Source organism: Pan paniscus, chromosome 16 (assembly GCF_029289425.2).
Source record: "Pan paniscus chromosome 16, NHGRI_mPanPan1-v2.0_pri, whole genome shotgun sequence".
Classification (NCBI taxonomy): Eukaryota; Metazoa; Chordata; class Mammalia; order Primates; family Hominidae; genus Pan; species Pan paniscus.
The window spans coordinates 46853849-46998027 of NC_073265.2; the positions used below are offsets into that span (position 1 = coordinate 46853849).

At 41.3% G+C, this 144179-nt stretch overlaps 2 protein-coding genes and 1 pseudogene across 3 annotated transcripts; all 3 read left to right on the plus strand.

Annotated features, from left to right (window-relative positions):
• The first annotated feature begins 571 nt into the window (after positions 1-571).
• MYZAP (myocardial zonula adherens protein) lies at positions 572-94084 on the plus strand. 2 transcript variants are annotated; one of them, XM_008953212.4, is made up of 13 exons: positions 572-783; positions 12979-13065; positions 26742-26897; positions 30309-30401; positions 34480-34593; positions 38392-38544; positions 41132-41257; positions 42311-42439; positions 46400-46479; positions 48141-48246; positions 70164-70247; positions 83671-83771; positions 93121-94084. In XM_008953212.4, exons 1-13 carry the CDS (start codon positions 709-711, stop codon positions 93215-93217), a joined length of 1401 nt encoding a protein of 466 aa, XP_008951460.1. In that variant the 5' UTR covers positions 572-708; the 3' UTR covers positions 93218-94084. The 2 variants fall into 2 exon arrangements, with proteins under 2 accessions (XP_008951460.1, XP_008951462.1); XM_008953214.6 differs by lacking the exons at positions 70164-70247; positions 83671-83771; positions 93121-94084 and adding an exon at positions 54851-58760.
• Positions 77189-77245, plus strand: LOC112437227 (U7 small nuclear RNA; annotated as a pseudogene).
• A 20917-nt stretch (positions 94085-115001) lies between the features above and the next one.
• Positions 115002-125912, plus strand: POLR2M (RNA polymerase II subunit M). Its single transcript, XM_008953215.5, has 4 exons — positions 115002-115345; positions 117104-117748; positions 120369-120573; positions 122887-125912. Exons 1-4 carry the CDS (start codon positions 115233-115235, stop codon positions 123028-123030), a joined length of 1107 nt encoding a protein of 368 aa, XP_008951463.2. The 5' UTR covers positions 115002-115232; the 3' UTR covers positions 123031-125912.
• The last annotated feature ends 18267 nt before the right edge of the window (positions 125913-144179 follow it).

The window sequence follows — 144179 nt, forward strand, 5'->3', positions numbered from 1 at the left end:
CCAGGCAGGCCCACAGTAATCATTGAATAAATATGGGCAGTGTGGCCCACTCCCACTTGCATTTCAGGTCTTAGCTTAGTCATCACCTCCTCTGAGGTTGGCTGTGTGCTCCCGTAGTACACGGTATCTCCTCTTCTACCACAGCCCGCCACCTGTCATCCCCACCACACTGCAAACTCTCCGAGGCCAAGAGCCAGTCGACTGGGTTGGCTGCTGGTGGGACGCATAATAGGCATTCAGGAAATACTGAATGAATGACACGGGGTGAGGGTCCCAGTGATACGAGGGCGTGCAGAGGCTGTAGGGGGCAGTCCGGGGTGGGGGTTGGTCATGAGACTGAATGGGCAGGTGGACCTCAACTCTGCGGGGGACAGAGAGAGCATGGGCGTCCAGGCTGTCCAGGGCTCCTTCTTGCCCTGGGACTGACCCTGGGAGGGCGCAGCGCCCTGGGAGAGGATGGTGCTCAACTTTAATCGGGTCGGCGCCCTCGGGAGAAAATGCAGCCTGACGGGTCGGGTGAGCGCGCTCGGCCCCGCCCCGGCCCGGCCCGGCCCCGCCCCCGGCCCCACCCCCGGGCCTTCGCGGTGCAGCTGAGGCTGCGAGTAGCCGGCGCCGTCCCGCGTCGCCCCCGCGCAGGGCGGGCCCCGCACGCTTATTCTGCCCGGGAGGAAAGCCGGCGTCCAGCCCGCTACCGACCGCCGCTGCGGGATGCTGCGCTCCACGTCCACGGTCACCCTGCTCTCGGGCGGAGCCGCCAGGACGCCCGGGGCGCCCAGCAGGAGGGTGAGTAGCTGGGGCGGGAGCCGCCGCCGTCCCGTTCCCCCATCCCGGCCGCCCCCTCTAGAGGGAACTAGGGATGGGAAAGCTTGGGAGCCAGCACCTGGCCCCGACGCCCCACCCTGGGCTCAACTTCCCGGTCCTGTGCCGGCTCTGGCAGTGACCCTCCCTCTTGAGGTTTCAGGAGGCCCACCAGCTGGCAGGAGAGGGCTTAGGGGACTTTGGAATTCCCAGAGATTTCCTCTCCTTCCTGCCTCTCTGTCAAGCCGAGTTTATTGGCGGCACCAGTTTAAAAATCAAGGAAGACATTTGTGCAGTGTCCCTACCTTGAGACTCAAAAGTAATGAATGTATTTAAAACTCAAACTTTCCTTCTTCCATTAATTAAAAGAAAGACGGGGTCACTTGTGTCCACTAGTGATAGGGTAATTCTGGAGTAGGGTTAGCCAAGGTGGGCACCACTGTGCAAACCAGAACAGCAGCCGGCTGCACAGTCCTGACTGTGTGGGACTCCGGTTTATGTAAACCACTTTCTTCTGTCTGATTTAAATATTAGCACAGTGACAACAATGCAGCACTGAAAGCTTGGGACAGCATCTCCAGGGAAGGTTTCCCTTTGGAAGTGCTGTTTCTTTTTGATATTTGTGGCATCTTTTCCCATCTCTCCAGATGCTCTATAAAAGAAATGCTCCATCTTTCTAACAGGGTCAGCACCTTAGAGCCACAGCCAGGGGCTTGGCTTGTGGCTTTTTAGTTCTTCCATTTATCATGATATTCAATACTTATCATTTGGTACCTCTTTGCTCTGATTGAGACTTCCGTAATCGTGTTTCCTCAAGATTTAAACAGGTGGTTAAGTCCAAAGCAAAACCCCCACTGGTCCTGTCTGCGTGCAGGCTTGGACCTGCTTATTTGCTTTTACATGCCTTAAGCGAGTGATGGTGGTCACCTTATAAGCTGTCTTTCTTAGCTCTAGAAGAAAGATGTGTTACTCTTGGGCATGGGCCAACTGATGGATTCTGGGGTGTGTGTGTGCGTGCACTCAACAGACACTTAGGTTGTGTACACACGCGCATGCGCGCGCGCGCACACACACACACACACACACACACACACACACACACACACCCAGAATCCATCAGTTGGCTCATGCCCAAGGTTGACAGAACTCCAGTTGTCCAATCATTAGCATCATAGAGTAAGATCTACATTGGGTCCAAGGGGGTTTCCAACCACAGTCCTGGCCTTACTCTAAGTTGGGTGTTTGTATTTTTCTATGGAAATCTTTCTCAGTTTGAACACAATTGCAACTGAGAAAGAATGAAGTCACTGAAAAGCTAACCCTGAGCCCTGAGAGGATCATATGTGTGACCAGACTGCATGAATTGCATGAAATTCTCTGTAACTTCCCTTCCAGAGGTGGGGATTAGTTGGGGTACCTAACCTAATATGGTGGGTTGATACAAATGTGACTAGTATACAAATAACATTTCTGAAGATTTTGGGTCAAACATTTCCTTTGGAGTATTTATTTAATTATAGGTGCTTTGCTGTCGGGCACGTTGTGACACTCTTGGAAAGACTTTGCCTTTTGAATAAGATGGCAGACATATTTTGGACTGGAGAACTCAGGGCTCGGGATCAGGCCATTCAGGGCTGTCCTGGGTACACTGGTACTTGTTTCTGGAAGGAAGGTATCTAAAGGGTCTAGGGTTCTGCCCATCTTTATGGTTTCTAGCTCTGCTCATGATTTGCAGATGTTACAGGTACTATCTGTGTGTGTGCTGGGGATTGTGTGTGTGGTGGGAAGCTGTGAGATGTTGATTAATTGATTTATTGAACATTCATAAACCTTTCTCTGTGTGGTAAAGGGCTGGCATTGGGGTCCGCCCTACCTGTAGAGGCAGACATTTTCCCAAACTAACATCAAACAAAGTGGTGATGGTTATAGTGGGGTGAAGAGTTTACAAAGTTCTGTAGAAGCTAAAATAAAGGTTCTTCCTGAGGCATCAGGGGAAGGCCTGTCACTAAAGGTATGTTTTTTTGAGATGGAGTCTCACTTTGTCATCCAGGCTGGAGTGCCATGGCATGATCTCGGCTCACTGCAGCCTCCACCTCCCAGGTTCAAGCAGTCCTCCTGCCTCAGCCTTCCGAGTAGCTGGGACTACAGGCGCACACCACCATGCTTGGCTAATTTTTGTATTTTTAGTGGAGACAGAGTTTTGTCATCTTGGCCAGCCTGGTCTTGAACTCCTGACCTCAAGTGATCCAACTGCCTCGGCCTCCCAAAGTGCTGGGATTACAGGCATGAGCCACCCCGCCCCGCCTACTGGTGATGTTTGAGTTTAATCTTGCAGGATGAGTAGAATTTGTAGGGGAATTGACATTATTGGGATACTGAAAGGAGGAAATAACCATCTCAATGGAATACTTGGCATATATAGTCATGTACTGCATAACCACATTTCGGTCAACAGTAGCCAGGATATATGACAGTGGTTGGAATGGTAGGCTATCTCATATCGCCTAGGTGTGTGATAGGCTATACCATCTAGGTTTGTGTAAGTGCACTCTACGATGATTACGCAACGACAAAAATCATCAAATGATGCATTTCTCAGAATGCATCTCCACGGTTAAGTGACACATGACTACTTTATCATGATGGCAAATTGGACCTGCTTTCGGACAAAATACCTATTGTTTAGAAAAGCAGGAACGGGATGTCCTGAAAGTAAAATTGTAGACCAAATAATCACTGGAAGTGTACCTTTCATTGAAAGTTGTTCAGCAAATACTGTATTGTTCTGTTATTCCTCTCTGATGGTGGACAAGTGATGGTGTTGAACATGTTAGCCATTAAAATTGTATTTCTGGTTCATCCAAAGAGCTCATCAAATTGGGGACTGCAGGGGAAACCAGCCTATGTGGGTCCAGATATTCAAGCCAACCAGAAGTGGTGGTGACAGCTGACACTGAGCAGGGACTCCTGCGAGCCAGCTGCCAAGGGTTATGTGGCTGGCTGGACTGCCACCAGTTAGCCTTTGTTCAATGGCTGCCACCTGCAATTTGTATTTCCTTCTTATCTGAAATCACCTCTCAAGGAAAAAAACACCAGCAGGTGGAGAGAGTAATTTCTGTCAGCTGATAAACAAAGCTCTGAAAGGCATTTATGGATGCCAACCAGCCGAAGTTGTGAAATTAAAAAAACTTCCTTCAAACCAGTTGTGCACTAAAAATAGTTTTATCTATGGCAACAGCAGGAAGACAAATTGACTGGAGAATAACCACAGCCAGAAGATGACCTTGGGGAATGGGGGGAAACGATTTTAAAAATATTGACCTTGCTTCATGCTTTTGAAAGGAATTTTATAAATATCAGTTAGTCTTGCTAAATGGGCCTTTGAAATGGAAGGTTGGTTGTGTGGCTGGGTCGTGTGCTTTGCGGGGAAGGCATGTGTTGCTTTATGGCTTCCCCACAAAGCACACAACCGGGTCACACAACTGACCTTTCGGCACAATACTTACTGCCGAGTATTTTTGGCTAAGCTGTTCTGATCCCGGGCTGTGGAATGATAGATCTGTCAAGGATCTTCTCCAGCACCTTGCTCTCTTGATAATAAAAGACTGTTGGCTGGTGTTGCTGCTATCGTGACCCCTCACTGGCACAAAAAAAAAACAAAACCCAACAAGGTCACAGGATAGGACTATCTCCTAGCCTGCCCTTGCTGATATTTCTTTCTATTTGGCAAAGACTTCCTCTGTTAAACACTGGAATGGGCCTGCTAGTCATTGTTCCTTGGCTAATGTGTCCCTCTCCTATGTCCCATTGCTGCCTGACTGGGCTAAGTTGTGAGGGTTTGGAACCAAGGCGTCCTCTGGGCTAAGGGCAGGGCTTAAACCTGTGCTGGTCAAAAATGATGGTTGTAGGCTCAGAAAAAGAGGTGCCCAGCTCTATGCTTTTGATCTTTCACATTGCCTTGTTTGATATAGGATGAACAGACCTGAATTCTGGAGACTCGTAAGGAAACTTGATTTCCCCTAGACATTTATGGAGCTCCCATGGCTTTTCTACAAAGGATATGGAATGTGATTTTGACCCATTTGTCTCTGGGGGCACTGATGGAGTGCTGCGTATGAGGTCCCTGTTGTAGTTTACCTATGCTGTGCATCCATATCTGAACAAGAGACCTGGAGGCTGGTGTCACTAAGCCCTGGTCACTGGGGAAGCCTTTGAAGTCAATTAGCCTCAAATGTTCTTGTCTAATTGAGTTCAAGGAGCTGTGGGCCCAGGGCTGACTAACTAGAGACCATGTTAAATATTTCAACCCAAGATACTTCTCAGCACTCATCATGCCTTATGGTCTTATGGAATTCCAGTACTTCTCCAGCACACAGAAGAGCAATACAGTGGTGTTTACCTCTTTCCCTCTTTGGTGAGTGATAGTTTCTAAGTGTCAACCACACTCCTGGCTCTTTTTCACTCTTAAAGGCCGGGGTGATCTTTCTAAAATGCTAAATCTAGTCTCCTGACTCGTCTGCTTCAAGAGCCTCCTCAGTACTGCCAGGAAAAAGTTCACACTCCTTAGTGTAGCATCCAGGCCCTCTGGTTTGGCCCGTGCCTGTCCTGTTTCCCCTCCCTATATGTGGTCTTCTCAGATATTCCAAATCGTTTGCCATTTCCCCGAGCTTTCGATGCTGTTCCTTGCCTCTTTGCTTTTCTTCATGTTTCTCCTCTGATGAGTGTTGTCTCCTCTAGGAAGCCTGCCCTGAAACCTCAACCCTCCTTCTCGTGTTCCCCTAGAGGCCTGTGCATGCCACCATTACTTGCGTCACCTGTGATTACCTACTGGAAGACAGGGCTTAGGAACCACCCCTCCCCAGGCCTGGTGGAATAGGCACTTAAAAACAGAAATCTCACCAGGTCCTACGTAGAGGAGCCACGGTTAACATTGAATTGGCAAATGGAAAAACAGGAAGAGAAGCCTTGGGTTAAATCCATCCCATCACCTCTGACCCACCTGGGCAGGAAACGAGTGACAAATACATGGGAATGCTGGCCCAGGTGAGGAGTTTGACAGTTCTGGGAAGTCCTCCAAATATTCGAGTTGCCTCATCCTGCTGCACAGTTGGAGCTTCATCCGTTTGGTTCAGTCAGTGGTTCTCAACCAGTTATACACAGAATCACTGGGAGGCTTAAAATAGCCATGTTGAGGCCTCATCCCAAACCAATTAAATGGGAACATCTTAAAGTACAGAAAAGCATGAGTATTTTTTAGGAAGCTTCCCAGGTGATTCTAATGTGCAGCAAGGCTAAGAATATTTCTTTAAGCATTACTCCCTTCTATAGCTTTCTTGGAAATGCAGACACTCCTGGGACAGTGTTGCAGAAAGGTCCCTTGGGCCTTGTGGGATGAAGGGCAGGGTGGTGATGGGGCAGGGCGGGGGAGTCCTCGCACTCCAAGTCACACTGGCATCTTTGTGTGCCTTCATCCACCTGTGTTTTCTCTCTGGATCTTGGCGTTTGGGGCACATTGTGTGCCTGGTACAGAACACAGCCACAGAGAGCAGGAATGTTTTGTATGCCTCTGAGCTAAGAATGGTTTTCACAGGGGCCTGCAAAACCTAAATATTTACTGTCTGGCTCTCTACAGAAAAAGTTCGCCCCACCCTGATGTAGATAATTGGGCTGCAAGTTCAGGGCCACAGCAGAGCCAAGAGGTCTAATCTAGATGGGGCATACACTGTTCCGCATGCAGCCTGCTGCAGGCTCCTGGGATTTGATCCTTGTGCTGAGCAGAGAGTGTGGGGTCTGTTCCCCCCAGCCACACTTACAAGGGCCCCACTTTTTATCATTAAGGGGAGCTGGGCAGGGACCCACAGTCACAAAGTGGAACAGGCCTGAGAGAAATGTAAATGCAGTTGGCTAATTTACTTAGGGAAATCCATCTTTGTAAACTGGCAAACCCCTGTCACCTCCCTGAATCATCTTCTCCACTCCCTTTTTATTTGAGATAGATATTTTTCCCCTGGGTGAGCCAAGGTGCCTGAAGTTGAGAGCATGATGTTACTGGATCCGCAGAGTACCCCCTAAGTGAGACCCAGGCCCTCGTCTCCACAAAAGGGTCAGAAACAAGGCCTGAGGGGACCCATGTAGCTCCCCAGGGGCCCTGAGTTGCCAAAAAGGGTTTTGTTGTGCTTTTTCTTGTGGAGGAAACCTGAATGCTACCTGTCCCTCCCTTGCTATCCTTCCCAGGGGGGTTGGTTTCAAGAAAGTGCAAGGCACTCCAGGGAGTTTCAGGTATATTCTTACTTTGTTTTAGTTCAACCTAAAAAAACTACAAAACCCAACACTGAGCGAGCGCCCATCATGTGTTGATACTATGCTAGGCACCGTAGGGGCTATATAAGTGGTGACGGTACAAAGCTTACTTGATCACTCCCCCTGTGTTTTCCCTTCCGTCCATTGTGTGGTGCATGGAACACTGGAGGCACTGAAAAATGACCAGTTGGATTATTGAAATGAACTCAGATTTGAATGTTAGTCTCTTCCTCCAAAGATTTGAATGGCTCCTCATTGTCTTCTGACTAGAGCCAGTGCTTCTCTATCATGCATTTGCAGATTGATAGTTCAGCCCCTATCTGTTTGTCCATTTGCCTGTCCTACCCAGGCTTAGGCTGCAGGTTCTTATTCTTGGAACTTGCCAACATCTGTGCATTTGGCACAGACTAGAACGCCTTGCCTGATAGCTGTCTGTTGTTGTTATGATGGTGAGTTCTCCAAACGTCACTGACCTGTAAAGTCCTTTCTGTCCTTCTATACCCAGCTCAAATTGTATCCCGAGGGTCCTTCCTGAGGGACTTTCCCATATATTCCCACCTCCCATTAAGATTAGTGTTCTTCTTCCTATATTCCCATGATAATAAAGAATGTTTACAGAGTGCTTAATGCGTGCCAGAAATTGTCCTAAGCTCTTTACACACATGAGCTAATTTAATCCTCACAACATTCCTAAGAGGGTACAGTATTGTTAGTTCTTTTTACAACTAGGATAATGGAAGCACTGAAGACTAAGTGGCTTTCCAAAGGTCTCAAAGCTAGTAGGTGTCAGAACCAATATTGGAAGCCAGGAAGTACATTTCCACTATGATTTAACCACAAAGCTATCCTGTCTCTCTGCACCTTGTATTGGTTATTCCAAGTGTTCTTGATTGCCTTGTTTGGGTATATTTCTGATTATGTACTCCTTGGAGGCACAGCTTTTTTTTTTTTTTTTTTTTTTTTTTTTTTTTGCCATCGTGGTACCCTCATAGTCCCTAAAAATATTTCACAAGTAATAGGTGCTCAGTAACTGAGTAATAAAGTATGCTGAGTCCAGCTTCCTGCTTTGATCTCCTGGAAGGAACCCTTGCCCCCAGGGACAGCTGGTTCCGTAGCAGTGGTGTTCAGGGTAGGATGCAGTTCTTCGCATTGTGCATAACACAAGCCCTGAACCAGCTGCTTTGGGAACCCCTGGGAATAAAGTGCCCTACCTGCCTTTCAGGCACTGCCAAGCCTGGGGCATCTCTGGAGATTGTGTATCCGAGTTTCAGGAGACCATGGAGATCAGCCTCGTAAAATGCTCGGAGGTAAGGAATGCTGCCTTGATGTTACTCAGGGGGAGATTTTCCCGTGGGGAGATTGCGGAAGGTGAATGAATGGAGGGAGGTAGACTGTACTCGGACAACTTTATGGGTGGTTCAGGGGTTAATGTCCTTAGTGCTTCTGTTAGGGATTCAGAGTACCTTTTAGACCTTTAGAATGTCCCCCTTGCTGCTCCTGAAGCAGTCCTGTGGAAGGATTAGTCTCTTTCTGGATCTGTCTCTTCCCGACATATTTTCTCCCAGTCTTTGTTATTACTATTACTACTATTATTATTTTAATCAAAAACTTACATATCTTAACATCGTTGCCACCAACACAGAAATCTGTTTCCTTAAGAATATCTTCCCCCTACATCTACACAAGTTATCAGGGTATATTTAAAAAATTAAAATGGGATTATTCTTAATGTTTTGTTCTGCAACTTTCTTTTTTCCCCATGGCCATACATTTGGCTGTCTTGTAAGGAAGATGTGTGATTCTGTTCTAAGCTGGGTTTAAATTGCTCCTGAACAGCCAGTCCATCAGTGGGTCAGTATTTATTAAAGAAAAACTAGCTGTGCTCCTTAATGTTTTGATCAAAGCCCCTCTGTTGACAAGAGTAAACTTCAGACAGGGTGCTGCAGTAGCCTCAAGCACCTGCTGCAACTGCCAAATGTCTTTGAAGTCATATGTTTTATTTTACAAGTTCATTTTATTTTATGCATTCTGTTTACCTTGTGGCTTTGTATACCTCAGGGTATTGCTCAGTGTGAGAGCTTCATATAAGGGTTGCCCAGCTCATCATAGGAAGTGTGTTGAGGAATATAGATGGGCAGATGAAGAATGGGCTCAAGCCCGGGGAGGGACCATCTAACTTTTGAGTGATTGGACCCATGGGACCCCCTTTCTGAAAATTATGACCATTAAGGATTACCCCTCTAAAATAATCAACCAACCGAAAGTCATCACTTACAGTGTTAATGTCTCTGATTCATTGACCAAATTGTTATTTTCATGGAAACAGGACTGTGAGGCTAAGCAGGTCTGTTTCATTTTGAAGCATATAGGATGATGATAATATCTAGATAATAGTAAAAATATCTGGCTGGGTGCAGTGGCTCATGCCTGAAATCCCAACACATTTGGAGGCCGAGACAGGATTGCTTGAGCCCAGGTGTCTAAGACCCATGTGGGCAACATAGTAAGACTCTGTGTCTACAAAAAATAAAAAATTAGCCAGGCATGGTGATGCATGCCTGTGGTCCCAGCTATTTGGGGGGCTGAGGTCGGAGAATCACTTGAGCCCAGGAGATTGAGGCTGCAGTGCTATGATTACACCACTGCACTCCAGCCTGGGCGACAGAGCAAGACCCAGTCTCAAAATAAATAAATAATCAAATAAAAATAAAAATATCTAATATTCATAGAGGCGTACTATGTGACACTCTCCCTTTATCCCATTTTACCCTTGAGATTCAGAGATATTAAGTAACTTTCCCATAGACACACAGCTAGTAGATGTTGGAGCCTGTGTATGTGTGTATGTGTGATAGGCATATATGTACGTGTGTGCACACTCGTGTGTGTGTGTGTGTGTGTGTGTGTGAGTGATGTGGTGCAGGAGAAAAGGACTTCCTTTTTCCTGCAGAATTATGCATGGACTAGACCCAGCCTAATAGGAGATTGTTGAGCACCACAGGTTTGGATTGTCTATGTGGTCTGAGTTACACTTTGATGCTTGTGCAACTGTCAGACTGGTTTCAACCAGTCTGAGGGGCCTGGAGCCAGAGAGTTGCCTTTCTCTGGAGGGACTCAAGATTCCCTACTCAAGATCAGTGTTGTTGCCCACCAGGAAAGAGAGCTACCTTGTAGTATGGCTTGGTTTCTTTTTGGCCAACATGACTGATGGTGAGCTTTGAAGGTTGCTTGTAAAGTTGGCCGCACAAGAGGCAATGATAGCCCTGGGGGTCAGGCCACATCTGATTCCGGGGTCCCTGGGGGATGATGCTTGCCAAGAGGAGGATGAGGATGGAGAGGGATCTTGAAACCAAGTCATGTGATTTAAAGAACTGGGGTTGTTTCGTCCAGAAGAAAGGAAGTTCAAGGGACAGGAGGACTGTCTAGAAAAAGGGGAATTAGTTTGCAGTCCGAGGACAACCCTGGGTCCATTAGGTAGAAATTCTGGTGTAAGCTCAGATCAGCAAGTTAGAGGTGCCTGGTAGCAAAATGCAATGCCTTGGAGGGTGGCAATGGTGTATGTGGAAGTGCTAACATGGGTCCCAAACCTGGGCTCCCTAACCTGTTCATGGAAAATGAACAGGTTGGTGCCACCTGTCAGGTACATTTTTGGGTGTTGGGTTTCTTCATAGGTGGGCAGGTTGAACTCAAGAGATTTTTGACATTCCCTCTAGCCCTGGGCTTCTAGGCTGCAGGGTGGTTTTGCTAAGAGGCCACCCTGTGGACCAGTGCAGATCTGTGAACCTGCCAACCAGACTGGGACGGGGGTGGAGAGGATTTGTTTGCTAGGGCTGCCATGAAAACTACCACAACGCCAGTGGCTTAAACAACAGAAATTTCTTGTCTCACAGTTCTGGAGGTTAGTGGCCCAAAATTAAGGTGTTGGCAAGGTTGGTTTCTTCTGAGGTCTGTGAAGGAACTATCTGTTCCAGGCCCTTCTCCTTGGCTGTTGATGGGTCGTCTTAATGTTTATATGATGATTGCCCTGTATGTGTGTCTGTCCCCAAATTTCCCACTCTTGTAAGGACACCAGTCATTTTGATTTAGGGCCACCCTTATGATCTCATTTTTACTTGATTACCTCTGTAAAGACCCTGTCTTCAAATAAGGTCACATTCTGAGATGCCAGGAAGGCGGTCAGGACTTCAATGGATGAATTTTAGGGGGATGAAATTCAACCCATATTAGGGAGCCAACAGCACTCCTGCGAACTGAGCCCACATGGCATTTCAGGCATGTGATGGGGACCATGAGTATAAGATCTAAGAAAGTAAAACTCGGAGACTGCCTGGGTTCAAATCTCAGCTCTGTCATTTCCCAGCCATGTAACCCTTCAGAGGCTTAGCTTCCTCGTCTGAAAAATGGGGCAGGTAAGAGAATCTCTTACCATAGGTTTGTGGTGAGGCTTAAATGAATAAATACCTGTAAAACACTTAGAAGATGCCTATACATGGTTAGCTATTACTATTATTACTGCTATTGTCCCCTCGTACTACAGATTATAGTAGTCCATTTTTCCCTCTGTTGAGTAGGAAAATGACTTTGCTCCTAAGTCACCCTTTGTCAACAGAATATGATAAATCACACAAATTGTAGCTTCTCTCACTGAATGGTACAATGCTTTTTTATTTTTAACAGAAATGGTGCAATTTAGACTTTAAAAAATCATTTAGGAACCTTTATCCGATATTTCAGTGAAATTTTTTGGCAGCCTTTAATAAACTCACATGAGAATCTCAGTGACTAGTGACAAATATTCATGGTGACATAGCTAATTAAGGAGTCAGATGTCTTACCAAAACTCATAAGCATTATATTTTCTTCTCCTAAGCCTTTCCAGCTAACTGTCTTACTTTTAGTCTGTATCCAACAAGCAGGGACAGCTTTTTTTTTTAAATTGTAGCAATGTACTTGTGAGATTTACCATTTTGACCCTTTTTAAGTGTATAGTTCAGTGGCATTAAGTGCATCCACACTGTTGTGCAACTGACACCACCATCTATCTCGAGGATTTTTTTCATCTTCCCAAACTGGGATTCCATGCCCATTAAATACTAACTTTCCCTGTATCCTTACCCCCTGGTCACCACAGTTCCACTTTCTGTCTCTATGATTTTGATTACTCCTGGTACCTCATCTAAGTAGAATCATACAGTATTTGTCTTTTTGCCACTGGCTTATTTCACTTAGCATAGTGTCTTCAAGGTTTATTCATGTTGTAGCATGTGTCAGAATTTCCTTCCTTTTTAATATTGGGTAATATTCCATTGTATGTATAAATCATATTTTGTTTATCCATTCATCTGTCAATGGACATTTGGGTTGCTTCCACCTTTTGGCTATTGTGGATAATGCTGCTATGAACATGGGTATATGGACTTCTTTGAAAAAAAGTTGTGATTAAACATGTACATGTGTATTGTAGAAAAATTAAATATATAGGCAAGTAGAAAGCACCCTCCCTTCCCAATAGAGATATCCACTGTGTATATTTTGGCTTCTTTCCCTCTAACTATATTTTTGCCTATACTTGTGAAATGAGATCATTCTATACATATTCTTATGGAAACTGAGCCACTGGTAAAGAAATGTTTGAAATAGATCAAGTGATTTGGTAGTTTCCTTCCTTGAGCCCCAGGGTGGTGGGTGCCTGTGCTGTACCAGGCTGGCCTGGTACTGTGAAGGTAAGGCTGGCCTTATCTCCTTTATGGCTCCTGTATGATCAGGACAGTGTTCCCCATTGGAAGTAGGGGAAATGGGCTGTGAGAAGCCCAAGGTCATCTGGCTCTTTCTGCCCCAAATGCTGACTCCTAACTGGCCTCTCCTTTCCCTCTCTTCTAGGCAAATGTTTGCAGACTACGGCTGACCGTACCTCCTGAGAGTCCAGTTCCTGAGCAAAGTGAAAAGAAGATTGAGAGAAAAGAGCAGGTAAGGTATCTCCGAGGCAAAGCCCCAACAAGTTCCAGCCTCTATACCCTTAACCCACTCTCCCATCTCCTAACCAGGCCATTCCCAGAGGCTGAGTGTCTGCACCTCTGTTGAGGAGAAGGCCCTCTCAACCTTCCCACCTCATCTCCCGTCTTCCCAGAAGACAGAGAGCTCTCCCTAGCCGGCTCTGCCAGCGACGTGCCCTGCTCTTGTTTCTTGGTGAACACTATGGCTTTGTGTTACCTTGAAGCTGCAGGGACACTGGCCTCAGTGACAGGTGCTGTGGTGGGGAACATGGGTTTTCCTGAAACAGCCCAATCCAGTTGCTTCAAAGGGCCTATTGTGAGCAGCTGGCGGGGTTAGAACCTTTCTCAGCAGCTTGGAGCAGCAGCCGGGGGCTCTGCTCCCGCAGAAGAGAGGAAAGGCTGGCAGGCAGCATGGTGCAGGGAAAGGGCACTTTCTTGGCTGGGGGTAGGAGGCATTCGGCAAACATTTTTGTGCCAGCTCCTGTGCTAAGTGCTGAGGCCTTGAAGATAAGTATGTCCTTGCCTTGGAGGAATTTGCAGTTTTCTGGGTGAGACGATGATGTGATATTTCAGGTGTTAGGATCCAGCCCTATATGACGGAATCTGGGAACACAGAGAAGGGAATAACTGACTGCTTGGGAGGTGACAGTGAAGTTGGAGGCTTGAAGGATAAAGAGGAGGTCCTGCTGACCTCTAGGCCTGTGGTCCTGGCCGACCCATTTTACTCATTCATAATTATGGGGCACCTACTGTATTCCAGGCACTGTTGTATACAGTAGGAATATAGTAGGGAACAAAGCAGTAAACCAAATCTGTCATCCATGGAACTTATATTCTAGTGGGACAAGAACGGAAGTAAACAAAATAATTAAGTACATTTTATAGAGGTTAGGAGGTGGTAAGTGCTGATGGAGACAAAGTAAAAGAAGGGGTAGGGGTGCCAGGAAGTAGGCAGTACTTTTTCTTGAGCATGTATTTTATATGATTATAAAATAAAACAAAATAAAATGATATAAATTTCATAAATGGAGTCATAACATAGTGACCTCTTGAAATACAAGCTTACTTTAGAGTTAACCACTAATGTGGTCAACTATAAAAAAGAAAGCTTCTCATCGATGGCTAAGTGTTTGATAATGTCCCTAAGTTTACCGTAGGTCTCTGTCTCTCCTTGCCCTCTCCTCCCCACTTTCTACCAAGGACAGAGAGCTGCCTGTGCTGATGCAAATGATGAATGCCAGGGAAAGGAAGTAGGGAGAAAAGCAAATGAAGTTCTGACTAGAGAAAGGCGAGGAGTAAAATTGCTGATCTGCCTAAAAAGAGTGGATGAGTTCCACTAAAAAGATCCAGAAAAACAGCTAGTTCTGGATTGCAGAAGGAAAAAGATGAGGGGGATATAGGACCTCTGGAAAATAAGGTTTCACTCAGAGATGAATGGGGTCCTAGTAAAGGACCTAGCGGCCAGTTTGAATGGGCTTTCACTGGCCAAAATGGGAACAGCTGGAGCATCAAAAAGAATAATGACAGTCATGGGTTATAACACATCGAATATTAAAAAAAATCCATACGTTTATAGTGATAATTGGAGAAGGGGAGTAGAGGCACGAGATCAGAGGATAAAATAGGGAAGGCTCCCTTTTTTTGTAGAACACTAGCTAATAAGTTTAGAAAATCTTTGTTTTGTAACCTCCAGGTATACTCATCAATAGATGCAAAAATAAGTTGGTGAAAGATTATTGTAGGATATTCTCAAAGTATCACCCCAGCGGATTACTGATTCTAAAGGGACAGTACCTTCACAGTGGAGTAGGCAGGCAGCCAGCATTTCAACCAAGTGATCCAAACTAACTTCACCAATAGTGGAAGGAGCTGATGTTACATGACTTCTGAGGTGATTCACCTAAGAGGTGCACAACATCACATATGTAATATTCATGCCAAACTTGTTTAACTGAATCTAATAATAAGGAAACAGAAAAACAAAATGTGGGACATTCTGCAAAACAATTGGCCTGAATCCTTCAATAAATTCAATGTTATTTTTAAAAAAGATGAGAATTTGTTGCAGATAAGAGACTAAAGAGACATAACATTAAATGTAATGAGTGAACCTGGATTAGATCGTGGCAAAAAAAATTATACAAAAGATAGAGCACATGGACGCAGGAAGGGGAACATCACACTCTGGGGGACTATTGTGGGATGGGGGGAGGGGGGAGGGATAGCATTAGGAGATATACCTAATGCTAAATGACGAATTAATGGGTGCAGCGCACCAGCATGGCACATGTATACATATGTAACTAACCTGCACATTGTGCACATGTACCCTAAAACTTAAAGTATAATAATAATAAAATAAAGATATACTGGGATGACTATACAATTTTGTATATGAACTATATATTACATATTATTGAATAAATGTTAATTTTCTTGTGATGATGGTACTATGGTTATGTAGTTGAGTGGCTCTTTCAGCTTCTCTGTAGCTTTGAACATTCTCCAAAGACAAAGTTTGGGAGTAAAAGTCCTAAGCAGAGAGTGGAAGTGGTCAGGCTTCAGCTGCTACACCCCTGCTGATGAGCAGAATTGAGTGGGGCCATCTGTCACTAGGGAGTGTCCCCTTCTGTCCTCACTGCTCCTCTCCCTGCCTGTCCCTTTTAGAGCTGATGGCTTGGTCCAAGACATGGGTCTGGGCTGTGTCCAGGTGCTCAGAGCTGCTTAGAACACTTTTTGAAGAAGTGGCCTAAGCTGGAGTGAGGGACAGGACAAGGGCCTGGTGGCTGTACCTGTTGGTACAGACGGTAGAGGAATTGGGGAATATAGTCTTTTGGAGTTAGACCCAAGCTTCATGCCTTGGGAGATGTTCGTGAAAGGTTTCTGAGTGCGAAAACTGGGGTGGTAGGGGCTGGAGGACCCTGGAGGGTCTGTAACCACTGAAGAAGAATCAAGTAATCCCAAGGAAGGAGCCTCGTGTGTTTAGCTGTGTCGAGTGGAGTCAACAAATTGTTTGTCAGTTTGCCTATTTGGCTTGAATAGTGCTTTTCAAACTTGTCAATAGGACCCTCTTTTTAAAAAAAAATCAAAATGTTTTACTGAGCCCTCATATGCAAACCAAGCAAAAGTGGTGCTAACGGGGGCCCAAGTCCTCCCAGTCTCCCTTTACCCCCCAGCCCCCAGACACCCTCCTGTGGTTGCTTGAGAACTCCAAGGCCCTGAGGAGCACACGACAGGCACTGCTGGGATAGCGTATGCACCAGGATACTTCTTACACCTGGTGGACCAGGCATGCAGTCTAAGTGCCTATGTGTGGCACATTGGTGACTCACTGCAGAAGAACTGGGGTAGAGGGGAGGAGGGTGGGGCTGTTGTTTCCCTAGGGATGAAGTCCTTGGGTGGTGGCAGCCCTTGAAGTTTCTAGGGGTAACTGGGAGGCTGCCCTGAGTGATTTCGTCACCATGTCCTGGCCAGGTTCCTGGCATGAGTCACTGAGGGCTAGGGCCATGCACTGTCGAGGAGACTCTGTAGGGGCCACTTCCTTGGATGTGGTTTCAACATGGCTTCCCCTCCTTCGAACCCATGGAATTGCAAGAGGCCAAAACTCTGGATGACCCTCCCTGGTCACGTAACTTTGGTTTCTTTGAAGGGGCGTCTTCTGTGTGCAAAGGCCAGGGGATTGGAGCTGGCTCAGATATGTGAGTAGAAAGTTGTAAATGGCCCGATTGACTTCTGTTGCAGTGAGACTTCTCAAGGATTTCCAGGGCCCTGTTAGAGCCGCACATGATGAGGGCAGCCTGGGCCTTCCTTAGTCTTTCACACTGTTCTGGGAGGTGTTTAATATTGCGGGGATGCCACGATGCCATGGGACAGCTGGCCATGCATAGAGGCTGCTGCCAGTTGGGCCATTCTTCCGTTTGCTGTTCTCCAGTTATTGGAGAAAGGAATTGCTCCCAATGTGGGTGTGTTGTGGATGGCGTATTTTGCCCATTTCCACAAAGGTGTGTTTGGAGGCTGCTGGATGCAATTACAACAGAGTCAGCACCTTCTTATGGAGTCAAGGGTTTGTGGGGTGTATTTGGAGGTTTCCTATCCCTAAGGCAGATGCCCTGGCTGCCTGTTCCTTTTAGTCCTTCAGGAGACATCAACTGCCCCGACACTGCTTTATGCTGACCACAGATGAGCTCCCAAATGCACAGCTTCCTCATCTTTAAAGTAGACACAACAATGCCTGGTTTCAAATTGTAAATAAGCTAATATATGCAAAATGCCCACCACAGTGTCCGGTTTATAATATGGATTAAAGAGGTAATGACTAAACACTGAATCTCTTCCCTTTGAATGCCAAAGCCAGTGGCCCTGGGTCTTTGTTTTTACCCCCTTAGACCTTCTGGAGTTATTCTCCTGCCTGAAGCTGCCTGTCTTTATTTTCCAAACACATAGCATCTCTTCCTTCCTCATAACCCTTGCTGAGGCCCTAGCCATGCTTGGAGTCCCTTTACTGCCATGTCTCAGTTTATCTAAGTCTTCCCTGTCCTTCAAGGCTCAGCTAAAGGCCCACTTCCCTTCTGATAACTTCCCAGACTTCCATGTGCTGGGGTGGTCACTCTTCCCTTAACCTACAGGACACCCAGGCTGCCCCTTTCACTTGGCACCTAGCCACGTGCTGCTAAGAACTCCACATAGGTATAGATATATATTTTTGCAAAATTTGTGTATAACATATATGTAGGCACATACACACACACAGAGAAATGAGGTTGAGTCTTTTTATTCTCTCTTCCCAAAGCCTAGGTGGCTGCCTTGCACATAGTAGGTGCTTAATGAATGCTTGTTGATTATGATGTTTGAGTTTTATATTAGCTTCCTAGGGCTGCCACAGCAAAGCATGAAAAACGAGATGGCTTCAATAACCGAAAGTATTCTGTCACGGTTCTGGAGTTCATACGTCTGGGATCAAGGTGCTGGTGGTGCCCCCTCTGAAGGCTCCAGGGGGAGAATTCTTCTTTGCCGCTTCCAGCTGCTGGTAGCTCTTGGTAATCCTTGCCTTGTGGCAGCATCACTCCGATTTTCACATGGCATTTTCATGTGTCTGTGTCCAGATTTTCTCCTTTTTATAGGGACACCAGTAGGGCCCAGTCTAATGGCTTTCTCTTAACTTGACCTGCTCTCCATATAATTCCTAGGTACTGGGGGTTAGGACTCCAGCATATCTTTCTGGGGGACACTATTCAACCCATAACAGGTTCTTTGAGGAAATCACCTTGAATTATAGTAACAACTCAGATGAATTAGCTGTGGGCTTTTATTTGAATATTGAATATTAAAAATCATTAATAATATGGGAGGGAGGATGCTGATTAGTTTGTGGGCACAAATTACATGTTGAGAAATTGATAAATGTAGAATATAATGTTTATAAACATGCTGAACATTCAAATTAAAATTGGTAATAGTTTTGAAATTAAGTACCTGTTGTTTTCAAAGAACTCTCTGAATTTATGTATCCATATTCTTATCCATAGTCATGTGCAACAGATTCCTATGTGTATATGCAGGGACACACACACACAGACAGAACCCACACCAGCTATTGCAGACTTAGCATATTGAATCAGGGCCTCACTGCACAGTTGAATTTTAGGGAATCTGATCTGAGTTGATTCTGCGTCTTTATGATGGTAAAGTCCTTTGCAAATAGATAAAATAGCTTGAGGCAGATACTGTTTTAAATAGCTATTAACATCCCAGCTTTGGAGGTGTCCTTCAGTGACCTGTTGTTTTTAAAGAAGCTGTTTTCTCTCTAGATCTTTGAGAATATTGAGTGAGAGAGAGAGCAGATGCGTGGGTATGGATGTAGAGTTGGGAACTTTCATAACCCAATAAAATGTTGAAAAGGAGGAAGTCCTTGCCAGTAGGTTTTATAGTCCTCTTTCCTTTAAAAGCCTTGGATGAATAAGCCTGCTGAGTTCTCGTCCTTGGCGTGACTGTTTATACAACCTCGCGGGCTGTTGCCAAGTGAACGAGTGTGCTGCCATGATTCAGAGCTTCAGGTGGGGGCCGGGCTGCCCTTTGTGACAGCACACCAGGGACTCTGCATGCCCCTCAGAGATAACAGCCCCTGGAGGATGGGGAGAGACCTAGAGTTTGAGTCCCGGCTTCCTTATGAACCCCTGTGGTGGTTGGGCCAGTCAGGTCATCTCTAGGGGTCTTTGCTGCTTCTTCTAGCAAATAGAAATGTTAGTCTAGAGCCAGTGTTTCCCCAAACATTCCTTTATTCACGTTGATAAATGTGGAAGTTCTATTGGTAAAGCAGTCAAGGTGCAGCAGGTGGAGCTGAAATAAGATCAGGGCTATGTTGGCTGCCTCCATCAGGCCCCCAACTCTTCACCCTACAACCTTGTCAGACACGGAGGAGGAGCTGGGAATAGTGTCTGAAAACCCACTGGACTATACAACTCTTTTCCATTTTTCTAACCTTCTGAGACTTTGTGATTCACTAACCATGAAGAGAAACCAAGGCCACTTTGGGGGTGAATATTTCGCTGTCAGAGCCACTTTGACAACTGTAATGAGAACAGCAAAAAGACCAAGAAGAAGGTGGACGGACAGACAGACTCATTCAGATAGACATGTAGAGTTGAGTAGGAACCCATATACTCAAAAATGTAAAGAAACCACACCACCGATACTAGAAACTCCCAGTATCTACTAGTATGCTATTAGCACACTAGGTGTTTTGTGTGTTTTATTCTGTGTATTCTTTAGACTGCCCACTGAAATTGGTGGTATGATCCCCATTTTAGTGTTAAGGACCCTGAAGCTCTTTAAAGTACAGAAAATAACTTTCTTAGGGGCACACAGCTAGTAGATAGTGGATTTGCAATTCCAACTCAGGTCTGTGACGGGCCATGTTGCCATGGGAACATTGACTTGCGTGCCTTCTCCTATCAGAGAAACTCTGTTTAGGATATTTACATTTTATCAGTCAAAGTTACCTAAGGTGTGTACTATACCCCTGGGTTCCAGAAAAGCAGTTCCTGATTTTTTTTTCTCCCGTGTATTCTTCCCTTTTCCGCGGGCGTTATTAGGCCTAAGCAACTATTGTCTGCGTTGAAGCTGTGTACTAGCTGCACACTAGTCTGCATGGAAGCTGTGCACTAGCTGTACGCTAGCACTCCTATCAGGCTGCTATCATTACAAATGCCACTCTCTTTGGGACTTCTGCTTGGCTAGAAGCTTTCCTTTTCCTTCTCATCTTAAGCTTTGAAAATGATCTTTTCTCCCGAGTTTACTTAGGAAATGGGCACTATTCAGTCTGTGAGACTGTCAGAAATAACTAAATTAGTTTTATTTTTTAGAAACAGGGTCTCACTACGTCATCCAGGCTGGAAAGCAGTGGCTATTCCCAGGTGCAATCATAGCACACAATTGCCTTGAACACCTGGGCTCAAGTATTCCTCCTGTCTCAGCCTCTCAAGTAGCTGGGACTACAAGCATACACCACTGCGCCTGGCCAAGTATTTTGATAAGCCAAAGGTTTCAGTTTTTCTGAGAATATTTATTTCCCAGGCTGTGGAAAGGCCCTTTGGGCTCAGAGGTAATGTTCATTTTTGTCCAAGAAAGCAAAACAGTGTTAAGTATGAGTAATGACCTGGGCCAAATAATTTGCTGAGATAGATAAACAGGTTGTACAAGCCAGAGCACATTCCTGAAGTGCCAGCCTCTGCCTGCAAGATGGGTAGGGAACCCACTGGCTCTGTGCTCAGCAGTCCCAGGTTAGCTGCTGCCCTCTGGGTGGAGAAAAGAGGTCTGAAGTAAGAAGTTTTGGAAATAACTTGGCTTCCAGTCTGGAAGTCACACGAGTCACATTATGGCCCTTCTCAAGCATTTTGGCAGCCGGGATGTGTGACCAGCTGCCCCTCCTGGCTGGTGGGGCGGGGGACTGGCTGTGTTAGTCTGCTATTGTCAGTTTGATGCATGTTGAGCTGCATTTCTGCTCTTATTTCCCCTAAGAATGCTGATTGACCAAGGGATTTTCTTTTTTTGCACAGATTAATCCTCAGTGTCAAGGATGACTGTATACTCCAAATATTCCATCTTTCTTTTTCCCTTCAAAATGTATTTATGGAGCACCTATTTATGCTGGGTACCAGAGATAGAGCAGTGAATAAGGCAGATGTTGTCCCTGGCTTTTTGGAGCTTGTTGCATTGTAGGATCCTATCTTCTCATTTAAGATTTGGACAATATCATTGGCCTTGTTAACCCAGACTCTTCAATGGCCAGTAAATCCCTTAGGAGAGGAATTTAGGCTGAGTTAGTTTTCTGTAGCTGCTCTTTCTTTCTAAGGCACTGGCTGCCAGATGTATCTTTAGGGAGGTCAGCCATAGTATGGGGCCTGTAGGTAGATTTTAAGCTGTGAGTACTCACAGGAAACAGCTTAATCCAGAGATTCTGCGTATGTGTTAGGAGTATGGAATGCCCTTTCAGTCAATTTTCCTTCTTTGTAATAACTTTCTTTTTATTCTACACTTTATTAAGCCTTTTCTTTTCTTTTTTTTTTTTTTTGAGACGGAGTCTCGCTCTGTCGCCCAGGCTGGAGTGCAATGGCGCGATCTCGGCTCACTGCAAGCTCCACCTCCTGGGTTCACACCATTCTCCTGCCTCAGCCTCCCGAGTAGCTGGGACTACAGGTGCCTGCCACCGCGCCTGGCTAATTTTTTTGTATTTTTAGTAGAGATGGGGTTTCACCGTGTTAGCCAGGATGGTCTCCATCTCCTGACCTTGTGATCCACCTGCCTCGGCCTCCCAAAGTGCTGGGATTACAGGCATGAGCCACCATGCCCGGCCAGGCCTTTTATTTTCAAGCAAATTCTGTCTAGTATTGTTTCATGCCCAGGAGGCTTTTAATAGAGTACATTTTTTAAAATTTGTTTTTTTGGTACCAAGTAGCATTATAAAGAGGCTTTTGATTTTTAATTTAAATTTAATTTAATTTAATTTTCTTGAGATAGGGTCTTTCTCTGTTGCCCAGGCTGGAGTATAGTAGTATGATCACGGCTTACTGTAGCCTCAACCTCCTGGGCTCAAGCAATCTTCCCACCTTAGCCTCCCAAGAAGCTGGGACTACAGGCACACACCACCACATCAAGCTAATTTTTGCATTTTTTGCAGAGATGGATTTTCACCATGTTGCCCAGGCTGGTCTCAAATGCTTGGACTCAAGCAATCTGCCTGCCTTGGCCTCCCAAAGTGCTGGGATTATAAGCATGAGCCACCGTGCCTGGCCATAAGGAGGTTTTAAAAAACTTAATTTTGGAGAGTTTCAAACATACAAAATGAGACTGGATCATGTAATGAGTCATTGGTCCTTTCTCCAGCACCAGCAACCTCAATACATGGCCAATCCTGCCTCATCTACATCCACGCTGTATAAGGAAATAAATATACATCATCTGTATCTCAGCATGTTTCTCTAAAAGAGACTGTTTCTTAATATCATCATAATGCTCTTCTGCCTAAAAATCAATACTTTTCTTACTGGGAGGTATTTTAAAGGATACAAGAGGAGAGAAATTTAGCCACAAACATCTTGCTCAACATATCAGCTTTTTTCTTTTTTTCCCCGTGTTCAGTTTTTGACCAAAAGCATACTGACATTTTATAAAAATGATAGCCATCTATGCTCCTAGCAGCTTTTCTGGGTATACATGTTGTGACCGGGGTAAACATTAACTGTCTGTTCCTCCATCTAAGAAGAATAACAGGTATTCGCTTCATTTGGACCATATTTATGTACCCTGAGTAATTCCCAGACCTCTCCCAACTTCTAAAGTTCCCTATTCATTCAGCAAATATTTATTGAGAGACTTATTGCACGTCAGTCACTGTTAGATCTGGGAATTACGGTGGAAAAGAAGACAAAGTAGGCCCTGGACTTGCTGCAATTTACAGTTGATAGGGAAGCAGGGCTTCCCCACACAAGGATACTGACATACACCAACAGTCGCTGGGCTGCAGCTGTGGTGAGTGTCGTGGGGAAGTGCTGTGAGAGTGGACTGAGAAGACCTCAGGGGTCTGAAGGGTCAGGGAAGGCGTTCTTGATTCTTGAGGAAGTGACATTTCAGCCCAGCAGTGCAGATCGAGGGAACAGCATGTGTGACTACCTTGAAACAAGAAGGAGGCTGGCTCCTAAAGGAGCAGAAGGGAGGCAGTGAGGCAGGTGTGGGGTTGGGGATGGGCAGGGGAAGTGGAAAGAGCCCCCCATCCTGGGCCTGCCTCTTCCAAATGGCCCTGGGACCTGAGAGCAGGCTCTTGGGTTCCTACGGCTGGAGACCCTGGGATGCTACATGGAGACGTGAGTTCCAGTTCCTCTCCTGACTGTAGCATTGTAGTGAAAAAAGAACTCCAATTTGGAAAGACATAGGCAGGCATTTGCAGGCTGTTACCCTGGAATAAGAGAAGTCATACTATTTACACAGTAGGGTCATTGTGAGGATTAAAGAAAATATATATTTTATTATATATTATATGTAATAAAATCACCTGACAACAAATTTCTTCCCCCTCCTCTTTCTTCAGTAACTTTCTTCTTCACTTTTCCCGTCAGGGACCATCAGCTCCTTGGGCTGCCTCAGGAGTCCTCTCCCCTGGTGTGGCTGATGCTGATGGCCCTGCTCCCCAGCGGGTAGAGTCCTGGGGCCGTGCCCTTCCTGGGGGCCTTTTATTTAGACCCTGACATTTACACAAATGTTCAATTCAAACATAATGCTTTTTTCTTTTTGCCAAAAAACATTCAAAGTCTACAAAAGAACATAAAGGAAAAAGTGAAATCTCATTTTCCTGAGGAAACTGTCATTAGAGAGCTGGATTGCATCCTTCTAGATGTTTTACATACACAAACACACAGTCTTCAAACAAAAAATGAAAATTTGAAGTTTATGATTTTTCACTCAGTGTATCTTGATCTCTTTCTGTGTGTTCAACTTTGAGACCTGGGCCACTCGGGAGTGTTCCACAGACTTCATTGTTCCTGGCATTGCTTGTGTTTTCCCTGCTCCGTGGCGGCTTCATCTCCCTGCTTGGGCCAGGGGCAGGATCCTCTGTGTCCGGCCACCTGAGTTTTCCTGCAAGCCAGTCCACCTCTGAAAGCCTTTGCTTTGCAGAAATGCATTTCACCAAAGCCTTGTGTTGTCATTGGCTTGTTTTTTAGGAACTGGGTGGAGTCTGTGACTGAAAGATCTTGCTTTTGTTTCCTGGTATTTGGGGAGTTTCATTAGAGCTTTTCCTCTTCCTGGTTATATGTCCAGTAAATTGGGGATAACTTAATGCCAGCTCTTGACTCTGCTGCAAGCCATTTAACAGCTCAGTTACCCAAACTTAAGCACAAATGTAAGGATAGCATCAGTGCCTTTGGGGCCCGGCTGTAAGGGACTCAGGGGGAAGCATTTACCAGAAACAAGTACAAGGAATCACAGCTCCTTGCATCCCATCTCTTCCCAAGTGTGGGAAGAAGGGCAAGAAGCAATGGTTGTAGTATTTTCTTACTTTTTAAAAAGATTACATTGAAACGAAGCAAAACAAAACAAAAAACAAGCAATATAGAAAGGTATAAAGAAAAAGGCAAAAGTCATCCTGATCTCTAGCGCCCCTACCCCATCCATGGTTCCTTCCTTAGAGACATGTAAGTTTAATCATCATCACATAGTTTTCTAGACCTTTCTTTGATTTTGCAAACTTTGAATGAATGGAATCATAAAGTACTTAAAGTACATAAAGAACTTACTGTTCTGCCACAATGAATGATTTTCAAATGCAAATTAAAGTTTTGTGTGTTAAAAAATGCTTTGTGGGCCAGGCAAGGTGGCTCATGCTTGTAATCCCAGCACTTTGGGAGGCCAAAGCAGGCAGATCACTTGAGGTCAGGAATTTGAGACCAGATGGTGAAACCTTGTCTGTACTAAAAATACAAAAATTGGCCGGGCGCAGTGGCTCACGCCTGTGATCCCAGCACTTTGGGGGGCCGAGGTGGGCGGATCACAAGGTCAAGAGCTCGAGACCATCCTGGCCAACATGGTGAAACCCCGTCTCTACTGAAAATACAAAAATTAGTTGGGCGTGGTGGCGCGCTTCTAGTCCCAGCTACTCAGGAGGCTGAGGTAGGAGAATTGGTTGAACCCAGGAGGCAGAGGTTGCAGTGAGCCAAGATTGCGCCGCTGCACTCCAACCTGGCAAGAGAGTGAGACTCTGTCTCAAAAACAAACAAACAAAATACAAAAATGAGCCCATGTGGTGGTATACACTTGTAATTCCAGCTGACTTGGAAGACTGAGGCAGGAGAATCACTTGAACCAGGGAGGTGGAGGTTGTAGTGAGCCACGATCACGCCACTACACTGCAGCCTGGGTGACAGAGTGAGACTCCATCTAAAAAAAAAAGTGCTTTTTTTTTTTTTTTTTTTTTTTGTGAATACATGGCAAGAATCTCTGTGTAAAGGCAGTTGAAAAGTTAGCAGGACAGCAGAATTACCCTTATGGAATTTGGGTTTCTGTGCTGTGGGATTGTCGAGGTACCTGGGTCAGCCCCAGGGAAAACTGAGAGAAGGCCAGTTTGTCTGAAGTCTCAGTCCTTGATCTTGGATTTTTTCTTACTTCTGTCCCTTCCATGTTGTGGAGGCCCCTACTCTGTCCCCCTGCATCTAAACATAGCCTGCAGTGTGGGGAGGTGCTTAATGTCAGACAGAATCACAGAGCCAGGCTTGAATGTAGGTGTGTGTCCATAAGCAAGTTGCCTAACCTCTCTGAACTTCAGTTTTCTCAGCTATGAAGTGGAAAGGACAGAAAGGACAATTGCTGTGTCATAGAGTGGTTGTGAACATTAAATGTGATTAGGAATATTTCTAGCCTATAGTAGGTGCTCAACAAATCTTAATTTCCCCCTTTCCTGCTTGTTAAGCCTTCATTCTATAAAGGCGTGTTAAGGCTTGGACATGTTACTGTTTCTTAAGGGTATTTGCATTTCAACAATGACCAAAACTTTAACTGAAGGAATTAAGAACCAGCCAACAGGACTGGGAGGATCCTTTTGGGCTGAAGTCACACCACCTCTTCCTGGCTTTTCAGAAATATTTCATGAATGGTCACAACAGGTTATGTACTAACACTACCCCCTTTTCTTAGAACTTGGCCCCAGGACCAGCCCTACCCTCAGAGGACAGTTTGGCTGCTAGATGACTGCCAGCCTCAACCTTGTGGATTGTATTTAGTGATGAGGTTGAAGTCATATGGAGAAGCTGGGGTAAGGGGAAAGACAGCATTATTAAGAGCATGAGGTTTCAAATGCTTGCTCTTCTTACTAGGACAACACAAGTCCGTCTGGTATCTTTGTGGGAATTACTCTTAGGTGAGTGGACAGGCCCTTATACACATCAGCAAAGGGTGCTCTTCCTCCGGGGTAAAAGCAGCCCAAGCCTATGCCAAATCACCTTGGTGAACAGAGACTAGATGGGATTTTTGCTCCCTCCATTTCCACTGCCAGGCAATGAGTGCTGGGCACAATTTGCATAATCATACACAGTGGGCCCATTATTACAACTGTGCATGAGGCCTAAAGAGTCATTATTCTTTTTTTCTTTTCCTACTTTCTTTTAGCTTCTTGACCTGAGCAATGGAGAACCTACCAGGAAACTTCCTCAGGGTGTTGTTTATGGTGTGGTGCGAAGATCAGATCAAAATCAGCAGAAAGAAATGGTGGTGTATGGGTGGTCCACCAGTCAGCTGAAAGAAGAGATGAACTACATCAAAGATGTGAGCCATTTAAGAGTTTTTGCCCCCCACCTGTATTCTTTTTGTAGCATGCAAGAGGATGGAGTTGGAAGCATTGAAGTGAATGTAATAAGGCATTTTGAAAGAATTCTTAGTGTTATCATTTTGGCTGGAAATGTTTCTGTGTATCTTCATGGTAATGTTAAAGTACAGATGTAAATCTGCAAGGAAGGAAAGGTTGAGCTTCTGCTGGATGGATGTTACTAGGTAAGTATAATCAGGAGAGCAGATGGCTTCCTCCTTCCGTGTAGGGTTTGGAGGCTCTTGAGTGGTTTTTCTTTATTGCACTTACCAGTCCCAAATTCATCCCTGGCAAGAGGAATAGGAAGACTGTGGCTGATTCAGATCAATCAGTTGGGTTGAAACAAATGCTAGGAAGTCAACCACAATAGACTTTGTCCAACCAAGCCAATCAATGCCATTTCCTTGTATTTAGTAGTTTATTTCCTATCTTTTAAATTACATGTTCTTTTGAGAAAATTTGGGAAACATAAACATGTATGGAGAAGAAAATAAAATCACTCATAATCTCACCATTCAACCAGAGCAATTGTTAACATTTTGGAGTATTTTCTTCTTCTCTCTCTCTCCATTTCTTTTCATTCCATCCTGTGTTCCCCTAGATTGACTGATTCCCCTCTTGACCAAACCACCCAGCTTATATGGAAGAGGAGATGGCCTGCTCTGACACTGATGGGCTCACATTACAGACCAGTGGCTTAGAAAGTGCTTGTAAGAGGCAGTGTAGGGGCAGGGAGTCAACCTAGGCCTGTGAGCTCACAGACCTTGCTTCGAGCTCCAGCTCTGTGTCTGGCCCAGCAAGTCACTTTTGCTCTGTGCAGGCTTCAGTTCTCATGTTGAGATTGTGGGGGTTGGCTGGGCTTTGATACCTAAGGTTAAAAACACAGCTCTGTGAGCCCCATTTTATTTTGTGGGTTTTCAGATAAGATGCAAACTCATGATGTCTTCGCTTTTGTGTGAGTTTTTAAAAGGAACGTTCCTTGTTGAATTTAAAAAATAATAAATGCTTAGCAGAAAATATGAGGAAAAGCCAGCAAAATTAGCACGCATATACATAATGTATATGACAGCCACCAACCTCAAACTCCTAGTTATCCCACCTTTCAAACATAATTTTAAAAATTTATTTTATTGTATATTTTAGAGACAGCGTCTCACTCTGTCATCCAGGCTGGAGTGCAGTGGCACAATCACAGCTCACTGCGGCAGCACAATCACAGCTTATTGCAGCTTCTACTTCCCCACCCTCAAGTGATCCTCCTGCCTCAGCTTCCCAAGCAGCTGGGACTGCAGGTGCGCGCCACTACACCCAGATAAGTTTTTGTAGAGACCCAGACTGGTCTCAAACTCCTGGACTTAAGTGAACCTCCCACCTCAGTTTCCCAAAGTTCTGGGATTACAGGTGTAAGTCACTGTGCCCGGCCTCCAGACATAATTTTTAACCATTCAGAATATTCAATTCCTGAATTTCCTGTTAAGAATAGCTCAGACATTTTAATTTTCTTGTATTTTTTTCTCAAGGAAATACATAGACCTTCCTCATTTAAATGCTCCGGAGGTATGGCTCCTCCCTTAGTAACCTTCTAAACAGAGTCCAGAGTCCCACATTGCCCAAGACAAAGGCAGGAGGAGATGTTGGCTAATCCTGAGCTGTGGATGACATGTGCCAAAGTCACGTGACCTGGAATTACCACCCTCCACTGTGATCCGCAACTTAAAACTAACTTTCAGGTCCCTCCTGCCATAGGTGGCTTCAGTTCCATCCCTGGCCTGGTCATTGCAGTATTTGCCTTTGGGAGGGACATGCAGCTCAAGATTCCACTTACTCACCACTGGGAGCAGCACAAGAGCCAGCTCAGGGCCACACATGAAAGCCGTTCTGCCTGCCTAGAATGAAAAGTTGTACTTTTAACCTCATTTTCCCAAGATGTTTGTACTTCATGGCAAGAAAGTAGACTCTATTTTTAGAATTCATGTGGGGAAGTCTGGGGGTCTTGACTCTCCCTTCCCCCAAATCTCCACCAATATCCAGTAACCCCTAATAAACATGCTGTCTATTTTAAAACAATGTGCTTCAAAATTAAGCCTTCCAATACTATGTCCTAAACACTTACATTCTAACCAAACTGCTATCTTTAGGCCCTTCCTAAAACAGAAATTCTGGAGTGTGCTGGAGAAAACTCCCTTGAGACTTCCTGCCCTATTTGAGGGTTCCTGAGTACTTTCCCCATCCTAGGGATACCAGAAGAAGGGAGGAGACAGGACTGTTTGTAAGGTCTTTTGTTGTGTTTTGAAAGTTTTTAAGGTCCTCCTAGCCCTCTGAAAGTAGTACTGTAGAGAAACTTGAACAGCGTTTGTGTAAACAAGTGTTTTTGGGATCACTTGAACTTTTGTTATATTTACTGCCTTGCGTGTTATTGGTGATTACTGAGGAACTGACTTTCAAATTTATGGGCTCCCCAGGGTTCATATTTTACTTCCTTCCATTCCAGATATTTGATTGCTCTTTGGCAGTCAGGGCCAATAGAGGGAAAATTAGAGGTTGCTTTTTGGTTTCTTTGGTCCTCTTAGCCATGAGTCTGTTAAAACACATTCTACTTGTAAAAACATGTGATGGGAAAAGGGCAAAACTTTGCCCAACTGTCATTTGAGGGTGATAGGTGAATTTCAACAAACCATTTTTTCTTCAGAGTTTATTTGGCTAATTAATATTTATTATGATAGTTACATGTAATTATATATAATTTTATGTAATTAATATATATTAGCATATATTTAATATATTCTATATTAATATATGCCTATATATTTTATTATGTATATAAAATATATACATAATAAAATTATATATATATAAATTATTTGGATAATTCCTAACTAGTTTCTAACTAGTTGTTGGGGGTGACCTTCTCCCTTAATTTCCTGTCTTGTTCTTAAGATTATTTTTATGTGGGGTCCTTCTTTCTTTTTCTTTTTTTTTTTTTTTGTTTTTTGAGATGGAGTCTTGCTCTGTCGCCCAGGCTGGAATGCAGTGGCATGATCTCGGCTCACTGCAAGCTCCGCCTCCCGGATTCACGTAATTCTTCTGCCTCAGCCTCCCGAGTAGCTGGGACTACAGGTGCCCACCACCATACCCCCCAACTAATTTTTGTATTTTTAGTAGAGACGGGGTTTCACCATGTCAGCCAGGGTGGTCTCGATCTCCTGACCTTGTGATCCGCCTGCCTCGGCCTCCCAAAGTGCTGGGATTACAGGCTTGAGCCACCGCACCTGGCCGGGGTGCTTCTTTCTTTAGAGTTTCTTAAAAGTTTTAGAAATCTTGTATGAAAATGTTATGGCTTGATCTCTAACTAGTATCTTTGTGGGCTACAGGTGAGAGCCACTTTGGAAAAGGTGAGAAAGCGAATGTATGGAGACTATGATGAGATGAGACAGAAGATTCGACAGCTCACCCAGGAACTATCAGTAAGTCATTATCTCAGTTGCTTGGAGATAGGGAGGCATGGCAGGCTCAGAGTGGTCCCTCAGTGGCTAGTGCCTAAAGATATTAGAGTATCTAGTGTTCTTTATCAATAGAATTACATTTTAAATAAACTGAGAAAATTTTATCACAGAATGAAATTTATTACCTAAAGGGAAATTTTTATGGTAAGAATAATCTTATTCATATTCAAAGCATTCTCACCAAATTCAGGAGCAAAACAAGGAAGCCAGCTATCATTATTATTATTTAACATTGTTCTTCACATACTAGCCAAACAAGAGAAATAAACATATAGGTTTAAACATGGCATAGGTAGATGTAAAACTATCACTGTTTACAAACTATATGATTGTATACCTGGAAAGCTCAAGTGAACATGAAATGATGAAAGAAAAACTACTACAAACAAATAAAGAATTTGTTATTTGTAGCAGGGTATAAAATTTTATACACACACACACAGAGGATATAAAATTAATATATAATATACAAAGAGGTTTCAATATACAAAAAATTCCCAAAATATCATCAACAGAAAAATACTACATACCTAGGAGTCAACTATAATAAGTGGAAAGAAACACCATGTGCTTAGAAAGGAAGATTCAGCATCATAAGATCCACATTACTGTACCATTTTAATATGACTCAATAAAAAGACCAACAGGTTTTGTTTTTTATAAGTGGAGTAGGTGATTCTAAGGTTTATATAGAAAATAAATAAAAAGATTGGGAAAATAATGGGAAAAAAGAGCAACGAGAGGGAGTAGCCTTATTAAATGTTAAAAGAAAGTGAAAAAGCCTCAGAGATTGAAACAGTATCATAGTGGCACATAAATAGACAAACATCAATAAAAAGTACTCCAGAAATGTACCCCTATATGTGATAAATGTAGCATCTCAAAAAAGGAAGGAAAATGGACTAGTCAATATGTGCTATTGGGAAAACTTATGTGCTGTTGGAGGTCTTATACCTGGCTAAATTCCTAAAGTATCAAAGATTGAAATGTGAAAAATAAAACCCAAAAGTGCCAGAAGAAAAATATGTGTGAATTCATTTATACCCTTGAGGTAAGGGAATGCCTTTTCTTATTATGATATAAAATCCCAAAACCATGAAAAGAAAGGCTGATAACTTTGACAACTTTAAAATGAGAAACTCCTGCTGGTAAAAATGTGAAAGTCAAATGACCGGGAAAAATTATTTGTCCTTCGTATCACACATAATAGGCTCATTTTCTGAATATTGAAAGATCCCCACGAATCAAGAAGAAAAAAGCTACAACTCATAATAATAGGTGAAAGATTTGTAACAGGTAATGTATACTAAAGGAAAGATGGAGGGAGGTCTTTTGTGTATGACAGGATGCTCTGCCTCACCTCATCGTAAGATAAATGCGGGTTGAAACCATCCCATGATATAATTTTTATCTATTAGACCCGCCAAAGTGCAAGAGTGGGTCAGGACATTGTTCACAGGCCTGTGGGCAAAGAAGAGGGTTGCTGATGAAAATGCAATTTGCTATTACTCTTACAGATAACAATTCAGCATTATCGATCAAAGTTACAGATGTTTAGATCCTTTGACCCAGCAATTCTATTCCTAGCATTTATTCTACAGGTAGACTCTCACATATGAGGAAAGACATAAGGATAGATTTATTTATTGTAGCATTGTTTGTAATAGTAAAACAATTGGAAACCTAAATGTCTATCAAGTAGAGGAAAGTGGCCAGGCACGGTGGCTCACGCTTATGATCACAGCACTTTGGGAGGCCGAGGCAGGTGGATCATTTGAGGTCAGGAGTTCGAGACCAGCCTGGCCAATGTGGTGAAACCCTGTCTCTACTAAAAATACAAAAATTAGCTGGGCATGGTGGTGCAGGCCTGTAATCCTAGCTACTCAGTTGGCTGAGGCAGGAGAATCACTTGAGCCTGGGAGGTGGAGGTTGCAGTGAGCCAAGACTATGCCACTGCACTCCAGTCTGGGTGACAGAGTGAGACCCTGTTTCAAAAAAAAAAAATAAGGGAAAGTAACATAAACGATGTATCTCTACAATAGAATATATGCAGTTGTAAATTAAAAAAAAAAAAGAAAAAGCAAGTAATCCCTTGAAGGGCAGATACAGAAAGATGTAGATGGTGAAAAAAAGCAAGATGCAAGAAAATATGTAGGAAAAAATTGCTACCATTTGTATAGAACAGGAAGAGAAGATAAACATATCAGGATTGTTCTGTGTGTGCACAAAAAGTTACTAAAAGGTTAATCCAGAAAGTAACTAACAACTGTTTCTAATTGGGAGGCAGGGTGGTAACTGAGCAGGGTGGTAATTTTTTATAAAAATATAAAAGTAACTTTATACTTTTGAAATGTTTGCACCATGTGAGTGTATTACCTACTCAAAAATTTAAGAAAAATAACCTTCTTCTAGTTTAGCCAAGCTAATGCTTGTGGACATTTAAAAAAATTTATTATTAATATTCCCAAAGATAAAAGTCCCTGTCTATGTGACGTACCTTCCATAAGAGTTAATATCTGTGGGAAAGAAGGGCAGTTACAACAGTCATGCATCAGAGTTCAATTTATGGCTGGGCTGTGAGATTAGGTGCTTAAGTAACACCTAGTACCTTGATTATAGGAGTGGGGCTACGTAAATATATCTCCCTACCCCATTCCTTGATTATAGGAGTGGGGCTATGTAAATTTATCTACCTAGCCCCTTCCTTGATTATAGGAGGGGGGCTGTATAAACATATCTACCCAGCCCATTCCCACTGGCATGTGGGAGGACATTTGTGAAATTCTCACCTGCTTATGGAAAGTCATTCTGCCATGACTGTCAGACACCAATGACTGTCATCAAAGCCAAAGAATTGGATTTGCAATAGATGCATAAACAAAACTCTGCTCCTCGCTTTCCATCACCATCTCCTACACACCGTCATTTTCTCATGCTAGAATTGTCCCAGAAACCCTGTCTCTCTGCCTACTGGTCTCCTCCTTCTCCAAGTCATCCTACCTACTGCAGCCAGATTAAGATTGCTAAATTATTGCTATTGAAACACACTGCTGAACACAAAGCTGCCACATGCTCCTGGGCCTGGCTTGCTGCTTCAATTCTGTCTCCACTCCCCAGAGTGCACCTCCTGCTCTGCTGCGCCTGGGCTGCTTTCTGCTGCTCCCAGAGGCCACATGGGGGGCCTTCCACCCTCAGTCCTAACTGTATCTAGCCTCTTACCAATATCTAGGTCAAGAATGGCTTCTGACTCAGACATGTTAAACACACACACCCAACAAAGACAGCAGCAACAACAGCAGCAACAAAACAACTCTCTCTTTTTTTTTTTTTTAAATGAGACGGAGTTTCGCTGTTGTCACCCAGGCTGGAGTGCAATGGCGCCATCTCGGCTCACTGCAACCTTGGCTCACTGCAACCTCAGCCTCCTGGGTTCAAGAGATTCGCCTGCCTCAGCCTTCCACGAAGCTGGGATTACAAGCGTGCGTCACCATGCCTGGCTAATTTTTGTATTTTTAGTAGAGATGGAGTTTCACCACGTTGGCCAGGCTGGTCTCGAACTCTTGACCTCAGGTGATCCGACCGCCTCGGCCTCCCAAAGTGCTGAGATTACAAAAACACTCTTGAGAATTGAGTGAGACCAAAGCATATTCTCTCCATGGTGACTACAAAGAACAAGGTGGCTGCAGAAGTTATTTCAACTGGGTTCTAGTTCTAGGAGTGCCACTTCTGAGCTGTTTGACAGTGAGCAAATCACATAACTTCTCTGATTGTTTTCTTCCTTACAAAGGACAACATTCTGACTCCTGCACAGTGTTGTTGAGAGGGCTAAATGAGGGTATGTGAGTAAACACTATCCAAAGGAAGGTGATTCTTGCCCTTCTCTCTGGATCATGCAGATGTTGACTTTTAATTTAAAGCTTTACTTTAGATATTGTTGAAGTAGATGTGGCTTCTAACAGAAGAAAGTTCCAGCCTAACTGAAGATTGTCGTGAACGTATAGGGATTGATTTTGTGTGACTGTCTCCTCGATCTGTCCAGGTTTCCCATGCTCAGCAGGAGTATCTGGAGAATCACATCCAAACCCAGTCGTCTGCCCTGGATCGTTTTAATGCCATGAACTCAGCCTTGGCGTCAGATTCCATCGGCCTGCAGGTACTCATCTGCTTACTGCTATGACAGGGCAACCCAGCTTAATCAAGAGTGGGGCCTGTGACTTTGTAGAAAAATAAGTCACAGAACATCCTTAGCTCATGATTGAGAATTCTTTAAGCAGAACCACTGTGAAGACTGTGCCCAGAAGACAGTGTAGGAAACTGAAGGAAGCATTTCCAAGCTGAGACTCTAAAGCTTTGTTTTTGCTCTCTGAAAAGGAAATTTAGACCCTGAGTTTGGTGTGAGAGATGTCGCTTGCTTCACCAGATACCCGAGTGGTCCTCAGCATCAGTGCCTAACCCCACACATCAGCCCTCTTCCTCCAGTCCCAGTGCCACAGGAAGTGCCACCTAATCACAGAATAACACAGACTTCACTAAGGACAATCTGTACTCCTTCATGGCAAGCAATATAAAAAAGGCCTGTAAACACTTTTTTATAATTAGAAATTATTTTGTATCAGAAAGAATCATGGATATTCCACGTCTTTTGTAGCAGACAAGGAAACAGAAAGACCCGGTATCTTATATTTGTGAAAATGCATGTTGTTACCTCACTTTGAGGGATTGTTTTCTTGGTTGATTTGGTTTACAGGAGCTAACCATTCAAGTGCTTCCCATTCTTACTCTTACAAGTCCCCTAACATGCAAATTAATTTGAAAATGTTCAAAGCAAAGCATTGTATGTATTTGAAATAGCTTCCCTTGGTCTTCATTTCCAAATATATGAACAACAGTTTTTACCTCTCCTCCAAATTAATTTGGCTCTTATCTTTTTACCCTCCTCTCAAAAGTTCCAAAAGCTATTTCAAATCCTTTCTGGTTCTATAAAAGTAATTTGTTAGATAAATAAAATTTCATGTTGGGATTCTCCACTTCCCCTAGTTCTCTGATAACAGTTGGTATGGCAGCAGTGACAACAGCAGGGCTCGGCCACTGTCCTGGAGTGGGTCCGGGTGGCCTCGTGTTTGGGGTCATCTGCGATGCCCATTTCTGGTGGGGCTTCTCAGTCCCACCCTTTTCCTGGCTCTCTTGAGTGTATGCCAGCTTTCCCCTGGCCTCAGGCCAAGCCCCGCTGGGTCTGGTTTGCTCAGCAGCCTTTGTTTTCCCTTCCTCCTGTGGTCAGGGGGGCTGGCCAAGGCTCCCTTTCCTCCCCTTTCGGACACCGTCTCATTCGCAGCCCACCAGCAAGGGCTTTATCTCACCTGAGTTCAGACTTAGTTGGTATTTGTACTACATCTCTGGTTTTTCTTCCCAGAAAAAAAAAATATATTTGCCAGTATTTTCTGGCAATTCTTCTGCTTTGCCATCTGGCCAACACTCTGGCATTTACTGCAGAGGTCAGCTGTTTGAGCTGGGCTAGCTCTGACCCAGGCACCTTGACTGATTCCTAGTTATCATGCAGGCTCTTAGTCCTGGACAGCCAAAGGAGCCTTACAGCTAAAACCGCTGAGAGGAAGAGAAAGAGAGAGACAAAGAGAGAGGGAGAGGGAGGGGGAGGGGGAGGGGAGAGGGAGGGGGAGGGGAGGGGGAGGGGGAGGAGGAGGGGGCTTTGGAAGAAGGAGAAGCCATCTCACAGCAGGAAACTCAGCCTGCTAGAGGAAGAGGGCTGATGCATGGTGTTAGGCACTGATGCTGAGGACCACTCGGGTACCTGGTGGACCGAGTCTGAAGAGAGCTGGCTTCTTCCTTATGCAAGATTCCAGCCTCTTCCACTGGCCCACTCTGTCCACTTTCATTATTATTGACAGGGAGACCAGACCCTTGGTTTGATTCCATAGAATGTCAGAGCTAGAAAGAACTGAGAGGATCTCTAATCCCTTTGTTTTATGAATAAACAAACTGAGGCCGACAGAGAGAAATGACATGAGCAAGATGCCTACCTAGTGACAGAGCCAGGATTAGAAGAATCCTGGTCTCTTGGACCAGAGTGTAGGTTTTTGTATGGATACAAGAGTAGAATCTGTGAAGCCAGTGGGGCTGGGGGAGTGGGTGGTTGGCCTAGGTGGTTTCTAAAGCCCCTTGAAGCTCAAATGTTCTGTGACTCCATGCTTCCAAATGGCTTCAGTATTTCCTTTAGTATCTAATCACCTCCTTCAGAAGTTCTTTTTCTTGATTCAAGTAGGTTTAGGAGTGAAAGGCTTATATTGTCCAAAGTAGAGGCTGAGGAATTGAGGAAGCTTCAGAGACTGATCATCTAGACAAGAGCACAGAGGTGTTAGAAACAGTGCCCAACACCAGGGTTTTCACATCTTTTAATCTGAAATTGTAGATGACTGGGGACATAGTAGAAGATGACTTTCCAACGGCACAGATTCTGTGGAGGCCATTTATCTCTAAGGAGAGTTAACCAAGTAGAAACCAAAGCAGTAAACAGCACCACCATTTTTTTCTTTTTCTTTTTTATTATTTTTTTAGAGATGGGGTCTTGCTCTGTTGTGCAGGCTGGAGTGCAGCAGTGTGGTATAGTTCACTGCAGCCTTGACCTCCTAGGCTCAAGTGATCCTCATGCCTCAGCCTCCTGGGTAGCTGGGGCTATAGGTACACACAACCATGTTTAGCTGGTTTTTAAATTTTTTTTGTAATTGCCCAGGCTAGTCTTGAACTCAAGGCTTAGGTGCTCCTCCCACCTCGGCCTCCCAAAGTGCTGGGATTACAGTCATGAGCCATCACGCATGGCCAACACTATTGATTTAAACATCCTCGCTTCAGTGCGGCCTGGAGCAAAAATCACTTGTCTGCATTACCAAATTCTTTTCCTTAGTACTTCTTTATTACTACCCTTCTGTGCCTAAGGGAGGAAGGTGAAATGTTTGCAGGTATGTGAGTATTCTCAGTCACGTTGTCACTATCCTGGCAGGCAGTCTAGAAGTGCAGAAGGGATAGTTCTTTTAAGAAAAAAGGGAGGCCGGGCGTGGTGGCTCACGCCTGTAATCCCAGCACTTTGGGAGGCCGAGTCAGGTGGACCACGAGGTCAGGAGTTCGAGACCGGCCTGGCCAATACGGTGAAACCCCATCTCCACTAAAAATACAAAAATTAGCAAGGTGTGGTGGCAGGCGCCTGTAGTCCCAGCTACTCGGGAGGCTGAGGCAGGAGAATTGCTTGAACCTGGGAGGCGGAAGTTGCAGTGAGCCGAGATCGTGCCACTGCACTCCAGTCTGGGTGACAGAGTGAGGCTCTGTCTCAAAAACAAAAAGAAAAAGAAAAAGAATAAAAAGAGGAATATCTCTATTCTATAAAGCTCGTATTTTGTTTTCTGATTTCATTGTGGCAATTTGGGAAATACAGAAAAAATAAATAAGAAAATAGATATCCATAGCCCTATCACATAGTGAAAACTATCATTCAGATTTCCTCCTGGTCTTTTTCCCCCCAGTGCATAAACATATATTTGAACCAATGCTTATACATATTTTTCAAAATGGGATTATACTATACTTACTATTTTCAAAAGCTGTTTTTTTTTTCCCATGTGAAATGATGTATTATAATACTTTTCCTTGGAAGGACTCCATTTTAATCCATTTCCATCCATCCTAAGCAGTGGCAAGTGGTGTTGGCAGCAGCTATGGGATGGTATGGGAGAGGTTTTCAGTCCCTCCAAGCTACAGGGGCAGACCTCTTGGCCACCATGGGAGACCCACAGTCCCTCACAGCACAAGGTCCCAGACTGGCAGTTGCTGTAGCCTAGGACAGCTACCCCAGTGGTTAATGATAAGGGGATGCCCCAGCGTGTGGTGCAGCCCATGTGTTTTCACGCCACTGGATCTGGTTTTGTTTTTATTTTCATCCTCACAGAAAACCCTCGTGGATGTGACTTTGGAAAACAGCAACATTAAGGATCAAATCAGAAATCTGCAGCAGACGTATGAAGCATCCATGGACAAGCTGAGGGAAAAGCAGAGGCAGTTGGAGGTAGCGCAAGTTGAAAACCAGCTGCTAAAAATGAAGGTGGAGTATAAAAGCCTAGATTTATTTTCTATGAACCTTTCTTCTCTTTACTTCTCCCTTTTCTCTTCCCATCTTCAACCTTTCCATTTCCTTTTCTCCATTCTCTTCTTCACTGGATTTTTTTTTTTTTTTTTTTTTTTTTGAGACAGAGTCTCACTCTGTCACCCAGGCTGGAGTGCAGTGGTACAATCATGGCTCACTGCAACCTCCGCCTCCCGGGTTCAAGCAATTCTCGTGCCTCAGCCTCCTGAGTAGCTGGAATTACAGGCGCGTGCCACCTTGCCCAGTAATTTTTGTATTTTTAGTAGAGAAGGGGTTTCACCATGTTGGCTAGGCTGGTCTCGAACTCCTGACCTCAGGTGATCCGCCTGCCTTGGCCTCCCAAAGTGCTGGGATTACAGGCGTGAGCCACCGTGCTTGGCCCAGATTGGGGCTTCTCCATAAATGCCCCCATTGGGCATGCCTTTCTTGGCCTCCAGTCCCTTCAAGGGCTCTTTAGACACTCACCATGGTGCTGTTGTTATGTTACTGAGAAGACGCTTGGGATGCCCACAGATCTGGGACATCAGAAGCCTTGGAGATCTCTCCCTTCACTGTTTAGATTTTCTTTGAGGTCCCAAGTCCTTTCTGTTTGGCTTGACAATAAAGAGCTGAGGGGCACACAATTAGCTGGTACTTGGGCTGTACCCCAAGTACAATATTCTCAAGAAGAAAATTGGTGGGTGACTAGGGACACTGGGGAATGTCCCATTTGGCCCCCTAGGCTGGGAGCATTCCTTAGCTGAACTTCTAATGCCCTAGAGGCTTTAGTGCCCCTCCCAAATTTAAACCGTGGGTAGACTTCCTACCCGGTGACAGGAGCAGATCCATGAATGGCTCCTGGAGGGCACTTAATAAATTATATCTTGGATGAATTCCTTTTTATGTAAGTCTGTGGTTTGAAAATTTTGCTCAGCACAGACTTAGGCTATCTTATGAGTAGCGTATCCACATAGTTTATTGCTCAAAGCAGAATATGTGAGGGAGTGAAAGGTGGTACTATTGGTAATTTAGTTAGGGAGACAAACTGGGAAGTGTGGGCCCCTTCACAGGGGTAGGCTGGGTGGGGAAGAGGGGCTGCCGGTCTGCCACCCGGTCTCTGTATTGCCGCCCTGGGGATCTGCTGCCAGTTCACTTGGCCTGCCACAGCCATGGGACAGATCATCTCCTCTCTATGTTCACTTCTAATAGGGCAGCTCTTCTTTTCCATATATTGCCTTTCTCAGTAAGAGTTACTTGGGGGGTGAAAAAAATTTATGTTGCTAAAAAAGCCTGAAATTACTGATTTAAGTAATTTTTTTTCAGCTTAGGGGATTTATTCAATCATTCATTCCACAAATATTTATTGAGTGCCTACTCTATGTGTGTGTCCTGTTAAGTCCTGTTGGTTCCAGAGGTGGCCTGTCACCAGGCATCTGGGGACATCATTAGGCTGCTTGGCAGTCTGGCTGCTTCCTTGGAGTCCAGGCCTTTAACTCCAGCCCACAGTTGCCTGTTTTAGAGACTGATGCTTGTTTTCGTCCTGACAGTGGAGTTAAAAAGTTTCTCCTACTCCTCCTATTTTACTCCCCAAATTGAAAAAAAAAAAAAAAGCTTCAGGAACTCAGGGTATGTTACATGACCTGGATGCAGAGTGAATGGGCCTCCAGGGACAGAGCCCTTCCAGCAAGCTGTGCGTGCACTGCAAATGGAGCACACAGCACACAGGGTCTCTCTCAGCTGGTCATAAGCTCTGGTCAGGATTTTCCACTTTGGGACTTCTTGGTGGCAACACTTACCCAGTGATGAGAAGGGAGAAGTCAAGGGCGTCAAGAGAGACTTGTCACATCTTGGAAATAACATCATGTAACCTATTGAGTTTGAAGAATGCTTCCCTTTTCCAGAGTTTAGGTATGCAGCAAAGTCAGCTCTCTGCAATAGGCGATAACCTGGAAGGAGGGGATGAGAGCAAACCTTCTGCAGCATAAAATCAATGGCGGGAAGTCTGTGTGTGAGGACGTGTCCTGGCAAACAGGAGGCACCAGCCACCACCAACCTAAGCCCTGCCCACCTGCAACTCCACTGACTTTTTCTCACCTCCTAAGCCAGGCCTGCTTCAGTACTAGGGGTGCCAGCTTAGTGTTCCCCATGCTAGGTTGGAATGTTTCCAAAAGCAACATTTAGGAAAGCACAAGGGTTTGGAAAGGGTGAGTCCAGATTTCTCCTTTGAGCTTAGCTGGTCTTACCTAGAAACTGGCTTGGCCAATGCAACTGATGAGATTGCGTAGAGAAATAAGTTCCGACCTTTTGAAAAAGTCACTCATGTGGAGCATACCTTTGTCCTGAGAATGCCCCCAAAATTCGTGTGAAATGCCACTTTTTATTTTTCTGTGGCTCTGCTCACCCCTCTTCCTCCCTTTCCCTGTTAGGTCTTGCTGTGTCTCTCTGCTGCAGAACCCAGTGGATGGGCTCACTACCTCTGTGAGTCCCCACATGAAATGCGCAGTGGAAGCTGCCAATTCCGCTGGGCCCTGCAAAAGCTGTCGTTCTGAAATGAGTCTCGTTGTAGGTGGAATCGTCCCAAGAAGCCAATGCTGAGGTGATGCGAGAGATGACCAAGAAGCTGTACAGCCAGTATGAAGAGAAGCTGCAGGAAGAACAGAGGAAGCACAGTGCTGAGAAGGAGGCTCTTCTGGTGTGTGTGTTGTAGCTGCCGATGTAAACTTACCGGGAATTGTTGGTTCATTATTGTTGGTGATGTATACGTAGTAGTGTTTATTCTTAGAGGTGGGTTAGTGGACTCAGCCATGGGTAAGGGATCAAGGAATTATTCATCTGCTCATTCACTCCCCTCCCCTCTTCCCCTCTGCCTTTATTCATCCCCGTCCCTACTCAGAATAGCCCCTTGTCTCTGTCTCTAAATACACACCTTTTTCTAGCTCATCTGACAATTTGCCAGCATGTAAGCAAACCCTGGGCTTGCCCGCAGCTGTGCCCTCCCTCCCTCCATTTGGTTCTCTCTACCTGAAATTTCCTCCTTCCCTATCTTTGATCTTGCCTAAGCTCCCTAAAAGCCTTAAATGCCACTCTCTCCATGCCTGGAGTCTCTCCCAGTCATGGAGCCAGAAGCATTATCTGTCCTTAGGAAGCTCACTCACTCTCTCTCTGCTTTTACTTTGGAATTCTTTTATACCTGCCATTAGAGTGGGGCTGTGCATCTCACATCTTGGCTTTTCCAGGAGATTATAAGTTCCTGAAGGCAGGGACTCCATGTCTGGCCCATCTGTGTCCGTAGAGGCTTAATACATGTTCTGATGATTGACTGGGTTTTCTTGTTAGTAATGAGCTGATGTATTGCATTATGGGAGAAGGATCTGGGAATTCTGCATTCAATTCCAGATCTGGTTCTAATTCCCTTACACTTCTGGCAAATACAGTGACATTCTGAGCACCTACTCAATGTTATTAAACATTTGTAGGCCTCTTTTACACATTTTGGATATAAAGACTTAAGGGAAAAAAGGGAAAAAAAAGTAGTGAGGCCCATTAACCAGCCACATGATGTATCTTTATTCATAGGTGAGAACCAGAACCATGAGGTTGAGTTCATGATCTGTGAGACACTTTCAGGTTCCAAGGTCATGTTTTAAAGAGAAATCGTGATCTAGCAAGGCCCGAGCTGATTGGATCCCGGTGAGTAGCCTCGGTACTCCATGCCTGTACTTAGGAGAGTATATTTCTTTTGCAGGAAGAAACCAATAGTTTTCTGAAAGCGATTGAAGAAGCCAATAAAAAGATGCAAGCAGCAGAGATCAGCCTAGAGGAGAAAGACCAGAGGATCGGGGAGCTGGACAGGCTGATTGAGCGCATGGAAAAGGTGGGACACAGCGTTGGGCCTATTGCCCACTTGCCCAAACTTTTCCCTGTAGGTCCATCTGAGATACGAGAAGCCCTGGATATGGATTCCTCTCACCTCCAAAATTTGCAATTAAAAAAAAAAAGACAAAGCTATAAAATAAAGTATAAGAAAGTCCAACAAAGTTCTCATTTTTCCCATGATAACTATTTTGATGCTTTTAAAAAATATTACTTGTGAAATTCTTTAGAAAAATTAATATTTTAGCAGCCTTGCTTTGCTGGTGCCCCAGGTGTGAACTTAGTTTATCCATTGAATTATCAAGCCCTATTTAGGTGTTACATCAACACAGCAACCCTGTTGTTTCTGGGGCATGTGTCTCAAGGGTTGGCTTTTCCTTGACACGCTGGGGACTTGAGAGAGTAGGGAGGCCCCATTTCTCTAGGTGTTGTAAGCAGGCTGGTGAGTGTGGTGGGGGAACCTGAGGAAGGCGGGAGCTCAGCTGGGATAATGAAGCCTGTCTAGTGAAAGGGAAGAGGCCAGGAATTAAGTAGGAAGTGGAGGAAAGGGAGGAAGTGGTGGGAGAAAGGAAAGAGGAAAGGAAGGAAGAGAAAGAAGAGAAAGGATGGGTGACCTTTAGCAGGTGACGGCTGACTTCTGGACCCAGGAGTTCAGGGCCAAGTCTGTGGCTGGTTTCTGGGAATGGCTCCCTGGCTGCATATGAGTTTGCAGGGAGCAGTGACCTGCCAAGACCCTGACATTATTAGCACCCTGTGACTCATTCGGGATGCCAAGAATCTCCAATCTGATGATGGAGGCAGAGGTGGGGCAGCAAGAGCAAGGTCACTGTCAGGCTTCATGTGATGCTGAGAAGAGGTCGCCTTACGTCATGGTGTTTGCAGAATAAGCCCCTGTACTGTCCCCTCATAAGGCGAGGTGTCGCCACTATGGGAACTGCATAAAATTCAGTTCTCTGGAGCTTCAGAGCTCACTGGGTGCTTCGTTTTAGCTCTTTAGCTTTTTACTTGGGAGAGACTTGGGCAAACTAAAGAGTCAATTACAATCTCACTTCTACCCCCTGGGAAAACAGAATCCCATCTTTTATTGAAGAGTAGGTGATTGGCTTAGTCAGGAGTAACATTAGTAGTATTGACCAGAGGGGGTGGTGGTGAAGATTGGGCAACAAGGGGGCTTTCTAGAGCTTGAGTGAGCTTCCTCCCACATTATTGTCCTCCTACAACAGCAGAAGATCCCAGTTAACTCAGATGCTCTCTCTCTGGGCAGCAGGTTTTTTCTGCAGCGTAAAGAAGCAAGGTGAGCCGGCAGCATAGCAGGGTGGTCTGGGGGAAATGCCGTCATACAGAGAAACCACAGGTAGTGGTCATGAACATAGGCTTTAGAATCAGACAGTCTGGGGATTTGAATCTTGTGTCTCTTTGTAGTTGTTTGCACTTACTTGATTTTTCCAAACTCAGTCTCCACTTCTGTAAAATGCTGATAATGGTACTTCTTATTCTTAGGGCTCTTGTGAGCAATAAATGAGAAAAATCCACGCCAAGTGCTAAGCATGGTTCCTCGTATATAGTAAGGGTTCGATCATTTGTGGCTATGATTTTTACTCTGTTACAAGGTTGCCTAAGTGTCTACCCTCAGAGTCAGGTTGTCTTTAGCTGGACCCATTTTATGCTTATCTTCATTGCTGTCCTGAGGTTCTGAAAGTTTCTTGTCTTTCCCCACTGATTTTCACATGGAGCCCTCATGTGGGATGAATGGGTAGAGCCAGGAAGCTGGTAAGGCCAGCCCTCCCTGCCAGCATTTAGGAAACACAAAACCTTCCCCAAGTGGTGTTGGCTTCTTCTTTAGTGATTGGAAATGTATTGTCCTTTCTCTAAATCTTCCTTTCCATTTAGGCTAGAGAAATGCTCTATTTATTGAACTAACATCAGATAGGCCAATTTACACTGTTTCCTTTTCAGGGATAAATCTTTGAGAGCAGGAATCTGGCCAAATCCCTGTCTCACACTACGTGAACGGCATGTCCTAGGCAGGGCTGTGGCAGTGTACGTATCCTGCTCTCAGTTTTGGATTTTGCTCAAGGACAAACCATGTGCTTTTGAATGGCTTCTCTGCCATATGCCTTAGTTTACTGTTTCTCTTGCTGAGCTCTGTATTTCAAACACCTTTTTTTCTGATCAGTAAAAATCTTTTAAGGAGTGTTCTCTACCAGGGACCCTTCTGGGGAACAGATAATAGTCTATGCCATAATCTGGGCAGTGGTTTCACAGGTGTTTACAAATGTAAGAAATAATTGTGCAGTGTACACTTAAGATTTATTGTACCTCAATTTAAAACAAATTTTAAAAGTGTGCTGTAAGTTAGACCTTGCTCTACTTTATGACAGCCTTTTTCTTTCTTGTTTTTTGTTTTTTTTTTTTTCTTTTTGGAGGGAGGCATTCACTTGTGAAAGCTTTTATCACTGTTATTTCGGGGCTAATGTAAAAGTTCCAACCACATAGGGGCAGGAGGAATGTTCTGCTCAGGCCAGGCCGTAAGAATGTGCATTTGCTGTAGAGATTTAAAAACAGTAACAAAACCCCAGTCAAAGTTGATTTACCTTTGTTATTTTAAATATTTCAGAGATAATATATTCTTCCTGCTCAAGGTGGACTGTTTCCCCACCCCTTTGGCCTACCTCTTGGTACACCACTGCTTATAACTTCAGAAGTTGTGGCAGTTAAATTTTCAAAGATTTGCTTTTAATAATTTGGTAGAAAAGAGGTTTGGAATCTATGTAGCTAGTAAGAGTTTGCTGGGTGGAATTTCCGAACATAAAGATGAGAAACATTAGTTCTTAGAGAAGGACCTAAAGTAAAATAATCTCCCAATTAGTGAGCGTTATTTGATAAACTTCCATTTTAAGGAAATTTGTTACACTAACATCTGTAATGTATTTTTAGCACAATTTCGGTTATGACGGGCACCATGTTTTTATGAACATTTTTCAGCTTTGTCCAAAGAAATTACTCCAGACTCTTTTTTGGGCAAACTTCTAAATATACATGTATATAGCAAAGTGTACAAAGTGCACGGCTTAGTGCGTGTATGTTTCCTATTGCTACCATAGCAAATTTCCACAAGGTTAGTGGCTTAAAACAACACAAATGTATTATGTTCCATTCCTAGAGATCAGAAGTCCTAAAATCCAGGTGTTGGCAGAGCTGGATTCCTTTTGGAAGCTCTAGAAGGGAATGCACTTCCCTGCCTTCTCTAACTTCTGGAGGCCACCTGTACTCCTCAACTTGTGGCCCCCTCCTGCAGCTTCAGAGGCAGTAGCAGAGCATCTTCCAGGCTCCTTCCCTCTGATTCTAACCCTGCTGCCTCCTCCTCCTTAGAAGGGCCCAACTGGATAACCCAGGATCTCCCCATTTTAAGATCCTTAACTTAATCACATCTGCAGAATTCCTTTCTCCATGTAAGATAACACATAGGATTCAGGAATCAGGACATGGACATCTTTGGAGGGCCATTAATCTGACCACAACATATTTTTACAAGTGAACACACCTGTGTAAACACCACAAGTTAGAATATAGGATATTGCCAGAATTCCAGAGCCTCTTTTCTTGATGATTCAGAAAATAATAAAGAATTTTGCAGTATCACAAGCCATCAGTTTAAAGTATTGATTATCAGTATTTGGAGCTATAAATTTTCACTGATCCTGGGCTGATGGAATACTTTGGAAAATGAATCTTGAATGGTTTTATTTAGGATGTTTTGTCTCTGACCCATAAATATATCTATAAATACACAACAACAGACTTGGCAGTTTTGAGCCTTGTTTGGGCTTTGCTGAGCAGGTGTGTAAAACCCAGGGGGTGTCATATAGACTTGGACTCCCTAGAGCTAGAATTGCTAAATAGACATTCTCTGTCAAACTTGGGATCCATTGATTAAAATATCAGTTTCTGTTTGTTTTAGGAACGTCATCAACTGCAACTTCAACTCCTAGAACATGAAACAGAAATGTCTGGGGAGTTAACTGATTCTGACAAGGAAAGGTAAGACGTAATGCCTTTCGTCTGGTAATGGATTTAGGTTGTGGACACGCTGTGTTTTTATGACCTCATTTGACCCTTGCATTTTCATTTGTGTGGTTGTACCTTATTACAGACTTAAGCATACATAACATTGGGCTGAGAGTTTCCAATATGGAACAAGTTTCTTTGGAAGCCTCCAGCCACATCTTGCAGATCATGGCTGGTTGTTAGTGTAGTGGAACACATCAAATACTTTCACAAGTGCAAAAGTTCGGTCTATTAATGTTCTCCATCGCCTTGAACTCCACAGGATACACCTTGTTGATGAGAAAACTCATCAACTGTGACTAATACCACTTGCTTTGGAAACCAATTTAAAACATCTTTCTTTGTTTCCAAACTTTGCTTAGTAAAACCTTGCATTATCCTCTGGCAGTGAGTATATAAAGCCCTACATGAAAAACACGGAATAGTACGCTGTCTGTTCTAGAAATCAAAATGCAGAGAGGCCATTCAGGGGTCTCTAGTGAAAGAAAACAAGGTTGAGATGATTTGAGTGTTTTGGGCAAGTGACTTAACCTCCCTGAGTCTTGCTTGTGCCACATGGAAATTCATCTTTAAACGGGGGAGACGGGTATGACGGTGATAACAGTGCCCATCTCACTAGGTTACTGTTGTTAAGAGAACTGTTGGGCTTGCTGCCTGCCAAATAGTACGTGCTGAAAAAATACCCATTTTTCCTTCCTCATTTGCAATTTCAGAGTTTTCAAAGTTATAGGAGGCTTGCTAGTCATTAACATAGTGCTGAGGCAGAGATGGGGCACAGGAACTAGACCACCAGACCTTTCCTCCAGTGCCCAGCCCCAGCAGCCCCAGAGAACTGAAGAGTCCAAGCAATGTTGGAGAATAAATTGTGCTGTTGTAAAACAAAAGTATGAAATGTTTTGTGATGTGGCTTGCTCTGTTTGGATGTAGAGAAGGTCTTTCAACTTGTCCCACATTTGCCAAAAATAAAGGATATGTAGAGCAACTGTGATTCCAGACTTTTTGGTATTCTGCCGTTGATTTCAGATATTTTATTGTGTTGCTGGACCCCTTCTTCCCCGTCCTCCCCTCAAAGTAATTTACTGGATGTTCCAATATGTTATTAACCCCAAAACAGATAGCTTCTCAGATCTGTAAATGGTGCAAAAAAATTATCTCTCAGTCCCCGGAAAATAATCATCCTTATATGGGATAAAACTTGCAAATGGGAACTTGAAAAATAGTCCTGTGCTCCTCTGTTGTGGTAGTTTGTTAGTAATCACACTACTTTGTGTGGTCATCACATAAAGTAAGAAGAATGGATCCTAGAGTTTGATTTCTTGTTCTTGGAAGTATTTTTAAATGTTTTTAAATTTACATTTTTTTTTTTACCAAACCTTCCCCAAAAGATACATGTTTTCTATTTTTATTTATTTATTTTTTTTGTGGAGATGAGGGTCTCAGCATGTTGCCCAGGCTGGTCTCAAACTCCTGGCCTCAAGCAGTCCTCCTGCCTTGGCCTCTTGAAGTGTTGGGATTACAGGCATGAGCCACCATGCTTGGCCCTCTTGGCAATATTCTTTAAAGCTGTGAGTGTTGCTGCTGCTGTTGCTGCTTTGGTTTAGGACTCATTTGCTTTTTTCTCCTATTTGTGTTAGGTATCAGCAGTTGGAGGAGGCATCAGCCAGCCTCCGTGAGCGGATCAGACACCTAGATGACATGGTGCATTGCCAGCAGAAGAAAGTCAAGCAGATGGTCGAGGAGGTAAGCATCTGCAAAAGGTCACAGGCCTGGGATTGCTTCCTGTGGTGGGGAAGCATCCCCAGAACAAGTCTGCCTTGCCCCTCCATTTCCTGTGGCTCACAAGCTGAGGTGCTCAGGCCACTGCCATCTAGGCCCAGAGTGGGATTTCCCCACATGTCCCCCATGGACTGATGACGATGATGCCCCTAAAAGAGGGGTTTCCTCAGGTCAAAGGGTTACAGTTAAGAAAGCTGGAAAGTGCAGTTCATAAGCTCACCCACTGTGAAAGGATAGTGATAGCCTGAGTGGGTACCCACAGCTCAGGAGACCCAAGGGGGTGATGGGAAGGGTGAATTTAGCCCAGGTCCCTGCACTGCCTCCACAGCCGTCTGTCTGTCTCTCTCTCTCAGCTACCATTCTTGTCCTTTATCGTTTTCTGGGTGTGTCTTTCATTCCCTTTCCTTGTCTGTTTCTCTCTTTTTTCTCCCTCCTTCCTCATTCTCTTCTCCCACTCCTGCTTCTTCTTCCTTTTCCTTTGCCACCATCCTTTCTCTCCTAACTGTCTCTGTAACAGGAAACCAAGCTATACATTTACTGTTTGGGCATAGTTTACTATTCTCTTTTTTCTAAATAAGAAAACGGGTAAGTTGAGCATTTCTATTTCTCTAAGAGGAACAAAATTTTTTTTAACTTGTGTCAATATAATCTGCCTCTTTTGTGGTGATGTTCCAAAGAAGAAAGTCCGTGCTCTGTAAAGCTAATCACATATTATTGTAGTTTTCTTCTTGCTCAATTAAAAAATCCGATTGAAAAATCTGATAGAAAAAGAGCAGTTAGTACTAACAGGGTTATAAGAATTCCCTTGAGTCTAATTCTCTAACTTGCAAAGAAAAAAAAAGGTTTCAATTTAATCAAACATTTGGTTGGCAGTGGAAAAATGAAAAAACATTTTCCTTATATTAAGTACTACTTTAAAAAGTTATGTTTTATTAATGAATTATTAAAATTAAAAGCATACCTACTTCTAAGAAATAATTCATGTACATGACAGACAAATGGAAGATTAAAATATATCTATTTTATTAATCTCTAAGATATTGGGGATATTAATGTTGGGGAGTTAAGGTCAGAGAATTGTGAGTATGGGAAGGGACATCTTTTTTTATTGTGTGTAGGATAAACATACACATTAGATAAAAGTTTGTCCGCAAATGAGAAGTGCAGTTATACTGTGTTGAATCATGTACATCTTATATTGGTTCACACGCAAGTTTCTGGGGAGCAGTGGAATAGCAGAGGAAGCCATGCACGCACCTTTGCAATTGTTTTGTGCATCCAGGCAGGAGCACTGCCCATAACAGTAATGGGGAGGGAGATCCTGCCCTATCGTCAACACTAGGTAGATGTCAGGAGTGTGTTTTCCAAGGAAAAGCATCACTTTGCCACAGTTAGCATCTCAGTGAGCCTTGGCTGTCGGGGCATAATTTTTCTGCTTTTGAATTTCACACCCACGAAGTCTGGGGCAAGGGCATCCCTTGTTTTCCCCTATGTGAGTCTCTAACTGTGAGCACTACATTTCTCCCACCTCACCACAGGGGGGTGTCTGTGTCATTCTTGTATCTAATCGTTAGAGAACTATTGAACAAAACCTCATACTGGTTGGCTTCTGATTCACTTAAACCCTTACCTGTAAGAGGTTAAGGCTGTACGAGAATCAGAGACATTGTTTTTTTAAAAGACATTTTCAAAGAAGTTTAGAATTCTCTGTTTCTTAACTTACTTCCAGAATATAACAAACATACCAATTTGAAGGGAGTTAAGGAGTACACATACATACGCACATATACATATGTGCATATGTATATGTGTATTTATACATGTGTATACATATGTATATGTGTGTGTGTAGGGATGCATATAAAGATCACTGTCCATGCTTTGCTTTTTTCTACCTGTGATTTCATATCTTCCAGATAAGCTTCTCTAAGCTTTGATGTGGTCTGTGGTCTGGAAGGCCCAGTCATTGGAAAGAAATCACCAGCTAAAATTTAGGATGCCATCAGATTTAGCACCCCCTAGGGGCTGGCTGGGTTTCAACAGTGAATGTAGACCACCACCACCACCAGCAACAAAAAGAGAGAGAGACACTTTTTATTCCTAATAATTTTTACTGCCTGATTTAGAAAGTTTGTGTTTGCCCAGCATACTACATTAACTTACATAAGAAAAAAAGGATAGCCTAGAATCTCAATTGCTATAGCCATTTATATGAATATTTTTTTTAAAAGTTAGAAACATGGTCAAGGGGCATGGACAGGTGAGCACATTCAGAAGAGCAAGACCAGGTTGGAAAGGAGTTGAGAACCTGAGTAATTCAGGGAACTGGGGAAGACATGCCCAAGGAGAGATGGGAGCTGAATTCACATCTTAGAAAACATGAGGGAATATGTCTTTGTTTTGTATTGTGAAGCAAGGCCAGGCCAGAACCACTGGGTGACACTTTCAAAGAGGCAAATTGCAGCTCTTCATTCACAACAAAGAAAACATTTCTAATACTGGCTGCACTGGTAAGGCATTTAGCCCTTCATCATGGTTACGTTCTTTACAAAGTAAGAAGTTGATTTAGAAGTTCTCTAGTGTTCCTCCACAAATTCTGTGTTCTGTAACCTTAAAGACTGTGTGGAGGAAGTCTGGTAACTTCAGTTAAGTGTTCATCATATAAATAATTCTCTATTGTTTACTATGCTGTGCCTGTTTTTGTAAGCTCAGCGTTATCATTATGTTGCATAATGAGCAAAATCAGCAAAGTCGTAACTAAATCACTTCAGATCACTTGGAGCAAATTTTGAAAAATCCAGAGTACTGAATTGGTCACTTGTGAAATGAATCTTGAACTCTGACTCTAGAAGAGAAGTATGTTTTCATCTGTGAACTCCGGCTCCCCAGGCATATAGGCAGCCTTTAAGTGTAGCGGATGTTAAGGACCCTTTTTCTTCCCTCACATGGGTCTGGAAGCTCGTCTTCATCATAGCCTCACTTTCACCATGGATGGAAGTCTCGTCTCCATCCATTGTTGGTATCATTTTGGCCATAATGTCCATGAGGAAACTTAGTTTTTTTAAATGATGGGCTTCTTTTGTTTAGCTCAAAATGTCCAGGTGTCACTACTGCGATCCTTGGGAATCCTTAAATGTTAAGCAACATGTTTCTTCTCACCTTAGTGGAGTATCATTCTATCATAGTAATAATAAATAATAAAATAACAAATAAAAAGTAACTGGCCCAGGTTTTGTCATCCTTAGCTCATTAATGACTTGATTTCCATGGTGGGAGACAGTAGGACTTGTACTATGTAGGAAGGGCTCATGGTGGGGGTGAGCCCTTTTGAAATGAAGGATTAGTATATATCTTACGGTGTCAAGGTCATTGAGAAAAGACAATGCAAAACGTTTTCTGTGAAATGTGGAACCAAGTCCCTCTCACTAGGCTAGGGCTTTCTACTGAATTAAGTCTCCTGTCATGGATGTCAGGGGGTTGGGTATCTCCCCCATCACTAGTTCTTCCAGCTGATTCTGGCTTTGATAAAAATGAGAGAACAAAGCCAAAAAAGCCCCATGTGTGCCTGTTATAGCTGGAAAATATAGAAAAATGCCGAGGGATTGGAAAGAAAAAGCTCTCAAGGGGAAATTAATTAATTCATCCATTCAGCAGATACCCACCAGCACCCGCTTCGTGCTGGGGCTGGGTACACAGTGGGGAGTCATGCAGACATGGGCCGTGCTGGCACGGATCTTACCCACTGGTGTCACCCGAGTTCCAGGGTAGTCTTGCCTTTGGGTTTTATTATCCTGTTGAAAAGCTTTGTTGGGATTGGTCTTTGGTCCTAAATCAAGCTGCATTCTTTAGGTTGCCAGGAAAGGCACTGGGAGAGCTGGGAGGAGTGTAAAAAGTAAGAGAGCATCCTGAGGCCCCCACAGTGCCCCTCTGCTCACACATCTTTGAGTGTGACTTCTTCAGTCCACAGAGTCATTCACACCCTCTTTACCTGCTCTCACCATGGCTCTCCTGCTGCCAACCAAAGCAGCTCTCCTGCCAAGGGGAAAGTGATCTTAAGGAAAAAATCAACTATTTGCCTTCCAAGAGGGTGGGTTTACATTTTTGCCAATGGGCAGGGATATTGTTTAGCTGAATAAACAGTAATTTCTTAAGAGGTTTTTTTTTTTTTTTTTTAAGCTATATCCCAGTGCAGCCATTAGGCATCCTTTCATTTTATCATGTCTTTCTTTTGATTTCCCTTTGCCATTTGTGATATAGGAAATGTTTCTTCCAACAGGGTCTGAAGGGAGTTTCTTTTCATTTGCAGAGGAGGCATTTTCTTTAGACTTCTTTTGCTGAAAGCAATTACACTCTACCCCACTTTGCTATAATTGAGATGTTTAATAAGTGCAAAGGTGCAAGGAATTGATTTTCTCATTAGTGCTTCTCCACCCAAGCTACACATTGGAATCACCTGGGGAGCTTTAAGACATGCCTGAACCTGGCAGATGGGATGGAGGCAGACTGAGCACTGGGTTTTGTTTCGTTTTAAAAACTCTGCAAGTGATTCTAATATGCAGCCAGGATTGAGAATCGCTGTCCCGGATTCTCAGAGCAGTGGCCTGACTCTCCTTGCTGGGTTTCATGTTCATGCATTTGGCCAGCATCCCTCAGAAGCTCCTATGCCTGAGGTGGGAAGCTGCTGGTGAACTCAATAGGAAGGGCTCAACAGAAAGCAAGCCAGGGAGACAGTCACCAGGGACCAGGAGCACAGAAGTCAGAAAGCTGGTCCAAGTCTGTGACTCTCTGGGCACTGACAGGGGACCTTCACTTCTTGCCAGCCCCTGGTCCTGGGATGATTCTGTGACAGCTCACTCTTTTTTTATTTTTTATTTTGTTTTAGAGACAAAGTCTTGCCCTGTTGCTCAGGCTGGAGTGCAGTGGTGCAATCATACCTTCCTGCAGCCTCCAACTCCTGGGCTCAAGTGATCCTCCCCACTCAACCTCCCAAGTAGATCGACTATAGGCACGTGCACCCATGCCCAGCTAATTTTTGTATTACTATTATTATTATTTTTTTTTTATAGAGACAGGGTTTCACTATGTTGTTCAACTGGTCTTCCAACTCCTGGCCTCTAGCAATCTTCCCATCTTGGCCTCTCAGAGTGTTGGGATTACAGGTGTGAGCCACTACACCTGGCCTGACAGCCTAATCTTAATAGCTGTACTGGCCTTGTGGTATCCAGATAATACAAACTTCCCAAAGGCTATTTAGACCCATCTAGAGAGATGTTACTAAGGTGGGAAGAGGTACGCTTGTTAAATAGATAATAGAAACTTAAAGGGACAGAATCCAATCCACCTAAGTCCTTGAAAGCTGGACTACCACTAAGAGAGACTAAGGGTGATTCTCATGGATCCTCTTCCAACTGTGCATGTATGCACGTGTCTGCCTCGCCCTGCTTTAAATTATTCACTTCTGTCTATACAGAAGACGTTATACTTGGCCACATGGTACCCCTTTAGAAAGAGAAGGCAAAAACATCTTGGTTAAATAATTATATTAGCAATGACCACTTCTCAAATTCAAGGCAAAGCAGAATATTATTTGTGATTCCTAAGGAATGATTTTGAAAGTATTTAACGGTCATCTCTTAGATTTTTTTTAAAGAGTGATGCTGTAGTCATAATGCAGCAGTTCCTTGGGGGAAACAAACTGGATCGGGAGAATAACAGATGAGTAATAACTCTTCAGAGAGTTGAGACTTTGAGTATCTGGCTCTCTAGCCAGTTGGCCAAACAAGGCTTTACATTACTAGTCCCTAAATCCACATGCATCTGCAGTTAGAGACCTTTATGTGTCTACAACAAAAGATGGCCTAGAAAAATAGCAACAAGTATGGACTTTAGCATCAGACAAACCTGCATCTACTAGTTGTGGACCTTTGAAAAGTTATTAGTTTCCTTGTCTGTAAAATAGGGTTAATAATAGTATCTACCCAATTTTTTGTAAGAGTTAAATGAGATGACATGTATAAAATGCACAGCATGTTAATTGGATCATAAGAAATAATAAATATTAGTGGCTGTTATTATTACCACCTGTAAATGGGTTCGGCTGTGTATACCTAAAGTTAAGTGAACTAAAAGCAAAAGTAGCTATTGTTGATTTCCTGAGCAATGCACAGGGCTGCCCTTTATCTTTCCCTTTGGGAGTCTTGTTGGCCACATTCAATCTTTGGGTATACTTCTCTCTTCTCTTTTGTGCTCTGTGCTGTTTTCTAGCTTAGCCATCAATCTCTTCACAAGAATATTTATACAAAAAGCAATTTTTAAGATTTAAATTTGCTTCATGGCAAGTATCTGCCATTTTTACATGGTTCAGTCATTTGCTGGCACACAATTTAATTCAAAACTGTTGTGTGGTGTGCTGAAATGTGCAACACACGAAAGTACATTTTACTAAATGCCCTGTGTTTAGAGGATTTCAAGTACTTCTCATAATTGGTAATTAGCCAAATGGGGGTAGGGGAAAGGAGCCATAGCACCGAGCCCACAAACCTAATCCACTCAATTGAACTGTCTCCAGATCATGTCGCACGAGCTCTTCTCCAGATTTAGTCTCCGGCTCTTTGGAAGATGATAAGTTGGTAGCCTGCTCTGGGTTGGAAGCGATTCCTTTATTGTTCGTGATTAGAAGAACACTTGTACACTCTCTGCTGGGAAGAGGTGGTATTTATCTATGATGAGCCAATGAACAAAACAGGAAGGACATATTATTTAAAGGAAAATTTGACCATGTGGGGCTCTTGTTTGTGAAAACACCCACATACTGTCACTCTGACTTGTACAGCCTCAAACTGCAGAGTCAAGAGAACTCACAGATCCACAGAGTATTTTTAGGAACTTGAGTAGACATTGAAGAAGGAACTGCAATGAAAAAGACTACTGAAAAACCATTCAGAAAGATCCAGGTGGAGGCTTGGAAGATGAATCCTTACTTATGGAAAAGCTGCCAAAGACATCTGCTAAGGAGATGGGAAGAGAGCTTGAAGAATGTTAGTGCTCTGGGAAGGAGGTGCTCCCACCAGATCACCCCCAAGAAAGTACAGGAGCAGCCAGGTGTCCATGTGGTTTGGTTCTATTTGTATATGGGAGGTGGCCCTGAAGGTGTCCTTCCTGAATGGATATCAATACTCATCTTAGGACTCTTCTAAGAGGAGTTTAGCTTGCTTCTATCACCATCAGCATTTTGCCTGAATTGGTTCAACCAACTTCACGAAAAGGAGTGTATCTGATAAAGAGAAATCTATTTGGCTGAAATATGTTGAAATGAAACATCCTTCATGTATGTTTTATTTTTATAGAGGTCTTTCTTGAGATTGCTGCAGGCATTGGTGTTTTATCAGAACATGACAGTTTTGCCGAGAACTAGCAGTAGTAGCTGCAGTCATAGCAATGGGTGGCATGAGTCTACATAAGCTGGGAGATGGGGCTCGTGGAGTGAGTGCGTTCAGAGGCCCAGTGTCCCTCAGACGTTGGCTAGTTCTCCACTCCTATCACTCCTTCATGGCAAAGTAGGCATGAAGCTGCTTTCTTGCTAATATTTGCCTTTGCTTTCATTTAGATGCTTCTACCCAGCTTAAGCAAGGAGGGAGGGGATGGGAAAGAAGCAGATGAATACTTTTCCGCATTAGTTATTAACCATTAATATTGTTCACCTGTGCACGGTGCTGTGTTTAGACACAGATCCCCAGATACGATGCTGGGTATTCAGACTTCCACTAGGGAGACAGAGGCAGATTTGAGAATCTCATCTGGATGTTAGCTTAGTGTTGTTACCTACACTGTTTTTTAGGGACACTTTTATTGCTGTAATGTTTTTCTAAGTCTCTGGTGGAAAAGTCACTGGCATTTGTTCTAGCAGCATTCATTCATTGCCAAGTTTTAAAAAAGGAAATAATTAAGAGAATGCAATGACCTTTAGAGAAAACAGGTCACCCATGTAAGTCCTGCTTTCAGGGTGGTGTGCTTTCTTCTGCTTTTAGAGTTTCTTTTCTCTTTTGGGCTATGAACCGTACCTGGAGGCCAGGCAGGCCTTATTCTGGAGCAGATAGTGAGTGAGGTTCCTAGAGTACTGCATAGCCTGAGAGTGCCTCCTAAGTGGATGCCCTCCACACCTCCTGCACTTGGCCTTGGCCCTGGGTCCTAGGCTCATTGTTGATCTTCTTAGATCTGGGTTCCTTGCATCGCAGGACCTACCTCAGCCTGCTCTTGTCTGCCTTTGCTGATGCCCCTCAATTCACCTCTTTCCTGCCTGTACTGTGATATGGTGTGAACTTGACTTACTGCTTGTCAAACCTGAGTCATGTGCTGAAATCCTGCCCCGCCACCGCTTTCCTCCCTTAACTGGATCCTTAGCCTTGGACTCCAAGGCTACAGCTCTGTCTCGTGGCCACTCACGCCCCACCCAAAGGAGGTGCTACTCAAAAGTTTGAGGCAGGAGTGATTTATCGTGAATGACAATGTTATAGTTTCTAATTCTAGTGTTTAGCATGGTATTATTCACTTATTTATTTTAAAATCTTAGACAATTTATCTAAAATGTCAATTTTTAGAAGGTATCAGCACAATTGTGGCAGCCTTTTTTCTGTATGTGTTATATGTATTATTAAAAAAAGCAGGTTCATTCTATGACAGGTATTGGTTTCAGTATTCACAATATAAATTGTCTTTTCAAGGGAAAGGATATTTTCTTTGGAAATGTCATTGAATCTATGTTCTCTTTATCGAAATTGTTCTAATTGACTTTGAACTGTTTCTCAGACACCTGGTGCCCAGTTTCTGGCCACAGAAACTATGTGAGGCTGAGTAATTCATGTTTTGGGTCACTACCAGTCACGAATGCTTCTCTCATTCCAAGGCTATGCATATGGATGTCACATTCCCATGTCAATCATCTCTGGAAGGTATTATTCGCCCAGTTTTTTAAGCATGGGAAACTGAAGCTTAGAGTCTTAAAAAATAAGTAGCTGGCAGTCTCTCAGCAAATAATGATGGTGCTGCACTACATACCCAGATCTGTGACTCCAAAGCCAGCCTTTGTTCTTTTCTTCTTGTTACTTTTAATTGGAAAAAAATTTAAATTGCAAAAAGTTGTAGAGTGACAAAAACAAAAAATCCACGAACGCTCTTCTAGGATTAACAAATGTTGCCATTTTGGCACACTTGTTTCTGTTTTTTTTTTTTTTTAAAGAAAAGAACACATCACAGATAAAGAAGAGGTTCTCTTTTTACCTGTCCCTGATTCTGTTCCTTTTCCTTCTTTCACCCTCTCTTCTTCTCAGAGGCAGTTTGGTCTCTAGGCCATGCCTTGATGATTTTACTGTGTATATATATATATAAAATTAGTATGTGGCTTAGTTTGTGTTTTAAATTTTACGTAAATTTTAATTTATAATATTAAAAATAAATTGTATTGTACATATTTTGCAACTTATTTCTCAGTTTTGTTTCTGCTGTTATTCCACATAGATCTGGATTATTCATTTCAATGGCTAATATCCTTTTATTTGAATGTACTGTAACTTATTTATCCTATTGATAGACATTTTTATTCTTTTACAAACAATACCAACATGTCTCCAGCCTTCTCTAACTAGGAAGTATACATAGAGGAGGAATTGCTAGGGCATGGGATTGGCACAATTTCACCTTTTCTAGATATTGCCCAATCGCTGCCCACAGTGCACATACCTTTCCACCAGTCACATGTGAGAGGGCAGATTTTCCAAATGCTCATCACCACTTGGCACTGTGTGGACTATAATTTTGGCCAGTTAGGAAATGGCATCTCATTGTTTTCATCTTAATTTGCGTCAGCCTGATTACTCATTGAAACTTGTGAGGTTGAGAAACTTTTCTTAAGCTTATTGGCCATTCAAGTTTCCTCCTTTATGAAATGGTTGTTCATGTCATTTGCTCATTTTTAAATTAGATTGTTTTTCTTTTTTCCAGCTGACTTGTAGGAACTCTACATCTTATCAATATTAATCATTTATCGAAAACTATTTGGGTGCCATTATCTTCTCCTAGTCAATGTTTTTTGTTTGTGATATCTTTTATAATATATAAGTTTTTAATGTTGGCAGAAGTAAAGTTAATCTTTTTGGCTGTGTTGTGTGTCTTGTTTGATGTAAAGATAGTTTCTGTAATAGTTTTGAAGTTTGATTGTTCATCTTTAGGTCTTCAATTACAACCTGCACATCCATCCCCTCTATCCTCTTTCTTACTCTGTTTTTCTCCGTAGCACTTATCATCCAATAATATGTCATGCACTTTATTTATCTGTTTTGCATGTATATTTTGTCTGTTACCTGTTTCCTTCCACTAGAATGTAAGTCCCATGAGGGCAGGGACTTGCATCTATTTTGTTTGTGGTTGTATCTCTAACACCTGGGATAGTCACTGGCAAATGATAGTTGCTCAATAAATATTTGTTGGACAAATAATGATCCATGTAGAATTTATTTTTGTGTATCATATGAATAGGACTCCTTTTATTTTTGGCTCACGGAAAGCTTGTTTCTCTAATAGCATTGCCGTACTGATTTTTTTCATGTCGCTTTCGTCAAGCTGGAGTTGTTTCCCCTGTGCCATTGTCTTTGAACGATCCTGTTTTCCTGCCCCTCTGCTGAAGACTGAAGGAAACCCATTCCTTGGGCTTAAGAGTGGGAATAAGGATGAGGAGGAGCCAGGTACAATTTATGGGGAGCTTATGGGACAGTCGGTACACATTTAAGAAGAGCCTCTTATGAGCATGAGTGCAAAAATGGACATGAGTTCCTGCTCTCAGAGGACCTTCTGGCTGACATTTAAACTCATTTGAACTTGAGGCAGAATGTCATAGGTGCTGGAAACACAGAAGCTGGGAAACTTAGTGGTTAAGTTTATAGGCTTTGAGTAAATTCAGTCTGCTTTTGCATCCTGCCTCTGCTACTGACTAGGCTTTGTATCTTGAGCAAATTATCCTCTCCAAGATTCAGTTTCCTTATCAATAATATGGGAATGGTCATAACATTACCTCCTCAAGTGGTAATTATAAGGATTGACTGATGTGATGTGTGCTAAATGCTTAGCACAGTTCCTGCCAGTACAAACTAATTCTGATGTGGGTGGAGAGTCTTTAGGGAGGAGGTAGTGTTTGACCAGGCCTTGTAGGATGGGTTGGATTTTTCTAGGCAGGGATTGAATGGGTGGACATGTCAGACAAGATATAGAATAAATAAAAGCAAAAACATGCAGACCAGAAAGTATAGGGTGAGTTCACAGAGCATTCATCTAGTTTGGATGGTACGAGGGAGTGAGAAATGAAGAGGCTAGAAATATAGGTTGACACCAATTGTGATGGTTTATTAGCACCAAGCCAAGAAGGATGTCCTTCATCACTCTGCTCATAATTCCTCAATGGCTCCCCATTGCCTGATCAGATATGAGCTCCAGAGTGGTGGCTCTGGCCAGTGGGTGCTGGGTGAATAGGAGGGGAGAGGAGCATGGAGGACAGCAAGAAGGCTCCAAGGAGAGCCCTGGCTCGTGCTAGAGAGTGTTTACTTTCCATGCACTTGAACTTTAGGAAGCGCTTCCAAAATGCAATTTTTTAGCATCAGCTTTGTGCCAGATGTGGAGCTAGGGGCTTCCATATATATGTATTACATGAATTTGAAGCAGTTCACTCCCTTGGACACTCCTGTTCAGGATTTGGCGTTTTGTCTCTGAAACTGAATTCATCGAGAAAAGCACAGGGGTAAATAAGCTTCATCCCCATCTCCATTCCATCTGCCTCCTCTTGAATCATAGAGGGGAAAAAAGGACAGCCTAAAGAATTAGGGCCCCAGCAGATCCTTTGTGACAGAAGATATCACATGTCAACCTTCCTCCCAGCCCTGCCAACTCTCCAGGCCAGCTTTGCAGCCATAGGTTGTCATCACTGGGAGGATGGAAGCAAGCAAACCTCTGAACAGGGTGTCGTGTGAATAGGACAGCCTGGGCCTTGCCCTCACAGATGCTTACTTGGGTCGTAATATCAGCCCTATCAGCATCCAGATGATTGTGAAGGGAGTGAATGAATGATGAAAGTCTTGGCACCTCAGTTTCATGGTCTGGTGGGGATAACCACATAGGGTTGTTTCTGAGAATCGTGAGCTAAGCCAGCAAAGTTCCTGGTAGCTTGCACGCTCCTCCTTTCTTCCTTCTCAGAGAATGTGCTCAGATTGGGAAGCAGTTTAACCGTCCTTCCCTGACATTTGTACAGCCAAGTCGTGTTTAGGTACCTGGGGGAGCCAGAGTGCTCCTCCTCTCCTTCTGGAGAAGTTGGGTTATCTTTAATATAAGATAGAAATCAAACCAAATTACATTATTTTACCTCAGAACCCCGTTGCAACCGATCCTTTTGAATGGTATAGTTCTATTATTATATATTACTTCAAACTTAATAGGAAAAAATTGATTAAAATATGTGCCATGTTCATATCTAGCCTGGCTGAATGCCACAAGACACATTAATTGAAAATGAATTTCCACAAACCCAATCAAGCATCATGAAGATGAAAAATGTACCTTTTTCCCTCCATTCCTTCATTGATTTTTCATTTTCCCCACTCAGTGCTTCATTTAGCAATTTTTCAGTTTCGTTTTGTTGTGGCCTTAATTCATTTCCTTTACTCCCCCCCAAATGAGATAATGTACCATTTTCTTCATCCTTATTAAACTCTTCTTTCATGCTGCATTAATGCAGGGCAGATTCTGATCTTGTCATATTTCTCTATGCATTATTTTTTTGTTAAAAAGAGGCTGAGCTTTATTCTTTTTATTCTTACATTTTGTGGTGGCTTTTATCAAAGAGAATGAACTTTAAAAAATACAGTAACTATGAAATTACAATGTTACAGGACTTCCAAAATAGAATTAAGGAATGCTATGCAAAAATAAAACACTTTTTCTGAGGAAGAGTGTAAAATATCAATTATTCTCATAGTCACAGTGGGTATGTGCGGACCAGACACAATTCCTCTTTTGTTAAGAGAATTGGAAACAATGGTTTACCAGATCATAGAGGGATCAAGAGGTTGGGTTAAAGACACGGCACTGTCAGGAAAAGAGCAGGCAGAGGGAGACGACGGCTGAAGCCCAAGTGAGCTCTAGAAGGTTCTGTCCCTGACCCAGTCAGTTCACCATTTCCCTGGATTTCTAGGGGTTTTGAAAACAATAATGGGGATCTTCAAAGTATTTCCTTGTAAAATTTTCAAAGTTTCAAATAATGTGATGGCATAAATTTCCCCTGAAAAGGCTGTAAGAACTCACAATAAAGTATCATATTCCTCTATTTTGACCTAGAATTCATAGCCCTAGTAATCTCGTTTTGATTAGATGCTTTGATTGGCAGTTATACATCTTTGATAACATTTTCAATGTGAAATGAATTATTCTTTCGTTAAAGCCATTTTAAGCAGAATGTCTATAAATGAGGGCCCACGAGAAGGAATAACAAAGCAGGGGTGTTGGGGATGGTGGCTGGGGAGCTTTGGTGTATTTATTAACCTGTGGTTGAGTTTTGCGATGTGTGCAAGTACACACAGCCCCGACACTCTGATTTTGAAAACAATGAAATGAAAATGAAATGAAAACATTATAAAGAAATTTCAAATAAAATAATTTAAAATGTTTATTTCAGGGGAAGTTTATGCCATTACATTATTTGAAAATTTGACAATTTCGCAAGGAAATAGCTTGAAGTTCCCCATAGAAATCCAGGGAAATGGTGAACTGACTAGGTCAGGGATGGAATTTTCTAGAACTCACTCAGGCTTCATTCATTTAAAATGAAAACAAAATAAAACAAATTTTAAATAAAATAAACAATAATGTCAAATAAATGTTCAAATAAAATAAACTTAATGTGGATTTAAAATACTGAATTCCATTTTCCTTATAAGATTTAAACAGTTTGATTAAATGTGACCATCAGTTTTGTTTTTCGTTTTCTGTTTTTAAAGAGTTTATTTGAGCAGTCAGCACCAGGCCACATGCAATTGAGGGCTTCACCTAGGGGGCTTGAGGGGAAAACTTTTATAGGTGTTTATGGAAGCAAGACAAGGAAAATATTTGATTGGTTAAAGCAGAAAGTCCCTACTTAGGCCACACCTGTAATCCCAGCACTTCGGGAGGCTGAGGCAAGAGGATTGCTTGAGGCTGGGGGTTTGAAAACAGCCTAAGTAACATAGTGAGACCCTGTCTCTACAAAAAATTAAAAAATTAGCCAGGCATAGTTGATCACACCTGTAATCCTAGCTACTTGGGAGGCTGAGATGGGAGGACCCATTGAGCCCAGGAGTTTGAGGCTGCCATGAGCTATGATTGTAGCACTATGCTACAGCCTGGGTTACAGAGGCAAATGCTGTCAAAAAAAAAAAAAAAAAAAAAAAAAAAGTCCCTATTTAGAGGTTAGTTGGTGTTTTCTGATTGGTTAAATTTAAATTTCATTTTCCTAAGCTGTGACCATTCATTCTGACATGGTTTTCAGTTTGCTTAGGTCAGAACCCAAGGCACTGGAGCCACCTCAGCCTAATGGCCTCCTAATTAATTATTTTAATGGTTCCCCTCTTTTGGCTAGCCTTTCATTTGTGAGAGATTGATCAAGTTTTAGTGTGACATCTTCTGTTACCATCATGGCTGGTTTTCCTTTGTTTCAGCGGGAAACTCCTAAGTGTGACGTCAGTTTTAACCTACCTCCTATTATCAGTAAGAGAGGGCCGGAGGGGGAGTTGATTCTACACATGACACTCCCAGTACATAATCAAAGTGATGTGCACCTTTTATATGCTCTGTATTGGTGTGTTTCCTGTTTTACATAAGGCATTTTTCGTGTTTGTTATCCTTTGCCAGCTGGTGAAAGAAAATACCCCAAAGCACAATTTCTTAACAGCCCATGTCAAGCGCTGTCTGGTATTTAACACTTATTTACTGCTGTGTTTTCTTCATTAATTTCTCTCCAAGTTCAATACGGAGTTATGTTTCATGAGTCTTGCACAATTGAGTGCTACTCACATGACTACAATGCTAGAGCCATCTCATTTTCTGTCCTCTGATGTGAAATGGACTGTGTCCTACATGTTACTAATGGGAAGAAATTCCAGGAAGTTGAGAAGCCTCACAACTTCCAGCTGTGGATTCCTCACTGAATCCATAACAGAACCATACTACATTTTTGTACAATTTCACTTTGGTCTGGTTGACGTATAAGCTCTTTTCAAAACATATTGGGGGGACTTTTTTTTTTAACTATAGCAATCTGTTTCTAACGCAGTTTTTATTTAAATGTGCAGATTGGCAAGGGTGATTTCAGCTCCTGAGAGAAGTTATCTTTTATATGAGATAATTGATGCACTAAACACTTGTTCCCTGTGGGTTTGGGGTCTAGTACAAGGGAAAAAAGTCAACTAAGGATGGCAGTAACTATGATGTGTCCTAACAGGGGTAGGTTCAAAGGCTGAGCTATCACAGAGAAGGGGGACACAAAGCCAGCCTGGAGGACTTGGAAAGCACTGGCCTAGGTGACTGTGGGTAGATTGTGACAGCAGCAGTTTTTCTGGTGGAAAAGGGGATGGAGGGTGGGGAGGCATTCCTAATGGAGCCACCAGCCTGTGTGTGCAAAGTCCTGGAGGCGGGACCATAGTGTGTTCATGCAGTGCTGAGAGGATGGAGTGTCCTAAATACAGGGTTCATTGTAGGGACAGGATGGGCATGAAATGAAAGTGGGAAAATAGGGAGCACAGCGGAAGGGCCTCCCGTGCCATGCTAGTGAGTTCGAACATTAAAAGCATAGGGGGTTTTTAATTGGGAGAGTGAGATATTCTGCATTTCTGGTGCCAGAGCATCTGTATTTTGTAAAAGCTCCCCCCATCGGTTTCCAGCGTGTGGCTATGGTTAAGGATGATTACTTAGCTCAAACCACCTATGCAGGTAACTCGATCGTAGCTAATGTGAAAAAAAAAAAGCCATGATCAGTTTTAAGAAACTAAAAGAACTTTTATTTCCCCTCCCTCCTTAAATATCAAACTGGCCTGTATTCTAAGAGACTAACATCCTGCATGATTGATGGGGCTGCAAGGCCCATATTCACATATTCAGTCTGAGTTACAAAGAAACATACTCATCAAAACAAAAATTAGAAAAAAATTCTATTAACATCAGTTAAAAGGTCCCAGATTTTATGAAAATGTATTTTTCCCCTTGTTCTCTAAGGGGGCCTACTGTTTCGTATTTAAATTTAGCTGTTGCAAGATTCTGTTCTTGTATAAATCAAATAGGTGAGGTCCAGAAAATGAGTGCTTCTAATTTCTCAGTTCTTAATGCCCTGGTTTGAGCTTGGTAACTTGCGTCATTTACCACCACCTGGTGACAGCTAGAACTAAATGCAGCTTTGTGAAGGGTAAATTGAAGGTCAAACTTAAACATTTAATGCATCAAGAAGTGAGATCAAAGGTGCCTAATGGATTTCTTGCATACCAGCTATATGGTACCCTGGATTTTGGAGTAGCTCCTGATTTGGGGGTTGCTCTGGGGACATGTGTTTAGCAAGATCATCTTGGCCCAACTGGGCCTCCAAGCGTCTGATCCAGACAGTTTTCCCCCTGAAGTCTATGGGATGGATTGTTTAGGAATGGCTTGATGGATTTGTTGATTCATTCATTTGTTATCTGAGAATATAAAGATGATCAAGGTCTTTACTCTTGGGAAACTCACAGCCTAGGGAAGGAGAAGCATCAGTAATCATATAATAATAGCTACCTTTTGAGTGTTTGTCATGTGCTAGGTGCTACAAGAGACAATATGTCAAGGTTCTTTGAAGTTAGTAGTCAGAAACAATACCAGCCACACAAGTGTGTGACTTAAAGTTTGTAAAAAAAGAACCAAAGGCTTGAGAGTCAGATGTTCCTAGGAGGCTATCAAACCCAGGAGCATGTGAGTCTACTTATTTTAGAAGCTGAGTGCGTCACTTGGGAAAGGGATGGGAGGTTCTTCGGGGCAGACCACTGGGGAGACTAAGTTGGGATTCAAGGTTGGCACCCCTTGGGGCCAGCAGTGCACTGACTCTGCCAGCCTTAGCATCCTTAGTGCTCTTATCTGAGCAAGTCAATTCAGATCACAGAATATACTAGAAAAGATGTTTCTGTAAGAAATGTTCCAGGATAAAAGCAAGTCTGCACAGATAGCATTAATTCAGCACAATAGCATACTTGTTTCTTGGAGCACCATTGCTGAAAACCATGAGCCTTGTTAGAAGCTGCAGCACCCTCAAATCCTACTCCTGTCCAGCTCCTTCTCCCCAGAACCAAGTGTCTCTCCAGACTAGCATCAGCCCTCTGCTCTCTCATGAGAAGTCTAGAGACCTTCTCCCTATAGCACTCTCTCTAGGTGATGTATTAACCATTCACTGATTTATTTTTTAAACTACCATCTAGGGGACAGTGACCAGTAGGATCCTCTCAATATCTTACTATGAGCTGCTCATTAAGGTGTTTTAAAACCACCTCTCTTGCTTTCCTTGCCTCACAAGCCACTCTGATTTCTTCAGAGATAGTGAAACGAGTGTATTTGAAATCACTTTTTACATCATTTGATTAAATATTACCCCTGACTTTCTTGGAAGCTTTTAGTTCCATTTTGCCTTTCATTTAAAGATTTTAAAAGTTAACTTTAACAATCTTAATACTATAAAAAGGAATGAAAAAGACCTACCATGAGAGTAATTTTTGGAAACTATTTCTACAAAAATGGAAGGAAGTTTACACAAAACAAATTTTAACCCTACCACAACCCCAGAAGTATTGCATTTATCCAACTTCTCTTCCAGCTTTTACTTTCATCATTGTAAACTTTTGCTTTTCTATCCCTTGAGGCTTTTTGTAAACTTTCCATTTTGCAGTATATTTGTTTTTAGTGTTTGTGTAGTATACTCCATCAAATTGATATTTCATAATTTATTACCCATTCCTTTAGTGCTAGACATTAAGGTTATTTAGTGCTAGACATTAATAGTCCATATTAATGGAAATAACCTTATTTCTCTCTATTACAAATAATGGGAGCAAGAACATCTTTATATATAGAACTTTTTCCTATGTTTGATTTATATCCTTAGGATAAATTCCCAGGAGTGGGATTGGTGGATCAAAGGGTATGAACAGCTTTATGGCTCTTAATATTTATTGCTAAATTGCCTGAAGGGTCATACTAATTCACAATGCCACCTGCAACACAGGAGAGGAGCTGCCCCTCCCAGTCCTGCCAACGCTCATTTCTTCAGTCAATAGTTTTGGGCAAATTTAATAGGTAGTCAAGGGTAACCATTGCTGTTTTTAATTGGTGATGTCTTTAATTATTATTAACATTGGACATTTTTTCTTATGGGTGTTTCTGTTCTATTTTGTATGGTTTACTTTTCTTGTCAAAGGATTACATTTTTTGACACCGTGTAAAATTTAAAATACTTGACAATGAAAATGCCAAATGCACACAGAACAGAGAGAGTAATTGATGGAGCCCTCTACATTACCCAGGTTCAGCAAATAGCAAGATTTGGCCGTACTTGCTTTATCTACTCCTTCCTCTTTTTTCCCCTCTTGTGCAGTATTTTAAAGCAAATCCCAGACATTCTGCATATGTTTCCTATACACTTCACCGTGCATCTCTGAACATATGGACTTTTTCTTACATAATTATAACACTATCATCACACCTAACAAAATTAATGATAATTCCTTGCTATTATTTAATACCAACCTGCAATAACATTTTCCAAAGTGTCTTTTCTTCTGATGCTTTGTTCCAATCAGCATACACTGTGTTTACATTTAGTTATGTTTCTAAAGTCTCCTAATCTAGAGCATTGCTGCCCCCATCTCTCCCGACTACTTTTATTCCTACCTAAGAACTGAGTCAGTTGTCTTGTAAAAATGTTCACATTCTGTATTCGACTTTTTGTGTCCGTGTTAGCTCTAGAAGCTTGACTAGATCAAGTTTCAACTTTTCGGAAAGGCAAGAACACTTCATGGGTGATGCTGTGTGTTTCATCGTGTATCACTTCTGGGGTGTATAATGCCTGGTTATTCCACCTTGGGTGATGCCAAGGCTGATAATGGAGTCAAGTGGTGACAACCCAAAACATGATTGAATGTTTTTTCATCAGCTTTTACCATCATGGTTTAATCTACTGATGATGGATGCTTGAAGCCATTATTTCATAGAAATTGCAAAATTGTGATTTTCTAATTCTGTCATTCCTTGGCCATTGATTAACTGGAATTATTCTGTCAAGTAAAACTAGGGCTTTTTAGAGTCTCAAAATGCAGTTTGAACAAAGAAGGCAAGACAGATGCTTTATTTTTTCCTCCAAACTCCTTTCCAAGTAAGGAGTTGATGCCTTTTTTACATCCATTGGAGTCCAGTGAGCTGTTACTGTTTTTTTCTAAAGAAATATAATACTCATGTTCTTTAATATCTTTATATTTCATGTGTTTTACTCAATTACACTCATTATTATTTTTGATGTTCAGAATGAACATCAAATGTTCCATCCTTGGCCCAAGGGGAGACACCTCATGTCCTTGTTTTCAGGCATAACAAGGTATCTCAGGTTCATCTAGTTTATTTTTTTGTCCCCTGAAATGAGCCGTTCCACCAAGATGTCCTGTGTTTTTTTAGTGGGGAATGCTATTTAGAGACCACAATTTGCACATATTATGTTCTTATTGTTTCCAAGTTTTCTCAGTAGATAGAGTAGAGATACATATTTTACAAAAGAAAATAAAAATTATGAATTCATACTGATATTGTCATTTTAAATTGAACAAAATTTTGTTTACTTCTTTGATTTCATACTTGTATTGCTTTCTCTTACAGTAAAAATCTTGGTTCCAAACATGATGATACTACAATATATATCAAACGGTTTCAAAATAACTTCAGTGTTACTACTAACAGTCTTCTCAGTGAATGAGAGATTACTTTGCAGCCCTATTTATCTTTAATAATCCACTAAGAATATTGAGTCAAATTACTGTATTCTAACAACACTTGGATTAATACTTCTCACCAATTTGATATACATCGTTTCTTCAATTCAGTTTGTTCTCAGATTTTAGGGTTCACTTTTTTTCTTTTTGGCTTCATTTTATTTTTTGAATCTATAAAATATGCTTTCAAAGTTAAACCCATGGAACAAGGCTTATGTTTATTACATAAACCTATGTAATAACTTATGTTATCCTGTCTCCTTCACCTAAGTTCTTCCCTTTCCCTATTGGTAGCTATTTATTAATAATTAGGGTTCATTTTGTCTTTGCAGTGTTTCTTTTGCAAATACATATGCATTCATGTGTCCCCACCTGTTTTACATCAAAGCGAGTATACTGTCTACCTTGCCATACACTTCATCAGTGTTTTTGAGATCTGCATTTTTTGGAAGGTTACACAGACCTCCATCATACCATGGTTTAACCAGTCGCTTATTGATGGAGTTCTGTTTTGTGTTTCCTAAAATAACAAATATCCTTTGCTCATATCATTTCATATTTTGGCCAGTGTATCTTTGGGATGTAGTCCTAAAAATGGAATTGCTGAGTCAAAGGGTTAATGCATATGTACTTTTTCTAGATACTGCTATATTCGCTTCCATAGGAATGGTGTCATTTTGCATGAGAAGGATTTTAAAATTTGTTTTGTTTTCAGACAGGGTCTCACTTTGTCACCCAGGCTAGGGTGCAGTGGCACCATCATAGCTGACTTCCACCTTGACCTCCTGGGCTCAAGCAATCCTCCCACCTCAGCCTCCCAAGTAGCTGGGACTACAGGGACACACCACCACACCCAGCTAATTCTGTGCCTCACCACAGTGAGGCAGGGTCTCACTGTGTTGCCCAGGCTGGTCTTGAACTCCTAGGCTCAAGCAGTCCTCCTCCCTTGGCCTCCCAAAGTGCTGGGATCATAGGAGTGAACTACTGTGCTCGGCCTGAGAGTGATTTTTTGAAATAATTTTTTGAGCACACAAATTTAATACACAGGATTTTTGGAAAGTTAATGTGTTGTTAATGATCCTACATACTGTTCCCACTATTATGCATAACATGGCCTGGTACAGAGTACTCTGGTTCCTGCCTTCAGGGAAGCTATGGTTTGTCTAGGGAGACATGATGTATGATTGGAAAACTAAGAGTAGTCTAAGATAGAATATATTATAAAAACAAAGATGGGTCTTTTTAGGAAGCCTTTCTTGCTTACTCTGGGCCACATGAGTCTTCAGTCCTCTGAATTTCAACACTTTTAATGAGACTTCTAATGATCCTTTTTTCAAACCAACTTTTGACACTTGGTTGAACAAATGTGAATGTATTGAATAACACAGCCAAATGTTTGAAATGCAGGCTGCCCTGCAAATTCAAGCTGAATAATCATTTTTTGGAGAGTTGTATCTACATTTCCCAAAGCATGTTCTCTGGAAGATCTTCTGGCTGTTTTAAAGGGTTACACAGCAAAATCAGTGTGGAAATGTTGGATTAATCAAAGCTGAGGAGCTGTGACTCCAGAATCATGTCTGCTGCCCCAAGCTCACCTGTTCACACAATCCACCTGTCATGGAGCGTCTCGCGTTAATACTGTTCCACGAAACACAGAGAATCAGTATGCAGGCTGTTTCAATGAAAACCATCCAGCCCCACTGGAAATGAGGAAAAATAGAAATAGAAATAAAAATAAAGGAAAACCAAGGGCATCTATTCCAGTTGATAAACCTGTACATACACAATTGTACATTTTTGATTAACAATTTTCCATCCCTTTCTTTCTAGATTGAATCATTAAAGAAAAAGTTGCAACAGAAACAGCTCTTAATACTGCAGCTTTTAGAAAAGATATCTTTCTTAGAAGGAGAGGTAAGGATCTGTGTTTCTTTAAGTTGGTGTCTTCCCTACCATTAAATTTTATGTCGCTAAGCCTACCACCGACACTTAATTAAAAATATGGCTATTTCCCAGCCTTATAAAATTGATTGAGGGTTAAGTGCCAGCCTTGAAAATGAGGTTCTGACAGCTGTTTTTCCTTTACCATCGGACTCCCCTCATTCCAGTTGCTGCTGACTTCTGATTTTTGGCTGTAGTTTTTCTTATTAAAGAATCATCGTAGCAAGCCTGATAAGCTGTTGATTAGCACTGATAATTCCCCGCATTTGTCCAGTGCTTTATAATTTGTGAGATATGTTCATATACATTCCTTACCTTATTCTCTCTGCAACTTTAAGAAAGGCAAGACTAAGATTATTATCTCTGTATTAATACATGAGAAAACAGAGGCACAGAGAAGACAGGTGGTTTTGCTCAAGGTTGCCCAGCTTAATAAATGTCAGAGCCAGGCTGAAAGACTCCTAAATCCAGTGCTCTCCTATCACAGCGAGTGAAGATGTGTTAGAGGGGACTTAATTTTACCTAAAAGGGACTTTCAGATGCTTAGTATTCTTGACTTTCTGGCTTTTTGAAAGTCATTTGGGGATTTTGTATAGGTTCCAAAGAAGAAAATTATGGGGTTGGAAGAACCTTACAAGGAGAAGTCAAAATCTATTTGCTCTAAAGGTTCTTTATTAAGAGCTTGGCATTGAGCCTTTGCCTTTTGAGACTTCCTGAAAAGCTGGTTTGCCAAGCACCTGTCCTTGTCTGTGTTCCTCGTTATAGTCCTTCCCCAGTGAGAGAGCCCAGCAGACAATGATAAAGTAAGAAGAAAGAGAAGAGAAAACTTTGATTAAGCCCTGCTGTGTGTTGGGCACTGTTAGTTACTTTGGATATGTTCTGTGTAACACAGAAGTTAAGAGTGGAATCCAACTTACCCAAGTGTGAATCCTGGATCTGCTTCTTATCAGCTGGGTGATGTGGGGGAAGTTTCTTATCATTATAAAGGAGGGATCATAACTGTGCTATGTGTGGGTGACAGTGAAATGAGAATGTATAGAAGGTGCCTGGCATGTACTAAGCACTCAATAATTTTAAACGTATTATTGTTGTTCTCTCTTTATTAAAAGGGACACCCTCTGAGTTAGATGATATTTTCCCCCTTTTATAGATAGGGAAACTGAGGTTCGGGGATATTAGGAAGTCTGCCCAAGGTTACAGTAGAGATGGGTACGCCCGGATCCAGATCCTGAGCTCTGAACCACCATGTTTGAGTGGGTGGTGAGCTGAGCCTTCATCTACTCTGTTTTTGAGGGGTTGCCTTACAGCAGTCATAACCAGAAGTCCCTCATGGCCCACAGGGGCCTGGCACCAGATTCAACGCCCAAGAGTCTCTGTCTTTTGAAGCTGAGTAAATGGGTATTTTCCCCATTTCCACTCCTGTCTTCCCCTCCACAGTCATTGGCTCAGTGCCAGCCTTGTGAATGAATATTTCTGTTTCTAAGATTCCTTTCTGAAATTGCAGCTCCCTGTGGGAGGAAGTACACCTTCCCCAGTAAGAGTCAGAAAATGCGTGCCCTAATGGAAGCCCATGTGTCCAAAGAGAAGGCAGTCACAGGAGAGAGGAAAGACAGACCGACAGGAGAGGCAGAAGGTCCCCCAAGACGGTGCCCCCCACCCCCACCTCTGGCTGTGCTGCTAAAGCAAGCTCTCCTACTGGTAGATTCTTAAATGTCCAAGGGAATATTGCACATGGGGAGTAATCTTAGAAATAGCTATGTTGGTTTATGCTCAGTGTATTAAACTCATGTCTTACCTTAGTTTGGGTTGCTCCAGACCTTGAAATGTGGAGTCCAGATAGTTTATCTGGGAGGTGATCTCAGGAAGCCCCACTAGGGGAATGGGGAAAATGAGACAGGGAAGGGAAGAGAGCCAATAGCGGTGCCATATCAAGGAGGTTGCCCTGAGGACAGCTGAGGCTCACTCCTGCTGGGGATCTCTGGGAGATGGTGTGGAAGTGGCCCTGAGCTTTCCTTACTGAAAGGCCAGAAAGCTGGGGCATTTATCCACTAACTCCCATCAGTCATTAGCTGAGGCCTGCTCTGGGGGGTTGTGGCAGTTCTAGCCTGCCTTCGGCAGAGCCAGTTAGACTCTGGTGGTCAAAGGAAGCCCCCAGATGAAGAATCACCAGTGGCCTGTTAGGAAATAGGAATGCCCAGAGGATGTAGGGGGGTGGGTGGCAATGTCAGCTATGTCTATCTAATAAGCAAGACTTTGAAAACCAGTTTTTTTGAGCATATCAATAATGATTATCAATTTGATTGATTAAATTCCCTGAAACTATTTAAATTCCAATACAAATTTATTATGACTAATTGCTTTTGGCCACTTCACACATCCACCTTAAACAGCAGACAATATATACCAAAAAAGTTGCATAATAACAAGATTTCATAATACATTTAGACTTAAACCTATTCTAAAATACTAAATATCATGGGTTTTAATTTATTTTGTCATTGTTTCTGTTCTTGTTTTTTTTTTTTCAAACCTTCCTGAGGCCATTGTTTTACTTCTTTCAATATTTTCTTAGGGCTAACATCATTTTGACACCTTTCAGACAGGTGCAGTCATCTTTGAGATCCAAAAGAGAAAGGATACCTTCTCTAAATTGCTAAGATTAGAGGATGTGGGTTACATAGGTTCTTGGTTGGGTCACAGGACCCTCAGTGGCTTCTTCCAAGGTGATTCAAACACAGGACTCCTTACCACTGTCTTTAGCACTATTAAAAACATATGCATTCTTTATCAGTATTTCATCATACATAGCTAGGCCATGTAGAGATCTCCTCTCCTAGGAAATCAGAGGTGACATTCAAATACTTGGTTTTCCTCTTCGGCTCTCAGACTAGCTGATCATTTACACACACTCTGCCGATGTTGTTCCTTGCTAATTGTGGATGATCGCTAATGCTGACACGTTGCTGCCCAACTCTCCACCTGATTGCTCTACGGCACGGATGCTGAGCAGTCCTTCTCCAGGCCCTGAAGTCCTGGGGTGACCTAACTTACATGTTCTTTAGTTATTCTTTCTAACATAACAGCAAACTTTTAAATAGATATCTAATTAATACCTCCTAAAAGAAACCACAAAAGTTTTGGTAGATAAATCTGGTAGCTCCCCATCTTACTAATAAGTAGCTACATTTGTTAAGAGTGCAATTGCAGACTCCCGACTCAGACTACCTGAGTACAAATCTCAGCTCTGCCACTTAGTAGTGATGTGATATTGAGCAAGTTAATTAACTATCCTATGCCTTAGTTGGCTTATTGGTAAATAGGAACTCTCTCTGTGAAGTGGCATCCTCTCCATAGAGTTGTTATGATGATTAAATATGTTAATACTTAAGTGATTAGAAAAGTACCTGGCTCATGGTAAATGCCATATGTGTTACTGTTTCTTTAATTGCCTGGGTCCCAGGGACTCTTTTATTGTCATTGATAAATATTTTAGATTTATAGCTATGTCCCATAATGAATCACTCTTTCTCTTTTGCTCATCCTCAAAGTTGGAGACTGTCATCAAACTCAGCTGTGTGATAATTTAACAAAGAGAATTTCACCTTTAGGTGAACATGAGCAGGGCTTGGACAAGCCAGGTCCTACTAACAGGCCATAGGGCCCAGAAGTCCTTTGCCTGCAGCAACCTGAAAGGTTCATCCTGGGAGGGTGAGGCTGGACGTGAGTCTTATAGGCTGGCAATATTTCAGCTTCTTTTAGCAGTTGGCCTCGATATTTGCAGAATTCATAGGAGTTTGGGGTTCATATCAAGTCTTAGAGTTTAAGTGTCATAAGCTGATGGTCTTGTATGATGTCACTACTCCTATTATTGGTTCTGGCTCCATGCCCACGCAGTATTTGGGGATTTATTGATCATGCCTGTGCTCCTCTTAGCCACAATGCTGTTGGTTTTAAAGAGGCAACCCTTAGTTTCAGATTGAAGAGCCTTGGCTCTTACACATGTCCTCAGTTAGTCCAGTTACTAGCTGTTCCCCAAGAATACTTTAGCTGTTCTCCTTCTTGAGCTACGGGTTCAGGACTGCATGACATATCCAGCACTGTGCTGGAGCTGCTTCATACTGGTTAATGAAAGTGGAAGACATGCATCACTTCTCAGGTCTCCATTTGGGGATGTTATGTTGGTCGCTTGCAATTAGCTATGGAGGAGGTCTTTACACCACAGAAATTGACATATGTCACAATCAGAGCTTTTTAACCTAGGGATTTTATTGTCAAAAATTTACTAATGCACCATTAGTGTTATATAACTCTGCAGTTATACCTAAGGGCTTTGCGTTTTTACCCTGACACCTCTGCTTACAAGCAGAGTAACTCTGGGCAGGTAATTCTACCCCTCTGAGCATCAGTTTCAGCATTTGTGAAATAGGGATAATCCCTCCCACTTTAAAGAAATTTTTTATGATTAAATAATAGATACAAAACACTTAGAATTGTGCTTGGCACAGTGCAAAAGATGGACAAATGTTAATTCTTTCTTAATTACTCAACCTTTTGGAGACTTCGGTTCTGACTCACATTCTGCCATTATCTGTGCATGATCTTGGGCAAATCATGCCACCAACAACCTGGACTCAGTTACTTCATCTTTAAAAAAGGGAGAAGGCTTAGATCAACTCAGAGATTATTACCATTTTTAATGTTTGAAAACTTTGTTGAAATGTTGAAATCATATTAGGATCCTAGACAAACAGTTAAGGGAACACCCTCTACCTGATCCTGGGCTCGGAGAAAAGGACAGGCCCTTTCCTAGGTCACGGCTGACACTCTAGAACCCTTCTTCTTTTCTTTTAAAACAGAGAATATGGATTATTTTAGTCCCTGGATTCATCATTTGTGCTTACCTGGGCTTAAACTCATTAGATTTTGAACTCCCTCCTCCCTCTGCCCCAAATCCAAATGACACAGCAGACTCCTAAAAGCTTGCTCTAGCCTGGCCCTGTCAGACTACATTTTCATTAACCAATTTAAAATCTTCCTGATCCCGCTGATAAGTGAGAACATGCGGTGTTCAGTGGACATAAACATGGGAACGGTAAACACTGGGGATTACTAGATACAGGAAAAAGGGAGGGGGAAAAGGTCTGAAAAACTACCTACTAGGTACTATGCTTATTACCTGGGTGATGGGCTCAGTCATACCCCACACCTCAGCATCCCACAATATACCTTTGTCACCAACCTGCACATGTGCCCTCTGATTCTAAAATAAAGGTGAAAAAGAAAATCTTCCTGATAACAAAAATATGCCCATTCTTTTTTCTTTTTCTTTTTTTCAAACAATTTTTTTATTAGCTCAACTTCTGGAGAAGAAGAAATATTCTCCATTTCCAATATAGAAAATGTTCTTAAAATAACATTGTAAGCATTTATCTTCATAAGCTTTCTGAAACTCTGAACAGATTTCGTTACACTTTTCTCTGTCAGATATACTACACTTACAGCTCAATTCAAAAGTCAGAGGAAAGGAGTCAAATGTCTTGGTTTTGTCCATCCTGCATTTAATGTGTGTTGTGTAGCACCTGAGCCTCTCAGTGTGTCTGTTATGCATTCTTGCGACTATTATTAATTTTTCTGTGTAATGTTGGAGCGGCAGCACCAGGCACCCGGCTCCCCACATGCATTTTATGGAACACACATTCAGTGTATGTGCTACAGCCCCCGAGCTGCCCACACCCCTGGGCCTAAGGGAAATGGTGGGGGAGGTGGCCGCCAAACATTCGTGACATAATTTCCAAAAAATGTCCAGAGGTGCTGCACATTTTCTCCCTTCGTGAAAGGCACATGTGCCTCCCAAGCCATTGGGTTGGTATTCGTTACACATATAAACACAAGGGGGTGGTGTTTGAAAGCAGGAAAACCATAGAATTTGCTTCTCAATCCCAGAAGCAATCTTTTTTGTAGCACAGTCCAGGCAGCAGTCTGAGGCTACTCTTTGTCGTTCCACTGTAGTCATATTCTGCAAGACTAAGAAGGAGATAGTCTTGATTTATTGTATCAAATCTGTTAATTTAATTTTTAAAGGCTTTTCTTAAATCTGCCCCACACTCTCTAACTCTCCTCTTACTGCCCATGTTCAGGCTCTCATCATCTTTTATTTTTTACCTTATCAACTTAGTTATTTATTAACTTACATAAATAAGTTTCTGTTATTTATTAACTTACATAAGTAAGTGTTTCTGTTTAAGCGTATAATCCACTGAGTTTTGACAGTGTTTATACCCATGAAATAACCACTACAATCAAGATAGAGAGAATTTCTATCACCCCACCAAAGATTCTGTTTCAGTTTGCAACCCAGCTTTCCATTCATCCCTAGGCAATTCTTGATCTTTTTTTTCTGTAGGTGGTGAGTCACTTTTTATCACTTTTGGTCACTATAGATTTCCATTTAGTGGGAATCCACTGTATGATTTCCATTTCTAGAAATGGAATCATATAGCATGCCCTCTTCTGTGTCCAGCTTCTTTCACTCAGCATAATGATTTGAGGCGCATCTAAATTGTATGCATTCCCTTTTGTTGCAGAGTGGTATTCCATTGTATGAATATATTGCAGTTTATTCATTCAGCTGACAAAATACATTTGAATTGTTTCCAGCTCGGGGCTATTGTGAATAAAGCTGCAGTGAGCATTACAGTACAACTCATTATGTGAAGATAGTTTTAGTTCCTCTTGGGTAAATTCCTGGTAGTGGAATAGCTGGGTCGTAAAAGGAGGTATAAGTTTAACTTTTTAAGAGACCGTCAGTTTTTCAAAGGGGTTGTAGTATTTTAATTTTCCAGCAGTTTGAGTGTACCAGTGTCTCCATATCCTAACCCAGACCTAGTATTGCCAACCTTTTAAATTTAGCCATTCAGTGTTATAGCTCTTTTAGAATTTGTCTAGTAGGTTTTCTGGCTTTGAAAGCCCCAAAATAAAAATAAAAACAAAAGAAAATAAATTGAGCCATGCTAGGGGATATAGAGTGCTGTCTCATGTGGTTTTAATGTGCATTTCCTTGTCAACTGGTGATGCTGAGCATCTTTTCTTCTTTTCGAGAATCTTTTCATATGATTTTTGCCATTTATACGTTTCATCTTTTGAAGTGTCTGTTCCAATCTTTAGTCCATTATTTTATTGAGCTTTTAGTTTTCTTACTATTGAGTTGGAAGAGTTCTTTATATATTCTGGATTCGAGTCCTTTGTCAGATATATGTACTATGAACATTTTCTCCCATCCTGTGACTTACTTTTTTGTTTTCTTAATGATGTCTGTTGAATATATATATATATATTATATATATATATATATATATATATATATATATATATATTTTGCAATGGGGTCTTGCACAGATACCCAAGCTGGAGTACAGTGGTGCAATCTTGGCTCAATGCAGCCTTGACATCCTGGGCTTAAGTTATCGCCTACCTCTCAGCCTCCTGAGTAGCTGGCACTGCAGGTGCATGCCACCACGCTCGGCTAATTTTTGTATTTTTAGTAGAGATGGGTTTCACCACGTTGCCTGGGCTGGTCTCGAACTCCTGAGCTCAAGTGATCAGCCCATGTCGGACTCCCAAAGCCACCATGCCAGGCCCTGTTGAAGAGATTTTTTATTTTTGGTTTTCAATTAACCATTTATTTATTTTATGATTTTTGTCTTTTGTGTCCTAAGAAATATTCGCCTACTACAAGGTCACAAATATTTTCTCTTGTGGTTTCCCCTAAGAATTTTATGGTTTTTACTTTTTTATTTAGATGATCCATTTTAAGTTGATTTTTGGGTTTTGTGTGAAGCAAAGGTATCAATACTCTTTTTTTCTACACAGATGCCCAGTTGTTTACTTTTAATGTCTCTTTAATTTCTGATATTATTTGTACCCTCTTTCTCTCCCTATCTTATCCACTCTGTGTCTCTGTCTCTCTTTCTCTTTCTCTTCTTTAACCAGATAGTGGGTTATCAATTTTTGTTGATTTTAAAAAATAATTAAAATAGCTTTTGGCTTTGGTGATTTTCTCCATTGTGTGTCTGCTTTCTATTTTATTGACTTTTGCCCTGATGTTCATTACTTCCTTCCTTCTAATTATTTCGGGATTACTTTGCTCTTCTTTTTCTAGCTTCTTGAGGTAGAACTTAGGTCATTGATTTTAGACCTTTCTTCTTTTTTAATATAAACCTTTAAAGCTATAAATGTCCTTCTAATCTCTGCTTCACCTGCATCCCACAAGCTTTGATATACTTTACTTTTATTATCATCCAGTTCAAAATATTTCCTAATTTCCCTTGAGATTTTTCTTTGATTTATGGATTATTTAGAGGCAGGTTATTTAATTTCCAAATAGTTGAAATTTTTGTTGATATTTTTATTTCTAATTTAATACTTTTATAGTCAGAGAACACAGCTTGTATGGTTTTAACTTTTAATTTATTGGGACTTACTTTATGGCTCAGCATATAGTTTCAATTAAATTTTTGTGAAAAAATATATATTTTGCGGTTGTGTATATCCTACAAATACCAGTTGGGTTTAGGTGGTTGATAATATTGTTTAGATAACTGACATTTTTCTTGGATTTTGTGTAATTGTCCTATCAATTGCCGAGAGAAAGGTGTTATATATAATCCCTTACCATGGTTTTAGACTGTCTCTTTCTTTGTTTTTACTTTGTGTATTTTGAAACTCTGTTACTAGGTATATACACATTTTTGTTATGTCTTGATGATGAATTGATCTTTACAATATGAAATGTTGGTCCCTACCTTTGTTAATACTCTTTGTCTTGATATCTATTTTAACTGATATGAATGTAGCCATTTTTACCCTGTTATATTTACTGTTTACGTGATATATATTATTCCAGCCACTTACTTTCAACTGATTTGTATCTCTGTATTTAAAGTACATCTCTTATAGAAAATAGTTGGGACTTGCTTTTTTATACATAGTTATAGTCTCTGCCATTTAATTGGAGTATGTAGTTTACTAATATTTAATTATATTTATATGATTGGATTTAGAGCTACCATTTCATTATTTGTTTTCTGTTTGTTCCTTCTGGTTTGTTTTGCTTATTTTGCTTGCTTGTTTGTTTTGTTCTTCCTTTTTGCCTTTTGGATTATTTCAATTTTTTAAAAATACCATTTTAAGTTATCCATTGGCATTTTTGCTGTATCTCTTTTCTCTAATATGTTGGTGGTTACTCTAGGTATTGCAGTATACATCATTAGCTGTTCACTGTCCACCTAGAGATAATATTGTACCATTTCTTTTAAAATGTAGAAGTCTTGTCATGATATACATTCATTTACCGCTGTGCCTGTGGTTATAATTTTATATGTATTGTAGCTATATACATTATAAAACCATGATACATGATTATCATTTTTGCTTTAACAATCATATGTACTTTAAAGAAATTAAGAGAAACTAGATTCTTTCACATATACTCTATTTCTGAAGGTCTGAGTTTCTCTCTGATGTCATCTTGCCTCAGCCTGAAGAAATTTTATTTAGAATTTTGTGTAGTGCAGGCCAGGTGGTAAAACATTCTCTTAGTTTTTCTTATCTGAAAGTAAGGTTTTTATTTCGCCTTCATTATTGAAAGATATAGAGCTCTAAGTTGCCGGTTTGTTTCTCTTGGTACTCTTTGTTTCTGGGTTCCATGGTTTTTAATGAAATATCTGTAGTAATTCAAATGATTATGCTCCTGTATATAACAGGTTGCTTTCAAGATTTTTCTTCATTTGTGTTTTCAGAAGTTTGACTGTAATGTGTTTCTCTTTGAATTTATCCTGTTTGGGGTTTACTGAGCTTCTTGAATTTGTAAATTTATGTCTTTAACTAAATTTGGGGAGTTTTCAGCTATTATGTTTTACAGTAATTTTCTGCTTTAGTTTTCCTCTCCTCTCTTTCTTTTACTAAAAAACCCGTATGTTAGGCTTTTCAAATTGCTTCACAGTTCCACAGTGCTCCATTTATTGTTTTCAGTCTTGTTATCTACTCTCAATTGGATAATTTATATTAATGTATTGTAAAGTTTACTGACTTTTTCCTTTACCATCTTCAGTCTTAAGTCCATCTAGTGACTTTTTAAAAAAAAATTCAGGTATTGTACTTTCCTTTCTAAAATTTTCATTTAGTTCTTTTTTATATTTTCTATTTTTTTTTTACTACGTCATTAATTGTAAGCATATTTTTCTTTGTCTCACTGATCATTGTTATGATGGCTGCATTAAAGTCTTTGTCTGAAAATTCCAACATCAGAGTTACATCAGGATTAGTGTCTGTTGATTCTCTTTTCCCTTAGGAGTGGGTACTATTTTCCTGACTCTTCTTATGTCACATAATTTTGGATTATAAGCTGGACATTGTGAGTGCTTTGTTGGGTTCTTGTTTTAAAAGGCAATGAATTTAGCCAGACCCAACTACATCCTGCCTGTCTGTGATGCTGATGGCAGATCTCAGTTCAGTTCTTTAAACATCAGCTGCAAACTTCTTTCAGTTTTCTCCAGACATGCATGCTTCAGTGGTCTACCAGAGACTTGAACTGAGTCTGTATACAAGAATTTAGTGTTTTCCCCCAACTCTGACTCTCCTCTTTTGCCTTCTCCCCTACTGTTAGTAGCCCTGGCATCCTTCTCCGGGTTTCTTCCCCCAGAAAGATGATCTTTCTGTTAATATTTTACTTTATCTGTACCGCCACCACCATGACTGTGCTGCTCTCAGGGCAAATCTGCCAGCAAAAAGAAAAATAATAAAACACGGAGAATATAGAGAACTGCTTGCCACATGCTTCAAGTTTCACCTCATCTCCAAAACTTGCCTGTCTTTGTTCACTTCTCTAGAGATCTCATTAGTTGTTTCTAATCTGTTATTCAGAATGTACAGCTGTGAGTTGCAGCAGGATCAGTGTGTTGAGTGCATACTCCTCTCTATTGCAAGTGCAGCCCCCACTCTTTAGCTGAATAATTGCAGTGGTCTTCCTGCTGTCTTTAGTCTTATTTTCCTCCATTCCAACTTTCACTTGGGAGCCAGGTGATTAAAATAAATTCTGGTGCTGACCTTGCTATTGTAAGATTGATTTCTAACTTCTTGTAGTGGCATACATAGCCTTTTGTTACTAACTTCTACACACCTGTGTAATGCAATAAGGTGCCTTTTCTCAACCCAGTGTGTTTCCACAGTTCTGGAATACTCATCATCTTTGCTTTTTCTTACTCTCTTTCCCTTGCCTAACTCCAGAAACTCCACCGCTGTCCCCATTTTGAGTCAGATGTCCCCTCTGAGTTCCCTCTTAATATTCTGTGGATCCCCCTATAATGTTACTTAGCACGTCGTTCTATTATTTGCTGCTCAGTTATCTGTATTCCCCCAAGACCGAGCTCCTCAAGGGTTGCAAATCATGCCATATTTCTTTAACTTCTAACTCTTCCCTCACCTAATTTCACTGCCTGATATATAGTAGATATACAATAACTTTTCTACTGATTGCATTATATTCTCATGAGTATACATTTTTTATTTCTGTTTCTATGGGTGTCTGTTGTGCACACACAGAGTTCCCATGAAATAGAACAAAGGATTTGGGGTCACTTGTCCTCCATTCACTGTGTATCAGTTGCAGCATATTTGCTAACCTTGTCTTTTAGGCCCCCTACCTGTAGGTATTAGACCCAGCATGCTGTGAAATCCTTATAATTAAAGTCTTTACACTAAGATGGGATAAGGCGATGGTATTACTGGAGTATCCAGCAAAGGCAGGCGTCTTCTGCCTTTCTCTTTTCTTATAAATTGGAGAGTTCAGACATTGCTGGGGAAGCTCGCTGTCTCCTTCTCTCTCTCTCTCTGTCTGCATGTGTGTGCGTGCGTGCGTGCGTGTGTGTGTGTGTGAATGCTGATGACTCTCCGGGAATAAGCCAGCACCATTCTTCCATACTGGGGATGAGGTGATAGATTCAGAACCCATCGATCTGTCATAGCATGTCATCTACTAAGGAATCTGGAAAGCATTCTCTTCCTTTACACCATTTCTTATTTATCAGAAGGGATTCATTGACTTTTACATTGTACGGAACATGGATTTTCACAAGAACTGATACGTTGCTCCTTGGTATCAACCTTTCAGAGCGGGAGCTACTGAATGTTTAACCCACATCCTTTCTTTCAAAACAAATGAGCTTCTGTCTCCATAGAACTTTTAAACTTTCTTGTGTTACCTAGTGTCTTAGAATAGTGCCTCAGCTTCAGCTCCAACTTAAAGAAGAAAAGAACAAACGGTTTCATTTCCAGTTATGCAAATAAAATGCTCATTGTAAAATCATTTATAAATTTATTTATTCAGCAAATATTTATCTTGTATCTGCTGCATGCCATGCTTTGAGCATACAACCATGAAGATAGATATGATCACTGCTTCATGAACATTTAGTCTAGCGTTACTGAAAAATATATAGAAGGACTTTTTAAAAAGCATCCCAGAATCTCAATACGCAGACATAACCACTGTTCACTTCTTTCTGAATATTTTTTTTTTTTTGGCATTTTTGCCCTTCGGATTTCAGGCACCAGCACTTCGTCTATTTTCATTTCAGTTATCTTCAACTTCTTTGTCTATTTTCATTTCGGTATCTCTTGCTTCTTTGTCCTTCATTTCCCCCATGAGGCAAATCTCCAATTGCTGAGCATCTAATCTTTAACTTACGTAATGTTTGGCTCTGGCCCGAAAAAAAAAAACTTTTCAGAATGCGAATTTTAATCCCAAGGAGCTTGTTCTACTTTATATGTGTGAGATTCTGAATTTTCCACACCTACGAAAGACTAATTAAGTTATAGAGGTATTTCCCACTGTTAAATTAAATTAACAGACTTGCTCATTTTATAGTTTAATGAGGAGGTGTTAAAAGTTGGGCTGTACCTTATTTATAATGGCAAAAACGTGATAAATATCTAAATGCCCATCAATAAGAGACTAGTTAAATAAATAATGTATCCATACAATGGAATACTATTAATGAGTTAAAATAGTTTGTTGACATAAAAAGAAAACTAATATAGATGGAAAGATAGCTACAACAAATTAGTGGCTGAAAAAGCAGATTATAACATAGATTACAATATTTTGTTTTCATTTATGTAAAATTGGATGCACATGTCTGTACATGCAGAGAAAGCCATTTGTATGCATTCAGTCAATCTATTTCTTCAACAACTATTGTGTAAGTGATGCTCTGTAAATACATTGTGATAGTTGCCCATGTCATGGGGCAAAATCAGATAATACATATAAATTGTATCATGCATATTTGGGGGGGAACATATTTGACTTACTGAAAGTACCTTTTTTTCTCATCTCCAGAATAATGAACTACAAAGCAGGTTGGACTATTTAACAGAAACCCAGGCCAAGACCGAAGTGGAAACCAGAGAGATAGGAGTGGGCTGTGATCTTCTACCCAGGTATTTAGGAATTTCCTGATTTTTTTTTTATTCAAATTCCTCTTTGGCTGAAGAAAATACTTCACTGGGCTGTTCTTAGCAGAATTGCATTCTTCCTATCAAAAATATTTCTGCAAAGCCAAGTGGTGGCTGCTGAGAGGCTTGACTGGTTTCTGTAGGAACAGGGGCATTGTGCAGGGTGGAGGGGTCAGCAAAGGAGAGACCTGGGGAAGCCATTTAGAGAGAGATGGGCCCTGTCAGTGAGTGAATGCATTTGTTCCTTCCTTCCTTCCTTCATTCATTCAACTAATGCTCTTAGTACCTTCCCTGTGCCAGACAGTTATGACACAGAGAGGAGTGAGATTTGGTTCCTGCCCCAGAGTACAGTCTGGAGGGAGCGACAGGTATGTAGGTAGACATATATAATGGTGTGAGAGGGGCATCCAAGGTGCTTTAGTGATATACAAGAGGGAGGATCTAAACCTTGAACAAAATTCATCTGTTTCTCAGTACTGTAACAGGGTATTGTCAAGCACTGGACCCAGTTCATAAATAACTGATCTGCTTGAGTCATCGGCGGATATGTGATAACTATAACCTGGTTTGTTCAGTTACATTCCTGAGCTAGAGGACTGACCTGTTCATTGTTAAGCTGCTTCCATGCTTGCGTCTCTTCCTGGTGACATTAGAGCCTGTAACACAGTAACCTGCCTCTGATAACTAACTCACCATTCCCGGGTGCTCACAACTGTGCCTGGCCTCAAGAGGACATAAAACAAGTTTACAGGAAAGATGCTAATGACATGTGACTTGTGATTTAGGTCATCAAAGTCACAAAATGCCTGGTATCCTATGTGCAGGAGGGTGGATTCTTGTGTGAACAGGGGCACTTGTGTGTGCTTTGCTGGACATAGTAGTCTAGAAAAATGTCGAATCCTGGAATCTTGAGTGGTTACAGCTGGTGGGAAGTAGTGACGAGCCGATCACCAAGCTGGGGTGTGGAATACCTGGTTCTTGTCCTACCAGCCAGCAGCAGGATGCCTTCAGACAGGTTCTTCACTGGGGCCTCAGTTTCTCAACTTGTAAAGTCAGTGATTTGACTAGGTAACTGCTCAGGCCTCTACCAGCTCTAACATTGTACAATAAGGCCTCCTTTCCTTACTTTATTAATTTTTATTTATTACTGGTATTGTCATTTTTGTTAATTAAAATGAATCACTTGCCATTCTCAAAGAATTTACCAAAAGCGGCATTAGGTTCTTTCTTTGACAGTGTCCTCAATTACATTGCTTGCCTTCTAGTAAAAAGGCACTTTTTATCATTCCAATATAATTAACAGAAAATGTTGAATATATATATATGTATACATATGTTTATATATATGTGTGTATATATATGTGTATATATATATATGCGTGTGTGTGTGTGTATATATATATATATATATATATAGACTCCGGATCTCATCATATTGAGATATATTTTCATATATGAAAATATAACCAAAAAGAATGATCAATTGTGTTCAGAGACCTTTTTGAAATATAAATAATTTGGCCATTTCCCCCCTTTTTGTGTTTTTCAAAAGCCAAGTGGCCTAGTCCACTCTAATTGCCCACATAATAAATCTTGTTTGGCTAAGACGGGTACAAAACTATGTCTGAAACCAATAAATTGTTTGTTTTCTAATTCCCACATTTTGGCTTAAAACAAGCTTTTCAATTTGTATGCCCAAGTATAGCCTGAAGCAAACTTTTATGGCTAAGTTATGAAACCACAAAGCGGTTTTCATAATGGAAGTGCTGACAGACCCTTAACTTATGGCCATGGTGAACTTGGAAGCCACTTCAGTATCTAAAAGCAGCTTTTCCATAAATGTAACATTTGGTTTCCCCCAGGATCCATCTTAGCAGTTTAACTACCTAGGTCAATCAGCAGAGGAAATGAAAACTACATATCCGTGTTTCCGAAAAGGCAGAATAATATTTCATTCGTTTCCTCGCAAATATTTATTAAGTGCCTACTATGTGAAAGGCGCCAGGCAAGTCTGGGTGGGGAGGAGCCCAGAATCTTTCGGTAACTCAGGGCAGTGGCCTTCCACCTGCGCTTCTTGGAACTGCCTTACTCTGAGCTGGGGCTCCTGGAGAGGCTTCGGGATGCCCAGGGGGATGAGGAGGGTTAGTGAGGGGCTGGACCGTGGGACCCTTCTTCCTCCCCAAAACAACTGAGAAAGTCAGCTTTTAGTTTGTTTTGTCTGTTGGATTCCAAGTAAGATTCTGTTTGAATAAATAGCTCTATGGGCAAAAACAAATTGGAACTCCCGGTCTAGTTAATCCCCATGTTTTATGGATGCCAGAATTGGGGCTCAGAGAGATCAAGTGATTCACTGGAAGCCACATAGCCAGAATTAGAACCAGGCCTTCTTGAGTCTTGGTGCAGTACATGTGTAGTTTGAAAATATGTAATAAATAGAGAGCTACTAAATGGTGGTGTGTATGTTCTAACAAAATTCCTGGTTCATACTTGGACTTCAAATTTGCATCTAACTAATAAAAGATTCCATGGTATTGTCCAGAATGTTTTTTAGATTTTTGTTTCTAGAATGTTTTAGACCAATACAAGCATTGAATTAAGCCTGAGTTATGCAGAAGTGTTTTGTTCTTTGTCCCTATTCTTCTCCTACAAGGAATTCACCAGTGTGGGACAGTCAGGGAGGCTCAGGCTGTCCAGTTCCCTGCCCAGCCAGCTGCTAGCTGAGCTCAGCCTTGGGCAAGTTACTTCATCTCTCTAAAGCCTCAACTCTTTCATCTTTAAACTAAGAATGAAGAGGATAATATCAAACCTCATTGGGTTGCTTTGAAGATTAAATGAAAATGTGTACATAAAGCATTTAGAGACTGGGCATGGTGGGTCACACCTGTATTGCCAGCACTTTGGGAGGCCAAGGCGGGAGGATCCCTTGAAGCTAGGAGTTCAAGACCAGCCTAAGCCACATAGCAAGACCTTATCTCTACCAAAAAAAAAAAAAAAAAAAAAGAAAAGAAATAAAAAATAGGCCAGGCATGGTGGCTCATACCTGTAATCCTAGCACTTTGGGAGGCCAAGGCAGTGGATTGCCTGAGCTCCAGAGTTCAAGATCAGCCTGGGCAACTTGATGAAACCCTGTCTCTACTAAAATACAAAAAATTAGCCGGGTGTGGTGGTGTGCACCTGTAATCCCAGCTACTCAGGAGGCTGAGACAGGAGAATAGCTTGAACCCGGGAGGCAGAGGTTGCAGTGAGCCAAGATCATGCCCCTGCACTCCAGCCTGGGCCTGGGCAACAGAATGAGACCCCGTCTCAAATAAATGAAAATAAAAATGAAAGCATTTTAGCATGGTAACTGGACCAGAGTTAAGCACTTAATAACTAATAGCTATTACTATTAATATTAACTAAACCCAAACTCTGATTTTCTATGTAGAACACTATATGAAATACAAAAAAATCTGAGTATGCTAAGATGATTTCATTAACTTTTTATTGGTGGTAATCATTGATTTTATGAAATGGATTGATAGCCTGATCAAGTATATAGTACTTCAGTATGCATTGGGCTCTTCAGTTAAACTCTCTAGACACCCCGTCTAGACACTGTGTAAAACTCTGGGAGGCCCAGTGATTGATAAGGTCTCTGTCAGCTAAGACCTGAGAGTGGCTCCTGCGTGCTGTAGGCATGGGGCACTTGTCTCATTGTAGAATAGCATGGCCTCTCTTACTCACTCATCTGTACAACTGCAAGTGTTACATGCTGTGCTACTGCTAATAGCATTTTTAGAGCTGCTCTACTTTTTTTTTTTGTCTTGTGTGAAAAAAAAATTGCATTTAGTTGCCGGTTGTGGTGCCTCACACCTGTAATCCCAGTACTTTGGGAGGCCGAGGCGGGCGGATCACCTGAGGTTGGGAGTTTGAGACCAGCCTGACCAACATGGAGAAACCCCGTCTCTACTAAAAATAAAAAATTAGCCAGGTGTGGTGACACATGCCTGTAATCCCAGCTACTCAGGAAGCTGAGGCAGGAGAATCACTTGAACCCAAGAGGTGGAGGTTGTGTTGAGCTGAGATCGCGCCATTGTACTCCATCCTGGGCAACAAGAGTGAAACTCCGTCTCAAAAAAAAATGCATTTAGTTGATGCGCAATAAACATTTGTTGGGTGAATAAGTGAAAGATACATACCAAATGAAGAACATAGACAGGTGATCAGTATTATCACATGATTTATTTATTTAATAAAGGCCTTGGATGAAGTCATTCCTGCTTATGTTTTACCTCTTTGTGTGTGTGTGTGCGTGTGTGTGTTTCTCTCTCTCTCTCTGTCTCCTCACTAGAATATGAGCTCCATGAGGGCAGGGATTTTCATCTCTTTCACTAATTGCATTCTCCCTGGGACCTCCTTAGAGCAATGCTTGGCACATACTAGGCACTCAATATTTGTTGAATGGAGTCATCTCCCTGTAGCATTTGACAATCCTTCCTAAGAAGAAAGGAAGGATTCCTCAGCCTATTTCTTACCCTTGCAGGACTTTTCTCTCCTGGTTCTCCACCTATCTCCCTGGTCTGTCCTTCTCCAGCTTCTCTGATGGCTTCTTTTCCTCCTCCAAGACCCTCCCATGGTAGTCCACATGGCTCTATCTTGGTTCCGGTACTTTCTGCAAAGATTACATCAAGTCTCACAGCTTCACCTCTCCCCTCTGTGGCTGAGCCACAGAAGTGTGAACCTTTCTCTTGAATACAAGTCCTTGTTCCCCACAACCTTCTGGGCACACTCCCAGCTGGTGTCTGCTTGGTCTTCATACTTGCCGTTTCATGGCCGAGTGTGCCATCTCTTTCTTCAAAGTCTCTCCTCTTAGGAGTGAGTAAGAATACTGTCTTGGAAGTTAGACCTGGGTTTGGGTCCTGAGTCTGCCTCCTGCTTTATCTGCAGCTTTGGCAAATTCCTACCCTCCTTGATTCTCATCTTGAAAAGGATGATTTTGGTGGCAATCCCTTTGGAAGCTTGTTGAGAGGATTAAGGGAAGTAACAGGCATAGAATGTCCAGTGGAAGTGCCCCGCCTTTTCATATTTCTGTGGCTGCAGCCACTGCTTTCCAAGCTACCTAAACTCAGTATATTGCAGTCACTTCTGAGTCAGAGAATTATTTTGCTCCTTGACTCACTCACTCATACTGTGCTGTTCTTTTCCTTCATGACTTGACTCCTTCTTTCCCATTCCTCTTGCTGCCAGCCTGCCTGAGACTGTCTAATCTACTCAGTACCATCTCTCTGCCTCACTTTCTCCTCCTCAAATTCTTCCCCTCCTTCATCTAATCTTTGTTTTCCATAAATTTCTAGTGACCAAGGATCTCTTCATAAAGAGAGAGGGAAAGGGAAGGGGTGAGAGTGGACTCACTGTGGGTTCAGGAGTTTACACACACACACACACACACACACACACGCAAATGTATGTGTGTATTTAAAGACTCAGGAGTTTAGTTTGAAAACTTTGATATATGTTAATTAAAGCCATTGAGAACAAGTGCAGGTAATCTAGCCTTCATTTACAAAGAAAAATGAAAAAACAAAAACGAAAGGAAAAGTGACTTTTCTTTCTTCTGCCCTGTAGTGAAACTTGGTTTCCAGCAAACCAGCAAACTTGGTTTTCATCAATTATGTCTTAATAGGTGCAATTTGATGAAAAATATTCCCCATGGTCATAAGCGCTCAGCACGTAGTAAGTGCTTTAAAATGCTTATATTTTCGTATTTCTGTTGCAAAGACCAGAACACAAAGTAGCTTTTTTGTCAAAGCTTTATTTGCTGATTCTGCTATTGTTTTCCCCAGGGGAACTGCCCCTTTATTGATTAATAAAAGGTTAACAATAGCCTAAATGTGTTAAGGCAAATGGTTGGGTTTCAGTTTTGTGGTTGAGGTTATTTGTGTTCTTGAAATCCTGTTGTTTCCTAGTGATCAACAAAATAAAATACCCCACTTCTTTTTTAAAAGATCGGGATATGAGAGCCTGTTTTTGAACCTAGAAGGTTCACCTTTATAAATATTTCTGCATTTTATGGGCTTTCAGGATATTGTCATTGGAGACTGTTTCTGTTATGTGGAATTTTCACAGGAGTTGGCACAAATAGCCATCTGGCTTCTGCCCCTGGCATTCCACTAAACTGCCTGGTCAGGTCAGTGGGGCCTCCTGGATCACCAGGTCCCATGGATTGCTCTCTGTGGCAGGTGACACTGGGACCACTTACTTCTTGAAACTCCTCCAACCTTTGGTTTCCTTTGTAATTCATATGTGGGGTAATAGCTCTGTGGCTGGCTTCTGTGAGCTGCTGGATTCATGGAGATGACGGAGATGTGGCTTTCACCCTTAAAGAAATTATACCTAGCTGTGGACACAAATGTGTAGACCAACAAGTGCAATACGATGCTATAGAGGCTTGGCGTGGTGGCTTACGCCTGTAATCCCAGCACTTTGGGAGGCCGAGTTGGGCGGATCATTTGAGACCAGGGGTTCAAGACCAGACTGGCCAACACAGTGAAACTCCGTCTCTACTAAAAATACAAAAATTAACCAGGTGGTCATGGCACGCGCCTGTAATCCCAGCTACTTGGGAGGCTGAGGTAGGAGAATTGCTTGAGCCTGGGAGGCAGAGGTTGCATTGAGCTGAGATCGTGCCACTGCACTCCAGCCTGGGCAAGAGAGAGAGATTTGGTCTCAAAAAAAAAAAAAAGCTATGGAGGTGTCAGAAGCCTCTATAATAGTGATGTTCAAGGTGTATATGGGGATTGGGTGGAGAATATGGAGAATCTCCTGGGGGAGACATGCAAAGTTTAAAATACACCCCCTGCCACGCTTTTTAATACATCCTCTATCACCTGGTGAATGACTGGATGTGGGAAGTTAGGGGAAAGGGATTCGACTCTTAGGCTTCATATACACATTTTGTCATCTTGTTGGTTGGGATAAGGAATGTAGCTATTTGAAAGAACCCACAGATCTTGGTGGCTTAGCATGGTAAAGATTAATTTCCCATGTCACAGTTTAAGGCCGTTTGCTATAGGTTTCACTCCACACAGTCTTTCAGGAACCCAGGAATTCCTCCATCTAGCAACCCTGCCTGAGCTTTGGAGTCCTCCTGGATTCTCCACTTGTATGCTCTACATAAAAGGGAAGAGAGAGAGAGAGCGTGGGGGATTATGTAGATTTTTATGGGTTAAACCTGGAAGTAGTAGAAGTCATTTCTGCCTGTTTAGTCACATGGCCCACCTAATGGCAAGAGAAGCTGGGAAATGTAGTTGAGTTATGTGTCCAGGAGGAAAAAGAAATGGGATGTCTTAGTCACCCAATCCTGTTAACTTTAACTCTCAAATGTCTCCCTAAAATCTCCCTGCCACTTCCCATCAAGTGCTTCCATCAGAATTCAAGTTCTCATGATCTCTCTTTCACCTCCTAAAGAGTAAGAATTTTCTAACTGACCTGCCTTCAGAATAATCCTTCCCTAGTCAACCCTCGATAGTACCAGAGGAATCTTGCTAGAATAAAAATATGAGCAGATCATGGCCCTCCTTAAAAACCTGCTGTAGTTCCCTGTCCCCTTCTGAACTCCTTAGCCAGGGACATGGGACCCTTCTCCACCAGGCCTCATCTTCTGCCACTCTCCGTTGTGAACTCTTTGTTCCAGTCGTTCCAAAGGAGCACACGGTTTGCAGTTCCACATCCACAAACTGTGTGCTCACCCATCTCTGCCTTACACATACTGCCCCTTCTTCCTGGAGTTCCCATCCCCGCTTTGCCCACTTGATGAGTGCTAGGCATCCTTCAAGATTCACCTTCTCTGTGTGAATTTCCAGATGTGAATTTCCTGGTGGTGCTAAATTGTTCTGCCGTCAATTTTCCCATCATGTGTTCATGCTCATTTTGTTCAGGTCATGGCAGGAAGGGAGGCTTGAGAGTTAAATGAAGGGACTGTTGTGGATGTTTGGGCAACTTTAAGGGAAATAAACAAGGGACAGTGGCAAGCTGTGGAACTAGCAACAGTGGAAGCTGTTACCACCCTTGCCTGAGGAGGCAGGGGAGAAAGCTGGGGAAGAGAACAAGTTGGGGAGCTGTAGCTATGGGCCCTGGTAGAGGGATGCCGCCAACTACCAAGCTGCAGCCTGGCTGGGAAAGGAAAAATGTCCTGACCTCTTTGTCCTCTCATTCCCTGATCCCCTGCTACCACCTTGCAGTAGGCCAAAAGGAACTGAATTTGAAGGGCAAATTGATGCTGACTTTTCCAGGCCACAGAGTAGGGTGGAGAAGGGGGAGAGTAGGGCTGAATGGCAAAAGAAGAATGCCCAGCACAGCTGTTATATCTGTGCTATAGTTCCTAACACAGTACATGAAAATTTTTTATGTACATATCTTTCCCACCAGGTGACAAGTCCCTTGAATGCATGTTTCATATTTTTCTGAACCATGGATGCCTAGTACAACCTTTACAGGTTGTTAAAAATAACTTTTTTATTTTTAACCTGTCGTAGTCTGTTCTGGCTGCCATAACAAAGTACCATAAACTAGTTAGCTTATAAACAACAGAAATTTATTTCTCACAGTTCTGAAGGCTGGGATGTCTAAGACCAAGGTGCCAGCAGATCCAGTGTCTGGCAAGGACTTGCTTTCTGGTTCATGTATAGTGTCTTCTTGCTATGTCCTCACATAGCAGAAGGGATGATGATGAATATTTCTGGGGCCTCTCTTTTTTTTTTTTTGAGGTGGAATTTAGCTCTTGTTGCCCAGACTGGAGTGCAGTGGCATGAACTTGGCTTACTGCAACCTCTGCCTCCCGGGTTCAAGCGGTTCTTCTGCCTCAGCCTCCTGAGTAGCTGGGATTACAGGCATGTGCCATCATGCCCAGCTAATTTTGTATTTTTAGTAGAGACAGGGTTTCTCCATGTTGGTGAGGCTGGTCACAAACTCCCGACTTCAGGTGATCCCCCTGCCTCGGCCTTCCAAAGTGCTGGGATTACAGGCGTGAGCCACCACGCTGGGCCTGGGGCCTCTCTCATAAGGCCACTAATCCCATTCATGAGGGCTCCACCCTCATGACCTAATCACCTCCCAAAGTCCCCACCTCCTAATACATCACCTTAGGGGTTAGGATTTCAAAATATGAATTTGAGAAAACATAAAGTCCATTGCAGGGCCTGTTTGTAATATTTAAATGAAGTATTAAGCTGCATTATTGTCTTTTTATTTTTAAGCGCTTAAACACCATTTTCTAGAGTTGTCTTACCATGTGAAGCATATGGGGGGTTTTGTTTTGTTTCATTTTCCTGACCTGCCTTTTCTCATTTCTTAGCCAAACAGGCAGGACTCGTGAAATTGTGATGCCTTCTAGGAACTACACCCCATACACAAGAGTCCTGGAGTTAACCATGAAGAAAACTCTGACTTAGGCACTCAGAGGCATACACTTTTTACAGATGGACAAAAGCTCTGGAACCCTGTGGCTTCAAATCCTTTGGGAAGGGTGACTGTTGTTTCCCCTACACACAGTGTAAGCCGGAATGGAAATCGCTGAGGCTCTGATCCACTTCTAAGACAGGAAGGAAAGTGAAGGCAAAGTGAGCAGGTAAGAGAGGGATATACAAGGTCACATTTCAGACACCCACTCGGCATACCCTGCTGTACTGCATCATCATTTGTTTTCTTTGTAGACACTGAAATCCTATCAGGAGGATTCCCTCACAATGTATTTTATTTGCTAGACTTTGGTTGGGAGGGAAAAGGACATTAATTTGAAGTTTCATGTTATTCATGCCAGGATTGTTTGATAGAGCATGAAGGTTTTGTTTACCCATAAAAGTATTAGAGGCAGCGTTTCTCTGGTACAGAGAGGCCTGTCCACAAGGAGCATGGGCACCCAGCCAAACTTGAACCTGGAAGGGAGGGTTCCCAGCCTGCAGGTGCTCTTTCCTCTTGGTCCCAAGCATCTGTGCAGGGTCGTGGGAGCCACAGTGAGAGACTTGTGTGGGCCAGACAAGCTTCATTCTGATGTGCTAGTCCCTTGGTTTAATTTGTGCCTTATGCATTCATTGGACCAGCTGAAATCACAGTATTTATTCAACTTGCGATTTTTTTTTTCTTTCTCACTTTAACTTAAAGAGAATTTTATATGTCATGGAAACTTAATCATTTAGTGTTCTCTGTATCAATTGGTGTTTTTGTTAAACGAATGAATCATCTGTTCATGCATGCTCTACTTTGATATTATAACCTATGTCACATGTGTTTAATAAATACCATATATTTTGTTCTACTAATGTTGTCTCTGTGTTTCATCCATGACCATGTAGAAGGGGCAGAGAGCAGATCAGGCTCTGGAATGAGTGTCAAAGTCAAATCACATGATCTTCCAGACAGTACAATCCATACAAGCATCTGTAAGCCATAAGATTGACTGTGTGTGTCAGGGGGTGGGTGGGGGGCCTATCTGTCTTTTTAATTCCTGAACTTTAGTTAATACACCATGTGGAAAAAGCAAGATACCTTAATGATCACAAAGTACAAAAACAGATTTTACTTTTAAAGCTTTCCTCAAACCTCCCACCCCTTACTGTCTCCACTTCCAAAAAACCAAAGAAATAAAAAAGTAAGAAAGCAAAGCAACTCAGTTAGATAAATCACTGTGAGTCAGAATCATGCTAAGAGGAAAATGTGCATTTGGGAGCCACATTTGTATTTAAACACTGTCCGTGGGACCTTGGGCGAGTCGTCAAAGCTCTCTGAATATTAGTTTCATCCTTTAAAAACCTCGGATCATCACACCTACTTGATAGGCTGACGTGAGTGCCACACGAGGTCATTCCCACATAGGGACTGGGCACTGCTAGGCACATAGGCAGTGATTGCTGTCATTCTGGAGGTTTTAGAGCACTGCTGATTGCTGGTTGAGTCTCACCACTGGAGGTATTCTAGCAGCAAAAAAACCATGTTCTGTGGCAGCCACCAAGGAGGAGCACTTAGAGAAAAAGCTGTCCTTAGGACCAGGAGATAGGGAAGCTGGACTCAGAGAGAGGCAGAGGGTTCTGGGAGCCCATCCCCCTGAAGAAACTGGTCTGGAAGCAGTTTCTAAGTGAAATGCAATGACTTAAAAAATGTCAGTTTTAATGAGACCAAGGTAGAAATGAAAACTACTCTGCCAATACTTCCACACTCACTTCTTTCTCTCTCTCTTAAAACAAGCAAGGAAAAGAAAAACTTAGTAATTTTAAATTTAAAGGATACCAGGGACCATTCTACAGCTCGGGCCTTTGTATTTTAAAATATATCTTCAACATATGGAAAATTCTAAACATGATTTGAACTACTCAAGAAGACTATTAAAGAGAGTTCCTAAATTGTACAGACTGAAACTGAAAGACGCTGAGAGATAATCCTTCCAGATCCTTTGTCAACGTTAACTCTAGTGCCCCCCAACCCTCCATCTAAAGGACTGACACTCATCAACCTCTTCATGAGCAGGGGTATTACATAAAATTGGGAGAATGAACTCTAACATTTCATAGTAAATTTATCTCACTGAAATGGAAAGCAGCAGTGTATGTAAAGGGTTTTTTAAAAATAAAACAACATCCTATAATCTTCCAATTAATATCTTCATTCCAGTCCTTCCAGACTTTTAAAACACACCCGCTCCATTTTGTTTTTAAAATAAATATAACCCTATACCGAGAAGCGGAATCATGTGATTTTTAAGAACGTGGGAACACTCGAGTCAGCTATCTGAGCTTAGTCACTAGTGTGCATGTGGGTAAGTCACAAACCTGTCTGAGGGCCTGTAAAATTGGAACTGTGAGAGTTCTTTCCTAATGGGGTTGGTGTGAAGAGTAAATGAGTTAATGCCTGCATGGTTCTTAGAATAGTGCTTGGCACATGATAAGCACTTAATATATGCTACCTATTAACATTACATACTTTTGTAGCCACTTTTTGCTTACTTTATATATATATAAATATATATATACACACACTTTATATAGTTTGCTTTATATATATACTTTGTATATAGTAAGTTTGCTTACTTTATATATATAGCAAGTTTGCTTACTTTATATATATACATATAATATATACTTTTTGCTTATTTTATATGTATATATACTTTATATGTGCATATAACATATATGTATATTATATATAATCATATTATACACATATATGTATACAATATACACATATATATTATATAATATATGTATACAATATACATATATATGTATACAATATACACATATATATGTATACAATATACACATATATATTATATATTATATGTGTATAATATACACATATAATATATAAGGTGTATAATATATACTATATGTATATAATATACAATAATGTATATAATATATGTATATATAATGTATACGTATATAATATATGTATATATTATATACATATATTATATACGTGTATATAATATATACATATATACGTGTATATAATATATACATATATGTGCATATAATATACACATATATTATATACACGTAATATACACATATATACGTGTATATAATATACACATATTATATACACGTGTATATAATATATATGTATGATATATACGTATATATCATATATGATATATATGTATATTATATATGATATATACGTATATAATATATGATACATGTATATATTATATACACGTGTATATAATACATGTATATATTATATGCACGTATATAATATATGCACGTATATAATATATGTACGTATATATGTATATATTATATGCACGTATATAATATATGTATATATTATACACACGTATATATGTATATATTATATGCACGTATATAATATATGTATATATTATATGCACGTATATATGTATATATTATATATGATATACATATGTAATATATACATATATGATATATAATATACGTATATTATATATTATATATGCATATCATATATACATATATACATATATCATGTGTATATATCATATATACATATATAATATATACATATATACACACATATATGATATATGTATATAATATATACATATATCATATATGTATATATTATATATAATATATACATATATGATATATGTATATATTATATATAATATATACATATATGATATATGTATATATTATATATAATATATACATATATGATATATGTATATATTATATATAATATATGCATATATCATATATGTATATATTATATATAATATATTATATATTATATATCACATATAATATATAATATATCTGTATATATTATATATATAATATATTATATATGTATATAATATATAATATATTATACATGTATATATTATATATGTAATATATATAATATATTATATATGTATATATTATATATAATATATTATATATGTATATATTATATATATAATATTATATATGTATATATTATATATAATATATTATATATGTATATATTATATATAATATATTATATATGTATATTATATATAATATATTATATATGTATATATTATATAATATATTATATATGTATATATTATATATATAATATATTATATATGTATATATTATATAATATATTATATATGTATATATTATATATATAATATATTATATATGTATATATTATATATTATATTATATATGTATATATTATATATTATATTATATATGTATATATTATATATATTATATATGTATATATTATATATATAATATATTATATATGTATATATTATATATATAATATATTATATATGTATATATTATATATGTATATATTATATATGTATATATTATATATGTATATATTATATAGTATATATTATATATTAGATATGTATATATAATATATAATATATTATATATTATATATGTATATACATATAATATATAATATAATATATGTATATACATATCTAATATATAATATATGTATATACATATATAATATATTATATATAATATATACATATATAATATATTATATATATAACATATATAATATATACATATATAATATATTATATATTATATACATATATAATATATTATATATATAATATATACATATATATTATATATTATATGTGATATATAATATATAATATATTATATATAATATATACATATATGATATATGCATATATTATATATAATATATACATATATGATATATGCATATATTATATATATGCATATATATATTAGATATGTATATACATATATTATATATTATATATGTATATACATATAATATATTATATATTATATATGTATATATTATATAATATATTATATATTATATATGTATATATTATTTATAATATATATTATATATGTATATTATATATTATATATATTATATATTATATATGTATATATTATATATAATATATTATATAATATATACACATACATATATGTGTATATATAAAGTATATACACATATAATTTAAGCAAAAAGTATACATATGTATTATATATAGAAATATATACATATACATAAAGTAAGCAAAAAGTGTATATATACTATATATATAATCTACACCATTGCTTCTTATAGGTAATTGGGTTCCATTTTTTGATGTCCCATAATTTACTTGACCCATCCCTTAGTGTTGGAATCTTGGATGTTGTCTTTACTTTTCTTCAGCAGTCCTCTGATGAACCATCTTGTGCACACGTTTTTGCACACTTGACTGATTATTTTCTCAGGATCAGTTCCTAGAGGAATTGTCTGGTCAAAAGGTGTGCACACTTTTGGTGCATATCGTCCAATATGGCCTATGGAAATTTGAATTCATTGAAATTCTCACTAACAGGCTGAGAATGTGACTTCCTGACTCTTTTGCCAACATGAGGAATGAGAAACAGAGTGTATAACATGGCTTTCTTTAGGCAGACCTGCCCCCCAAACAGGTGGTGAACAAAATTCCTTCAGCATATTGCCTGTGGATATCAGAACTCAGGGACATGCAGGTGTGACCTGCGGGCCTGGAGGTGTCCCTAGGGCCCAGAGAGTGCCTGGGCAGCCAACAGGAAACTGGATGGACTCAGAAGGAGCAAGTGTCCATCAGGATCCAGGAATCAAAGAAGGCCTGCCGCTTAGTGAGCCAGCATCAAGAGCCTGTCACTCAGGCCACATGCCTAAGATGCGCTTTGACTCTGAGTGGGGCATGCCCCCTATTTCAGGGATAGCCTGGGAGAGAGGATCAACATTTGGGAAGTGCTTGGAGGGTGCATCAACCAAGGCTGACCCCTGAGCTGGTCCATGTGTCCACTGTGAGCACCCACTTTCTTCCCAGTGAATGCCATCTGCCTACTCCAGGAACTCTAGGGTGGTCACCAGGGCAAGGAGTGGGGGTGATAGGAATGGGTCCTGGCTCAGGCCCCACTGGGCCATGGTGCTCTTCTTGACGGCCAGACTGAGAGGGCCAGTTCAGTTCACCCAGCACATGCCAGGGTCACCAGGGCAAGGAGTGGGGGTGACAGGAATGGGTCCTGGCTCAGGCCCCACTGGGCCATGGTGCTCTTCTTGACGGCCAGACTGAGAGGGCCAGTTCAGTTCACCCAGCACATGCCAGGTGCTTGGAAGACAAAGATATGCACCTCGAGACCCTTGCTGTCTCCAAAATCTTTTCCAGCAAGTCCAGGCCCTCCTCATCTTTCCCATCTCTGAATCCCAGGGGAACTTATTTTCAGCCCCTTCTTTATTCTTACATCTCATGACCAATCTTTGTGTCCATTTATTATCTCTCCAGTGACATAAACTCCTCAGGGGCAGTGTCCCATAAGGGGCACACTAGTCATTTGGAGGGAAGCCATTGTAAACCTTGATAAGCATGAAGAAATCTACAAATGAGGAGTATTCCAGAAAAAGCCTCGGCTTTGGGGAAGTAAATAATACCAGGAGTTACTGAGCTGGACACAGCACACATACACTGAGTCTTTACAACAGTCCTGCCTGGAAGATGTTATCACCACCATTTCATGGATAAGGAAATTGAAACTCAAAAAGATGTGAAAATTGTCTGAAACCACTCAGACCTGTCTGATTTCAGAACACAGGTGGGAGGCCTGGAGTCAGTCCCAGGTCTGCCATTAAATCACAATACCTCCTTGGTCAGGTCACTACAGCACTCTGCAGCTCCGTGCCCCAGGATGCAGCTTTTTCGATGAAGTAAATGGAATTGCATCCCCCACCCAGGCTTGCTGCACAGATCATGGCATAGCATTGACAAATTTCCTGGCAGTTCATCAGAGATATGCCAATAATTGATACCTGCTACTATTACTAGTAATTACTGGGAAGCCAGTATTGCACCAAGAATATTTGCAAACCCAAGGATTTCTTCTTATTGGGCACAGAGATTTAATGAATGCTAGCGAATGGAATTGTGCAGAAGACAAACAGGAGTGAGGGAAATGCTACTGGGTAAGCAGGGGGTTAAATAAACTCTATCTCCATTTGTTTAGATGTGAATTTAAGAATAATCTATTTTACTTTGTCAGGGAAGAAAAGGCCTAAAAGGGAGACTAAAGATGAGTTGCTAAAAAAGAACAGAAGCAAAGAGACCAGAAGGTGAGTGCTGCTAAAGCTTGGGGTAATTCGTTAGGCAGGATTAGATAACTAATACATGGTGTGAAAAATATAGTTGCCTTTTGTTTTTGCATGCAAATATCTAATTGTTTTAGCACTATTTGTTGAAAAGACTACCCATTTTCCACTGAATTACCCTTGTACCATTGTTGAAAATAAATTGGCCATATATGCATAAATCTATTTCTATACTCTCTGTACTGTTATATTGGGATCTAGTTGCTTATCTTGACACTAATACTGTGCTGTCTTGTTTGCTGTAGCTTTATCATCGGCCATGAAGTCAGGTAGCACAGGCTCTCTAATTATATTTTTCTAAGTTGATTGGGCTATTCTAGGTCCTTTGCATTTCTATATGAATTTTACAGTCTGTCAATTTCCACAAAAGCGCTATTGGGATTTTCCTTGGGACTGCATTGAATAGACAGGTCACCAAGGATAACATCAAGCCCTTGCTGTGTCAGGCCAGCTCCTAGCAACACTGCAGCCCAAGTTGGGAGCACTAGGTTGGCTCCTGGATGTCAGTGACTGCTCTTCTCTTCCTTAGCTGGAAAGGTACTGGGAAAAACCTCCATAGTGTATTTTGGTAAAGGTATAGTATAATCTTTGTGGGATTCCGAACAAAATATTATAAGAAACATTCATTTGTGCCCAAGGGCCATAAACTTGATGTAATCTGAATGCAATAAATTATAAATAAATGGCAAACAGTTCTTGATGGTTTTCTCTTAATTCTTCAAGTTTTAACATAGAGCGTTTACAGGATTCACCTTCCTGATTTAGGGATGGGAGGGGGGTTGAGAAATAATTAGTAGGCAATTTTTTGGCCCTGGGACTTTTCTTGTAAATGTTTTCTTTGGCAGCCATACTCTTGAGAACAGGAAGTTACTCTCTTGTTACAGATTTAAGACTTTTCTGAGCCAAATAACAGAAAGCTGGATTAGTTCTGAAATGAAGTGGGGGGAAAAAAAACAACTCTAGGCTCTTGCTAGAGATTAATGACATCTTGCTAATATTTTAATTCTCCCCTTTCCTCTTAACTTGCTACCTCCTAAACAAAACACACTCAGACTGAAAAAAAAAAAAAAAACTTAACTGATCACTTTGTAGCCCAACCTTAAAATAAAATATCTTTATGGTGCCCACAAATTTATGTAAACATTTTTGGGGTGTTAAAGGGAAGGAAAATAGGGCTGTCTTAAGTTGATCCTTTTTTTGTTACAAATCCCCAATATGAAATTTAGAGCATAAAATTTAGTTGTAAAGATGCTAATTTTTCTATGATAATCACACAGATTCATAATTTTCTTTGATCTTTTTAAAATGGCTTTTAAAAATAGATAAAAGTGTTTAATCAAGCTTTGAAAACTATGCCTATATGTTGTTTGAGATGGTTGCAAACAATTCTTTAGAAATTGTTCCAAATGACAGGATTATGTCCTTTGACTAGAGCATCTCTGACTATAAAACAAAGGAATTATTTCCTCCAAAAAGACTGAGTCCTCACAGAAGGGCATGCTAAGGTAGAAATAAAAAAAAATTAAATTTTTACACTTGATTCTAAAAAAAAGTTGTAATCTTAATGAAGTTTATAATCTGGAGGAACATTAATTCCGTGAATTATCTGAGAACTATTTGTGAGGGTTGTTTTTAAAATTGCTTTAAATGTAAAAGTTTTTATTTTTTGCAAGGATTCTTAAAACACAGAAGGCCTTATAAAAACTTTGAGATTGAGAAGTAAAGAACGCTTTCCTGTAACAAGTATATATCTTCTACTAGTAATCTAGGAAGTTTCTATGGTATTAATTGCAGCCTCAGAAAATAAAAGAGTTGGTCTAAGTGTTTTATTTACACTTGCCTCCTGCACCCAAATTCAAATGCCCTGGTACCCAAGAAGTTTGCCTATAGTTGAGAAGGGTAGGATAATAGGGCCAGTAGCTGATGGGAGCAGGGGAGGATGCTTCCCTGGGCTATAAGAACATGCCTATCCTAAAGTCACTCAAATTCCTAAGTCTGAAAAACACTGTGCTGCCAAACACACCCATCTGTAATTTGAATGTGGCCAAAGACCCACAATTTGCCACCCTTGACTTGCATTATCTAATGTTTTTCTTTCTGTATATTATGAAGAGGATATTTATTCCTTCATACTAACTTTCTTCAGTCTGCTTGAGGTGATGCCCTTCCACATCATTCATAATAGTTTCTTGTCTTCTGCTATTTTTGACAACTTCACTTTTTTAACCTTATAAACAATTTTCAATTACTCAGAGCTGTCATCCATTAGATATAAAAATTAAATGGAGCCCAGGAATTCTAGGTGATGGGAAACATTATCCAGGGCTGTAAGACATGCACAACTATGGGAGTCCAGCAAAGGCTGATAAGCCTGGAGCTCCAGCAGTGTTGGGTGAGCATTTATTTAAAGGGAGCTACTTGCTTCCTGGTTTGACTGCATACCAAATATATCTTCTCAACATTTATGAGCTTAAATAGATGCAGATGTTGCCAGAGAATGTATTATAACATTCATCATCCTAGAATCATATAATTTAAGTGTTGAGAGGCATCTTGGACTTCGGTTCAATACTCTCATTTTAAGCAGGAGGAAGCTGAGGTTCAGAAGAGTTAACTGACTTGCCACAAAGTTAGTGGTCCACAAACCCTGCCCCATAAAAACATTGTTGAGGGTTGACAAATTTTACTACCACCACCTCCGTTCTCTCATCTGGATTGCTTTAATTGTCCTATACACTATGCTTGACTATTATCTCCTCCCAATTTTCAAGAAGAAAATTAATGAGAATTTTTTTTCCTGAATAATTATTCTATATATTTCGTGGGCACCCCTTACTTCTCTCCATCTCCCCACTGTTGATGATTTTCAGAGCTGTGTTCTTTCTCATGTAAGATGGAAATTAAAGGTGACCAGACACTGATTTTGGCCAGGTCTAGTGAGAGGAGAGGGGTTAGTTGGTTTTCTCTAACTCTAGCCTGCTGCTGATCACTAGTTTATTTATTTCATGGCCTCTGATGGACATCAGACTCCAAATAGTGAGAGCCATGGTGTGCTGACCCTGTAGCAGAAATCAGTTCTTTCCATCCAGTAAAAAGACAACTACCTCCTTGGTGAAACCTGAAATGATCTTATGAAATCTCATCCTGTAGTGACTTTACAAATTACCTCACTCCTCTTTTTCTGTTTTCTCATAAATATATGTGCAGACTATCTTTCCTCAACCACAAAGGAAGTGTAAACATAGTTTATCTGATGTTTTATGAATTAAATAATTTTTATAGCCAGACTTATATGATGTACTTGATGTTTTATGAAAAATCTTCAGTGAGGCCCATTTAAGTGTAGGACAGTCTGCCCTCCAGCATAGAATTTGAACCAATTCTAAGCAAAGTTTGGCTGTTATATCCTCCTACTTTCCTGCCCTACATACTCTCCAAATCCTAGAGATGAGTACTCTGGGGTCTTCCTATTATCCTAAACTCATTGATGTAATAGTCTGTCTGGTGTGTTCTTCTTCTCAGATTACTCAAAATTCTCTCCATTTTCTCCCTTTCCCTCCTGAACAAATTTCACTCTTTGGGTGTAGGTCATCATCTCAGCCAGGCTGTTATGAGGAAGCATTTTGGAACTAAATAATACTCACATGTAAATGACTAATAGATCATTTATGTTCTCAAAGGAAGATCTTTGTTCACCGTATAATCTTCTTATTGGTGGAATTTCACTCAATGTGTCAAAGGGAAGGAAAATAAGTCAAGGAGAGGGGAAGGTATTTTTAATCTTGTTTAAGATTTTATGTCTTAAACTGAGAGGAGGGGCCTTAGCTACAATGTCTATATAGTCTGTGTCAAAGATCGTGTGCTCTTTCAAGGATTTTTTTCCCAGTTTGTGAGTTTTTTCATATTTAAAAATCTTACAAAGTTTTATTATTCAATCACAATTCAGTTGGTCACATATCTAACCAGCAATCTTCATTAAATTTATTAAAAAGTAAACTTACATGAAATTTCAGAGTACCAAACATTTAATAATTTAAAAAACTATGTCTTCCCACACTATCAAGATCATAAAACACAGTGGTGGCCTGAAATGGGACATTCGTCACTAAAAAACACTTCAGCCATGTGACGGTATTAACAGAAAAGGGTTCTTTTCCACCAACTTGAACCTCACTTGGCTGAGATTTTCTCACCACAGTCTTTGTATTTTTTTTTCCCATGGGCAACTGCCCCCTTGATTAATCCCATTTCCCTTAGTCCTAGTTTTTCCAGGCAGCTGAGCAAACAAAGATGCAGGCAGCCATTTTAACGTGCTTCCTCCCTCAAGCCCTCTGGGATGGGCCGTCTGTTCATCCTGTTCATAAACCAATGGCCTGAATAGGCTTGGAGAAAGCAGCAAGGATCTTCTGTCAGGATTAATTTTAATAGGCCATAGTCTGTCACCCGGGAACCATAGCCCAGGCAAATGGCTTTAAATTACTATTTGCTGATAAAAAGGGAGATATGAGCTGAAAATTTGGTTCCTCATTTAAAACAACTTGGATAACTAATGCAAGAATTTACTTTTAGTGTGGAGTGCAGGCACTTTACAGCCGAAACCCTTGGGTAGCTGAGGAAAATCTTTTGTTGCCATGGGATCACAGTGAAATATAAAGAGGGGAAATGTGGCATTTTGTAGAAGTATAGAATTTTAGAGCTGGAAGGGAAACAAAAAATGTATCTGTGACTTCCTAAGGACTTACGTTTAGAGCTTTATATTTCTGATTTCTGTGCAGAGAAACGTGATTCCTCTTATTGCCCCTTCTGCTTTTTTGTCTCCCTCTTTACCAATTCCTTTCTCTTTCCTTTTTTTCACTGTTTTTCTCATACCCAATTCCAGTTCCTTGTTCCTTCCCTTGGTTCCTCATCCCTCACCAGCCAGGCTCCTGTCATTTCTCTGTGAAGCTCTGCACTGGGGGGCACATGGGGTAGCGTGGTGAATGTAGCCCCTAGGCAAACAAGTCAGGAGGTCCTAGCTCTTGTCTCTTCCCTTGTAAAGTGTGAGAAGGCAGTATGGGGGACTGACTGGAAGGGATGGTTTTGTAAAATGACACACAGATGTCAGCCATTATTGTTCAATAAAGTCCTCTGTGTACCATTCATAAGTAATTTTTTTATTAGCTATGGCCATTGTTTTGGTTTGTTTAAAAATTCAGAATGTGGCTGGGCATGGAGGCTTACATCTGTCATCTCAGCACTTTGGGAGGCCAAGATGGGAGGATCATATGAGCCCAGGAGTTCCAGACCAGCCCTGGGCAATATAGCCAGACCCCATCTCTCTACACACACACACACACACACACACACACACACACACACACGTCAGCTGGGCATGGTGGTGCACACCAGTAGTCCCAGCTACTTGGGAGGTTGAAGCAGGAGGAACCTTTGAGCCCAGGAGTTTGAGACTGCAGTGAGCTATGATTGTGCCACTGCACTTCAGCCTGGGTGACAGAGGGAGACTCTTTCTCAAAAAAGAGAAAAAAATCAGTGTGTTCCATACTCAAATGGATGCTTCCAAGAAAAATCATGGAAGAAAATAGAATTTGCTTCATACTTCTTTATGACCCTTGGTTCCCATCTCTTCCTTTCCAGCCAGCTCCCCTCAACTCTCATAGATCATATCACTTGTTCATGGAGAAAATGTTCTCCACATTCCTTTACAAACATGACTGATACCATAAAAAATGTTTGGTGCAAGTTCTGTAATCTTTCTTAAATAGCCCAGCCTGGGCACTTGAGCAAGAAGGCTGGTGGCTAAAATTAAACAAAACATAACAAAACCAAAAACAGGCTGGGCACGATGGCTCACGCCTGTAATCCCAGCACTCTGGGAGGATGAGGCGGGCAGATCCCTTGAGGCCAGGAGTTTAAGACCAGCCTGGCCAACATGGCAAAAACCTGTCTCTACTAAAAATACAAAAGATTAGCCAGGGGTGGTGGTGCACACCTATAGTCCTAGCTACTTGGGAGGCTGAGGCAGGAGAATCGCTTAAACCTGGGAAGTGGAGGTTGCAGTGAGCCAAGATCATGCCACTGCACTCCAGACTGGGTGACAGAGCAAGACTACATCTCAAAAGAAAAAAAAATGCAAAGAACAAAAACAAAACCCAAGTGTCAATGAAGATGTTGAGCAACTTCATTGCTGATGGAGTGCAAAATGGTATAGATACTTTGTAAACAATTTGGTAGATTCTTAGAAACATTCATTTACCCTATGACCTAGTTATCCCACTCCCAAGTGAAATGGAAGCTTATGTTCATGTAATAACCTATACACAAGGTTTATAGTGACTTGATTCATAATCAGCAATAACTTAAAGCAACTAAAATACCTTTCAACTGTTTAATGTATAAGTAAACTCCTACAATGGACTACTATACCCATAGAATACAACACTACTTAGCAATAAAAAGGATCAGGTTACTGATACCTGCAGTGGCATAAATGAATCTCAAAACCATTATGCTAAGAGAAAGAAGGCAGATTCAAAAGGCTACTGTATGATTCTACTTATATGACATTCTGGAAAAGGCAAAACTCTAGGACAGAAGACAAACCAGTAGTTGCCAGGGATAGGGGTTCAGTGGAGAGGCTGACTACATTTTGGGGGGCATGATAGAACTGTTCTATATCATGATTATGGTGGTCGTCACAAAACCGTATGCATTTGTCAAAACTCAGACCTGTACACTAAAAAGGGGGGATTTTACTACATGTAAACTATATCAATAAATCTGACAAAGAAAAGAAACATACAGTATTAATTTGCATGTTATTCATTTTAAAATAAATGGTATTGTTCTGCAACTTGCTTTTTTCACTTAACCTTAAGTTTTGGAGATTAAACCTTGTTGAAATCTGTAGATTTAGTTCCTTCATTTTAATTGACGTAGTTTTCAATTTTTGCTACCACTACAAACAATGTGGCAATGAATGTTCTGACACACGTCGTCTTTAGTACATACACAGAGTTTCCTTAGGAAGGCTAGTACATAAATGCTGTGTGTTGGATTGCAGAGTAGGCACGTCTTCCAATTTACTAGATGTGACTGCATATCTTTCCTAAGTGTTTCTGCCAGTTCAGTCTCTGTAACACATGAGCTCCTGTTTCTCCAATCAGAAAGAGTTTGGAATTTCTAAGATTTTTTTACTTTGCATTTCCCTGAAGTTGAGGATCCTTTTTTAAAGCATGTTTTCTGGTTTTTCCAGTTTCCTCTTCTGTGAACTGTTTGTATTTTTCCTTTTTTTTTCCCTGACTTGTTTTGCTTATTGATGTATAAGAATTCTTTTTGTAAAGTGTGAGTTTTTGTATTCTGGATGCCAGCTTGCTGTTTATATGTATAATAGCCTTTACCCTTCTACACTACAGAAGTTTTTGCCTTAATGTAGTTAATTTACAAATTATTTCCTGTAAAGTTTGTAAAATGTGTCTTAAGAAATCCTTCCTAAACTTGTGATCATTAAAATGTTTTTCTGTAAACATTATTTTTCAATTTTAAATAGTAGTTTGTTAATTCCTCTGGAATTAATCCTCATGTCTATTGGAAGTAGGAAACTATTTATATTAATACTTTTTCCCATATACACAACCAATCTCTCTAGCACTATTTATGAAAATTCACTCTTTCCTCACTAATCTTAAATCTCAAATCAAGTTCCCATATATGCATGGGTCTATTTTGGTGTTCTCTATTTTGTTCCATTGGTCTATTTGCTGCAACAATTATATAAAATTAATAAAATGTAATTAAAAGGCCAGGCACAGAGTAGGGCCAAAGCAAAAGCTAGCTTCCCCCCCTCCTCAGTCAGCTCTCTAACCCTAAAGTCTGGTCATCAATGAAGTCTTGGTTTTTCTAAAAGAATGATGCTGTTTGGCTCCCTTGTTGGTGATCTTTATTCCCACTTTCATCTGGTCCAAATCTCTGGCCAGCCTCTCCTTTAAATTCCCTTTTGGTACTAGCTCCCCACTAATCATCAATCTGCTGCCTGCATACCCCCAACTTGGCCCAGTGTCACTATGGCCAAGTCTAGGCATAGAGGCTGGACATGCTTCTGCATTGCCCCATAACACCCCCACCCCCTCATTCTCCAGCAATCCCCATGTGGCGGTCGGGCCATTTCTCATGCTGAGAGGCCCAACAAGTGTGAAGTTGAACACTTTCAGTCTTTGTACATTGACACTAATGTATCCCACATTAGTAATCCAAGTGAAGGAAGCAAAATTACATTTCTTAAAGAAAAAAAGGCTGGGTGTGGTGACTCATGCCTGTAATCTCAGCAGTTTGGGAGGCCAAGGCGGGCGGATCGCTTGAACCCAGGAGTTCAAGTCTAGCATCGGCAACATGGCAAAACCCTGTCCCTACAAAAAAATTTTAAAAAAATTTAGCAGGGCGTGGGACACACACCTGTAGTCCCAGCTACCTGGGAGGGAGGCTGAGGTGGGAGGATTGTTTGAGCCAAGAAGGCTGAGGTTACAGTGTGCCGACATTATACCACTGCACTCCAGCCTGTGCAACAGAGCAAGACCCGTCTCAAAAAAGAAAAAAAAGGTCAGAATTTAAGAGAGGAAGAGAGGGTCGAAGGAGGGAAATACAAATTCAGTTTTGGACAGGTTGAGACTGAGAAACCTTTCAGACATTCAGGTGGTAAGGCCTTTACCCTGACTCTAATTCTAGTCCCAGAGCAAAACCCCAAAAGACTCCTGTGCTTAAAAGCCTGGAGAGATTGGTACCTTGGAATTTATGGTAAGAGAGAGTTTTAAGAAGGAGAAACTGCTCAACAGAGTCAGATGCTGTGAGAAGGGGAAGGACTAAGACATATTCCTTGAATCTGACAGCCATGAAGGGATCCATGGTGCTTGCAAGATGGTGAAGAAATGGAGTCAGAGAATGTGGACAATTCTTTTAGGACGCGTATCTCTGAAAAAAGAAGGCAGGTGGAAGCTGGGGGCAGCTTTTAACTGCTTTATTGGGGTATAACTGACGTGCTATACACTGGACATATTTAAAGTATACAGCGCAATAAGTTTTTTTTAATTTTCTCTTTTTATCTCTAGAAGTAAGTTTTGACTTATCAAATGATTACACCCATATAACCATCACCACAATTAAGGTATTGAGCATCCCCGTCACTCCCAAATGTTTCCTCCTGCCCCTTTGTCATCCTTCCTCCCAGCCTCTCCCTGCCACCCCACAACATCCGATAATCACTGATCTGCTTTCTATCACTATAGATGAGTTCGTATTTTTTACAATTTTATATAAATGGAGTCATACGGTGTGTAATTTTTTCCTGGCCTCTTTCTCAGTATACTCGAGATTCATCAGAGTTGTTGCATGTACCAGAGTATTCGATTATATGGACAGACTACAACGTGTTTATCCACTTACCTACTAATGGATTGTGTCAAGTTTTGGGCTATTACAACTAAAGCTGCAATGACACTTATGTGCAAGCCTTTCTTTCATTTACCTGTTTCTCTTAGGTAAATACCTAGCAGAAGAATGGCTGGGTCAAACGGTATATTTTAAGAAACTGCCAAACTGGTTTCCAAAGAGGTTGTACTATTTTGCATTCCCATTAGCAGTGTATCAAAGTTCCAGTTGCTCTATATCCTTTACAACACTTGGAATGGTCAGTCTTTCTGGTAGGCGTGTACTAATATCTCATTGTGATTTTATTATTTATTTTTTCTTGGATATAGAGTCTTGCTATGGTGCCCAGGCTGGTCTTGAACTTCTGGGCTGAAGCAATCCTTCCACCTCAGCCTCCTGAGTAGCTGAGATTATAGGCATGAGCCACCATGCCCAGCTTCTCCATGTATTTTTAATTTGCATTTTCCTAATGGCTAATAACACTGGTCTTCTTTCATGTGCTTATTTTTCACTTATATATCTTCTTTGGTAAACTGTCTTTTCAAATCTTTTATTCCCTAATCTGGAAAGTGGTGCCCATCACTTCTACCATATTTATTAGAAGTGAGTCAGTTAAGTCCAGTCAACATTCCATGGGAGAGGATTACATTGAAGTGGGACACTGGGGGCCATCCTAGAGGCTGTCTACCACGTGTGGCTTCCCATTTCTTTTAGGGTAAAATCCAAACTCTATATCCTGGTCTACAAAGCCCTGCTAGATCTAGCCCCAGCCTTCCACATTGCCTTTTTTTGTTATTTGAACATGCTAAGCTCCTTCTCCTTTTATGGCCTTAGTATCTTCTCTTGCCTCTACTTGGGATGTTTTTCCATCAGATTTTCCCACAGTTGATCATTTGTCATTTGAAGTCCCAGCTTAAAAGTTACCTCCTCAGAAAACCCAACCTCAGTCACCCAATCAAAGTAGTCTACCAGTCACTCCTTATCAAATCACTCTGTACTAATTCTCTATGTGACTCTTAGTACTGATAGAATAAAAGTTTCAATGTAACAGGAAATTTCTTTACCTCATTCATCATTATATCACCAAATCCTAGAATAGCGTTTCACTTGTGATAGACGCTCAATAAATATTTACTTACTGAACAAATGAATGAGATCTCCAAAGAAGCAAGAACAGATGAGATCCATAGTATAGCTGAAGGGATTAACCTTGGATAAAGTTCCTGTTACTACTGCTGTTTAATAAACGACCCCAAATTTAGAAAAGGCATAGTGAAGATGTCTCTGCTCCACAATGTCTGAGGCTTCAATTTGGATGTCGTGAAGGCTGGAAGTGACTGGACAGTTGGGGCTGAAATTATCCAAAGTTTTGCTCACTCACATGTCTGGTGGTTGATGCTACCTGTTGGCTGAAACTTCAGCTTGGGATGATAGCCAAAACATCTACGCAAATGCAGACTTCTTCATGGCTTGCTTGCTGAGTTCCAAGAGTAAGCGCTTCAAGAAAGCTAGGTAGAAGTTGCATCACCTTTTGTCATCTAGACTAGAAAAATCACTTTTGCTCTAGTTATAAGCACGCCCAGATTCAAGGATAGAGAAGAATAACCCCATTTCTTGACAGGAGGAGTGTTAAACTCACATAGCAAGAAGAACACATTTAGGATGGGAAATATTGTTGCTGCCATTCTGGTCAACTCCAACTATATCATGGCCAGTTTTGTGGCCATTCATGCCCCAACAATGACAATCAAAGCAAGAAAACAGAGGAGAACAGCCTGGAAATTCTAAACATTTATGTTTATCAGTTTTACAATTGATTGTCAGTTTTTATCTTCAACTAGGTAAGGACAAGTGGAAATCACTCCCAGGTCTTGTTTTTGTTCAGTGTGTTTGTGTAGCTTCGTGGCAGTGGGATGTCTATAGGTCATCTTGGCAGCACCTCACGTGACTAATGAAATTTTCCTTTCCCTTAATTCTGTTTTGAATTTTCCTTCCTTTCAAATGCAGCCAAATTTATTAGTTTACTCTGAGAGCAACATTCAGGAGATTAATCCAAGTACCACTGGAAAAGTGATTCATCTTTTTAATGAGCATTGAGAAACACAAACAAAAAAACCCCAAAACACTTGCCCAGATTCATTTTTATAACAGATGGGCTCTTTGACAGGCAACTGGAATTCTTTAGCAGAGATTAGCTGTCTGTGGTTTGTGGGCTCCATTTCCTTTCAAGTGTTTGGTTCAGCTGCAAACAGGTATAACCTGTAGCACTCATTGTTTCTCTCTTTAGTCTTCATTTCTCCATTGTTAAATTTCTCCATTTTATATCTTCTTCTCTAGACACTGCTGTGAAAATTTGTGTCCTAGATATTTATTTTTTGTTTCATAAATTATAAAAGAATACTTTGCTTATTTTCCTTTTGAAGTGTAAATAGGCTGCAAGTAGTCTGCTTCTGTTGTAGAGTGATGTTTTCCACTTGCCATGCTTCTTGGTTACTGACAAAATTAGACAGTTTGTGCTTGGATGCTGGTAGGAATTCAGATCTGTAGTATGATATCTTGAAGCCCTAAGCCATACTGTATAAAAGATTCTATCCCAAACCACTGAAAAATCTACACAGTAATTATGATTAATTATATAAAAAGCTTAAGATTTGCATATAAGAAACATTTCATTAAGAGAAAGAGGAATATGGGGGAAAGGTAGAGAAAAAAATATGAGAGAAGGAGATTGTGTCAATTACTACATGCTATGTTCCTGAGGGGAGACAGAAAAAGTACAATTATAGCTCCCTCACAGAAAGGACTTTACAATTTTGTTAGGAAAGGAAAAAGAAATCTCGATGCATAACACAATTAGAGAAGTATAATATGCTTCATGCAGTGAGGTTCCAACTTTAACTAAGCCCTATAATTGTGCTCAAAAGAAAGAGAAGTTTGGTTTGGAATAACATAGGAAGGTTCAGGGAGGAGGTGAGACTTCAGCCAAGACTTACAATTGGCAAGGGGAGAAGAGACAGCCTTCCACAAAAGGGTAACAGAAGGGGGCAAAATTCTGAGGCCTAAAAGAAAGGCATCCTTGCTTTGGGGACACCTGTGGCCTACAATCAGCACATGGGGAGTTCACTACTGTGGGAGAAATAAAGGCCTCCAGCTGGGGTCCAGGGGTGGGGTGAGGGAGGCTTGCGGGGTGCTTATCACTGTAAACCAAAAATAAAATTTGAAGGTCCACCCTCAACCGTCTGAATGGACTTCCTCCTGTAGTCCAAGGTCCTCCAAATTTAACCTAAAAGACTGGCTTAGGCCATGATGGGAAGCGGAGGTCAGACATGCCTCATTATGCCCTTCTTTCTTTTAGAATCCAGGAAAAGCTACACAGCATTTAATATCAACACATACCTTGAGTCTGATAAGAAACACAACTTACTTTCTCTGAAGCCTGCTAACTGGAGGCTTCATCTGCATGATAAAACTTCGGTCTCCACAAGTTCTTATGCTAAGCTAGACATTCCTTTAAATCAATTACCAATCAGAAAAAAATTTAAATTTACCTATAACTTGGGAGCCCATCTTGCCCCACACCCGCTCTGCTTTGAGTTGTCCCACCTTTGTGGATTAAGCTAATGTTTATCTTAAATGTATTTGATTGATGTCTCATGTCTCCCTAAAATGTATAAAACCAAGCTGTGCACCAACCACCTTAGGCCCATGTTCTCAGGATCTCCTGAGGGCTGTGTCACGGGCCATGGTCACTCATATTTGGCACAGAATACATCTCTTCAACATTTTACGGAGTCTTTTTTTTTTTTTGTCAGTACCACAGACAACCACCTGACTCGAGGACCTTACCTATTTCTCATTCAGCCAATGCTGGAGCAGGTTATTAACGTCCTTGAAAGCAAGTCTTATACAGAGAAAACTTATTTTGATATATTAATGAATCTGATCAGAATGGACCAGATTGGGGGGATAGATAAATGGTTGCAATTGTGCTCCCTGGAATAGCTTTGGAGTTTACCTAGATCTTCTGTCTCTTTAGGACAGAGCTGCTTGTGTTTATATAGCATCTTACACAGCATTGAGACAACTTCAATTTCCTATATCAAAAAATCGGGGGAGGGCGGTGGTTTTGGAGGTTATGGGGGTGTTCAAACCTCCCAAGTGACATCTGCTGTGACTGCATGTCTTCCTACTCTTTCCACTGGGATGCACCTCTGGTAGCTGAACTATAACGAGAAGGTAAAAGCTGTGTCCAATACCTATTAAGCTGCCTTCTTCTCAACAGCTGGGGAGGTGGGGGGGGGGGGGAGTCTTTTCAACAGTTTTACACATTTGGAAATAGGCCTAAAGTGAAGAAGGGGATTTTCAAATTGGTGTGTTGGAAAAGGGGCTGGGCTTTTGAGTTTGAAATCTGGTGCTGTCACTTACTGGTTTTGTGCCCTGGGACTATTTATTTCAGTTTTCATGCCTCTGTTTTTCTATAGGCAAAGTAGAAAATTCGAAAAGGTCCTCAATGAGTTTGTACAGCTGCTCCCACTCCCTCATCACCTCTTGTGGGCCTTTGGAAATGTATGTTGGGGGAGACATTTTGGATTGTTGCAATGACTTGGGAGTGCCATAGCACCTAGCAGACAGAAGCCAGAAACACCAGATGTCTTAACAATGCTTGAGGCGGTGCTACAAATGAAGTCCTTCTCCAAATGCATTGAGCCCCAAGAAAAATCGCTGATTCTGAGGAACCTTCCAACTTTAACAATTTCAGGACGTCCCTAAGCTGAGCTAGGAGGCACCACGCACAGGCCGGAGGCACCACTCACAGGCCAGAGTCTCCCAAATCCTGTCCCGCACTCTCTCCCACCTTATTAATGGCCAGCTCATCTTTCAAGTTTCGACTTGAATTTCACTTCTCAGAGATATCTTCCCAGGTGCCCATCCCAACGTTACTATTATATCATAATTTGATTCTCCCTCCCCCATCCCCCCGCCAACTCTGTAAACCCCAAGTATAACACAGGACGTTGCTATTTGTTGACTGACACATAGTGCTTGGTGAGGTCACGGTGGCGCTGAATACTTTTTGTATAAACCGACGAACAGCTGATGACCGCATGAATGCTCACACAAGGGGAAAGGGCGCCAAGCCGCGGCGCCGGCGTCATCCGACGTAACTTCCGCCCTTTAACACTCCTGCGGACGCCCCCTTCTCCCGGTCCGTGTTTGTTTCCGGAATTTCAATAAAGCTCGATTCGGCTCGAAGAAGACCCCGTTCTTCCGGGAAAATGGCGACTCCCGCTCGTGCCCCGGAGTCACCGCCGTCCGCGGATCCGGCGCTAGTAGCGGGGCCTGCCGAGGAAGCCGAGTGCCCGCCGCCGCGCCAGCCTCAGCCCGCGCAGAATGTGCTCGCTGCCCCGCGGCTTCGAGCCCCAAGCTCCCGAGGACTTGGCGCAGCGGAGTTTGGTGGAGCTGCGGGAAATGTTGAAGCGCCAGGAGAGACTTTTGCGCAACGAGTAAGCTGGGGTCCCGCGGAGTCTCCGCCAGGCTCCTTCAGCTCGAGCTCCCTGGGCGCTCCCCTCCCCTCCCGCACTCTGTTCCCTTCCCTGGAAGGTGACCTTGACTCAGTCACATTCGCTTCAGTCCTACGGGCGAGTGGACGGAGGGCTTGCTGCGGCAGAGCCGTGCCTCTTCCTGGCCAGGCACGTATGCCTGCGAGGATAGCTCGGATTGAACGGCTACCTAGCGTTGCAGGGAGTTAGTAGCCCTTGGTCGGTTTTATTTACCCGGGGACTGTGGTGGTTCCATGAGTCTGCATTCTAAACCCTTTTGTCGCCCGCCCGCCTAACCCATAACAAATTGTCAGCTTCATCTCTGGATTCTAAGCTTACAGGAACCGTAGGAAATGGGAAGAGTGGGATATGAAGAGGGGTTTATTAGGCCGGGAAAGTTCGACCCTCATTCAGCTGGCTGATTGAACGGATTTTAGCAAGGGAGCCACGTAATAAAAGTGATTTTGTTTTTTAGGCAGCTTTGTTCAGCAGCTTGTTGCAAAAGATGGTTTGAAGGAATAAAAAGCAGAAGACAGTAGAAGGATATTTTCAGAGAGGCTTCCCACGAGACACTTGTAAGAAAGTGAGCTAGGAAGGGATTGGGAGAACTTTTAAGCATGGACTAATTTAAATGCAGTTGACAGAGATGGCTGAAGTTTCCAATCTGTATGGAAGACCACTAGCAAAAATAGGAAAATTCAGGGAGAGGAATAGATCCAAGGTTGATTTTACTTAGGGTGTGCAGAGTTGAGAGGAGAGCAGGACAGACATTTGGTTAATCGAAAACCAAACACTTAAAAGCTGGAGAAGTAGTCATGAGGCTCAAGAAAGAGAGAACCCTGGAAAAATACAGAAAACAGGAATTTCAGCTGTAGAGTGTTGTTAATAGTTGAAATTGTGGGGATGAATGTAGTGTCAAAAAGAACAGAGGACTTAAGGTGTAATTTTTTCTCTCCATTTATTGTATAGTTAAAGAAAAGGGAATCAGAAAAGGAACTCTGTCATCCAGCAAAAGGGACAAATAAATAATTGGTTGGGATCAAGACACGTGTTTTGACCTTGTGAGAATAGGTTTTGAATGTATAGCAGTGAATTAACTTTTTGGTCTCAGGACTCCGTTATACTTTAAGAATTATTGACATCCCAAAGAGCTATTTTATGTGTTGTATCTAGCGAAATGTATTTACTTATCAGAAATACATCTGAAGTCTTTAAAACATAAGCATACACAAGCACACATTCTATTCTAGAACAATGATGTCATCACATGTCATGTAGCCTCTGGAAAACTCCACTGTACCCATGCGAGAAAATGAGAGGGAAATAATATCTTAGTATTATTATGAAAGTAGTTTTGACCTAATAGGCCCATCCCCACACTCCACCCCATCCCCAAATTTTGGAGATTGCACTTCAATGACTGCTGGTTCTTGGAATGTCTTATGTGATTATTATATGCTTAAAATACTTTTGCCGAAATTCTAATTTGCTGAGACAAATGAGGCATATATTCCCTATTCTTCCTGCATTCCCTTGTTTTTTGGGCTATTTGGATAATGACCATTTTAATTGTTTTATTCTTGTTTTGGGGCAGTTAGAAATCAGATATTTGACTTAAAAATCAGCTTTTCTTTCTTTGAAGATAATGCCTTGCCTTTTTAATGTTATATCTCAAGTTAAAAAAATGGCTGTAATGTAATAGTATTCTTTTCCATTTGACAGAAAATTCATTTGCAAATTGCCCGACAAAGGTAAAAAGATCTTTGACTCTTTTGCCAAACTGAAAGCTGCCATTGCAGAATGTGAAGAAGTTAGAAGAAAAAGTGAACTGTTTCACCCTGTTAGTTTAGACTGTAAGCTAAGGCAAAAAGCAATTGCAGAAGTTGATGTGGGTACAGATAAGGCCCAGAATTCTGACCCGATACTTGATACTTCATCACTAGTTCCTGGATGTTCCTCTGTAGATAACATCAAGTCATCTCAAACCTCACAAAACCAGGGACTTGGACGTCCTACTCTTGAAGGTGATGAAGAGACTTCAGAGGTTGAGTACACAGTGAATAAGGGCCCAGCTTCCAGCAACAGAGACAGGGTACCACCTTCATCTGAAGCTAGTGAGCATCACCCGCAGCATCGTGTTTCAAGTCAAGCAGAAGATACTTCCAGCAGCTTTGACAACCTGTTTATTGACAGGTTACAGAGGATCACCATTGCGGACCAAGGTGAACAACAGTCAGAAGAAAACGCAAGTACTAAGAACTTGACAGGCCTTTCTAGTGGGACTGAGAAGAAACCTCATTACATGGAAGTGCTAGAAATGCGAGCCAAAAACCCAGTGCCCCAGCTCCGTAAATTTAAAACCAATGTGTAAGTACCCTCGGAAACAGGCCTGTAACAGGAACGTGATATTTGTTAAACTCAAAAAGTTACGAGAAACTGGGTGTGTTGGTGCTTGCCTGTAGTCCCAGGCTACTCAGGAGGCTGAGGTGGGAAGACAGCTTTGAGTCCAGGAGTTGTAGACCAGCTTGGGCAATATAATAAGACCTTTTCTCTTAAATAAGTCAGGAGAATGCTCTATTCTGTGGGCTTTGTATGAGAACGACTTGTAGTTAGGAAATAACATGTTGTGGCAACACTGAGACCAGCCTGGCTGGAGTAGAAGATTCATGTTGAAAAATATTTAGTTTTGAAACCAAATAATCGACAAGGTCTTAAATAGCACATGGGGGAGTGTTAAATTTTAGGATGCTTAGCCAGTATTTCATAATAAACACAGAGTTGGGGAGAATTTATTATGACTTCTTTTTTTCAGAACCATTTTTTAGTGTACAGCTTTGATTAGTGTACTATCAAAGTGTACTCTCTTTGATTAGTCTGTGAACTAAGGGTAAAGCAATTGCAGGAGCTGATGGGCTTTCCAGCAGAAATTATTTGCATGCTCACTGTATGTAAGCAAGCAGCAGGTGTTGTGGGGACACAATTAAGTCAAGATTCTTAAACTCCTTTGCCTTTTTTGATGTTAAATCTCAAGTTTAAAAACATGGCTGTAATGTATACATGTGTAATGTAATACAATACCATGTTCTTCAAGGAGTTTAAGAGCTACATGAGGACCCAAGGTTTACACACTTGGAAAAGAGTTAAGCTACATAATAATAACAGTTTCAGGGGGAAGGAAGCTGAGAAGAGGTTTGAAAAACTGTGAAAATAGATTCAGGCAGGATAGGCAAAAACTCTGATCAGTTCCTTGCCATAAATTTGTTTCTGAAATTTCAGGAAAAGTAAAATCTTTTTGAAAATAATTGCTATTTACTTGCAGCAAATGTAACATTCAACTCAGGTAACTGGTACCTTCTTCCTATATTGTATTTACAAGTATGTAACATCAAAGTTAAATCACTACTACCTTTCTTTGAAAAACAGAAAACCTCTAGTGAAAAGTACCTAAAACATGCTTCTTTTTTGTTAGACTTTAATTCTACCCCAGCATTCATTTTAACCTCAAAACATTTTATTTCTGCTGTATAGAAAATCAGGATTATACTACATTAACGTGATCAAGTACTTTCTTGTGTACAGTGGGGTATCTTTCTTCACTTCCAGGATGACATTTTAGAAAACTAGAACCGTCATCTAGTCAATAAATAAAACAAAGAATACATTAATCCCAGTTCTGTATTATGGTCATTTAGCTGGGAGTGGGAGAGAGGTAAGGGAATAGTGAAGAGGGCTACCAAGAATTCAGGAAGTTTAAGAGACAGGGAGCCTCCTGTATAAGTTAGAGGAGAACAGGAAAGGCAGGGCCTTGAGGAGTCCTTAGGCCATAGACAGGTAGGGATTGAGAGGGTTCCGTGTGAGAGGTGGCTTGGAGGTTGGAAGGTGGGGTCAGGTAGTGTCCTTTGGGTCCTTTCTGCTCTTCCTTGTGCATACTCTTCTGGCTTCATGTATCACCTGGATGCTGGAGGCTGACCCCTGTGCACCTCTATCCCAGGTCTTCCCAGAACTTTAGGTTTGCATAGCCAATTAACCATGAAACTTGATCACTTGGGTGTTCCCAGGTACCTCAGCTTAATGATGTACAAAGTGGAACTGCAGTTTCTTTCCAAGGTAATTTCCATATTCCCTAATAGTGCCACCACCTTCTCGGTTTTCTTCCCCTAAGGTATCTTCAATTTTTCTCATCTCCATATCTGCTAGCCACGAAGACCTCCTTATTTCTTTGATCTTCATCTCTATAATTGTTCTTCATCTTCTGTCGAAGTGAAGACTCTCATCTCTTTTGGGCTGTAATTGTGGCCCCTTCTACCTCTAGTCTTAACTACCAGTCTATCTCCACTGCTGCCAGAGTGAAATTTGTAAGATGGAAATCCGAACTTGTTACGGAGAACTCTTCATTGCAGTCTGGGCCTAGGCTACTTCCCAGCCCTCTTTCTCGCTGTCTTTTCTGTGTAGCCAGAAAAGCTGAGTCTGTCTACCTTCTGTACTTTCTCTCACTCCCCTTGCTGGGATGCACTTCTCTCCTTATTTACATGGTAAGCAGTTATTATTCCAAGACTGTTCAAAGCTTTTTCGAAACTTTTCTTACAGCCTCCCTGTCTCCCACTAGAACTGGCCATTTCCTTATGTTCCAATGTATCTTGTTGAGATATCTATCACAGTATCTCTGGTATTGTATTGCACTGAAACTTTACATGTGTATTTCTTTCTACTGGGCAATAAGCCCTTTTGCAAATGTTCTTTGAATAAATGAAAAAAAACCAAAAAACTCCAGATGAAATACAAGGTTTGAATAAGGAAGGAAAAGGCAAAGAGCCTGTATGCACACAAACACACCCCTATTTGTTAGAGCAATGAATACTGGTAAATTACTTACTGTTACCTTTGGAGGAGAATTAATTGCTAAGGTAAAGGCCATTTGTGTGAATGTTTTAAATGTGTCTACAAATAAAATAGTCTGATTGTATAACACAAGTTTTCCTTTCATCAGGTTACCTTTTCGACAAAATGATTCATCTAGTCATTGCCAGAAGAGTGGGTCTCCTATTTCCTCAGAAGAGCGGCGGCGCAGGGATAAGCAGCATCTTGATGACATCACAGCAGCTCGGCTTCTACCACTTCACCATATGCCCATGCAGCTGCTCTCCATAGAAGAATCCTTGGCACTTCAGAAACAGCAGAAACAGAATTATGAGGTATTTATTTTTTTTTCTTGTCTGTTTGTTGGGTGCTGCTTACATAAGCTAGAATTTACTCCAGGTTCAAGGAGGAAGGAATGGAATAGAGGGGATTAGGTGCTTCCATGAGCTCAGATCTATGCCACTAGTTTTCAGAGAGTCACAAAGTTGCTAGAACTGCAGGAAGTAGCTAGAGATGATCACAGCTACCTTCAACATTAAAGTGGTGATTTGCCTGGAGATGTGGGGAGACTTGTAGAATTTCATGTCTTAAAGCTCATTTACCTGCCTGTTCCTGTTAGGATAGTAGTAGCATCGCATCTCTCCCTTTCACCTTGTAAAACTCATGTGACAGCTTCTCAGTGGTGGACTCAAACCCAGACCCCTTGTTAGAGAATGAGGAGAATGTAGTTCCCAGGCTTCCATCTCCTGCAGTACAGGGGAGGGCATAGAAGGAGTGGGAGGTTAATGTTGTGTAGCCAGCAGACAGTGAGACACTGCTTTAGAGCATAATCCGCAGGCCCATGTGAAGAGAGAAATATCTCCTGCTTTTGGCAGCTTTATCAATTTTGCATAGCACTTTGTTTCCATGTGTTTTGCATTGAACTTCAAACATGTATGTTGAGAGTTTGTATACAGAATAATGGGATGGGAGAAAATAAGTGTGAAGGACCATAGGGGAATAGAAAAGTTTAGAAGTATTTAGTAATAATTTTAGCCTCCAGGAGAACAGTATCCTGTCTCACTTCCTAGGTATTGATTAGCTAGATTTTAGTCAGGTACTAGTGCACCAACTAGTATAACACCAGACTGTTCAGGAATTCGAGACCAGCGTGGGCAACATAGCTAGACTTCATCTTTACCAAAAAATTAGCCGGGCATTGGGGCATGCAACTGTGGTCCCAGCTACCCGTGGGGCTGAGGTAGGAGGATTGCTTGAGCTCAGGAGGTCGAGGCTGCAGTGAGCCGCAGTCACACCACTGCACTCTATACAGCCTGGGTGACAGAGTGAGACCCTGTCTCAAAAAAAACACAACAAAACAGGCTGTTAATCTGCCTTGGCTTTTCATAAAAGCCTTGGCATGGATTGGCATTTTCAAGGTGCTCTTTTTGAAAAAAACCATTTTTCTTTCAGTGCATTAAAATGACTGTCTAGTTACGGCTGTAGCATTGAGGAAGTGTTTACTGTCTCTGAGCTCTTAAATACCTGTCCTAAGATATTTTTAGGTTGAATTAAACCCTTCATCTTTAAATTGTTTTTTTTAGCAGAGAAGTTGTAGTGGTAATAGCTCCCACTTTTACTGACCCATATTCATGGCTTGAAGAGGAGGACATCAAGAAGTTCAAGAAAGCATGAGAAAAGGGAAGAACTGAATTAGGAATGACATTGCCACCTACCATCAGTTGGTGGTAAAGTCCTTGGGAGTTTTTAAGTACATTGCCAGTGTCTGAAATTTACTTGGACTTTTTATTGGATACCAGTTGCTGTAGGACTTTATTTGGAGAGGAATAGTCAGCTTTTTAGTATTAATTTCTTGATTTTCATTTTGCCATTGAAATGTAATTCCCAAGTCTAGAAGTCATGATTGTAATTAGGGAAGAAGATTCTGTCAGTTGTAGAAATCTAGACAGCATTAGTCCTTTTTTTTTTTTTTGAGACGGAGTCTTGTTCTGTCACCCAGGCTGGAGTTCAGTGGCGCAGTCTCAGCTCACTGCAAGCTCCGCCTCCCGGGTTCACGCCATTCTTGTTCATTCTTGTGAACCCGGGAACACGCCGGGTTCACAGGCACCCGCCACCACGCCCGGCTAATTTTTTGTATATTTAGTAGAGACAGGGATTCATTGTGTTAGCCAGGATGGTCTCGATCTCCTGACCTCGTGATCCGCCTGCCTCAGCTTCCCAAAGTGCTGGGATTACAGGCGTGAGCCACCGCACCGGGCCCCAGCATTAGTCATTTTTGACATTTGATAGGTCAAATTGTTATGTGAGTGTGTATACATGTGCGTGTGCCCACATATTTAACGCATCTGTATTTATAAGTATTGTAGTGCTAAGCTCATTACTCAGTTTCTTATATAGAGGAGTGTATTTCAGTGCAATGTTGTATATTAATGGAGGTCAGTAACTTCAACTGTAGCAGGCTGGTGGCTGTCAGAAGCATTACCCAGTTGTGTCTGATAGGGCACAGCCATCAGGCTTGTATTGCCCAAGGGAGCACTCAGTGAGGTGTCAGTGCCCCTTTTATTGCTGATTCTAGGTAACTTCCCATTGAAAAATCGTAAGGAAGAGATGTGAACGTGTAACTTTGTGCTTTGCTCTTTGTTTTAAAGGAGATGCAAGCAAAGCTCGCAGCGCAAAAATTAGCTGAAAGACTGAATATTAAAATGCGGAGTTATAATCCAGAAGGGGAGTCTTCAGGGAGATACCGAGAAGTAAGGGATGAAGATGACGATTGGTCCTCTGATGAATTCTGAAGATAATCTCCTAAATCACTGACGTTGAGATGGCATCATCTTACATCAGACTTTCTAACTAGTATCAAGATCAGTGTCAGATATTGTTGAGGGAAGTAATTTTATAAAGTTACACAAAGGTAGGTATAAAAAAAAGCCCAGTTTGTCTTTCAGAAGATGACTTTCATGTGCTTGAAAAGTTTAATATTTGAATATTGTGTTTAACCACATGGTATTAAAATTTTGCAATATATTGTGTATTGGTCTGATATTTTAGTATATAGTAGAACATACTTTTTTTTCTTTAAGCCAAATGAAAAGAGGTAACTTTGCTTTTTTCCTTTTTCTTACCTATCAAATAGCATTTATTACATGTCTTTCAGTGAAATACTTAGTTGTTTCAGGCACCTAAAATCAATTAGGAAGACATAGTTCCCTTCTTTTTTGGGTAATGAAGGGAGCAGTCTAAAGAATTGTATGCATGTTTGCATGGGGTTATTGAGACATCGGATGTGAAATACCTAGGAAGACATGCATGGAGAATGCTTAACAAATGCTCTTCTCCTTTTTCTGTCTTCCCTTAGGAAGAACGTTATCTCTCTTCTGATTAGGAAGGACTTCCCTTTTGAGTAGATGCTGGAAAGTGGAGGTTTTTTTTGTTGGTTGGTTTGTTTGGTTTTGTGGTTTTTTTTTTGAGATGGGGTCTTGCTCTGTCGCCCAGGCTGGAGTGCAGTGGCAGGATCTCGGCTCACTGCAACCTAGGTGGAGGTCTTTTTAAATAACCTCATGTTACTTCAGGCAAATCTGGTACAGGAGAAGCCCAAGCTAACTGAGCTGGGTGAAGGCTTGTGCATCACCTGGCTTGAGTTCCTTGCTGTCACAGATGATAGGTTCATGTACACAACATTAATGTTTGATAAGGAAAGCATTTTTTTTTTTTGTTAAAATTGAATTGTCAGTACTTTACTTTTTTTCCCCCAAAGAGCTATATATAGACTGCAGAAACTTCAGTCCCATATATAAACGTTCATGTGATTTTAGAGGATTATGTGGTTGTCTCCAGAGAAATTAACTTACATTATCAAAAAATTCGTTGTCTAATACATTGGAGTCTTTAAAAGTGTTGAAGAATAAAATATTAATTAGAACAACTTCAAATGCTAAGGTGATGTTTTACCGGGACTTAATTAAATACAACTTTTTCCTTTCGAAAAAGACTGTTCACATTTGCTTCCAGGTGTAATTATTGCTTTCATTCCTTACCCCCCTCAAGCAAATGTGAAAAGTATAGTGACCTAAGATTCTCATTAGTTTTAGTTCTTAAAACGAATAGTAAATGATTTCACAGCGTAAAATTTGATGTTATTTCTGGAAGCTGGATGATATGGAAGAGTTCATGAGCCTGGACACACAGTTCCCTGTAATCCTGCCATCTAGGGAGATAACCTCTGTTAACATTTTGATGTTGTGTTTTTGCTTATTTTTCTATGCATAGTTATGCATTTATATTCTCAAAAATGAAATCATAATGTACATTGCTTTGTAGTCTGCTCTATATATTGTCAACATGTTCCCATATTAAATATTTTGCTTTTTAGACAGCTGTAGGATATTTTATTTCATGGGTATACCATAACTTTAAGATTTATTTCCTATTCAGCAATTTGATTATGTATTATAATGTAATCTGTAAATAGTGATATGATTAACATCTTAATCACATCCATAGAAAATGACTTATTTCCAGAAGATACCGCTCTAAAAATGAAATTGTTAGGTGAAAGTGTTTTTGAGAATTTTTATATATATTACTCACTGCAGAGATCATGTTCATTTACATTCCCATTAGCAATATATCCAATGCTCAGAATTGAAAATTACTACTTAAAATCTTTGCAAATTGAATAATTACAGAGAAGGGCTACATTTAAAATTTGTATTTGTTTTTCTTACTTAGTGAAGGTTGTGTTTTTTTTCATATTCATTGGCCATGCTATATTCATTCTTTTGAGAATTGCTCATTCATATTTTTTCTGTTGCTTGCTTGGAGAATTTGCTCTTTTTTTGGCATATAAGTTCTTAAGAATGTCCGTCCTTTGTCATATATTGTAACTTTTTTTAGCCTTATTTGTCATTTAACATAGTTTGTGATATTTCAGTATAGAAGTTGTTTTCTTTAGGAGTCTACCTTTGTGTATGTGCTTGAAACTATTTTTGTAATCCGAGAATGGATAAATGTCCTTATTTTCTTCTAGTATTTTCTTATTTCACTTTTACACCTGTCTTTAAAAGGAATTTAAATTTTGTTTATATACATTAACTAAATCAATACAAGTTTGGGGTGAAAAGGAAATTTTTAATCCATCTCAAAGGTATTTGGATATATTATATAAGGTAGGGATTTGATTTTATTTCGAAGAATTTACCAATTGGTTCAGTATGTGAAACCACCATTTCCCCTCTGATTAGTAATGCTATTTTTATAGAATATTAAATTCTTATGTGTCTTTTGTGTCTTAGGCCAATTTCTGGGCCTTCTGGGTTTTTTCTGCACTGTCAATAATTATCGCTTTAATTGGTGTTAATATTTGGTAGTACACAGGTTCTCCCTTGTTCTTTTAAATTTTGTGAAATATAACTTACAAATAAGTACTTAAAACAGAGTTTAATGGGTAAAGCAACAGCTGTGTAATCACAAACTAGATGCAGAGGAGGTCTTGCCAGCACTCCAAAATCTCTGTGTGTCCCCTCTTGACACTCACTGTTTCCCCCAGAGCTAACTATCCTGACGTATGGTAATTCTCCCTCTGTCCTTTTAAGAATTATTTTACCAGTTATGTGTATAACAATATGGTTTACATTTTGCTCACTTTTGACTTATATAAAAATAGAATAATACTATATGTTGTGTTTGGTGTCTTTCAACATCACATATAAGATTCGTGTCACATGGTGTGTTTCATTCATATTCATTGCTGTATAATGTGCTATTTCATTAATACCGCTATTATTCCACTTTGATGAGTGCTTTGAGATTTTCAGTTTTTGGCTATTATAAGTAATGCTTCAGTAAGCATCTTTGTGTACATAAACATGTTTCCATAGGATGTGTACCTAGGAGTGGAATTGCTCAGTTATAAGGTACGCACACCTTTAAAATTTTATATTCCCACCTCTGCTTCCATGATGTATGAGAGTGCTTGTTTATCAACACTTGGTGTGGCCAGATTTTAATTTTAGCCAATATGATGTTTATATAGTAGACGTTTGTGTGTGTGTGTGTGTGTGTGTGTGTGTGTGTGTGTGTGTGTGTTTTCTCTCTCTCTTCTGAGATGAAGTCATGCTCTGTCACCCAGGCTGGAGTTAAGTGGTGCGATCTTGGCTCATTGCAACCTCCGCCTCCTGTGTTCAAACGATTCTCCTGCCTCAGCCTCCCGAGTAGCTGGGACTACAGGCGCATGCCACCACGCCAAGCTAATTTTTTGTATTTTTAGTAGAGACGGGGTTTCACCGTGTCAGCCAGGATGGTCTTGATCTCCTGACCTCATGATCCACCTGCCTCGGCCTCCCAAAGTGCTGGGATTACAGGTGTGAGCCACCACACCCGGCCTCATTGTGGTTTTATTTTACCTTTTCCTGATTGGAAATGGCATATGAGCATTTTCTTACGTTTATTGGGCACTGGATTTCTTCTTTTGAAAAGTGCCCATTCAAGTCTTTTTTTTTTTTTTTTTTTTTTTTTTTAAAGAGACAGAGTTGTTCTGTTGCCCAGGCTGGGCTGGAGTACAGTGGCATGATCACAGCTGACTGCAACCTCTAACTCCTAGGCTCAAGGGATACTTCTGCCTCAGCCTCCTGAGTAGCTGACATTACAGGCAGGAACCACTGCACTGGACTCCATCCGAGTTTTTTCTTTTTCCATTGTGTTGTGTCAGCTGGTTTTTTTCTCATTGATTTGTAGGATATATTCTGGAGACTAATCCTCGGTATTCAATCAAATAATTTGGTATTTGGTTGGCTATATTTGTTGGAAATATCCTCTCCATTTGGGGGATTATTTTTCATTCTCTTTTTTTTTTTTTTTTCCAGAGATGGGGTCTCACTATATTGCACAGGCTGGTCTTAAACTCCTGAGCTCAAGTGATCTATCTCAGCCTCCTCAAGTGCTGGGATTACAGGCATGATCCACCACATCCAGCCCTCATTCTCTTCCTGATGATTGATAAATTCTTAATTTTAATGGCAAATCTATCTTACGTTTAGTGCCTTTTGTGGCTTGTTTCAAGGACTTTTCCTATCCTGAAGTCATGAAGATAATCTTTTATCTTTAAAAATCTTTATAATTAAAAAATGGTTTATAATGTTGACTTTCATGTTAGGTCTTTGATTCCACCTGGAAGATATTCATGACTGTGTGAGGGAGGGGTCCTTCTGGACAGCCCTGGTGCTAGCGTTACGGAGTGCAAACGCAGTCATTCCCAGCTGCTCCTCCGTGCACTCCTGCCATAGATCAAGCATCTGTATATGTCTGCGTTACCTTCTGGATTCTTTCTTCAGTTCCATTAACCCATTTGTGCTAATACTCCATTGCCTTGTTTATAATAGCTTAATGATAAGGCTGGATCAAGGCCTGCCATCTTATTCTTCAAAGTGCCTTGGGAATTTTTGGCCCTTTGCATTTTCATACAGATTTTAGAATCAGCTTGTCGTGTTCCATACACACAAAATCCTTGGTGTAGTGCAAATTCTTATTCATTTTCAAAAATACGTTTGATAGTCTGTCATTGATTAACTTTTCTAACAATCTATATATTGAAATTTAGGAGATAGGGGATTTGGAACTTTGCCCTTGACTAAAGTACATTAGACTTATTCTTTCTATACCGATGACTATTTTTAGTTTCTTTGAGTTAAATAGAAAATTCAGAATGCTGTTTAGTGTGACTACCTGAAGTATTGTGTAGTTTTGACTGAGGAAAAACGGAAGAGAAAGGATTTTTTAAAAAGTCACATTTAGGTTTAAACTGGGAAAATGGAATGAATGCAGTAGTTGTGAACTCTTGCCTTCAATTTTCAAATGACTATGTCTAGGGAAGGAAGGAAGCACTAAAGCTTGGGGCTTAACCTAAATCATGGAAGATGTTACGAGGATTAATCTCATTATATAATAGTCATCTACAGGAATGATAATTCTTCATTTTCACAGGACCTGTCTCTAATCCACATCGCATTCTCTGGGGAGCCAGGCTGTGAGCTAATGTGGAAGGTAGTTTGTGGGATTATCTCCCTTTCCTATAACTGGGAGGTTGAGGTGATTTGTTCAAGGTCGCTCAGAGGCAGCCAAGAAAAGAACCCAGCACTCAAGATTTTAGGCCCTTGACTGCATGGCCTTGCAGGTGAATACCACAAATCAAGGCTGCGTTCAGGTGTTAACACGTGCTAACGCCAGACAAGAGCTCAGATTACTCTGGGGGTGTTTGTCAGGTCTCCATGACATTCTACAAGAGAGCTTTTTTCTTCTGATGATTTTTTTTATTTACAGTGTTTTGTTTTTAATCATCTTATGGCTGTGTGATCATTTCAGTCACTGCTGGAATCTTCACTCCTCCCTCCTTACTTGATGGTCAGCTGCGTAAAACTTTTCAGGAGAAGAGATATAAGGAAAAGTAAAGTGTCATAGGCTTTACTCAGAGGACCAGGTCAATCTGGCAGTTCAGCCTTCCCAGGCTTAATGACATAGTTTGTAACACTAAAAGTAAAGTTGTTAGGACAAAAATAATTCTGTCATTGCACAAAAAAAGTTGGGAATGCCTGTGCCAAATTAAAGGATTATATATCCAGCTTTTATGGGGAGCATATAGTCATTTAAAAAATATGGCAAATCACATTATTGGCTAGCTGCTTGCTAAAGGGGGGTGGAGTGGAGGAGTTTCTTAAAGCTATTATTTTAATTTCTGGCTAAAGTGTGGAAGCTTTGATACTGGGCTGATGAAATAAACCTAGTGTGGGATAATACTGAACCAGAGCCAGACCACAAATCAGACGCGATTCTGAAAGTACAGCATAAAAGCCTGAACAATTAAATATGATCTATTACTTCCCAGATGGTTTTAGAAAACTTGGAATTTAAAAAAAGGCAAAAAAATTTAAAAAAGAGGGTAAGCCACTGGAATAGCATTAGATTATTAGATTTAGGATTTAAATACCACTATTTCCTTTGAATCCAGTGGGAAGTTATGTACTCTCATGACTGTTAAGTCTGTAAGATGAGGTCAGTGACCCCTTATCTAATGTATGAGGTATGTTTTAAGAGAACAAAATTTCAAAGTGTGGTCTTTATAGAGCATTTTGAGATCTAAAAGAGATTCTATATGAAAACCTTATTGTAACGATGGTAACAATTATGATTGAAGTAGTTTAGAAGGTACCTTTGGCCATATGAAGTAAAGTGTTTCAAAATCACCACCATATGAAACTTTTAATTTAGTGTTAAAATTAACTGAGAACAATAGGGACTCCCTAAAAAAGCTATTTTGACAAGGGGAAATTAGGACATTGAGCTAAGGAGAGATCCAACTTCATATGGAAAAATTGCACATTATTAAGGCAAAAGAATGAGAGTTGTAAATCAAGTCTTTATTTAGAGCATACAGAAATACTCCTTAAAAGAGGGAGACTCAGCTCAGTGCTTATAAATTTTGTCTGAAAATATTGCTAGTAAATATATCCTTTCTCCTAATCAGTACCACGTATATTTGTATTGAATTAAATAGCTTTTCTAGTGATTGTGTTGTAAAAATGAAAGCCTATCTTCTGTCGATATTTAGATTTTTAATAAAAAAGATTTTTTTCTCCCCTTTAGTTACTCTTAGTGGGGTAAAAATGAAGCACCATTAGAAACACCGTAACTGGCAACAGAAAACAAATCTTACATTGAATTAACATCTTCAGATTTTAGGGAGGGAAGGAAGCTTAGTTATTTGTTCCAAACCCTGTAAGTGAAGAAACCGAGGCACAGAGAAGCACGGAGACTTGCTATGGTTGGGCAGCTGGTTCCGACACAGCCAATTTTTTTCTTTCCTAGTTCAGTGCTCTTTGATTAATATGGAGTCATCTGATAATTAATTAACACATGTTTACAAAATGACTGAAAAAGCACAGTGCCAGAAATCTAGTTTCTAATTTTAAAACTATAGATGTTTTTAAAGATAGTCATAACCATTGCAGCTAGGTCCGATACTACAATTTTCTTGAACATGGGTAATGTGCTGCCCATTATTTATAAGCATGACCCCATTTTCCTTTTCACTGCCTGACTTGGTCTGTTTTGAATGTGCCCATTTTCACACCTCTTCCTTTCCATCTTCAGCAGTTCCACTTCCATCAGCCTACAGAAACTTCTCACCTGTCCTTCTGAGACCTCTTAGTCTTTTATCAGCATCCAAGGGTAACAAGAGTCTTGGGGTCTGAACAGTATAGCTGGCTAATTAGCATCAATCAACTCTTATCAATATCTCAGTGCATATCAGATTATTAGATGATTTTTTCCTGAAGGAAGGTAGGGCTTAAAGCAATGGTAAATGGAACGGGCAAGTTTTTTGCGGGGTGGAGGGTGGTAGGAGAGAAGAGAGAAAATGGAACATGAAAGAGGAGGAAAAGGATAGGAAGCAGCCTGGAGGGGCCCTGAACAGCCAAAGGGTAGCAAGAAAGCATAATTTGGAAGAGTTGTCTATCACACTGTCAGCTCCTCCCTTCCCATTTTCTCTCACATCCACTTAAATTTTAAGTATTTGCTCCAAACATTTTCCTGAAAAAGCTTTTGTCAAGGTCACCAGTGACCTTCATGCTGCTAAGTTCAATAATCAATTTCCAGTCGTTTTTCTTGACCCCTTAGCAGTTTTTGATATAGGTGATCTCCCCCTCTTTCATGAAACATTTTTTTTTTTCCTGGTTTCTGGAAAACCACTTCTGGGAGGTACAGGCATGCTTCATTTTATTGTACTTCCCTTGATTGTGCTTCTCAGATAAGGCACTTTTGTTTTAAACCAATTGAAGATTTGTGGCAACCCTCGGTTGAGCAAGTACATTGGCACCAGTTCTTCCAACAACATGCTCACTTCATGTATCTGTGTCACATTGTCACGTTTTGGTAATTCTTGCAATATTTCAAATGTTTTCATTATTATTATGTCTGTCCATGATCTTTGATGTTACCTTGATAATTGTTTTGAGGTGCCATGAACCATTCCCCTATCAGATGGGGAATTTAATTGAGAAATAAATACATGTGTATGTTCTGACTGCCCCACCCACTGGCCATTCCCCCAACTGTCTCCCTCTCCATGGGTCTTCCTATTCCCTGAGACACAGCAATACTGAATTTAGGCCAATTAATAACCCTACAATGGCCTCTAAGTGTTCAAGTGAGAGGAAGAGTTGCACGTCTCTCACTTTAATTCAAAAGCTAGAAATGATTAAGCTGGCCGGGTGTGGTGGCTCACGCCTGTAATCCCAGCACTTTGGGAGGCTGAGGCGGGCAGATCACCTGAGGTCAGGAGTTCGAGACCAGCCTGGCCAACATGGTGAAACGCTGTCTCTACTAAAAATTCAAAAATTAGCCGGGCGTGGTGGCGGGTGCCTGTAATCCCAGCTACTCAGGAGGCGAAGGCAGGGGAATCGCTTGAACCTGGGAGACAAAGGTTGCAGTTAGCCGAGATCCCGCCATTGCATTCCAGCCTGGGTGACAGAGTGAGACTCCATCTCAAAAAAAAAAAAAAAAGAAATGATTAAGTTTAGTGAGGAAGACATGTTGAAAGCTAGATAGGCCCAAACTAGGCCTCTTGCAAAAAACTATTAGCCAAAGTGTGAATGCAAAGGAAAAGTTCTTGATGGGAAATTAAAAGTGCTACTTTAGTGTACACATAAATGATAAGAAAGTGAAACAGTCTTATTGCTAATATGGAGAAAGTTTTAGTGGTCTGGATAGAAGATCAACCTAGCCACCATATTTCCTTAAACCAAAGCCTAATCCAGAGCAAGGCCCTAATTCTTTTCAACTCTGAAGGCTAAGAAAAGTGAGGAAGCTGCAGAAGAAAAGTTTAAAGCTAGGAGAGGTTGCTTCATGAGGTTTAAGGAAAGAAGCCATCTCCATTAACATAAAAGTGCAAGGTGAAGCAGCAAGTGCTAGTGTAGAAGATGTAGCTAGTTATCCACAAGATCTACCTAAGTTCTTTGATGAAGGTGGCTGCGCTAAACAGATTTTCAATGTAGACAAAATAGCCTTCTATTGGAAGAAGATGCCATCTAGGACTTTCACAGCAAGAGAGGTGAAGTCGGCTGGGCGCAGTGGCTTACGCCTGTAATCCCAGCACTTTGGGAGGCCAAGGCGGGTGGATCACGAGGTCAGGAGATCGAGACCATCCAGGTTAACAAGGTGAAACCCCGTCTCCACTAAAAATACAAAAAATTCTCCGGGCGTGGTGGTGGATGCCTGTAGTCCCAGCTACTCCAGAGGCTGAGGCAGAAGAATTGCGTGAGCCCGGGAGGTGGAGCTTGTAGCGAGCCAAGATCGCGCCACTGAACTCCAGCCTGGGTGACAGAGCGAGACTCCGTCTCAAAAAAAAAAAAATAAATAAAAGAGAGGTGAAGTCAATGCCTGGCTTCCAAGCTTTAAAGGACGAGCTGACTTTGTTCCCCCCTAGGGGTTAATGCATGGGTGACTTTAATTTGAAGCCAGTGCTCATTTACCATTCTGAAAATCCTAGGGTTCTGAAAGATTATGCTAGTTGTACTTTGCCTGTGTTCTGTAAATGGAAAAACAAAGCCTAGATGATAGCACGTCTGTTTACAACATAATTTACTGAACATTTTAAGCATACTGTTGAGACCTGCTACTCAGAATGAAAGATTGTTCTCAAAATATTACTGCTCAATGACAATGCACCTAGTCACTCAAGAGCTCTGATGGAGATGTATAAAGAGATTAATGTTGTTTTCATGCCTGCTAACACAACATTCATTCAGCAGCCCATGGATCAAGGTGTAATTTCTGCTTTCAAGTCTTACAATTTAAGAAATACATGTCATAAGGCTATGGATAGTGCCATACATAGTGATTCCTCTGATGAATTTGGGCAAAGTAAATAGAAAATCTTTTGGAAAGGACTCACCATTCTAGATGCCATTAAGAATATTCGTGATTCATGGGAAGAGGTCAAAAATCAACATTAACGGGAGTTTGGAAGAAGTTGATTCCAACTCTCATGCATGACTTTGAGGGGTTCAAGACTTTAGTGGAGGAATAAACTGCAGATGTGATGGAAATGACAAGAACTAATTCTATTAATTCTGTTAGAAGAAATTCTAGTTCTAGAATTAGAAATGGAGCCTGAAGATGGTACTGAACTGCTGCCATCTCATGAAGCAATCGTTTTCATTTGCCATCATTTCAGAACTTGAAATGATGAAGAGTCGCTTCCTGTGGCAGAACAAAGAAAGTGATTTCTTGAGATAGAATCTACTCCTGGTGAATATGCTGTGAATATTGTTGAAATGACAACAAAGGATTTAGAATTTTTTTGGGGTGGGGGATCTCGCTCTGTCACACAGGCTGGAGTGCAGTGGCAGGATCATAGCTCACTGAAGCCTTGACCTCCCAGGCTCAAGCAATCCTCCCACCTTAGCACCCTGCGAGTAGCTTGGATTACAGGTGGTGCGCATCACCATGCCTGGTTAGTTTTCTTGTATTTAGTAGAGATGGGGTTTCGCCATGTTGCCCAGTCCGGTCTTGAATTCCTGAACTTAAGGGATCCACCCGCCTTGGCCTCTTACAGTGTTGGGTTTACAGGTGTGAGCCACCATGCCCAGCAGGATTTAGAATATTTCATAAACTTAGTTGATTAAGACGTGGCAGGGTTTTAGAGGATTGATCCCAATTTGGAAAGAAGTTCTGTGGGTAAAATACTGTCAAACAATATCACATGCTACAGGGAAATCTTTGGTGAAAGGAAGAGTCAATTGATGTAGCAATCTTCATTGTTGTCTTGTTTTAAGAAATTGCCAAAGTCACCTCACCCTTCAGCGATCACAACCCTGATGAGTCAGCAACCATCAACATTGGTGGAGGCAAGACCCTTCACCAGCAAAAAGATTATAATTCGCTGAAGGCTAAATTATAATTGTTAGCACTTTTTAGCAATAAAGTATTTAAAAATTAAGGTATATACATTTTTAGACATAATGCTTTTACAGAGTTGATAGACTACAGCATAGTGTAAAGATAACTTTTATATGCACTGGGAAACAAAAAAAAATTGTGTGACTTGCCTTATTGTGATATTTGCTTTATTGCACTGGTCTGGAATTGAATCCATGTTATCTCCAAGATACGCCTGTATTCAACAGCCACTTCCTCTTAGTTTCCTTTGCAGATTCCTTCTCATCTTCACAATCACTAAACATTGAAATCCTCAGGATTCTCGCCTCTTCTCTACCATGCTTGCTCCTTCGGTGACCTCATCCAGCCTTGTGGTTTTAAATACCATTTATATTTGATGACTCCCAAACTTTTATCTCTAGTTCAGACCTCATCTGTGAACTCAACTGCAACAAAAGTGCTCTGAGGAGAGTTGGAAGCTCTTGGGTTAGGAATCAGGGGATAGAATGGGGTGGTGGTGGCAGTGGTGGTGGTGGTGAAGATGGTGGCAGAGTTCTTGCTTTGGTATTAGCCAAGTCACTTCACTTCTTGGGATTTGAGTGTTTTACTTTCTAAAACAAAGGATTGCACCTAGTCAGTATCTCCCAAAATATGTGTCTTAAAACAAAAATCCTGAGAAAAATGGAATCTGATGCTCAAATAAACTACCATGCTCTGTTGCCTGGACCAATCGCAGGGGCTTCTGATCTGGTCTCCCTGTTCCAGCCCTTGCCCACATGACAGTGAGGTCTCATCATGGCAGCCAGCATGTGTCGTAAAGCCAGAAGTCAGATCAGGTCATTTCTCTGCCCTGAGCCCTCCAGTGGCTCCCATCTGACTAAGAATCAAAGCTAAAATCTTTATGATGACTTACAAGACTCCACATGCCCCCGCTTCCAGCACCTCTGACAGTATCACTCGGCCCCAGCCACATGGGCCTCCTTGCTGCTGCCAGAACATGGCAAGAGTGTTCCTGCCTAAGGGCCTGTGAACAGCTGGCACAACTTCTTCCAAATTCCTGTTAATGTTGATATTTTGACCTCTTCCCATGAATCATGAATATTCTTAAAGGCATCTAGAGTGGTGAGTCCTTTCCAGGTTTTCAATTTACTTTGCTCACGTTCATCAGAAGAATCGCTATGTATGGGATGATCTATGGTTTTATGACATGTATTTCTTAAATGCAGCTGCCTTGAACATTCACTCCCCAAATATCAGGGGGGCTGGTTTCCTCCTTTCCTACAAGGATTGGTTCAAATGTCACCTTATCAGGGATAACAATGAATATAACATAGCCCCCTACTGCTATATGTGTCTTCATAGAATTGTGTGTTTTTCTGTTTGTTTATTGTCTAAGATCCCCCACTAGAATATGAGTGCAGGGATGTTTGTATGTTTATTGCTACATGTCCAGGCTAGAATAGTGCTAGACACATAGTGGGCCATTCAATAACATTTGTTAACTGAATGAATGAATGAATGAAATGAGAGGAGACAATGAGCAGATGGAGCGGAAGAAGGGCAAGCTTGGAGGGCCACATCTGCACGTCCCTGAGGGCCTGTTCGCTTCCGTGTGGAGTAACCCTCTCCCATGTACCTGGCAATTCGTTGTGGAGGGGATGATTTTGCATCTGTGGTTTCTCTTGGTTCTTATGCCTGCCCTGACGTAGGTATTTTATCCCAGCATTATCCAGAGAAGGAAACTCAGGGCTAGCGAGGCAGGGGCTTTCCTGAAGTCACACCCTCTTAAGGCCTGGGCCTGTTTTTCTCTAAGTCAAGCACCCATTTTCATTTCCTGAGCAGCCTTTGCTGTTGTGCTGTTTGTTTGAATTCCAGGCAGTTAGTGCCTGGCTTTCACAGAGGGCTGGAGAGGATGGGGTGGGGAAGAAACCAGAGCATGTCACCAAGGCCCTCACACTGGGCCCTGGGCGGACCCTTCCTTTGGTCCCGACAGCAGCGCTGTGACCAGCTGCAGCTTTCACAGGTATTCTCCTTCATGATCAGGGAGAACAGGGGAAACAGAAGGCAAGAAGCACAGAAACAGCCCAGGGTAGAGCCCCTCTCTAGCTCACGCTCCCTGATCTTAGACTGTGCCTTCTGCCACCACTGCCTCACCGGTAGCACCAGCCCTGCACTTAGGCACCCGCCCGTGCCAGCAGCTCAAACCCACCCCTTACTCACAGGGCTACGCTGAGCGAGTTCCTTAACTGCTGTAAACCTCCTCTGTCTGAAAGGTGGGAATAATCATCATAGTATCGCCTTCGTAGGCTTGTTGCAAGGATGAGACAGTCTTGACATAAACAACCGTTACTCCTCCGGCTTCCAGCCTGTGAGGCAGGTTCCATCTTAACATCTTCCCGCCCACCTCCTGACTCTGATTCACTGCTTTATGGAAGAGAACAGAAGAGTCAGGTTGCCCACCTAGAATCCCTCCATGAGGCATGGCTTTGCCCTTTGGTTCTCAAGACTGATCCCAATTCATATGTCACAGAAGCCACAGCATTCGCAGAGGAAGACCTGGACATTTCCTTCGGTAATGAGTGTTGTCCTGTCACACTGTGGTTCCTAAGTTTGGAAGCTAGAGTGGAAGGAATGGAGTTCACAGGATGAGAATATGCCTGAGGTGATGACATGGGCACTCAGCTTTGGAGTACCTGTGGTGGTCCTGCAGGAGATCTTGCAGGCAGGTCTAGGGGGCCACTGGCAAGGCAAGCCTGACTTGTGGGAGAAAGGTGGTGGCTGGTGACTACGGATGAGGCTCCTTCATAAAAGAAGGTGGTGAAGCCCATCAATGAGATGCCCAGGGAGGCCGGGCACAGTGGCTCATACCTATAATCCCAGCACTTTGGGAGGCTGAGGTGGGCGGATCACCTGAGGTCAGGAGTTTGAGACCAGCCTGGCCAACATGGTGAAACCCCGTCTCTACTAAAAATACACAAAGTTAGCTGGGCATGGTGGCACACACCTATAGTCCTAGCTACTTGGGAGGCTGAGGCAGGAGAATCGCTTGAACACAGGAGACAGAGGTTGCAGTGAGCCGAGACTGCGTCACTGCACTTCAGCCTAGGGGACAGAGCGAGACTCCTTCTCAGAAAAAAAAAAAAAAAAAAGCTGCCCAGGGAGAGCACAGAGCAGGAAGAGAAAAGGACCAGCGACAGAGCCCTGGGAGGCACCATGGCAGGTAAGCAGTTTGGGCTTCACATGCAGCAGACCACGCTGGACTCAAATCCTGCCCTCGCAGACCTTCTAGAGCTGCCACAAGCACACAGCATCCTTATCCACAGTGGACAGGACCACAGGAAAAAGAAAGCACCAATGGCATCAGTCACAAGCATGGGGCCAGTAAGACGCCATGAAAGAGAGGGTCAGAACCAGTTCTTGAACCAGGGTTTAGGATATGGATGGATGATAGAGAGATGGGTAGACACAGCATTTGCAAAGGAAGGAAGCAGGAAAATTAAGGACATCTGGGAAATGGAGAAATTGGTAATATCTGGCCAGAGGTACCTATAGAATAATGCAGACTTGAATTAGAATGCAGAAGAATTTAAAAAGTATATGGGTCACAGATTGAAGTTTAGGGGGATTTTGAAATGTATGCGAAGATGGCAGACACCGAGATGGAGATTAGTGTGCAAGACAATTATCAGGCAGAGCTCCTGAAAGAAACACCTGTGAAAGGGAAGAAAAAGAAGCAGAACTGGGCAAGGGAGAAGCTGGGGTGCCTCGCTGGGCTGTGATGAGATCTCAACAAAGGACTCAGGCAACCTCACAGGGAGGTCTGGAGCTTGGGCAGCCCTTCAGTTCAGTTTCCCTGTCAGGGGTGTAGTGGGTTGAACAGAGGCCCCAAAAAGATATATCCTAGTCCCAACCCTCAGTACCTGTGGATGTGAGCTTATTTGGTCTTTACAAATGTAATTAAATGAAGGAGGTTAAGGTCAGATTATCCTGTACTTATAGTGAGCCCTAAATCCAATGACTGGTGTCCTCATAAGAGAAAGGAGAGGGAGATTGGACTGTCAGACATACAGGGGAGAAGGCCAGGGGGAGACAGGAGCAGAGATGGGAGCGATGCATGTAATACACGCCAAAGAACGCAAAGAATTGCCTGCAGCCGCCAAATGCTAGGAGAGAATCATAGAACTGACTTCCCCTCAGAGCCTCTAGAAGGAGCCAACCAGGTTCCTGCTGACACCTTGATTTCAGCCTTCCAGTCACCACAACTGCAAGGGAACACATTTCTGTTGTTTTATGTATGTATGTATGTATGTATGTATGTATGTATGTATGTATTTTTGAGACGGAGTCTAGCTCAGTCAGCCCAGGCTGGAGTACAGTGCCGCGATCTCGGCTCACTGCAAGCTCTGTCTCGTGGGTTCACGACATTCTCCTGCCTCAGCCTTCCGAGTAGCTGGGACTACAGGCGCCCGCCACCGTGCCCAGCTAATTTTTTTTGTTGTTGTTGTATTTTTAGTAGAGAGGGGGTTTCACCGTGTTAGCCAGGATGGTCTTGATCTCCTGACCTCGTGATCCACCCACCTCGGCCTCCCAAAGTGCTGGGATTACAGGTGTGAGCCACCGCGCCCAGCCTGTTGTTTTAAACCAACCAGTTTGTGGTAATTTGTTATGGCAGCCCAACAAAATGAATACAGGAAGCCAGGCCTTTCTACCATGCATGATCCGTCACTGGCTGTGGACTGCCCCTGGAAGGATGGGTGTCCTCGGGGGAGCCAGCTGTCTTCAGCCGAAGCAATCCTCAAAGAGGGCTGACAGCTGAGGGCCATTCTCTGGCAGCACTCCCAGCAGCTGGGGGATTAGATTCTTTATTCCTGAAGGGGATCTGGGTGGCACATTAGAGCAGCCACTTCCCTGACCCTCAGTTTTCCCATCTACATAGTGGGAATAACAATAAGACCTATCTCATAAGGTTATTAGGAGATTAAATTAGATGATCATACTAATAGCGAACATTAGTGAGCACTCACTGTATACATGCCAGACACATCAAGTACCTGAGTTCATATTCATCTGTTGCCCAGCATATTGTAAGCCCCTGGCAAACAGTACTTATTATTAGTGGATGTGTCCAAGGTCACCCAGCTGTCACAACCAGGACAGAATCCAGATTTCCTGACTCTTGGGCAAATGCTTCTTCTGTAATACGTCCCTCCTGCATGTACCTAAATATGTCTTCTTTTCATGATGGCCATAGTAATTTCATGCAATGAAACAAAATTTGTGCTGCACAAAAGAAATGCTATTTTGCCTCATCATCTGAAAGGAAGAGCTGTGAGTTGTCTGAAATTCATTCACACTCTCTCAGGCAGACCCTTTGTGACCAAAGACATTAATTTGCGGGACAGGCTGGGGCAGGAGAGGCTGGGCACAGCTCCCTGCTGCCTACAGCTAATTGGCCTCTTCGGCCCCACGTTCCAGTCCCAGCATCTGCTGACATGGCATTCCTAAGAAGAGGGGAGAGGCCAGATACTATCATTTTAAAGAGGACAAAGTGAAGGACAGAGAGATTAGCTGATCTGCCCCCTTAATTATGCGGTGAGCTCGCAATGGAGCCAAGGATTGAATCCAGATTTCTCAAGTCCCAGATGGGTTTTTTCATCAGGAGGTCCTGCCACATTCCTTCTCTTGGAACCGCCCCCTCTCTGGATCCCAGAAACACATACCTGGGTTGAGTTCATGAGTTTGTGTGTGTCTCTGTTCCCTTCATGTTATCTTGATTCTTAAAAAGAAAGGAAAAAAATGCACTTACCCTTAGAAAATGATCACTTAATTGAGATTAGTAGGAGGATGCACACATTTCTTAAATGCTTTTTTTTTTTTTTTTTGATACAGGGTCTTCTGCTCTGTGGCCCAGACTGGAGTGCAATGGTGTGATCATAGCTCACTGCATCCTGAAACTCCTGGGCTCAAGCAATCTTTCTGCCTCAGCCTCCTGAGTAGCTGGGACTGCAGGAACAAGCTACCACACCAGGGTAATTAATTTTATTTTATTTTATTTTATTTTTGATAGAGACAGGATTTTGCTCTGTTGCACAGGCTGGTGCTGAACTCCTGGGCTCAAGTGATCTTTCCACCACAGCCCCCCAAAGTGCTGGGATGATGGTCCTGAGCCACTGCATCTGGCCTAACTGCTTTTAACCACCTTTATTTTTCAAGAATTTTTGGCTTGACACATCCAGAGCCCAAACAGAAGAGGTCTTCAGATTTGACCCACGCATTTCTTGCCAGAAGAATTTATATATGAAGGCGTTGTGCAAGTTATTAATGTTAAAAGGAATTTCCTCCTCCAGTAAAAAATCTGAAATAAAATTAATATTGGCACAATCTGAGACTAAGAAGAGACAGTGGCCATCCAGGAGTTTCCATAGGCCACGCTCCAATGTGGGCTTTCACCACTAGAGGGCGGGATCTGAATTGTGCGCTCAGCGTTTCTTCCAAGAGTAATCGTTCCCAACAAGGTAATTTACCAAAGAATTACTTACTGTCGACTTTAGATACATATCCCAATTATGTCTCCCCTCCCAACTAAATTCTAGATTTAAAAAGTATGGACAATATAAGAAACAAAGCAATTTGCAAACGTTTATCTAACTGACCACATTGTTTCTATTTTGGTTACTCTTTTTGGGAAACCGCCAAAGTAAATACCCTCCTGTGAGTTGGCTTGGGGTCATCCGGCCTGGTCTCCTCTGCCCGGCCCCTTTATCTCAGCCTGGATCTTCTTTGGAAACAGAAATCATTTTCTCTTCCATCTTCTGGTGTTGATGTTTAGTCATTCTTTCCTTCAAAGAGCTGAGAAGTCCTTTAAAAGCAAGACACAGCTTGTTGGTTGGTTCATTTGGTCATTCATTCATTCCATGGATGTTCATGAACGTGAACATACCATGTGATAGACTGTAGAGCTAATTCCTTGACCTCTTAAAATGAACAGTGTAGGGGGAAACTGTAATAGTTAAAAATAGGGAAGTGTACTGAAGGGTGCTATGGAAGCATAAATTCTACTTGCCCCTGCTCACCTTCACAAAGGTAACTGATCATCCATACTCAAAAGAGACCACACAGTGCTAGAATTCTCATGGCACATCACCAGGTAATGCTGAATTACCTCCACTGTTGGCTTTAAAAGTGTATTTCCTTTAGGCTAAACTTGTAGTAAAAATAAATCTATTAGCAGGAGAGCAACAAAAGTGCTCTGAGGAGAAAAGTCCTGGGCTATTGGGCTAGGAATCAAGATATATTGGGTGGTGGGGAAGGGGATGGGAGGGGAGGTGACAGCTTGAGGGGGTGGGGCAGAATTCTTGCTTTGCTGTTAGCAAATTGAGTGCTTGGCCAAGTCACTTGACTTCTTGGGATTTGCATTGTCCAGTTTCGAAAATGAAGGAGTTGAACCTGGTCAACGTGTTCCAAAATGTGTCTCTTAAAACAGAAATCTTGAGAAAAACGGAATTTGGGGATCAGATGGGTTTCGAAAATATAGTGTAATATCTGCCCCTTTTCACCCACTCTCCCATGGTAATTCCAAATCACCTGAGCTTATTAAAGGTTTGAGAGGTCCTAGAGTAAAAAGCCTGCTTAACTTTATTTAATTCAGTGTTTCCCAAATGTATTTGCCTGGAGATTCAGTTTTATGTGATAGCTATTAATGTAGAAATGCTGGACTAGATATTCATTGAAAAGCCGATAAACATTTATTGAATGACTACTTTGCGCTAGGAAGCCACCTCTCTGGCTGTATTACATGACTCTGTGAATTTTATGATTTAATCAAGTAAACAGGAGATTTTCCTGTAGGTTACATCTTCTAATTAATCTGTTCACAGTTTCCAGAAGATACTGTGTTGTATCATTAGTGGTTTTTCACATTTGTAGCAAACTTTTTCTTCACTTTATATTGGAGTTCAAAACAGATTTAATTCTTTTTAATTAACATGGTGAACAGCAGAGGATAAATAGTGTTGACCCCTTGCTGGTCTTAACTCCCCATCTGATCGTAGCTTGGACCAACCTTCAGATGCACTGGGCTCTTTTGAATGTTTATGCAAATTTCATTTATTCATGTCCCCCCTTTTTTTGGGTTCTAGGTACTTTAACAATTTGGATAAAATTCATTTAGTTTTGGAAAGGAGAAACTTTTAGTACATGCTTTCTTTTGTGCAGCTGATGAAAAAAATCCCCATCTGGTTAGCTAAAAAATACAATCATGTTGTCTTTTGCCACTTTCACACGAAGGAAAAGGACATCATATAATCTATCTTTAGAATGTTCTCCCAGGTGTCTTACTCTGCAGAAACTTTAGGAAGTGAGTTTTGACAGAGGGCCTGGTTTCCTTTACTTTAAAGTCATTTTACTTTAGGTTTGCAAAAGAAGACAGGGTACATGACAGAGAGGGAGGGGAGAGAATGCACATGGGCCATGGTGAGAAATCCCATTGCTGATTCTAACTTTGCCTTACATAACATTAGGAGAAAAGAATAGGCAGGAAGTTGGAATCTGCAAGTAAGACACTCTAAAATCTGGATTCTGTATTCTTTTTTATTCTCTTAAATTGACTCAACGCTGCTGGTTGTAATGTCTAAGTGATAGCTGCTGATAAATATTATCTTTGTGAACACACAGGGCATCATCAAATGTCAAGTCTGCAGACTCATTTTTTATGCAAGCCTAGCAGATTTTTGTGGATATGGGCCAGGAATTTTAATGAAAGAAAACATCAAAGATGCAAAAGAAATGAGAATATTAGTCAAGGAAGATACACAGCGATGCTCTCTGATAACCCCTAGTATTGACATTAGAACTCTGTGGGAGCAACTTAAATAAACATCTGGACACTGAGTTTAGACATTTTCAGTGACAAATCCCAGACAGATCTTTTCGACTTGCAATAATAAATATTTCAGAGGCTATATGAATCAACTGAAAATCCTGTTTTCAATTATTCTAGTTTTATAAATAGAGCATAATTATTCAAGTATAGAATTTCTTTTGAAGATTAGGTGAATTTTATATTTCCTTTGTCCATATTATACTTCAGTTTTATTATTCATATCAAATTTATGTCTGTGTGTTCAAAAATAATATAGTTAGCTTGCCAGATACTATTAAATCAGAATCCAGCTGAGCTTGATTTTTTGTTACTTTATTTTCAGGAAAGACCGTTTTACAGCCCTCAGTACCGCAGTTCCATGAACTTGCTCAGCTTGGCAGCCGCAGCTAAGGACACCCGTGGTAGTAAAAGCGGGAAGATGGGCTCCCTGGCTCTTCTTACCAAACTCTGATTGTTTGGAGCAGTTTGACCATCATTTAGCCAGGAAGACACCAGAAGGATGGCGTGCTGGTAATGCTTCAAGACAGCCAAACTTTATAAAAAACCTGGTGGAAGTAAATATAGCTAGGCAGTCAGTGACCAAAGCTACTCAGATGGGCCTGTTGATTGCTATTGTAAATTTTATAATATGAATACAGGCTTTTCTCTAGAGATTGAAAATAAGAAAGGAAAGTGAACCGTGATGAATTGCGTATATTACCTCCCGAGAGCCTAAACGCTCACATGTTAAAAGTTAGCATCTGCGGCAGGTAGTCCTTAATATTTATGATCCGCTCTGGCATTGAGAATGGGACATGAGAGGGACATAATGGTTAGAGACTGGCTAGATAACTCTCGTTACTTGGTGCTTGCCAGGGTATCCTTTGTGAAATAGTTAGGTACACTCGTGCTTTTCCTCCCAGTCCCTGAATAGAATGACACTTATGGACCGGGACTGCCTCATGCTTGGGTCTGACACAGATGCCCTTTTAAAATGCTTTGAATAAAGAAGCCCTAGTTCTGCTTCTGACAGTTTCAGGGGAAGGAAGCTTTAGGCAAGCCACAATGTTTCTATTAATCCACTATCAAATCTATAATTTGATAATAGTAGCTAGTGTTCACTGAGCCCCTACTAAATGCAAAACACTTATTAGG

Bases quoted from the DNA above. Each gene is read 5' to 3' on its own strand.
- MYZAP (XM_008953212.4), top strand. From the start codon at position 709: ATGCTGCGCTCCACGTCCACGGTCACCCTGCTCTCGGGCGGAGCCGCC. The intron at 41,258-42,310 runs GTGTGTGTGTTG...TTTCTTTTGCAG, and splicing joins CTGAGAAGGAGGCTCTTCTG to GAAGAAACCAATAGTTTTCT. The intron at 48,247-70,163 runs GTAAGCATCTGC...CTTTCTTTCTAG, and splicing joins TCAAGCAGATGGTCGAGGAG to ATTGAATCATTAAAGAAAAA.
- POLR2M (XM_008953215.5), top strand. From the start codon at position 115,233: ATGTGCTCGCTGCCCCGCGGCTTCGAGCCCCAAGCTCCCGAGGACTTG. The intron at 117,749-120,368 runs GTAAGTACCCTC...TCCTTTCATCAG, and splicing joins CGTAAATTTAAAACCAATGT to GTTACCTTTTCGACAAAATG. The intron at 120,574-122,886 runs GTATTTATTTTT...TTTGTTTTAAAG, and splicing joins AGCAGAAACAGAATTATGAG to GAGATGCAAGCAAAGCTCGC.